Below are 140,918 nucleotides of genomic sequence, written 5' to 3' on the forward strand. Positions count from 1 at the left end.
CTTCTGTGTAATTTCATTTATTTCTTACCAGTCTGTGGTATTAGATCAAATAATGGCTTGACAGATTGAAGTACCATGTATTTCTTTATTTACTTCTGAGAACCCCTATTTGTTTTTCTGTTTCTTTGTCAGTGGCTACTTTGTCAATGGTTTGAAATGTTTGCATACAGAATGATTCATCCTGTGCTGCCTACTCAGTCTCACACAGGTCTCTGTGATATGATTCCTTCTACACATTAGACAGACATGAAAAATCTTAAAAGCAAGTTAAATTAAATCTGGATCAAGCTGTGGTTTTATGTGGTGTCCCATGTTGAAACAAATCTGAATACAATGAAGTAGCTGGCTGCATGCAGATTCCTGGGCATGTGCATGGACCCTTTCTTCGTCTCCTTGCGCAGACACAGTATGTAAGGTCAATTCAGAGGAAGTTAAATTCCCCTCATATGCCATGAATACCTAAACACATAAACAGGAGTCATGTATGAATTGTTATCCAAAAAATATATTAGGAACTAGAACTTAGAGTTTTGAGTCCATGGAGTGAAGTCCACAAGTGCTCTCTGCCCCTCTCGAGGGTTTCAGGCTGTTACTGTTATGTCTGTGCTTTGATTTGGAAAACCCATGGATGAGACGGTGTGAAGGGGGCCCTGCTGCCTCCAGTACTGTAACTCCACACTGGACTGGGATGAGATCTGTGCTCTGTCACATCAGCTCCCAGCTATGTCACTTGGCAAGCAGCTCTGGAACTGCTTCTCAGTGAGATGAACCCACCAGCAGAAGGTGACCAAAGCTGAAGGGAGTTACTGTCACCACCAAATCTACTTCACACTGGGACCTGGGAGAGCCACATGACATTGCACAATACCTAAAAGACATGCAGAAATAGCTTTTGTTGCCAGAGATAAAAATAAGCATTTTAATAGCTTTGTTACTAAGAAAAAAAATGGAACGTAAACGCTAAACCATATCCCTTTTAAAATGTTGTGTTAAAAGTTTATTGGACTTAGATTTTCCCAATGCTTTCTACTCTTCTGCCTTCATCAGCAGGGCCAGGTTCCTAAACTACTAGAAATGTTTTTTGACACCCCCAGGTATTTATTGGCATGCACTTATTCTGATATTTTCCTTTTATGTAACATGAACCTGCAATATTAAAACAACAGACCCAGGTTTAAATGATGACATGATTAATAATTTCTCTCATGGAAAGCTGCTTTCTGACCAAACAGTGGTTATTGCAATGAATCTGTGAAATGATCATTATTGTGAAATATTCTGGAGGGTACTCACTTTGATATGAGCAATAGGAGCTGGCTGATTTCTAGCAATTAATTAGTGCAACACCATATGTTAGCAGACACACAGCAGATGTGTATGTGTGTGTACGTGGCAGAACAGAGCAGAAAATTCTGCAGTTGGAGTTAAAGGAAGAGAAAAGACTAATTTAAGGAAGAATACAAGAATAGCAACTTTGATTTGTTTTCAAGCAGCCTTTCTGTACACTTAAAATGTTTATATTTTTACTGTGGTTATTGTTAGGTTGCTTCTATTTGTGTGACTTCTAATGTTATCTTGTTACATGATTACTCAGACATGTTTTTAAATTTCCACTGACTGGAGGCACACATGCCAAAGCCTTTGTGTCATACAGCAATTGTTCTATGTGTGTCTATCTCTTATATTAGGAAAGGAAATTGTCTCTGTAATCTAAGCATTAAAATATGCTTATTCTCTATGTACTGCTCTTAGAGTATTGCTAAACCATTGGTTCGAATGAGATTGAAAATCAAGTCTATCAGGTTTAAAGGAAGATAGTAACAATCATTTACTACAGCAAGAAAAACAAACTGCTGATTATTGTGTCACATCTCCTCAAATACTACCAAATCTAACCAACTGGTTGAGATAGAAGAGTTACCCAGTGCCAAGGCAGATCTAGCACCAAAATGGAGTTTAAATAATAAAAGACAATATGACTTTCATTCTATTTTAGAAACTGTCTGCATGAAGTGAGTTTTTAGGAGATCCATAGGGTATGTGAATGAATAATTGCAGTTTGTGCATTGAGCTACTTGGTAGCCTTGCAATAATTTTTTTTATTTTCTTAGAAGTCAGAGTTTTAGTTCTCCCAGGAACTTTTACTGTGTTGTAGGGTGAGGTGCAGCCCCATGGAAGATGCAGTTCCTACGATTCTTGCAATTTATTTAAAAACCAAGCAACTGGAAATCACAAGAGCAGGTTTGAAACAGGGACAAAGTACAAGAAAGAAAGTGGCTCATTTAAAGAACATTCAAACAGAACAGAACCTCATGTTCCTGAAATTTTATTCAGTATTCCTCAAATCATATTGAATAGCTTTTGATATACTAGGTGTTTTTATACCAGTAGATTTTATAAATTTAAATAAGCAACAGAAAAATATATTTGAACTATGTGACTAGCATTTCATTTTCAGAAAGGCCTTGCAAGAATTTCCTGTGCTTTAACAAGACAGAGTTATGCCATCTCAATTGATCTTTGGGAAGATTGTGCCTATGTGTATCCCTGCTGTTGTCCTGTTATCTCACCATTCTGCAGTGAATCTCTTCTCCCTTGTCCCTACCTGGCCATTCCTGTTTTTTATCTATGTGCCATTCAGCTCCTCGTACACCCTCAGTTGCTTTTCTTGTCAGTTAGATAGAAAAAAACTTCTTGCATAAGTAGCACTATTTAAGACTATGTAAAAGATGGCATATAGACAATCTAAAGAGATACAGGGTTTTCTTAGTCCTTCTGAAGACCAGAAATCACACAATGGTTTCTTTTTCTTATTTTAAGTTATTTTCTGGCAAGGTCTTAGAACCAGAATCTTTAATTTTTTGGCTCTTCTTCAAGGTGATGCAATGTGTCTGTCTATTCTGTTCTTTCTCTGAGGTCTTTCTTTTATCTTTTTTTGGTCTTTTTTATCAGTGGTTTGCTTCACCACTGGTGAAGCACCATCAAGGATTATCCACTCCCCACTGTGGCAGTGCTCAGGGCTTTCTCTGAACGAGACACTTTAGTGTTTGCTAAGTGAGTCTGAGGGGTACCAAGTGAGAAATCAAAGTATAATCACTATGTCCTCAGAAACCTGCTAGGAAGCCAAAATCAGAATCTTTATGCCAGTGTGAGAACAGTAAAGATGCTTTTGCTGGAAGGGTTTGTGCTTAATTATATGTGTATCTTACATGGTTAAAATGCTATAATAATTAGATGGGAAACAGGTAATACAGAACCATCCCCAAGAATAGAGAGCTGCCATCAGTTTTGTCACTTGATGAATGGAAATTTGGATGGAAAATGTGCAGTGTGGGGAGCCTTTATCAAGAACTTCATAACAGAAGACTAATATGTGTTTGCTGTGTCCTGTGGGATGCCAGTGGATCCAGCTAAACGTGCTGCAATATGAGGGAAATACCAGCAGAGGTCATGGAAGCAGGAATAAAAGCATGGAAAGGGCTGATGGACTAACAGAGAATCTGTGAGGGGTAGCAGGTAAGGGCTGCAAGGGAAATCAGGTGTCACAGAGTGCAGAGTACCAAAAAGAATTCAGTAGCTCACAAGCCTATATAATAAAATGCACTAATTGCAAACTTCAAGTGTCACCTTCTCAGAGACAATCCAAGCAATAAATACAAGCTCTAAGGTGCATCAAACTCCAGTGCAAAACTACCTGCTAATAAGGTGTAATTAAATCATCTCGTGGATGAAAGAATAATTAGGAAGATATTTCAAAAATTAAATTCAAAAGCAAGGTACCATTCATGCCAATAAGAAATGACAGGTTTTTAATAAAGACCAAATTTATATTCAAGGAAAAGCACTTGATGAAGATAAATTTGTTTATTCAGGCTTCTCTTTGTAAAGTTTCAACATCCATGTATGTAAAGTTTTCATGATCATATATCCTAAAATTGTTTCCATTTGGTTATTGATGTATTGAAATTCTTCTGGAGATTGGGAAGGTTAAGCTTAAATATTAAGCAATTACATTTTATTACATTTATTTATTGGGAGAAACTTTCAAAAGTCTGTTTTATGTAAATATATCAGACCGTATGAACTGTGCTGTTATTTTTATAGGGCAAATAATGATAGATTAAGAGATTTCAAGTCTAGTTTTTATTGTAAATAGTTTGATAGCTTTTACAAAAATGTGGAATTTTATTAAAGTAATGGAGCTTGAACCAGGAAATAGGAATCAAAGAGCAAGAAGAAAAAGTTTACTCATATCTAGCTTTGTGGTACCTCTTCCACTACATCAGCAAAAGTTATACATCACTAGGATGTGAAAGTGGAATATTTTAAAGTACCAAATCCAATATAGGGCAATTCTCCTAATAGCCTTTTACTTTTTAAGTGATGCTTCAATGATTTCTATAAAATGAAATCTAGCCCCTGTAGAGAAAAATCTTTAGTTCTTAATAAATTTGCTGAAATAATTGAACCTGAAAGAATTAAGCCAAACATTTAAACAATGTTTTCTATGTTTTTAGTGCCACATTTGTGTGCTTCCAGTTTGGGTAACATAATTTTCGGTCTTATTTACAAATGTAAAAATTTTATTTTTGGGGATTGCTCATGACCTGAAAATGAGAAGTTCAAGGCTTTGCCATATTTTAGTGAGCGTTTTAATTGTGGACAAAAATATTCTACATTTTCTATTATTTTTTCCTTTTATAAGAAAAGCTAAAAACCATGTATTTTTGGTAGAAATGAGGTTGTGGATAGGAAGTGTGTGTCATAGAAGATCTTTAGTTATACTGTAATGAATTGGCCTTGCTGTATTTTGCTGACACTGCACAGGAAGAAAGGCACTAGCACTTCTTTTCTGCAATCTTTTTTTCAATATAACTGGTCAGCCATAAATGAAAATATACCTGGACTGTAAAATGAGCAATGAAAATGATCCCTAGATAGCTATTAAAAAATTTGTCCTCTAGAATCTGTCTTGTTGTGATAAAGATGGCAGGAGCAGAATTAATTGTAAGACCTTTCAGAAAAATGACAGATTTCAGAGATAAATATGAATATCTGGAGGGTGGAGAAACTTTAAGTTAGAAAACATCATTTCTAGCACTTCCTTTTCATATCTGTGTAGGCAGAACTGGAGTGATGGCAGCTGTCATCGAGCTGCACACTATAAGTGGCAATATCATCTTATGAAAATTAGTATGTTCTGTGACTTCTAAGACTTCTGCTTGTGGAGTCTTTGATCCTAAGCTGTAATTGCAATTAATTACTTATAAAGCTATAAATTTTTAATTATTGCTTTTTAAAGAAATAATTCAGTGCTTTTCTAATGAGATTCAAGGTGATGTCTATCACAACTTACATAAAATTAATTCTGGGAAACTCAATTGTATGACTGGGAAAATAACCTATAAGATGTGCACGTCTAAGATCCAAAATTAAGCTTTAGGTATTGCCCTGATCAAAAATGAAGCTTGTCAGCTCTTTTAGAGGCAAAGAAGTGATCCATTTAAAGGGTGATAAATTTAGCAGTGGTTGATAGAGTAAATCACTTAGAGTGAGGGCAGCACCCAGAGTCCTTAGGGACTTTGTCAGTGGCTCATGGGCTATGATCCCTTTTTCCCTCTTGCTTCTGAAGCAAGTAATGCTTTATATCATGTACATCCATGTCATCTGTATCAAAGATGTTTTGAAGCAACCAACTAATTCCCACCTGAATATTTTTTTTTTGTGAATACTTATGTTAGGAAAAACAGTTGAAGCATGAGAAGTGCTGTCTGATAAACCTTGACATGAGCAGTGGTCACACTGCTGGGACTGGGATTATTTTCAGTATGTGTGGACTTTCTGATGTGTGAGCCAAGAGTGCACTCCCACTGTACCATCAGTACAATTCAGTTCAGACAGCTTCTCAGAAGACAGAAATGATAGAAGCCCAGAATTTTTCATGCCAGTGCTTACAGGACAGCACACACAAGAGTCTGAGCACTTGGTGGTGTTAGATAGCAGTGATGCATTGAAACACCATTGGCATGTGCCTTCTAGCTTTACCTTTTTCAGGAACAAGTAGTAAGTAGCTGTATTTTATAATAGTAGTGTGTTTTATACACTGCTATGGGTCCCACACTTAGCTTGCTCCTGCCTGAATCATATCTAGACAGCTGCCCCCTGTCTGTGCCTGTGTGATGTGTGTGCCCCAAACAGAAGGGAACAAACAATACACGTGCAAAAATGGAAGTTCTCAGTTTTGAACAGGAGCAGAGGCAGGCAGTCAAAAAGTGGGCAGCTAAACCTCACCACTGAGACATCACTGGTTTTTGCCATGTCTCTACCTCTCAAGAAACCTCAGGGAGGTCACAGACAAATGCTCAGCTAATTTCTTTGAAATAAACCAGAAGATGGAGATCTGGAGAGATGCCTAGAAATAAAAAATCTATTCAACAAATGTCATTAAAATTTTGACCCCAAGTACATTTTATGACTAAAATATGTGGGTGAAAAAAAAAATACTGCCAGAGGCCTGTGACAGAACTTCCTGAGACTTTGCAAAGATAGATTTCCATCACACTTTGTGATGTTTTGTGGATGGAAATTTCAGCAACTGACAAACAATGTATTAGAATTTGGGATGTTGTGTCTCTCATTCAGAATAGGTGGAGTCAGATTAAAATTCAGCTTTGGGAGGTAACATTTATTAGTTCCAGGGGGACATGTGAGTAGAACCATAAAAATAATTGGAATGGTGAACAGAAGTTGCATCTATATAAAATGGAGGGTAAATTTTACAAACTGTAGATTATAAGTTTCTCCAAAAAGTTTCTGAGAACGTTTTTCATGAAAGCTACAGTAATGATTGTTGCTTGGAACCAGTTAAAAGGATATTTTTTCATTACTTCATTGGGATTTCTTGGGGGGATGATGGTTAAAAATTCCTTATCAGTTTGTACAGCTTTGCATAAAGAATGTGAGCTCTCCTGCCTGCATGGTACCATACCCTCAGGGTAGGTTACTGCCTGTCATCTTATGAGGTGTATTCAACGAACTCTTTGTATTAAGGTGGGAAAATAGATTATTTTTGAAGAAAGGACTGTTGTTTTCTCAGAGTTTCCCCTCCTTTTCCAGGACAGCATTTAAAAATGGACCAAATTTTGTCTGTTAGCCAAAACCTTTGTGTTAGTGACCAGGGCAGTTAGTGAGTTAGATGTCACTGGTCAAGTGAGCTGGAGGAAGAAGCTCAGAGTACTCAGTGGCTTATATTTAAACCATAGAAGCAAGTGCAATAAATTACAGCAAGAGAAAATAAAAGTGGGTTGTGTATCTTCATGTGGCTCTTCTTGAAGTCAAAAAACCTCCACCTAAACAATATTCACATTAAGGTGATGTTTTTAAGGGGATAGAAAAATAGTAATGACAAAAGTACAGAATGAGTCAGAGCTAGCCAATAGGAAAAGTGAAGGATCCACCCTGGAGGGGAATGAAATTGGTTATGACTCAAGTGTCTGATACACTGAGCTTCTATTTAAGCTCTGATTTTAATAGGGGAAAACAATGACAAGAGGTTGAGCATTTAGGCTGCAGTCTGAAACCTACTGACCTTGACAAAATGATGCTTATTAATTTGAATGCATGCTGAATTAACCTTGTGATAAATAAACATAAGGACCTAAAAAAAGAACTGTATATGAAATGTAGCCTGTCAGCCTGGTGATATGCAAATGAAGAGGACAGGACCTAGTTTATCAACTCACCATATCCTTGTCACCCTTTTACTATTTAGATCCTTGGTTACCAGATATAATGAAGTAAATTTGTGCTTAACAAATGTATATTGATGAGGAAATGACTCATGGTTTTTAACAATTTATAATAAAGAACATAAAGGAGGGTGCCTGATTTCATAAAGATATTACACAACCGTATGCCAAGGAATTCCTGATAAGAAACCTCTTAAACATAGAGGAAAGCCACCACCTGCTCTTGAGAGCTTCTATGTGTGCTTCCAATGGCTTTCTCCCTGTCTTTTGACTAAAGTCTATACTCTGAAATTTAGTTTCTTCCAGTTTTCAGCTTTCCACAACTTCTGCTTGAAGAAAATAAAACAGAAGAATTAAACTTGATACTTGAATTTAATAACAAGGGTGCTTTCCTTTTGGCTGCTTTAAAAGCAAGTTGTGTACAAATCCTTTCTGCAACCTGAACACAGCAGGGAGGGAACAAACTCTGTGTCAAAGCCTCTTGTCACAGAAAGTCCAACCTCTCTTTCTGATACAAACACTGTAACCAGTGAAGGGCACTGAATTTTCTTGTAGTGATTTATGAAAAAATGTGTCTATTATCCATTGGGAAATGAGGAACAGTGAGAAATTTATCATGAAATAAAAGGGCCAGCTGTGTAACTTTTGGGGTTTGGGTGTTTTTCCCCCAGTTGACAATTAAAATTATGCTTGCTAATAGTAACACTGATGGTGTTTGCAGTAACCTTGTCATACAGTGTTTTTTTTCTAACTCATCCTCTTTTCTCACTGATCCTCTTTTTTTCCCTCTCAGGAGAGTGATTTTAAACTGATTTTGCTAAACAAGCTTAACAAATTCTTTAATTTTAACCAGCAAGAAGGAAGGGAAAATGAAATTATTTCCTATAGATCAGAATAGATGCCTCCATTTACATTAACCCATGACTATGAAAATCTTACTCCTGTTTTTGACCATTGACTAAAATTTATAGGGAAAACCCCTGCATGTGGGAACTCATCCATGAAGCAGGCTTCTTCCTACCTGGCTCACAGCCAGACAACTTGAAAAGAGGCTGCCTTAACTTGGCCCCTTGTCAAACCTCTTGCTTTATCAACCATTTTAAGATCTATCTTCAAAGCACATTTAGTTTGCAAAGGAAACTGGTGTTGAATTTCTCTCTCTGGGCAGTTTAAACCCATTGCTTTGTTCTATGTGCTAATGTTTTCTATTGGTTATGGCAATCACTAATGTTCTATGAAGTGCTGCATTTACTTGCTTCATGTTATTCCAAATCTTCTCTAAACAGCCCTGAACCAGGCATGGCTGGCTGGCTGCCTGGAATGCTGACAAATATCAGCATTCATGGATGGTCAGCAGAGCAATGAGCTATGCACCACCCTGTGTAGAACATACTGTATTTCTGAAAGACATAAGAACAAATGTATTTCTCTTTCAGGTGGTCCAGAATGTCAATGAGGTTTTTTAGCTGGCAATAGCAGAAATAGATTAATTGGTACAGCAAATATGAGCTACATTTTGCTTGAGCTTTGGGCAGGGGCAGAGCAGAACACAATGACTTGTTTTCTGGCAGAAAACTCCTTTTGCACCTCATAAATTCATCAGTCAGTTAAGGCTCACTGATAATGCACCAGAATATATGGGGGGTCTTGTTATATGCATTTTACCTGCCCTACAGCACCCATGACTGAACTGGACATGGGTAAACTGCTGCTTAACCATTTATATCAATTTCTTCTTTACTCATGTGAAAATCTTTCTTTGCTTCTTCATTGGTTTGTTTGACTGTTTTTGCAGTTGCAGCTCTAATTTGTATTCTACTGGGTAGTGATGGTGACAAAGAAATATTTTGTTAGTATATTTATTCCAATAATTTTCAGAAGTACCTGGGACTAAAAATGGGTAGTGAAGTACATAATTTAAACTGATAATATTCTCTGAGAGGGTTAGTCAAGGGAATTTCCTGTGTTTGTCCTGATCAACTTATTGCTTAAAGGAAGTTAATATGAAGTTTCTATCTAAAAAATTTTTGGGAAGGAATTAAAAAAGAAAAAAAATGTAAAAGAAATTTTAAAAAATCAAATTTTATGAGTTGGTATAGTTGGCATACACTGAAGCTTTGATATTAGAATGGTTTGGGTTGCAAGAGACCTTTAGGATCACCTAGTTCCAAATCCCCTGCTGTGGGCTGGGACTCCTTCCACTAGATCAGGTTGCCCCAAGCCCTGTCCATGGAAACTTCCAGGGGTCTCAGTTTCAACCAACAAGATAGCAGAGCTCGATGCAGCTTAGAGCAGTCTTCTCCTTGAGAGCAGACCTTCCTAAAAAGCCAGAGGAGGCAGCAGAGGGCACTGGCATGATCAGGTCAGAAGCCAACTTAATCCATCAGCCAGTAGTGCGGTAAAGGCCTGTGTTTGCCAGGGGCAGCGGCCACTGAGCTGCACTCAGGGGTGTTGGCTCAGACCCATGTGAGGGGCAGTACCTGGCCCTTCACACACTAAATTCCCTGACCTCTCAAGATGTCCAAGTTTAAACTAGCTTGCAGTATGTAATTTTTTTAAAAAGAAGGGTTTATTGCTATTATTATTATGTTTAGAAACACTGTATTGACTTTGCTGCAGGCAATAGGTAGCAGGATAACAGCACTCTGACTCAAAAAAGGATTGTTAGCAGTCAGTTAGAGTAAATGATTGCTGTTAGCATTCAGCTGGAATAAATGATTACTGCCAAGAGACAGCTATACTGCAAGCCCTTCAGCTGTTCTGGTTCAGTGTTACTGCTTAGAGTTGGAGAGCCTTCCAAAATCCTGCATTCAGTGTTCCAGAGGAGTTAGCAGAATATGAGATTTCTACTCTTCTTGGGGAGTGAAGGGGGGAAAATAAGTCTGTGTTTAATGTTTAGCATAAGGAAAGGGCTGTAGTAACTTGAGCAGTGTGAGAAACAGTCCCTGCTCTAGCTTGTTGTATTATAAAGCTGCTGTCACTTATATGTTGATTAGAGGAGAAAAAGATGGTGAGAGGTTAAAGGAGAGACATGTTTGCTTGTGAATTTTTGAATGTGGTACCAAATGCAATTGGCCACCTACAGACAGAATTCATTAATACAGAATTTTATTTAATGTTGGAACAGCAGGAATTTACTGAAAATAATTGGGGAAAAAATCCAGTCCATTTAACTCCTTTCACAGAAAATCTTTCTTTCAAACATGTAGGTCTCATAGTCATAGAATGGTGGCCCTATTTCTAACAAAAAAAATACAAGACAATAAATTAAATCATGCTATTATGAAGCTAGAGAGTCACTTTGTGTTGTCTCATTCATTAGGAATGAGGATTCCAATAAAGATTCCAGTGAACACACAAAATGTAATCACATGGTGCTTCCAGCTTTAATCATGCAGGTAGAACACACAGTCCTTTGCAGACTGGATTGTGGCCTCTCAAAGTGTGCACCTTTAGCTTAGCTTCCAGTGTAGGACTTAAGGAAAGGTAAGGGTGAGGGCAGAGGCTCCTGGGAAGTCTGCCAGAGGGGGAAGATGGTTTTCTGTGGAGAATGAACCTGGCTTTTCCAGCAGTCACCTGCCCAAACAGCATCCAGCTACTGCCCATGTCCTGCTGCTGCAGGACAGAGCCAGACCCAGAGCTTTTCCCCATAGCTGGAGGGTGGCTGCTCCCATGTGGCACCAGGAGCAGTGGGATTCTGCTGGGAGCTGCAGGAGGAGCAAGGAGCAATGCCCTGCTCCTGATCTGTAACCATTCACAGTCTGGCTCCTGTTGCTTCAGCTCTGAGCAGGCTGTGATCAAAATCCCTCAGCTGTGCAGAACCCTGGGAAGAGCTGCAGGTAGACTCCTTGGAACAGGAGTGTGCTTCAAAGATTATTTCAGCCTTGCAGGAGGCAAGATAGGAAAGAATAATGCAGGAAATCTTTCTTTAATAATGAAGTATATAAAAGCTTCAGTATATGATTTGGTCTGACAAGGATCTGTCAAATTTGAGGATTTGCCATTACATCTAAGTGGCTTAATTTTTCTTTTGAGCTCTGCAAGAAAATAACTTAAATGGTGTACACAAAAAATAACTGTCAGTATACATGCTCATTTGACCTTCCTTACTAAAAAAATTATGCCTGTTACAGCTGTTTGTTTCACTGCTGTTTCCTATAATAATTGCCTGGGTTTTTTCATAAAAGGGGTTTATTTTATTTGAACTTAAAGTTATTTTCCAGCCAAAATATCTTTTTTTTTAATACAATGAATGTGCTTTTAAAGAACATGTTAATTATATGGCTCCTTTCTGAAACTCTACAAGTAGGAGAAGGCTAAACTTGTAGCTCTCTTCATGCCAGCTCAAAACCAGGTACAATATCTAGAAGAAAAGGTCATGGTTCAAAGCCCTTGGTGAATGTACAAGATGTGTTACACACTTTGTCATTTTCCAAAAAGATCCTTGCCAGTTATTCCAATTTAATTTTAGGCCACCAGAAACAGCCCTTTTTTTTTTAATCCTAACAGTCAAAGAAACCTCTAATGCAGCCTGTATTGGTGTGCTCTTCCCTAGGCTTTGAGCCCTGCAATTGAAATGCTGAGTATGTCCTAAGTTTGTAGCAAGTACTGAGGGAAGGAGCTGCAGAATGGAAATGAGGAGAGGGTCAGAGGGAACACTGGAATGTTGCTTTGTAGACTCAAATATAGGTAGAAACTTTTTTGCATGCTGAAGGGAAGACATCGTGTTTGTAATGCCTCAGAGACAGGAACTAAAACATTGCACACAAAAGTAGGATCATGCATAAAGGACTGTGCAGATTCTGGTGCTTTTATTCAACTATTCAAATTCAAAAGCATGAGGGCAGATTGTTGACTCAATGGAATGACTCTGTCAGGAAAGGTGCTGGACTGAGGCTGGGATACCTGTGCCTTTGGGAAGGGACTCACATTGAGCACTGGTTGGGGGGACTCTAACTGCCCTTACTCTGCTCTATCACTGACACTTCATCCAGTGTTTGTTTCCACTGCTGTTACTGCTCTTGTTTTTACCTCTGGCTGGTTGCTGCCTTCTATACTGGCAAATATAGCTCAGTGTCTGTAGATGGGTGGTTTTCACTGAAAAAACATCAGGTCCTGAAAGTAGTGAGTGTTGAAGTGGCAATCTGAGATCACACATCAGCACCTGCTGGTCAGAGATATCTTGTGATTCACTGTCTTAAGTAACAGTATTTCAATCAATATATATTTGAAAACTTCTTAGTCTTTCATAAAGAAAAAAATTTAGCCCCTTGAAAATGAATTTAAATAGGTAAGTTTAAATACCTTCTGACCTATTGCTCAGTGCACATTGTACAGTAAGATATTACAAAGTAGTTAATGGTACGTCCTTGTCTTTGAACTCATGAAAAAGGACTTTAATTGTCCAGAATTCTTTCCTTCCTAGAGCATTTCAACGTGTCCTTTTAACAAATATCCATGATCTGCATTTTTCACTTTAGAAATACTGCAGGGTGGATTGCTAAGTTAAATCACAGGCAGCTCAGTTTGTAGTCTTGAGATGTACTGTAATAGACTTGAATCAGTATTGACTTAATTTCTCTGTGTCATTGAAAAATGTGTCCTTTTGATGTCTTGGTGAATTCTGAAGAATCCCAAGAATGAAGAGAGGAGGGACGGCTCCTGTTTCTAAGCCATAATTTCTTTCCTGTGATGCAAAGCTTCATTACATATTTGTTCCTCTTCTTTCACTCTAACCTTGACCTTTTCAACTAAGTGTTTAATTCAGGATATTAATAATCTCACTATGTTCGCAATTTATGACCTTTTTGTACAGTTTGTTACACAACTTGGAGAAAATTGACTTAAGGCTTTGTGAATACATAGTCCTTTGTGCAGGAGCCTACAGGTTGTTTTTCAAGGAAACACTCTGATATTCTGTGACAATTCCCCTCTACTGAACAAATTTGCAACAAGACCTTTTGGCTCTTTTGTCTGTCCTTGCTCCCAAAGAAATTCAGATTTTCAGCTGGAGGACTGGTGGCTTATCTTTACAGTTGTGTGTTTATTTCACTGGAGGCTCTTCAAAGAGCCAATAATACATTGAAAACTTTGCTAGTTTATGCAGGAAAGTATGTTTGGGAATTGGGATTTTTTAAAATTATTATTTCATTTCTGAAGACCAACTGGATTTTATCTTTTGAAGATGTCCACAAGTTACAATCTTTATTTGTTTTTAATGCCTGGGATATTTGCAAATATTTCAGCTGTTTTATGATGTGATGACTGAGAAAAGGGCATTCACTGGCTCCCAGTGTGCATGGCTTCAGGTGCCCCTGAACCACACATACTCATATCTGCCCAATACTGAATATATGAATGAAAAGAAATTTGGTGACCAGAATTCCTTCTTACAGTAGGAATATAGGTTGCTGTTCTTGGCTTCCAGTATATCCACAGAATTAACTTTCCTTTCAGGTAATCCCTAGCACATGTTTATGACCTTTTTGTACAATTTATCCTTAATTTCATTTTATTCCTGTCTTGATTGCTAAAAATTTTTGCCTGTGGAATTTTTTTAAATTTTTGTTGGGTTTTTTTTTTCATTAATGATTAATAGAAAACCCCCACAAAACCACAATTCAGGTGTGCATGAAAAACACACTGTGCATTCTTAAAGGTTGGAGAACTTTTCTGTTAGGATCTAAGTGTCCATTTGTATGTGGGGTCTGATCAAGCTGGCATTGGCATTACTGGATGCAGTGGTTGAGTAATCAAACTTGTGATACAAACCCAGAAGTATGTTAAGATCATACTTAGATGATGATGAATAGTAGAACATAACTGATGAACCAGCATATTTAATTTCATCACTGTAAAAGGTACTTTAGAAAGCCTCTCAAGGCCCACAGTTGGCAATTTTCTCTTTGTAATCTTTTATGCTTTTTTTTTCTGTTTTTAAAGGAATACTGCGTAGTATGATTAACTTGCCAATTTGCATTTGCAATATTATAAAAACTCATAGTTTGATTTGAGAAAGACTACACCATGTCCTGTCAAATTTTGTTTCCTGGTCTGTAACCTTTATGTTTCTTGTTACATGTGGTGAAGTGAGACATTTGACATAAAGGGCAGCCCAAAACAGGACGAATTTGACCTTATAAATTAATGAATAGTATACAGATGCCAACATGACATCTGTGTGAAATTGTATTCCCAATTAAGAGATTGACTGTATTTTTATTTATATGCTTTCTATAATTTTTTGGCAGACAGATTTTTTTATTTTTTTCTAAGACTTGAAGTCCTTGACAGAATAGGATGAAATCTGCTTGCAAATAAGGAGGAACACAAGTTGCAATGTCTACTAACTCACCTAAATAGTCAAATGCTGAGATGCAGCTTTGCTAACACTTTTGAAAATGAAAACTTTGTATTAATGAGAAAATGTAGCAGCTCTAACTGTGCTGTCCTGGTATGGACAGCATAATCTGTGAGTGACACATCTCTGCTTTCTCCTAGGCTCATGAAATGTTCTAAAGCATCTATCAGTTTTAAACAAGTGATTTTTTTGAATTAAAGATGAAATACAGTGGGCAGGAAGCCTTCAACACTGTTATAAAACATTTCCTCTTAATAATCATCTTGGACACGAACATACTACAAGGAGTATTCCATTAAGCAGACAAACTGTATGCTCCAGAGTGAGATTTTTATAGTGACAAAGTTCAGTTCCATTACTGAGAAAATGAGAACTTGGCCCTGCAATCAAATCAGAATGTGCTGACTGTAGCACTGGCCCCCAGATTTAGTGAGAGACTTTTAAAGAAATAAGTTAAAATAAGTTTTCAAGTAGTTTTCTTGTGTGGTAATATAAGGTATGCCTAGGAATATTTACACATTTCAAAATAGAGATTAATTTTATTTCTCAAGGGTGAATTAGTTGTAATTTTATTTTGATGGTGAAGTGTTCAAGTTTAACCTGCTTATAACACAGGTGAGTCTTACTAGTAAGACTTACAGTAAGGTTAATTTCCAGTTTGTGATGTCTATGGACACTGCATGAGACATAAATTTAGACCAACTCCCTTCCATCTGTACCATCACAGGGTAAAGAATGATGGATGTAGAAGCTAAATGAGAAATGAGATAAGCATAATCTTCTGTGTTCATGTAAAGTGTTAGAGAAGAGAGTTAATCTTTTGTTTCTTCAAAGATTAAAAGAAAAATAAAGGCTTAAAGCTTGTGATGCCAAAAATAAGCTTCACCACTCTATAAGGCAGCTGAGAAAGAAAAGGTAGATTTGATCTGGCAGTGAAAGCAGTTCTGTTAGGGAGTTCATTATATATGTGAATAGAAAAATCATTCCTCTTAAAAAGAGGGGGAACTGTATTTTATCTTAAAAATATTATCTTATATTTTTATAGAATAAAATTCAAAAAATTCTTTACAGAAGTGATGATCTGGAACATAAATGGCTGCTAACTGCACAGTGGAGTTTTCATGTGACAGATATATTGCAAAATAGGCATGGTCCTGACCAAGCTGGATTTATGGCTGTGAAGGTCAACAAATGTTGTAATAGTTTCTTTCTGATTTCAGGTTTATTGTGCTTATCTAGATTCCTGTGACTTCCACATGGATTATAAATGGCAGTGTACAGATATTCTCACAAGTGTTAGTGCACATTACCTCTTAAGTTATTTTAGTGTTGTTAATAGAGGTGTAAAGCTATTACAAGATCAGTATTGAAGATTCTAGAATTTCCTTCCTCATCAGTCTGAGTACAGATTAAGTTGTTATTCTTTTTACAGACAGCAGGAAGACCAGGAGGGCAAAGCATGCTTTGATTTGTTTGAGTTCTATAATGTGTTTGCAATTGATGGCCTCGTTGGCAGCCAGGTTCCTCCCAGGCAGCCACAGCCTTTAGTTCAGCTGCCCTAAGCAGTTCAGTTAAAGAAAACCAACATCAAATAACTTATCTGACTGATTGATCAAAATATCAATTTGCATATGCTTCTAAAGAACCTGCAAGTTGTTTCTATAAGCAAGAAGCACCCAGATATTCTAACTCAGGGCATCACTGGGATCTGACAATGGCAACTAATTTGCATATTGTTAAATCATGAGATATTTTCCAACCCCATAAAATTAATCTGGCATGTCCAGATATTATCTACTTATTTTCACAGTGGCTTCATTATGCACCCTCAGAAAGCAGTTAAGGAAGTGTAGCAAACTCTGCTTCTTTTGGCAAATTACTTTGTCTGCTGAAACTGTTTTTCTGGCGCCACTGCCCCTTATGGATCAGAGAGAGTGTGGATTCTTGTACTGGCTTTGGCTGGGATGGAGTAAATTTTAACTGCATTTTGGATTTGTGCTGAAAACAGCGTTGCTAGCCCAGGGATGTTTTAGATCCTGCTGAGCAGTTCTTGCACAGCATCAGGACTTTCTCCTCTTCACCCACTGAGGGTTTTTTTTTTGCTTTTACTCTCCCAGTTGTTCCCCCTGTCCCACTGGGAGAGGGTGAAGGAGTGGCTGTGTGGTCCTTGGCTGCTGGCTGGGGTGGAGCTGTAACAATTATGCAGGGAGCTGCACTGTGCAGGGTTTCCTTGGAATTCTGAGAGCTTTTCTGTGTCCTCCTGCTGGCAGTGACCAGAGGAGCTATGATGACATTCAGTCTGGCAACAGGCACGTCATGCTGCAGCTTTTGGCAGCCAAATCTGCTTGGACTTCCAGGGAGTCCCACTGTACTTAAATTAGACACCTGAAAACAGAATCCAAACTTCTCAGGTGTAACCTAGCAGTCTGGTGAGCATGGAACACAGTGACCTTCTTTTTCCATTTGGAACATTGAAAGGGGATGACTTTAGACAGAATTTTTTATGATTGAAAGATAATGAAGATTAATAGAGGTCATACAGAAAAATTTTTCCTTTCTCACAAGGAAAAATCCTAAGAAAGGATTTTTCATGAAAGATGTCTGCGACAGTCCTCCTCTAATTTCTCCAATATTTTTTGCAAACAGGACAAGTAAGGGAGATATTAAAATACCACATCATGTGTTATTCTGCTAGATCTAGTAATTGCTCAGTGTTTAATTGTGCCTCAGTTATGGTGCTGGAATGGCAACAGAGCTATTTCCTATTATGCATCATCTAAAGAAAAACAAGCAAGGACTTCTGTACTTGAACTTCATATTGCTTTTATAAACAATGGAAATAGATTACTTTCATTTAGGAAAAGACTCCGGATATTCAGCTAGATATACAGATCAATATTTTATTAAATAAATCATGCTGAATAAGCAGCATAAAACTAACCAGATGATATATCTTCACAAAGGATGCTATTGCACAGCAGTTCAGAAGCACCCTTACACTAGTAGTGTCAAGTAAGAACCAGCTCATCACCTGGAACCAGCAGGGTGCTGGTGCCTCCTGAGACTTAGCTCATGTCTGGCTCGTTTCTGACTAAACTCCTAAAATGGCCCAAGACAGCTTCAAGGACTAAGCAGTAGGACAATAGTTGTTTATAAAAAGTGTCTTTCAGAGGGAGGTTGTCTGTTATCTCAAAGATTGAGGGGATTTTGGTGTTTAGTCTTATGTTTCTATTCACAAGAAAGCAGATTTCTTTATCTGGCTGTGTGCAAACTGTGTGGAAATTTACAGAGAATAATGAAAATTGGAAAGGTTGCAGCTACATCCCAGTTTTAACAATATTAACATTTTACCAGTGTTTTCAAAAAAAATAAAGATTGGATCCTGCCCAATATTGGGTAGATATCTCAACTCACATGACTTTTTCTTGCTTATTTTCTTCTTTTATGAAAGATTGGTACCACATTGGTTCAGCAAAATGCAATATTTAAGGCTTGTGATCCATAAACTGCAAGGCAATTGTAATTTGAGTTTTACTGATCTGTTTCCCAAGCACAATATTTCTTTGTGTGACAGAACATTTGTTTGTCTTTTCCTACTTAGCAGTATGAAAAATCTGCTTGTATTCACAATTACAATCTGAGTTGCTGTTCTGATTATGGATCAGGAACCTTGATTTGTCATGTGATAAAAGCGGCAGCTCAGTAATGAAGTTGAGAAAAAAAAGGAAAAAAAAGCAGAAGAATATTTGAACAACCTGAGTTGCATCTCTACTAGCTGTTAAAGCAGGAATAATTATACATGTCTATTTTTGAAAGAACTTTGTTTTTTCCCAGTATTCAGCAAAAAATTTTTCCACCCTTCAGTAAAGCAGAGAGGATGAAATGCAGGTAGAAATAGGGAACTAAAAGTGATGGTACTTAGGAAGGATAAAATTTCATAGACTACAATAATAAAAATAAAATTAAATAAATAATTTTCTAATATTCTCAAATGACACAAAAATTACAGGATTTTGAGTAATGGAGCTTGAGCTACATGGGCTAGATCATTACAAGGCAGCTCAGAAGTAAACACACATACAAAGAATATCCCAGGAGTCTTCATGTGAAGTGAATGCATAATATTATTAAGTAGATTTGGACAAAATCTACTTATATATAAGAAGCACTAATCCATTATAAGTTTCCTATCCTAACTTTTGTTAAATAGGGGACAGTACATAAAAACACCAGAGTATTATGGTGTGATTTGATCAAAATGTCAGAAAGTTATAGAAAAATATTTTTGTATGTTAATTTTTACATTCCGTATCTTGTAGCTAAAGCTTGTGTTTTGGATCCTGCAGACATTATTTAGGGCAGTTTTTCTGCTAAGTCCTTAATACCAGAATGAATCTATTTAACTGTAAAACAGTTCCAGAGAACATGCATTTTATGAAGATAATAATATCTAGGCATGCCAGATACTTTATTGTTGTTATAAAATATTATTTGATGATTTTGTGATCTTGTAAGGTTTATGCTAATGCTGCTCTACCAGGACCCTCCTGTGTACAAAGGGAATTAGAAACTTAGCAACTTCACATCAGAGTAAACATTTGGTGAGTGAAGAAGTTGCCTGCTTTATTATCATAATGGTTATCAGTGACAGTGACCAAGTCCAGAATTTTCATATCACAGCACTGAATATTATTCCCAAGCATACACTGAGACTCATTTCTTCCTCGTTTTCAACACTTGAGCAGAGTCATAAACTATAGAGCATAAGGAAAGCAGTCAAGTGAAGAGAATAAATAGGACACAATGATGTGCACGAAGAGTGTGTGGGGCAGCTGTACAGCTGGAGCTCAAGTGGAAATAGGTTTCTGAGAAAACAACCAAAAAACCAAAACCCCCAACTGCATCAAAGAGGGTTCTGAGAGGGATTGGAAACTCTTCCGGGCATATATAGATAGGATAAATAAAAAATGTTATTATTTAGGAATAACACCATGCTGCTTCTGCAAGCTAAGCTAGAAATCAGATCTGTGCATCCATAGGCAAGAAAACACACACAAGTCAGTTGTTTTGGTGAGAAGCTTTTTCACTGCAGCAAAGACACAATACCCAGCAGCTATGAACAACAGGAAGAGGAATAATTCATATTACGTGTTATAATAATGCAACTCCATCTGGAATTAGGGATTATACTGCTGTTATTATCTCAATTAGGAAAAAATGAAAATATGTTCTGTTGGCAGCTTTCCAGGAAGCTCCTATATTTTAGTGGGTTTTTTTCCTTTTTTTTCTACTTGGTTCTATTCCAGTGACAGTGTTGTATGTTATAAATGCCTAATTTTGTTTAATTTAATTACATTGTTTTATAGAAAAGACAGTCATTTTTATCTAGGCCCCCATGAAGTAATTTCCTCAAAATCTTCAAATACCCAGGTTAGCAATCTCCATTGTAGAGCACTATTTGGAGATGAAGAACGACTGCAGAACTTGGCTTTTTTTCAATAAAGGCAGCAGAGCAGGGGTGGGAAGGAAGAACTGAGTAAGCCACCCTAGACCTGTCAGTAAGCTAAATAAATATTAAGCCACAAACTGTTGGATTTTAACCATTTTGTATTCTTGAATGAGAACAAATGAAAACTTACCTTGAAAGAGAAACAAACCCAGAAATATTTTCTCATCTTTTAAATTATTACATGCTGTTTCTTTTTTTTCTGTTAACTTTTCTCTAGTATTCAAGGTAAGAAACTTTCTTACTGTATTCTTGTTAGATTAAAGGGCTAAGCCAAAAGTCCACAGAAATACATTTGCAATTGAAATGTAATTTGCAGCAAAGAGAATGCTCTCACTTCAAGCAGAATTGGTTATTTATATGTATCACCTAATCAGAAATTTTAAAAAAAATTATGTTGCATTACTTAGTTTATTAACACCTCATACATATTTTGAACATGAAACACTTGTTATAACGACTCCAAATGATATTCATGGACTCAGAATTGTCTGCTAAGGGATGGGATTGAACATTTCAATTGATAAAGGGAGCCACAGGCAGCCTGAGAAGGAAAAGAGGAGAAAGTAACAGACTATATAGTTCAAAACAGTTCTACATCACTGGATACTGGATAAAAGAACACCTTCTCCCCTAACTTTAATTTTTTGTGACTCTAATGTTGATTTATCCATTGTTGTCTTTGTTTTGGTCAGCCTGAATGAGAGGAAGGACACTGGAACATTTTCTACTTTACTCTGCTTTGTGCTTAATCTAAACAATGAAATGTTTTTTCTGTTTGTGAACAGAAGCATATTTCTATTGAAGTTTAACAGAGGCTTGGTACCTGTCAGTAGAAGTATCAATATCAAGCTATAACTTTACAAAGAGGGTTATGAAAATGAGTTTGTTCAAACAAAGTTTTCAAATGCTGCCATTGAGCAGGTTCTATGTTGTATGAAGATGTAAATTGTTTGAAAAGAGACAAGCAGCATTGCCCAACACCCTCTTCCTATGAAATGGGTAGCGATATTTATGAGAAAATGGAATAAAAAGATGCTTAGGCTTTCTTACTGCTCTGTGTGCTGTCAGTGGGTGCATTTCAGGGCAGACACAGCTGGCAGCTGACTGTGCCCATACCCTGAACCAGCTGCGGTCACCTTGGCATGAGGTGGGAGACGGGTGAGGGCGCTGGCACAGAGCTTTCTGCTGGGGTAATGAAGTGTAACAGCTTGGGAAAATGCCTTTCTGAGGAGTTGTCTGGACTGAAAACGAGCCAGGCACATCAAAGGACCTAAATTCCTGACAAGGGGTTTGAAAAATAGGTCTGGGCACACAGAGGAACAAGAACCTGGCAAACATAGAAGGGAATGAAAGTCCCTTATAGGACTTTGCCATAGGATAATGTTGAACAAAATGTTTGAGAATGGGCACCTCTTCCTAGAATTCTGGTATCACTTTACTGAGTGCTTCACTTAGAGGGGTTTCAGTCAACCATTCAGATATTTTCTGTCAACCATTCCTCCTACACAGCTGCCACTTCATTTATTTCTGCTTTGAATTACTCTCTAAAAAATATCTTTTGAGAATTAGACTGGGTTGTGTTGTTTGTCACCTTCAAGAGAATAAAATCTTTTCATGAGTCAGGAAAAGTAATAAAGGATGAAGGGTTGGATTTAGAAGAGTGGCATATTTTTTCTTATTTGTTTTCTTAGGAAACTTAATTCAGAGCAGATATAAGTGGGCTAGGAAAAAGTAGGAAGAGGTCTGGAGCAGCAAACTGTACCTTTTGACAAGGTAGGTCCAGTAAAATAATCACTGACAAAAAGATGTTTGGTTGAGTTGAATTTAGTGTCATTTTAGAGTAATGTCAAGCATTTTTGTCTATGGAAGCAGAAATAAGAAGCAATGCTTGAATTTAAAGTACTCCAACTATAGCAGTGCAATGAGGAAGACATCTCAAGATGCCTCCCTCCTCAAAGTCAAGCTTTTGAAATTGCGTACTCTGCATGACCTGGTTTTAAATCTGTTTCATTTGTTTGTGCTAGCTCTGTAGAATTTGAAAAACAAGTAAGAAAATTGGTTTTCTGTGTTTTCTGCAGTTGTTCTGACTGTGGAGAGGGAACAGGAGAATTCTCTTTGCTAGTCCAGTATATTTTTTTTCAGCTTCCATTTAGATCTACAAGCCCTTGTTTGTCAGCAGTGTGTAGTGTTTTGTTTGTTTGTGGTGATGTTTATGGGCACTGCACTTAGTTTAGGGAATTCAATTTGAATTCCACCTTCTGAGATTTAAAAACTCTTTTCATTAAATATCCTTATTTCTTCTTTTCTTTTCGCCACAAAATCACACCCAATTCTGTTAATACAATTGTTTTTCAGCCATATCCACAACGTTTTAAAAGTAGTTTAGGCAACTTTCCAGAGATCTTTTGGGTTTATTTGGCAGTGCTTATTAGTCAGAATTTCTCCAGTAGGTCCCTTTCTTCTGCCCTGCTTCAGTAATATTTAATACCTAACTGGTACTGGGCACTTGGCCCAAAACTGGTTTTGATCACTTCTAATGATCTGAATTTTAAATCTGAAGGCAGTAGAAGCTGTGGTGCTCAGAAGCTATGAAAAAATTGAAGACAAAATTAGGTAACTTTAACATTGCTGTCTTGGTGTTTTAGTTGTAAGAATTTCAGTTTTGCCTCTGAAGAGCCCTGCAGTGACTGATCTCTCTGGCTCTGATTTGTTTTGCAGTGTGAGGTCCAGGCAGGAGCAGCAGAGCTGTCAATGCTCTCCTGCCTTTTCCAGGTCACCGACAGCCTGGAACATTAGAGAGGAACTGATTTTCAGTTCCTCTCCAATGGATTCATACACAGTTAATTACAAAGGGCCCTTTTCCTGGATTGCAGCCAGAGTAAAGCTTTCTGAAAACCACTTTTCTGCAAGTGTCTGAACTCCTTGCTCCCCAAAGCTGAGAACTGTGAAGTTTGCTCTTCATCCACAGAGCAGATGGTGGCAATGCCAATTTCTATAGGAGCAGCTTGCATGAACCCTGGTGTGGAAGATCAGCCATTTGGAGTGAAATGTTCATTAAACATTGTATGCTTCGGAGTCCTTACCTTTCCAATGATGGTGCTGATTTAGTCTCACTGTGAATTCTGGTAAAGCTGCTGCCTGCAGCAGCATTTACCAAGTATCTCCCTGCATTATCTTTCAGACATTTAGGAGTCAGACTCTGCAATTCAGCTAGACCTATTTTTTTTTTTTCAATTTTCCAGTGAAAAATAGCCTTGAGTTTGAAATATTCTCATTGCATGAGGCAACTCTGGTCAGGCAGAGGTAGTACTACAGAGGCATTTTGTGTCAGCAAAACCACTGTCTGTAGTATGAATCAAGGAGAGTACATGGTTAAAACTCTTTTAAATATAATTTTTTGGCTTGAAAATGGAGAAGAAAATAATAATAGGTTTGTATTCAATTGCATTTAATTTCATAATATGACACTGTTTTCTTATGTTCATTTCATAATATGACACAGAAGACCAAACTGGCTATTCCCAGACCACTGGGTGTTTCAGAAACACCTGAAAAGTCTCTGCAGTGGAAACAAGCAATTTGCAGAGAGAGCCAGAAAACAGATTTTCCCAGGATAAACTTTTTCCCACTGATCAATGTAATCCTTGAATAATCTTATCATCTTAGTGTAAGTCAATGCTGCTGCTATCAAGCTATGAATTATGAATTCTCAGTAGATCCATGTCTTGAAATTCTTCACTGTAAGTCAGTCTGATATTCAATTTTTTTCCCAATTAATTAATAATCAGGAGACTCTAGGAGCAGAATGGATTACAGAAAGCCCACAAGTGAGATCAGATGCTTTTCCTAAATTAATTCGCGAATAAATTTGAGATCCTTCTCTTTTTAAAAAAAAATTATGTCCTATTTTTCTGTCTTAAGGAAACTAAAAATAAAGAGAAAATAGAAAAAACATCAACAGTTCTAAAATGAAACATTATAAGTTTTTCTTCAGAGCAAAATGGAAATGTACTTTTATATGTAGGTATTTTTATTAGTCTTCTAGTCTTCTTCAGAACAAACAAAATATATATACAACATGTGTAATAGCCACACTTATTGGAGGTCTGATCTTATACATTGCATAAAAGAACCTAGTCTAAATAGTTCAGAGGCAGGGCCAATACTGATCTATATGTTATATTTGCCTATCAATGTAAGTTGCACAATTTCAGCCTGTATCATAAGGAAAAAATTATTTTTTGGAATTTGGACAAATTACTTCATTACAAAAGTTGGAAAATATTACTTCTTGGCTTTTAGAAAATGGGTTTATTTTTTGCTCTTGTTCTTTAAAAATTACATGTTAAAAATGAGGAATATTTTGTTTCACAACTTTTAGAGCCCCCACAGCTTTACACCTTTTGTTCTTAAATTTCCAAACAACTGTTAGGGTAGGAGGATTAGGGAAGAATTACAGTTTGGGGATTGATAATGAAGTCCTAGAAACGGATGTCAAAGCTTCAGGGAGCTGCAGAGGTGCAATAAGAGCAAATGATGTAAAACAAAACTAGTGTGATCTGGGGGTCTTTAGAAGTGTCACTTTGAAAATGATCCTTTGTATTCCTAAAAAAGGAAGTGGTATTTGAGACAGTGATGGTTAACAAGGTTTTGTCCTGGTTACAGGAGTTTGTCACCCTGAGAAGGTGGACACCAAACGTGTTTTCCAAATTCCTCTGGAAGAAACACGAGGGAGTGTTCCAAGGAATCTCAGGCACCAGCTATGGTTTATTAAGTAAATATAGTCACGGGATGAAGTAGAATCAAAACAGTCTTGCCAGCTCTCATCACCCCTGGAGTTTTGTTTTGAAGTGAAGAAACAACCTACAAGAGCCACAGCTTGGGAGCCAATCAGTTAAATTCACTGTAAACAGAAAATGTTGGATTGCAAAAGCTCACCTTTTTTATTGTGTGGCCACAGCACACAAGTGCCAGTGTTCTGCTGCATCTTCCAAGCTTCAAAGTGATTTTGAGAAGAAAACAGGTCAGTGATTTGGACTGGTGCACATATGATATAACCTGATGTGTTTTCTAGTGTTAGTGAGACACTGTTCTGGTTCAGTTCTGACCTGGGGAAGATGCAGAGCTGCACCTCACTATCAGCAGGGCTGGTACTGCTGCCAGCAGGGATGTTTGGCTTTCCATGCACTGTGACAGAGTGACAGAGCTCTGCTGGGGTCTCAGATATGGAAGATGCTCACAGTTTGTGGTGCAAGGCTCTGTATCACATTGCCATTAGGGTACTTCCTCTCCAGATTTGCCCATTCAGACAATGAAGTCCTAATGTACTTTTAGCCACAATAGAACCCCTCTTAACCCCTCCTGCAAAAATGTTTAGAGTTCTCTGTGTATCTTTAAAAAAAGGCAAATGAACTTGCCCAGTTGACATAATTGTGAATAACTGTAGCACTTGCACTGTGTCATTCTTTATTCTACGAGTAGTCCCAGGGAAAATTACAAGGGCTGCAGAATTTGTTATAAACAACTCATTTATTCAGGAGCATTTGCAGAAAATATTTGCTGATCTGCTGTGAGGGATAGTGAGATTTTTCACATGTTTTTAATTAAACTGAATACTTCTATGTTTGCATAATAGGCTGCTTTGCTTGCTTGGCTGCATACTGGTTTTGCTCTTTTTAATTATTTCTTATGCAAGGATCCTTTTCACCTTCTCTTTGCTCTGAGCAGTTTGTTGTTGTTCACAGTTGTATTGCAGTGACAGCTTGCTTTGCTGTGTTTTCAGTGCATAAAGAGCAAAACATACATTTCAGTCTCAATTACTTTCATTTTAGATTAGGAAAACTGAAAGACAAAGTGAGTACAAATATAAAATCTTCATGAGAGAGAAAGCAAAGAATCTCTAAGATCTGCAGTTTAAAAAACTCTGTAAACCTTTCATCTTTAATCCTCTTATAATGCTGTCACTGGCTGACAGGCAGGTGGGGAGATTTTCCATTTTATGGCACAGAAAGGACAGATTTGTGATTAAGGCATAGATTGGGTCTCAAAGGATTCTAGTTCAGTTTACATCTTTTGATATAAACTTTGTATGGGTGTCAGTTTAGAATTCACATTGCCTGTATATTTTTTTTCCTTTTCTCTGTAAGGGTAACAGTTCTCTGTCTATTTAGATGTCATAGTATCAAAAATGTTGCCTTTTGCAGTGGAGCTCTAAACTTTGCTGTAATGTGAAATTTAGGCCTCCAGTTCAGGGATGCAGTTATACATGTGCCTAATCCCTGGGAGAAGTCAGACTAACAGTGTGTTCAGTGTGTCTCCATACACCCACCTGATGTTGAAGAAGGAACAAATATCAGAGAAATTCAATGTACCAAACAATGCATCTATTAGCAAAATGAAATTTGCATAGTACAAACGTTCAGCAAATTTCAGTGCTGGGGGTATGTTTATATTTCAATGTATTGCTAACTCTGCACTGCAAGCAAAAATGAATATTCATCTTTTTGGTGCTGCACAGACAGCAGTGGATATTTCAAGGGCAACTTCAGTAGAGTTTGAAATGCAGATCAACATTTTAAAACACTCTTATTGGAAGCTAATACTTTTTACTTATGTTGTCTGACATAAAGACATTATATTTTGATGTTCCCATTTAGTTGTTGTGAGTTGATCTCATCTTTTATGCTGTTCATCTTGTTATGAAATCAGGTTCCTTTTCACCTGAGGTGAAACATGCCTTGTTTTATCTTAAACTAAGTTTTGTACACTGGGTGGCTGTGTGACCCCTCATATCATATTCAATCTTTCAGGCTTACAGTATTAATTAAGCACAGATTTCTACACCAACAAAAGAAATGAATTTGTGATGGTTGGTAAGCAAAAATTTGCGTTTTTTCCAATTAGTGAAACTAGGAAGTAGCTTTTTAATTGCAGATTAAGAAACCTTAAGTGGCTCCTTGAGAGCTGTCTGATGTCCTTTACTCACAATTTTAATATTTACAGGACTAATTCTGTCTCTAGATCTTTTATCACTTTTACAGACACTTCCCAGAGTCTGTAAAATAGGTCAAGGAAGAAAAGAATCAACTGAAAGAATGGAAAAATGGAAAATCAAATGGAAAGAATGGAGAAGAGGCTTGAACAAATGGCCCTTGCATTTACCACTTCTCCCAACAGCAGTCTCATCAGAAAAGTTCTTGGTAGGAATGATTGCTTGGCAGTGTGAGGCAATTTATCCTGGTTTTGCTTGCAGATCATGGAGATTATAGAGCACTCTAGGTGCAAATTTCTGTGCAGGTGTCCAGGATTGCTGCAGGCTCTCCCTGGGACTTCTGTCATTTTGTCCTAGACAATGCCAAAACCATCCAGTGGATTTACGTTCATTTCCTCCTTTTATTCTTCTTCAAAGGCTGCTTTCAGAAATAGATTTTCTGTTCCTCATTGCTCCAAATATGTATTTCAGTTTAAATGGATTAAACTCAAGGGATGGGTGTAGAGTCCACATCCTTGGTTCCTATGGTAGCAAATGGAATTTCTTCCAAGATTGCCTGCCATTAATATGAGGTACAATTGAAGGGTGATCATCTAGAGGAGGATTCTGGTTTCTTGAAACTGGAAAATCTTAATCTTATCTAACATTATGAGTCAATGATTAGGGAATTAGTATGGGGACAGAGAGACTAAATCCTGGGATTTTCAGTGCCCGTGAGTGTTCTGTTCTGACATGTGAGATCATATTTGCCTGCTGCTGGTAAGGGACTAAGGTGATTAATTTCATAAGGTTAATAAATAAGCTGAAAGAGCCTGAATCTTGGCTAGAGGTTGCTATAGGTTCTGTTAACTTGAGGTAAAGGGATGCTTTAGATTCAAAATAGGAATAATGCAGTATATTTTTATAAGTCCTCCCCCAGCCTGCAAAAACCACCCAAACCAAGAATCCCTTGAGACAAAGGGGTCTGTTTGTGTCTAGAGGTGGCTTTCATAGTGCTTCCCTCCTTAATGGACTTGTGCAGTTTGCTAGGCGAACTGAAAATGCAAAGCAATGCTTCACCTACTCTCCAGGCAGAATGATATTTCACAAAGAATATTTGGGTAATGTTTATGAATATCATGAAATGGTTCACTTGCTTGTTTTCAATATTTACTGTAAAATATGTAGTGTGGTTAAACTGAAGATTACATATGAAGATGTAATCCCCAGTGGGTACCTTAACCATTTAGTGGTAGAGCAGACATGTTAAAGCTATGAGGGAGATACAGAGTAATGAATATTATTGACTCTTTATGCACCTTAAATATTTAACTTTATATAAAAAAGTGTTACAAAGAGATGATGTATCACTGCAGTGATGACTTTTTAAAATTCTGTGGGCATCTGTCCAACAACCTGAGGAAAAAATATTTGTTAACTTGTGAAGAGTCTTGTACCTTTCTCCTATGTTTGTCTCTTTTTATGCTAATCTGTGGATCTCAGTTGCCATCGATACATCTCTGTGAACTTGGGTGGAGTCAGCAAAATCCCTGACAAAATGTGACAAGTCACAGCCAAGAGGTGGTTCTGCAGTTTTGGTGGGTGTTTTTGCTCACACAGGTTAGAACATTGTTCTGCAGTTGTGAGCTTGTGTAGGAGATCCCAGCAGGGATTTCTTTGGTCCCTCTTTGGTTCCTCCACCTTACAAGGAGGGTGCTTGGGACTGAAGGCTCCTTACAGGTTTTGACACAGGAAGCAGCTCTGTCCCCTCTCAGTGAAAAGGCCATTTCCCCTGAGTTTTATAACATACACCAATGAAATGTCAGCTTTTTCTCTGTATAAGACCTGTAGAAAAAGTGATGATATGAATTCTGAAGTTCCCATAGGTGACTAAGTGATAACTTGCCAAGTTACTTTTTTTTGTGATCTAACTTCTCTCCTTAGGTTTTGATTGTCTAAATGTACTAAGGACAGGTGACATGAAATTTAAATTTAGAAGAAAATCTTCTGCAAAGGATTTTAAAAGAAAATTGGTGTCTTGGGCTTAACAGGAGGAAACGAAGTAAAAATGCAGTTCTACAGAACTCATTACAGGTGGTAACTTCACTTTCAGGTGGGGATGTATTCATTGGTAGTTGTGACATAACTCTCCAATGGTTCTAGTTTTTTAAATAATAATGTATTCCAAATTAGTGGAAAAGTGCCAACTTTAAACATGTTAATTCTTAAAATGTATCGAAGGAGTATTTAATTTATGGTTTCCATTATTTCACCATATTTTCAGGGATATAGTTCTTTTGTCTGCTTTCTTTTCACTTTCATTTCCTATGTAATTATTTTAATTTTTTTCTTAATAAGTAAAGTACTCCTTTTGTATTTTAACTCTTTGAAAATCATGTTCCTCATAACTCGCAATAATTGCAGAGCAACTTTCGTAACTGTTGCTGTTTAGAATCAAATGCATTGTGTTCTACTGTGGCATGAATGACTTTGATTAGGATTCTGATTATTATTTTTGCCTGCTACCTATGAATTAAACAGAACTTTTCAAGTTACGTTAGTAAGATTTTTATTACTAAAATTGAGAAAGCAGTGCTTTCCTTTTCTGTTTCAAAATGTTCATTGACTACATTTTCTAGGTAACATCAGAATGTCAATCCATTTATTGGAACTGTGATAAATGACTCAGGACAAAATTATTTAATGTACTAATAATCAGAATGATGTAGGGATATGGTAGTACTTCTTACAGGAATGGTCATGATGTTTTTAGTCTATCAACATTAATTTACTAAATTACTATGGTCTGAATTTTTCTTAGATGTTTAGAAAGGCAAATAGAGAACAGAAAAATAAGCTGCCAATACTTATCTCTTTCTTTACCTAGAGAAGTTTATTGCAAAGTTAATTAAGATAATTTTTTTTTTAAGACTTCCTCCCAAATACTACTTAGTTCTATAGGGGTTTTTTTGGATGACAGGGTAAAATAAGGGCATCTTTGAAAAGGAGCATCTTCTCCCCTTGTACTTTTCCTTTGCACCAGCTACAAATTCAAGAGCACTGAGATCTCATTTCTTCTGTGCCTGGATGCCAGGAGAGCGGGAAGGAAGGTAGAAGGAGCAATAACAGGGTACTTAGCATTTATTTGGCAAAATCCCCTGAAGAATTTTTATAATTATCTCAGATGTACATGGGATGTGAACTTCAGTCTGTTTACATAATCAAAACTCGTGTGTCTGCATTAACTCAGCATTATTGTCTCTTCCCCTTTGTACAGGTAGGAAAAACATCCTCTGGAGACTAAAATGCGTGTTCATGCAATGAGATTGTATTCAGCTTATCCCTTAGGAAATATTACCATAGCAAATCTTATTTCAGATTTGGGATGGATTTTATTCTTAAATTACCTGTTTTATCTTAAATTCCCTGTAAAGGACCAAATTGCCATCTGAGGATAAAAAAAGTGGATCAGATTATTTTCAAATTTCAGAGATTTTGAACAGAGCCAGCCCCTTCACCACTTTACCAGACAGGCATCCTGTGGTTTTGTTCACTTCTCAATAGCTCTAAGTTATGCAATTATTAAAGAGATGTATCATTTACACTTGGGCAATATTTGGTCCAAAATGCTGATACCAATGCTAAAAGAAACAATCAGAAGTGATGTAGAGAGAACAAAAAAAGCATATGGTTCTTAAAAATCATATGTAGAAACATCACTTTATGGTTAACTACTACGAAATAATAACACTGAACAGGTAATAAATGTTCCTGTTTATCACTGATGCTGATCCTTTCAAACCACATTACCTTTCCCACATTGTCCTATCTCATGCTGCTCAGGACATGTGTTAGTGCACTGGTTTAGGATCAGAAGAGATGTGGGAGTGGTGCCAGTAACACTCAAGGAATAACCCAGGCAGTGAGTGGCACCTGCCAGCTTGCATGGGCTGTAGCACACCCAATTCCTTCTTGGGCAGGTGAGAAGGCCCTTTAGGTTGTTTTGGAAGGAAGCCATGGTTTTGGTTAAAAAAAAAATCTCAGCTTTTTGGGTTCTGTTCAGTCCTACTTTCAGATGTGCTTGGCACTCAGATTTGTTTCTTTGCACGCAAGTGCTGGGTATGAGGTTGACAACAGCTGGAAGGAGGAACTGCCCTACCTTTTCTTGAAAGTGAGTGCTCCAAAGGACAGAAAAGGTTTCCAGTGCCTAAAAATGGTATTTTATTAACGCAGACTAGAATGAGATGACTCTTCAAATACAGGAAATTCTCATCAGTTATAGCAGAGAAGTTTGAAACAAATGCCTTCAAGTGTACTAAGAGTTTGCAAGGTGATTTTTTCTAGCATAATTTTGCTTTCTATTTAACAGATTTTAGATAGATTTGTAGCTTGAGCTAATGTGTTTGCCATGTGACATTCTCTCCAGGTCACCACCCATTAGTTGTTTTGGACCTATCTGTGTAAATACTCTGTAGGACCTGGAGGGGAGCAAAACAAAGTCACATTCTCTGGTGCTCATTCCCCTTTGTAACAAAGCCTGATTTTCGATGTTTCTACAGTAAATTTAGAAGTTCACAAATTATTTTAACAAATCACAATTAGAGATTGGCTTAAAATTATTTGTAGCTTGTTTTCATAAATTTTGGTTGTGATTTTTTTTTCTTTTTGCTGTGGTATATTTGCAAAACAATCTGTAGAAATAAATGGGGGAAAAATCTTTTATAACTACAAGACTTTCTGAAGTGGGTTTTGCTGCAGTTTAATTTTGTGGAGTGTTTTCATTCTTTAGACTTATTTCTTCTCTATGCCAAATATTTGAGCTGAAGAACAAATGTTTTATGTTCATTCAAACATAACATACAGTAAACTAACTTCTGTCATGCCTGTATAGTCTCCACCTGTGATTCTTTGATGCTGAGAATCTCCCAAGGGCCATCCAGGGTAGATTGGCCAGTGTGTAATTATCCAACAGAACTGCTGAAGGCCCCTCAGAAACTGGAAAAGTTACTGAAACCAGCTAAAAACGTGAGGAAGTGTTAGCTGAGGTTTGAAAGAATTAATAGCATCTGTTTTGGCATGGCCATTGTCTTGGCTCTTTGAGAAACACTCAATCTTCAGCAGCTGTAGGCAGTGTCCTCAGGTGTTTGAGGGCACCAGGACAGCTTCTATATGGGGAGGGTATGGTTTGGGTGAGATTTATGCCACACCTGGAAGCTGTCAGGGTCTGCAGATTGTGCCAGTCTGGGCACTCTCTGAGAATTCCGCATAGAGGGATGGGCCTTAACATGAGCTGACATCAGCTCTCCTGAAAGCAAGTGGAATAAAGGTGAGCTTGAAGTTAGCAATTGGTCTGTCTTACCACTTCTTCATTTCCTGATATCAAGTCCATTAACTTTATTATTCCACTTATAGCTTCTTTAGAAGTAATAGTTTTCAAATTGCAATAATTTTTCAGGGTTGAAATGGAATCACCGATTTAGGTGAAACTGTGGGGTGGTGATTTTTGGGACAGAAGCATTTGTGCAGGAAAGATGCAGCACTGCTAAATCAGCAGGAAGCCATCAAATTCATGTGAATGTAACTGAGGGCAAAGGAATTGGAAAGAGCACAAGGAAAGTGCTCTCTTCTATAAGAAATCTCTCTGTGGCAGCAGATTAAGGAGTTGTGATAGAAGTAGAACAAGAATGAGAAGCAGAAAAGCTTTTGAAATTAGAATAGGTTTGTGAGATTGTAGAAGTGCTAAGACTGTCTTGTGTTTCCCTTCTAGTCCTAAGGGAAGCATTGAAATGAATTCTGAGAGTTGATGGATATGCATAGTTTTGTCAATACAAACATGGAGACTTTTTTTTTTAATCTTAGTAAAAGCATGGTAAATGAACATGGAGGTTTTTGTTCTTTAATACAGCAAAGTATCCAGCTATGCTAAATCCTCTCTAGAAGGTCTGTCTGACTTTCAAGCATTCATAGCCTGATTTGCTATTTTTATAGACATCTTGTAAATATATTATCTGTGTGGATGTCTCTGTGCTTGTGTCTCACTTTAGGAATGAAATGAGAAGTCTTGATTTGGAGCCTTTTTGGGGAAGGTTGGTGGTGTTTTTTGTGGGGGTTTCAGTTTTGTTCCTTTTTTTTTCTATGAGTAAATTAGGATGAGGCTTCTCATGGCAGTATAACTGAATATATAGTTAGGCTAATAGTATATACTTGAAAATTCTGAAGAGAGTGATGGCAGATTAAATCTCATCAGATACAGGTTTCAATATACCAGTATTAAAAAACATGTTTCTGGTGGAAAGATCAATATTTCTAATGTTTTTCGTACTGGCTGAATTAAAGCCACATTAATATTTCCTTATTTCTTGTTTTCCCTTTTCTCATTTTGATAATCAATATGAATTTTATGTGAATCCAAATGAGAATATCCTATCCAGTCTAACATCCTGTGATCTGGGTATTTTTCCCACAGGAAAGACAACCTTTCTAATATGTTTTTGTGAAGTAAATTGACATTCTGGAATGAATTATTCAAATGTTTGCTGACTTGTAAGCAAGCTTTTAGTTCATGTCTGTTATTCAAGACCTTTTAAAGGTCATGAGCTTTCTTTTACATATTGAATAGGTATGTTTTTCATTGTAAATCTTGTCTTTAAAAAAAAGCCCCACAGTAATGTGTAAGTAGGAAGTCTAAATCTTTTCATCTACAGAATCCTTCTAAATAAGGAGGGGAAAGTGCACTGTCTCTTAATTTTTATAAATGGAACAATAGATCTCTCATGGGCATAATAAACCAATTTATCTGTGAAGCTTTTCACAAGATTTAATGAAATTTTCAGCCAAGTGACTGAGATTTTGTTTGAAAGACAACGCTTGGTTTTTAAAATGTTATTTTGTCCCCTGGGCTGTAATTAGGTTGCCTTTAGATGGATTCTTCATATTTTATTTTTTTTGTTCACTCTTACTACTGAGTTCTACCCTGGATGCTCCCTTAGTTTAAAAGAACATGTTTCAGTCCCTCAATTGCAGAAGTCCATGAACAGACTTTATTTTTCACGAAGACCTCATCTTGTAGCTAATCATTTCCAAATAACATTACCTTTCTTCTGTGGCCACACTAAATGTGGTCCTTCATGCATGTAGAGGAAGCCTGGATCCCAAAGGTACTCTATTAAAAGTTCAGAGAACTGCAACCTTCATTATTTTAGCCTTGAAAATTATTTTCTGTAGATCATTTTGCCTCTAATTTGCCTTCTTAGATTGTTGTTCTGGGCTACCACTTTAGTCCATTAATGTCCAAATTCTTTTGCTTGCTTGTCTAATTCAGTTCTCAGCTGCAGCCTGGATAGAGCAGGTCATCTTAATATGGACTTCAGCCTCAGTGTCATATCCAAGCCTCAGTTTCTCTCTTTAACTACCAAATTCTCCTAAAAATTCTTTTTTTCACTTTGTCCTGCCTTTTGTCTGAAGCATGATAAACTCTTCAGCCAGCCTGGAAAAGTCCTTGTTTATTGTCTTCCAATCCTTTTTTCAGCTCATCTCTACCATGGTGCTACAAAACCCAGCTTTGGTGCTAAGGCAGATAAGCCAAACTCTTTTTGTTCTGCATAAAACAATGCTATCCACTAAAATTTCTGCAGTTAACAGAGCTTTCTTGTTCCTTTTCTGACATTATTCATTTGCCTAATTATTTTATAAGTATGTTTTTTTTTTCTTTTTCTACATGTTTTAATACTGAAGGGCTTTGGGGGCACAGGTGGCAGGAAGTCTAAATATTTGGATTCCCAATAGTTGTTGTAACAGCCATGTCTTTGAAACTGAAACTTTGTTATTAGGCCAGCCCAACCATGTTCCAGACTTATGTAACTGTGGGAAAATGAGGTAGAAATGAGGTACAGTGGATTTTTAACAAGATTCCTTGATTATTTTCTCCCTTTTTAGTGTGTATGTATCCTTAGCATTTTTTATTGTACAGCGTCTAAAATTATTCCATACTTGCTTGATAAAATGGGGGGTTTTGGCCTGGCTAACATAAAAAATAGGAGAACTATTGTTGAGTCATGTGATCTCCCTGAATACCAGTTCTTTATTTACAATCTGGGTTTGTAAATGTTATAAATGTGTAAAGATGTATAAATGCTTTGAAGATGTCCTGTTGTGGTATAATCCCTGGGACAACCGTGTCTTGTCTCAGTCAGGATATTGCATGCTCTTGGAATGTAAATAGCAAGTAAATAATTGTGCCACTAGGGTATACTTGATAACAACTTCCAGTGCCACTCTGAACATCCTCAGACACATCTCAGAGCAGTAATCTTTATTTGCAATGTGATGAGCTTGAAAACATCTCAGCAAGCCTGGTGCATCAGGAGTGAGTTTGTTCTCTGGAATACAGCTGGGAGAGTTAGTATGTATAATGTATACATTAGCATAATGTTTTCTCTGATATGTATACACGAACATGTCTCTAAAGAGAGGTTTCTGGGCAGTTTTCTTCTGAATAATAACACTTATCATACCCAATGTTTTGTGTACTGTGGTGGCAATCTGGCTTTACAACACAAAGGTTTTTTTCTGTACTGAAGAGGTAAATAATCCCTATTAGAGGAACACTGGGATTGCACTTTGATGTCAGTTTCTTGCTGGGAATGTTTTTGTGTTTTCTCATAAACAATCCTTTTGAATTTCCTCCATTTTCCCCAGAAGGAAATGACAAATCCCCTCAGTAAGTGTGGCAGGAGGGAAGTTTTTCACTGATTAGGGTCTCATTTCCTTTACTTTGTGTCATGGTACATGGTGAGAAAAGTTCATTCACTTCCTTAGGGCAGATGTGGCACACTTTCCCAGTTTGTGTGGTTTGCATTATTTAGGTGGGGATATATCAATTCTTAACTCCTCCCTTGCTGGAAGGAGAAGCCAAACATGCACAAGTGAGGGATTGGACCATTTGTTCCTCATTATTGCATCTGATTCATCAGTACTGCAGATTTTCTTAGGCACAGCTAACCTGATGGCTGAACTAGGGTAAAGTGCTTAGTGTCCCATTAATTCCACAAATCATGACAAAAAAATAATTCTATGTGTGTTTACCAAAATGCACTTGGACTGAGGGCATTAAAGGGCTGGTTTGTTTCATAGTGATTATCTGTAAAACCTATATGGAAGCAGGGAAAAATTGCCATTCTAAATGTATAGCATTAGTCACTCTTATTAATTGCAAGAAAATAAAACAAAGTTCTTAAATCACTGACTACTGCAGAAAAAAAAATTAGAGATCAGTCTGGTACCAGTTGAAACACCTTCGTATATGAAAGGTAATTGACACCCATTCAGAGAGTGGAGACTCTCTTAGTAGATAAAGGAAAGTTATTTCTCTTTGGAGTACTTCCAATTCTGTGATTTTCAATTTTTTTTTTAAATTATAATAAGATGACCTTCAAAAGAACTAGTCTCCATTCTTTAAAGTTATATATGAGCCATTTGACTACAAAATGAGACAATGCAGAGGGTTATAAGGATTATAATCACTTATATTTAGTCAGCTGATTAATCCAACTGGTCGAGCAGTCTAGTTCTTAAATCATGCTTTTAACAAACTCATCACAGAAAAGCTGGAGTTGAGTGCAGTAGTTTTATTGAAAAAGTCCACAGGTGTGTGCAATTCCTTTATTAAAATGTTTTGAATACATTGGACTAGGAGCAATCGATGATCAAGAGATATTACTTTTTTATACATTTTTATTTCCAAAACTATACAGACATTGGAAAACTTTCCTTTTCCTCCATTTCAATTAATAATAATTCTGTAGTGTTAAGCTATAGGTCTCCCTTTTCAAGCTGCAAGCCCACTTTTCTGGAGGTGGTGTTTTGCATCTTTGACAAATTAAAAAAAAAAACAAACAAAAACCATCAGTCATATTTACATGTGCTTAAGGTTGCATAATTGAGCATCATACAGGTTCTGAAAACCAGTGGTTTTCAGGATTCACCCAGGTGGGTTGAAGGATTTAAATACATACATAACTGCATACATGTGATTTAGTAGCCGAGACACCTTCTGTTCCCTTTTGTTTTCGAGGCTATCTATAAATTCTGTGCTAGCCATGGTAAAGGTTTGTTTTAGTAAAGGTACTCACTGAGTGAAAGCAGCACTGACAACAACTATTGCTGATCAAGGACATGAATGGGCAGAGAATTGTGTGTGTATATACAGTAGAAGGACTAATGTTTCAAAATTAACTTGAAGCTGTTATGTAAAAATAACATCTAGAATAAAAGCTATTTCCTGTACTGAATTAAAGAATAAAAGACCCCCACAAACACTTGAGTAAGGAAAAAAGTGGAGCTCCACATGGGAAAAGAACAATAGAAGCACGTGGATTAAATTCCGAAGCTGATCTTGCAATGTATAATTACTGGAGATTCAGTTGAAATATAGCAACATTAACAATGGGAAATGAAGGCTACAACTGCAGAGAACACATACATTACACTTTATGAGCTATTATATTGGCCAAACAGATTTGTCTATATGTTATTTAGTTGAATCCTTAAGGCTTCTCTAATATCTTGCATGACAGTGCTGTCTGCTTGGATCTTCCATGCATGAGGGAGAGGGGCAAGTTTTCAAGAAAAAAGAAAATTAGGTTTGTCCACATTTCAATTACAATAGCACATCCAGAGACACAAAATAAAAGACATAACTTTATAGTACCTTTTTTCATTTATTTTGGCCCCCAAAAGATGCATGCACTAGGCTTTATGTACTATAAGGTATTGAAATATTTACAGCATTGTACATGTGCTCTTAAAGGGATGGCAAAGGGAAAGGTCTGTTTTCATCTTGGTGGGAGTAGAAGTTCATTTTCCTAGCTTAATAATACCTATTCAAAGTGAGAGATGACTCTTCCAAAAAGAAAAGCCCACAGAGAATAAAGCTATAGCATAATTATAGCCAATGTTAACAAACTGTACAGCACTTTACCTGGGAATTCTCCTCTCTCTCACTCCTATTTGGAATCACAGTATCAACTATTAAGTGATGTTGCTATGCTCCCCTTGTCCTGTCTGCCCGGTTTCTCTCTATTCCAGCAGGTATAGGCGTATATTACCTATCGACATGATTTTATTTTTAAATTATTTTGGCATGTGGAATGGACATGTAATTCACAATAACCTGATGGTATTTTTTGGACAGATGATATGACTGATATTTACGGGATTATGGCACTAAAGAATTCAGATCACTATAAAGCGCATCATAAATACTTCAAGTGGATTTAGGAAACCATCTCTCTAAGAAATTCAGTGAGTAAGGCTCATATCACTGATTTCCTACAGCTTTTAAAGGTACAGATATGATACCCAATAGACCAGGTTGAACAAGCAGAAGGCAGTTGGGAAGAAGATGCGGGCGTAGGAGTCCATTTTGGCGATGCGGATGTGTATTCTGCCGTGCCGCCACGCCCCCGTCCGACAATCCTCAAAGCAGCAAAAAAAACTGGCACAGTCCTTGCCATCGAGACACTCATACCCATACTCCTCATCCCTTTCTTGGAGGTGTGTGGCATTGTTCATTTGAATTGTAGCTGATCGGGGGCGGATGTCGATAGTAGGTGCCTACGGTGGAGTAGCAAAAGATGAAAAGAGATGGTAGAGAGAGAAACTTTGTTATTATCATCAGACCGGTTGGGAATGATGGTCAACATGTGCATGATGGTTCTGTGGGGGATACATGGGAAATTGCTGAGGTGTTCTAGTGGCAAAATTACCTTGAGCTTATTTAAAGCAGTTGCATCATACCCTTTAGAGGAAAGCAGCACAAACCAATCTAAAGTTAACAGCTATGGGAAATCAGCTTCAAAGCTAAACTGACTAAACATGACAGGTTATATGAAACATCCAGGAATGTAATTGATGGTATTTTGAGTTTTTGTTTTAGAGTTTATGTAGCTGCTTGTTATCTGAAGGCAATTTTTGTATTGCACATGAAAGGAACTGAATCAATTGGAAATGCAGGATTTTAGAAGGGGTGGTTCATGTTGAGAAAAAAGAATATGTATACACAGGAAAAAGGCAAAACCTAGGTTTTTTTGAAGATTAGAAGAATCTCTATAAGACTCTCCAATTATTTGAATATTTGCAGCTCACCACCTACTAATGTTCACCAACTAGAAGGTTCAACATGTTCTGAATTTTATATAGTAGCTGTACATGTATATATACATACATATAATTAGAATGAATTGAGCAAGTATTTAAAACACATTCCCTGGGTGAATGCTGGGATGATAGGCATTGAAATTTCATGCTGATAGTCGTTAGAGAAGCATAACAATTCCATTCGATGTATGTAAATTCAATGTCATTTATTTTATGTGGTTTCTTCCCCCCACCACCCCCCCCCACCCTTTAAATTTTTTTTAATAAAATCTCTGCATTTCTGAATGGAGATAAGGTTTCAATGTGGAACACAACTTGATATATTAAGTAATTTTCTAAGTGTGTTGATCCAGTGACAACATTAAAAATCTATATGCATCTTAAACCCTTTCAAAACTCTGACTTTTTTTTTGCAAAATGAACAGCATTTGAGTAATTGATGACATTGAGTTTTTCTCAGGTCAACATCAGAACAGATTTGGCTTTATAATTAGGAGTGAAATCAGAAAGATTAAAACTCCAGGGTCAGAGTTGAGTTCTAAAAGGGTGTATTGCAGGTTTTAGGCTAGCTGGTGCTATTGGATCCCATGGCAAATTGAGAGAGAGGAGCAGAAATGTTTTAATGTTAAACTCCCTTAATTCATGCGATCCAATAATGTTGGTCACTCCTGAACTTATGTAAGTTCAGGACCATAGTGGTATTTGGGCTGCTGAATCAACTCTACAAATTGTTTAGGAATTTGTAACCATTCTACTTAATTAGGAAGTAGCTTGAACAGTTTTCTCATTAATGAAAAGACCAGACAAAACACCACTCTCATCTAAGCTCTACTAGTTAAATTCAGCAGTCGCATGCAGTGAATTTCCATTCCAAAAAGCATTATACCTTGAAGGAAAACATCCGAAGAAGCTTTCATTTTGTAGACAGAAAAGAGAATCAGAGAGTTTTGTTTTAAATTAAAGAAAGGAAAGAAAGAGACAAAAATAATGTAAATTAAAAATATGTTTCTAAAACATGGTAAGTCAAAAATAACTAAATTTATAGAGAGATTGGGATTACAGCAATTGAAACAATTATCTGTAACATAAAATCCCCCACATTTTCAGCTTGTCACTGTCTTGTTTACATCTGGGCCAAAGACATAAGATATCAAACTCCTGTTAGATTTCCATATCCTGAGGGAATTTTAGTCTTTTATGCTGAACTGTTTGGAAAGAGACCATTCACATTTTCTGGAAGCACCTTTGAAGGTAAAAAGTCTTTTTTCTAAGACTTTGCCCTGAACACTACTTTTATCATTTTTAGAATCTGTGACTGGGATTTTGGCAAGCATTTATAGTTCTGTTTCTTCCCAGATGCTCACAGATAGGCCATGTCAAGAATAAGTTATTCCTCCTCATGTGGATGCCTTAAAGTGAACAATTAAATCTGAGGTACATCTAGTTTTGGTCCTTTTGGTCCTGACTGCATAAGACACACAGATACTTTTATTTCCATCTAACACAGAACACATCACTTGATCTTTTTACTTTTTTTTTTTACAGTCTACCTCTCAGCAGCTTTTAAACTTGAAATTATAGGAATAGTATGTAGTGAAAGGTTCCTTAACTACTATTTTTTTCTATATCCATTTTTGTGATGTATTTTAAAACTAAAAGAGAATATTTTCAAAAGTCCTTGAATATGTTAGCAGAGCAAATACAAATTACTTTATTCTTTGTTAGGTGCCTGAAATGGAGATGAAAATACTCTTTATTAATGTAAAACACTTTTCCTTCACGTTTTTCACTTTTTTTTCCTCCTTTGGTTGGTTTAAGGTTGTTTTTTGGGGGTTTTCTCTTTGGTTTTTTGGGGGTTTTTGGGGGGTGTTTGGGTTTGGGGGGTTTTATTGTTTTTTAGGTGTTTGGGGTTTTTTTTGGTAGATGATTAGGCTAAATGTTTTAGAGATTCTAGACAACATATTTTTCAGCTCAGTTGCCAAAGGCAAGGAGAAATCTGTCCTGGACAAAATAAGCATCGAATTCTTAGCCTGTCTGGGCAAAAGCCCAAATTGCTACTGAGGATGTTCCCAGGATTTTTTTTTCTGTTGTTATTTTATACATTATTTTTACTATTGGGTAGCATATATCCATAACTATCGTTATAAACTACTGCAAAATCACTTTCTAAGGCAGAGAAGCAGGTAAATAAGGTAAGAAATATACAAAAAAAGAATTTAAGGAAACAATGGAAAGGAAACAGATGCTAAGGGGAAGTTGGAGAAAACACACCCAAGTTTGAATATAAAGGTTTAACTGTAGTCCTGATAAGCAAGGCAGTCATGTCAACATTGTGGACATAAAATATTGCTAATACTAATAAGAGAAACTGATCTTTTCTATAAAGAGATCTATATATAACATAAATAATGCCTTTGGTAGTTGTGGTTTGCAGAGCACTTTGGTTAAAAAGATCATTATTCTAAGAAATTAGATCTTCTGGCATCCAGAAAGCTGTAATACATGACCTTTGATTCTCAAAGTGAATGTTGGCATTCCTATTGTTACAAAGGATGGGTATATAGGTAATAAAAAAGTATGGAAAATAAGGACAGGTTTAAAGAGGGATTTAAATGCTCTCTCAGAAAAACTTATTAAATTTTAGGCCTTGCTGGTAAAAAGATACGTACTGGGTTTTTCTTCTTTTTGTCTTTATCCTTGCTTGGCTTTCTGTTGCTGACAAAGTAATGCAAAGTTCCATATTCCACCAGTGCAGAGAACACGAAAATAAAGCAGACTGACACAAAAAGATCCATGGCTGTCACATAGGAGACCTTGGGAAGAGATTTACGAGCAATTGTACTTAGGGTGGTCATTGTCAGGACAGTTGTAATTCCTGGTAAATGGACAGAAAAAAACCAGAATAACATTACTTCAAGTAGAAAACTGATTTTGCCAGTTATCTCTCTGTGATTGGTTTTGCAGTGTGCCTGGAGTTCAAACACACAGCAAAGGTATTCAGTAGCACATTCTAGCAGTGAAATGCCAGTTCAGTGGGAGCTTAGAGGATTAACAAGGGTAATTGACATTTTTGCATGGTCACTGCCAGTAGAGTACTTTGGTTAGATGAATTCTAAGAAATTTAATTTAAGGTTTTGGTTTTGCAGTTTACTTCTGGGGAGTTTTTATTTTTTTTTTTGAAAATTGAAGTTTAGGTTTTATGCGCTCAAATCCTTAAACAGAGCAAGAGACAGATTTACGAAAGAGAAGTACTGTGACATGCCTCACCATCCCTTCCCTTTCAGAACATTGTTGCATGTATTGTGATGTGAAAAACATTAAAAATGCATCAGAAGACTTAAAATCTACCACATTTTTTATTGCACTGTTGGATTTACTTTCTTACTGGTGCAAATAGATTAATTCTCAAGAGAGAGACAAGTCTGTTTTGTGTATCTAGGTAAAATTTAAAATAATAGCTGAATGCCTTTATTAATTTTGTACTTCTTTAAAGCAGATTTTATAACCTCTTTCAAAGAGGATGTGAAAAAAAACCAATAACATGCTTAAAGCCTTCTTTTATGGAAGCCACTGGTTGTGTTCCTTCTAGGGAGTCTGAAATGAAAATTGTGTACCCTATTTTTCACTCCAGTGCTCTGTGCTGTGGTTCTGTGAAGAAATGAAAATGCAGAGGGGAAAACTGAAATAATTCTCACTTGAGTGGATTTAATGTAGAAGTAGAAAATGTGTTAAAGTTTCTCTAGCTGAATGTTTCTGCTTTGTTATTTCTTACTCTTTCAGCTGCTTTGCACATGCAAGATTAATTTGGCCTCTTAGTTTATTTGTGGAGCAGTTGCTAAATGTGTAGAAATTTCTAATTCTGATTAATTGCATGTCACATTTTCATGTATAAGGTTTTGGATGCCACCAAATTCAGTTGATGTTTTTTGCCTGAAGTCTGTACTTGATTCTTGGTTTCTAAAGTAGTCATGGTGCTACATTCTCCCCTTGTTAGCACTTGGACATACAGCCAGAAAGGTGGATTCCTTCTTAGTAATTATTTAATTTGTGTTGCCAGTCACCGTGATATGGAAGTAGAACAAGTGAAACTAATGCACCCTGCCTCTAAGCCAGCTGTGTGTCCCCATCCTCTTGATGTTCATAAAAATTCTGCTGTAATCAGAAAAAATGTGAAAGCTTTTATTGTTGACAATCTGCAATAGTCAGAATCTGACATGGTAAAAAAGAAGACATGCAAATATAGCTCAGTTTGTGTTATTCTTTGGAAATTACTGTGTTCCTCTGAATGAGGAGAGGTCATGTGAAGTTGTCTGTTCTCATATTGACAAACTGATGATCTGCACAGGTGTCAGTTAAACATGATAGTGCTTGAAGAAAACAGGAAAGAAAACAGGAACTCACCCAGTGATGTTCTGGCTGGAACTGCATCCTTATTAATCCAGAAAGAGACCCAGGACAAGACAACAATAAGTGTGCAGGGAATGTAGGTCTGAATTGTGAAATAACCCATTCTCCTGCTCAGGTTAAAGAACACAGACATGACTACATAGTCTCCTGTAAAACAAAAGCAGAACAAATAAAATATTATGTTAAAAAACCAACATAAAATTTCTATGTAAGAGCTAGGGCTTTCCTATTCCACATCTGGGTTGTGTGTGCATAAATATTCAAGGGATTCACCAGATGTGCTGGTGGCAAATACACACATACATCTTCAACACAGCTCTAGCTCAGGAACCAGTGGTTTTCCTCACTAGGAAATTTAACAGTTGTGCAGATGAACTCAGGTCTAACCAGGTCATTCCTCCTCACCACACCTGCCTGGTGTGGTCCCCTTGCAGCAGCCCAGGGTGTGGTGTGGTGGGGTCCAGCCTTCCTCCAGTCTCTGTGTCCCCATTAGTGTGCTCCCAGCTCCACTCTCAAGTGCTGGACACTTTCAGATGTACTTCCTAAATTTTTCATGTTCTTAATTGTTCTTCAAGGCTATGCTGTATCAATAATTATTTTTTTTATTTTCCTGCTGATCTTCTGTTGCATTTTCTCCTTTAAAATGCTTTGAATCCACATTTCTTAAGTGACCACAAAAGCTAGGCTAGAAGTTACTCAGGTGTACATAACACATCCTTCTTATTCAGGAGTTTGTGATTGTCTTTCCAGGTTCTCTTCCCCTTTCAAATTGTTAAGTCAATTCCATCTGGGCTCAGGAACACAGCCAAGCTTCAGGTTTTGATGTGGTTTGTTTTTTGTTATTTTAGGTGAGTTTTCTTGGTGTTTTTTGGTTGGTTGGTAGTTTTTGTGAGTTTTTCTGGTTTTGTTGGTTTTTGTTGTTGTCATTGTTGGTTTTGCTTGTGGTTTTTTTCCTAAACTAAAAAAACCTCTAGTTCTTGTCTTTACTTCAGATTCCATCACTCCTGGGAAAAATCTTGATTGCAAAGGAACTACAGAATCCCAGGGTACAAAGGCTTCCTTGCAATTCAGTGAAATGCACCCAGAGAAGTCTCTAATGGAAACAGGATATGGTTTGCAAATTTAGAGTGAGCTAGTTTTCCAGCATTATCAAAGAGTGGCTAATGCAAGTTCTGCTTAGATCAGTACCTTTAGTTAATGTTGAGTTCCTTCTTTTCTGGAATTTAAATTTCTCCCAGAATAATCCCTTTGAACCTGACCACAGAAGAAACTTCAGAAATATTTTTCAACTGGTGCTTCTTTGTAACTTTTTTTTTAATTGAATATCCATATTCCTGGGATTGACTGGCTTTAGTTTAACTATATTATGTTACAATTAAACCAAATACATAAAGCCCCCAAATTTTATATATGCAGTTTTTAAGGTGATGCATCTGAATATGAGCAAACAAGTGTGATAAGTACACTCTGATGATTTTCTTCAGTCACAGATACTTTGCATTGTATGTGCATGTCCTTCAAATACCAAAGAAGTCCAGTCAACCTATCAAAAACCAGCACTCAGCAGCAGCACTGCAAAGCTGAAGCCATAAAATTACAGTGTGACTCATTCTTCATCTCTCTGGATCATATATTAACTTCCTAAGGAGTGATTTTTTTTTCGGTTGTTGGAATTATCCCTTTATTCATTCACCTTCATATATGCTATTAATAGCATTCCTATTTCAATTTTATTCTGCTATGATATGGTAGAGTCACTTTAAGCAGTAGCTGTTTTACTTCCATGCAAACATTTTTAAAGAGAAGGATTTTGTGCTCACTGTTATTATATCAATTTAATGGGACAAAGAATTTCCAGAAGAGATGAAATATAAACCCAAATATAGATTAGAACAGAAAAAGGTACAAAAGACCCAGAATTGAAGTTTAAAATGTGGATGTTTTATTGCTGTTCTTGTTTCTTTCTACTGAAGTTCCAACTGCTATGGGCTCTTTTGGAGTAGAAGAGTGAGGTACCAGATCCCAGGTAACTACTTGCTCCTTATTTTTTGTCCTATTCTTGTACAGGTCTTTTTGCCCAACTGTTTGGCAGCAGTAGCCCTTCTGCCTTGTACTCAGAGGAACAGAAAATATCAGACTTCAGTATACAAGCCATAACTTTCCTATAGGTATTAGACTTAAATCCAAAACTCAGTATCTGTGCTGAGAAGAGCTAAATAGAGATGGACCAAGGCATAGTGCAAGCCCTCCCTCACACACTGTCCTTGTTCAACAGCTGGGTGTGCAAACCCAGCCCAGGAGTGCTGTGGAGAACATATGAATAAACATCTGTGTGTGTAGAGAGAGAGCATCCTTAGTCCTTCTATTTTATAGACTATTTCCAAATACTTCTGGTTTTTTGTTTGGTTTTAGTAGTGATCCCCTGGTGTCAATGGAGACTTGTCTGAATTTTTCCCTTAACCCAAGAAATGCTTTTTATACAGTAAATTATTATAGTTACATTTTTACAGTATTGTATGCATTATTTTAATATTTTTGTTGCTGTTCATTACATAATCCATATGACCTTTTAAAACATGAACCAAACTGGCCAAAGGGATATTCCACACCCTGGGATGTCTTGCCCAGTACACGAGCTGGGGGAGTGGGCTGGGCTTATCAGTCTTTGCACCAACTGCATTGTGCATCACCTGCTTCTCTGGGGTTCTGTCACTTTCTCCCCTTATTGTTGCAGTTATAATTAGTGTTATTTACATATTTCTAATAATAGTAACATTTTATTTTAATTATTAAGTTGTTCCTGTCTCAGCCCATGAGGTTTACCTTTTCTTTCTCATTCTCCTCTCCACTGGGGAGGGGTGGTGGGTGGGAAGTGGGTGAGAAGCCACGTGTACTCAATTGCCAGCCAGGGAAAACTGTGACAACAATGAGATAAGGAAAAGAGGACTAAGTGCTGCAATGCTCCAGAGAAGTATCTTGCTGGGATTGCCAAGTTTACTTAAGTGATGTTGGAATGATATAACAGCAGGTCTTCTGAGAATTTGAATTAAAAAACAACTCTGAACATAGAAAATAATGCAAGACCTGAGATGTGAAGTTTAGGATTCAGTCTCAGTTGTCACAACACATACATCCAAAACATCAAATGCATTAAATCCCATGTGGAACATAGACTTGACAGTGCTTTGCTTTAATCACACCTTTCTTGATGGCATCTTGCCCCAGCCCTGTTTTTATCCAGATTTGGTTTATTTTCTGGCTTTATTCATGCACGTCTCAGCTCTTTAGCTGAGACCAGTTTAAATACTCTGTTATTTTCAGATTATCTCTGTGCCTCAGGTGATTTTTCACTCCTGGTGTGATGCCTGCATGAAGCTGTCAAACTAAGACATTAGTTTAGTTAAAAATGGCTAGACTTGATCCTCAGCATAATGTCATTTATTAGTCCTCACTTGGCAAATTTATAATCTTTTCATTACTACTTCATCCTCTCTCCCTGAGCTCTGTGTCTTGTTTGTCCACTATTGTCTGCTGCAGCAAGAAAGCTCCTCAGACTGCCAGATTGCTGTTTGGAGCACTAATACACTTTTGGAGTTTTCTAGAAATGAATGATAGTGCAACCTGACAGTATCTGTGTAAGACAACACACTTAAACCCTCAACATTTGGCATTGTAATCAGAAGATTTTGGATTATTTAGCCATTCACCAGAGACCTTACATTCATATTGTCCATTCTGAGGTATATTTCTATGACGTCTGTCTAGAAAATAACACCTCCGTAATTTTGACCTTCTAAGAAATACAAAATTTCCCTGGAAAAAATAATCTTATTACACTGAGGAGTGTAATAACTGATCCCTTAAATATTGACACCCTTCCTCTGTTTCTCTGAATGTGCACATTTCTGCTATTCCTTTGTAGTGATCTGTGTTTGTATCTGCATGTAGACAGACATAGTCTTCATCTGAAGACACACTAGCAAGTTAACCAGTTTCTTCATGGAAAGGACAATGAATTATATTTAATGACATATATTTAAACCAGAATGCACTTCCTCAGGACAATGATATCCAGGTCATATTTATCCTCATGTATAAATGCTCATATCATATTTTCTGCTAAGTGCATTATTTCTCCCAGTTATATTTGGAAGATCAAGAGATGCAGAGCAGTGTTCTGACTTGAGACACAGCATCTTCATGCTGCCACACTGAATGGGAAATTGAATATTTATCTTGGTGCACACAGAGGAAGTATATGAACTTTAAGTCGTTTCCAGAGCAGGAGATAATTTGAAAATTAGATTAATTAATCAGTATTCAGTGCTTGTGACCTTAGTAAACCCTTGCAGAAGGTTTTATTTCTGACAGACCTGTTCCATCCTAATTTAGACAGCCTCATAGCAGTCTGTATGAACTTTGGAAATCGTGGTCTTCCTCCTACCCTACACTTGTGTGACATAGTGATTTGAATACCAGGATTCTGTCCTACAGCAGGGGAAGTGAATTCCTGATTTGAGCACCATCTGTGCACATGTGCTGGCCTGGGTCCCAAAGGTTCAATAGCAGGAATTAGTCGTGCCAGGAAGCACAGCCAGGGGGAATGTACACTGTGCTTAAGTGATTTAATCAGCTCACTGGGTGTGAGCCTTCATTGCTCCCTGGTTGAAGAGTCGTTTATACCTGTGCAAAGTGAATGGGGAATTACACCCATTAGCGCTCTCTTTATGCATGTTTAAGTGACTGTGCAAAGTGTAAGGTACTGGGGAAAAAAGCCTCTAATTTGTACTCAGAAGTGATTTGGTAGCTAGTGCAAATGCAAGAGAAAAGAACACTTTTATAACACCACAAGAAATTGGTGTCTTAATGATAGTTCAGGTAGCAGCACTTAGAGCTAGGACTGTTTCATACTTAGTATTGTGAGATTCCTTCTGTTGTTTAAAATACTGTAGGACTTAAATTATTGAAAGAACTGCAGAAGAGCTTCAAAAATCATATATTAGCCACACAGTCAAGTTACTTGTATGTGTTAGTTGAGTTCATTCTCAGATGGTTTTTGACTGGGGAAAATTCAGTGTTTCATTTCTGTTCAGGATATGGAGTTTTGAACAGGGAAATTCAATTAGGTGAAGGGCTGGCCTTGTTATGGGTTTACACTATTAAGTCATTCATGGCTAACTTAAAAGCTTTGGAAAACAGTGAGTGTGTGCATAGACATGTCCATATGAATGAGGGTTTTGGGAGTTTATAAGACTTCATTTCTCTCTGTTTCTTACAAAGCTACACACCACTCTGAACGGCACCACAGAAACAGAGGGATGGTAGAAGTGGCTCTCTTCTCAAACTGTGTTTGTTCCTTTATATATTCTCTACCTAAAATGTCCAGAATTTCTTTGTGCTGCTGAGAGTTTACAGCACATGAACTCATCACCTCATGCTGACTCCAGGGTGTCAGGGGTTTCATTGTGGAGATCTTCTCCCCAAGTAATGAGAAGTCTTCTATCCCTGGGTCTGAACAGGATTTTCTTTGAGTGTGTAGTTATCTTAAATATTTTTGCCAATGTTTAGTAGTATAAAAATCAATATCTGTTTTAGTAATTCTGATAATGTTTATAATGTAGAGCTTTTTGTGTTTAAACTTTTAAAATATTTGGAGAAAACAAATTATGTAGGAGAACATTGGTTATGAATCAATAATTTCCAGCACAAGCTACCAGGTACCTTTATTATATCCTTTAAAATCTAAAGTTTTTCTCCGCTACATGAATTTGTTAAACTGCCAAAAAAAGCCAGATAGGAGAAGAGTAATGCACTATCCAGACTCGCCCAGAATTTCTAACAATTATTTGCTCCTTAAGAACAGATCAACTTACTAAAAACTAGGATTGACATAGGTTACAAATTATATGGTATGTAATAGGCACAGTTTTGTATGTGCAGCAAATACCAACCACCTGGTCCCTGCAGACAGAGATGCACCCACTGTCCGGATTCCCAATGGGCTTTTAACCCCCAAATTTACACAGAAACCATACAGAGAGGGGCAAGCACTTTTTAAAATATTTCTTTAAAGGGACATGTGAAAATAGAGATAGAAATGGAACCTTTTCTCAAAATTATTTCATATAAACAGCTATATAAATAAATGACATGCTTCTAAATGGGAAACCCTAACCAGTTCATCTTTCTGGATGGAGTATACGTAGGGGAAAAAGCAAAAACAAAACCTCGTGCCACAGGAGGGCACTGTCACCTCAGAATAGAAATGAGAAAAGCTTGCAAGTCTGCCAGTGGAAAACCAAATCTTAAAAATTTCTAATTATTCTTGTCATTGAATGTTTATAGAAGCACTGAAATGGTACAACTGACTTGTGTTGGTCTGGTATTAGAGGAGAACTTTTAAAGACCAAACCAAGTCTTGTGTGATAGAAATATCCCCAAAGTAGCATCACCTTTGTGCTACAAGTAATGAATATAAACTGAATCAATTGTTAATGAAGAACAACTGTGGCAGCAGAATTTATCTTCTTTTCCTCATAAATAGCTAATAGATACATCCTTGTTGTCTCTCTCTTTTGCTGTCAGCATGGCCAGCAGTCTCCTTTTCTATTAGGCAGAGAACACAGCTAGTGCTCTTGGTTTATTTTCAAAGAAGGAATGGTAAATGGTACTTTGATGGAATAGATGTGTTTTCTTGGGTTTAGTCATGGTACCTGGAAATACCATTAAAACCGTGGTGCATGATGTCTCTGAATATCTCCTGTAGGAGCTTCTAAATCTCTCTAGTTCTTAAAAAGTTGCTGGATTAGTACAGGCTATAAAAATAATAGTAAATGGGGCCAGAAGCATTCAAAATGCATCCTTCATCAAAGAGTTAGGCTTGGTGTCATTTCTAGACAGATATACTGCAATAAAAGAAAATATCTAATTGGTAAACTTGTGGGTCACTGCTTGTAAAGCAGCTGATTTCCTTCCCACTGTGTGCCCTCCTGGCACGCTGGAGGGCAGTGAGGTTACCCAAAAGCTGCTGCAAGTGGAGAGAAAATGAAAGAAAAAGAAAGGAATATAGACAAGCTTTTTCTCTTTGATGTCAAATCAGGTGTTGGTACCGAGCTCTGGTCTATGTTCTGCTCAGCAGTGGCTGAGGCAGATCCCTGCCCCCAGAAAAGGCAGGAAAAGCAGAGAATGGGAGTCAGGAATCAGACCTCTACCAGATCAAGCAAGTATCAGACTGTGGATTATATTGTACAGTACAGCTCTAATCTAGGATGAAAAATCACATAAATAGCTTTAGATTGGTATTAGTATTTGTCTTGATCAATCTTCATTTGGTTTTTGTGCCCATCTCCTATCTTGCCCTGACAGGGTCTATATTTGGAGTTCTGGCATTTACTGTCTTGGTGAGGGTACTGAGTCAGCCTGCAAATACAGTTCAGTGGGATGTCTTACAGTGTTACAGTGGCAGAAAGAAAACATGAGATTGGTTCTAAAGACACAGTTTTCTATAAGAATTCAGATTTGACTTATTCCAATAATAATCTTGTGTGAAACCTCAAGTGACCTATTTTTTTTTCATTTTCCAACAGATCAGAATATTCATAAGTCTAAGTTCAGTACCAATGTCCTTCTAAAACTGGCCTTTTGTCACATGGAAAAATTATATTCTCTCTTACAGTGCAATGTTTTTACATACATGGCACAAAAATAATTTTTGCTGAAGTACTTGATCACTGGGTGCATGAATTAATTTCCTTAAAGACAGGACAAATTTGATCGCAGTACCAATCATAGGCTGATAGGTATGAGATTTATTTGTTGCCACAGCCAGAAATGAGAAGTCTGGAGAAAAGGTAAAACCAGAGGGAACACTGTTCACCAGAAATCTCCTTATCTCATTCTTTGCCAAATGCCCTTTTGTTCCTTCTGTCCTTCAGAGGTTTTTGTTCTTTTATTGACAGATTTTTAGACTGTACAAGGGCCAGAGAGTTAAATAACTTGAGTCTCTTCCTTTCCAAAAATGCTCAATAATCTCTTTCCCTCTGAGGTTTGGCTGCAAAATACTACTAATTGTGTTATAGAGAAGTCATCATGTGAAGTGATATAAAATGGTCTAAATGTTTAGCCTTTAGGACACAGAAAGAAAATAGGCCATGGCATTGCAGGCATTTGCTTTTAACAGACTTGCACATGGAAGCAGTGCCATTCCCTACCTGACTGCTGGCATTACATAAAAATGGGGTGAGCCATGGTCACTGCTGGTACAGCACAGCAACTGTACTGAGTGATTTCCCCAAAAAATCTAATAATAGCAATTCTTAATATCCATTTCTAAGCTGTGATTATAGTTTGATTATGCAATGAGGTAAAACAATATTAAGATTTTGACAAAGCTTGCACAGTAGTCCATTTATATAAGATTATCTCTGGGATTCAGATAGCTGCAAGCCTGATTTTCAATTTACATTCCAAGGGATGAATCCTAACTGCATTGCACAGCTGGATGGAGGGCAGGAGATGGGAGGAGATCTGCTATTTTTTTTTTTTTGATGCAGTTTTTAAAAAGTGAGGCAGTAAGGTGCATGTCTGTGTGTTAATGTCTGCCATTAAACACCTTGATTTCCTGTGGGAGCAGGCAGAAGAGAGCTGCAATTAGTTGATGTTTGTGAAATGACAATCTCAGCGGATGAAACTTGTGCAAAATGAGATGAATCATTACACTCATCCAAGCAAGAGAAATTTCTTTATGTATGACGTGACTTTCTGCCCAACAGTTCTGGATTTTGTTTGGTCCTTGGCCACTCATTCCACTTGAAACGCTGTTTTCTCAGTTCATTTGACAGAATGTGTTCCGTTTCTCATTAGTTTCTAATTATAGGAGGAAATAATGTAATGACACTAGGCAGTAATTAAAATCTATTACTGTTGTCTGCACCTACTCTTTGGAATCACAGAGACATGATTTAGCCTGAGAATTTTTTGTTGCTGAAAAATGTCAGTATGTGGAAATGTATTGAATGGGCACTTAGGTGTGTTTGTTTCTAAGGTTTTATCTGTAAATGCCAGAAGTCTGAAAGGAAAATGAACATTACTGACTGTGTGTGTTTGCCCATGATATGATTTTTTTTCGAGTTTGCGACATAATTAAAAGCAATTTTTTTTGCTTGTCTGTGAAGGTGAATAAGCTATTACATTGGCATTAGCAAACACAGGAGGGCTTTTAGTGTGCAGGATTAGTATTCAGATGTGACAGCAGCAATAGCTTGCAACTTCTGTGACTGAACCATGATGCTCCAGGATGCAAATAATCTTCAAATTATAGTGCGCTCTGTTGTCTTTCCCTTTCCTCCTTGCCTAGGAAGCATCAACCAAGGATGAGAGCTCAGTGTCTCATCTCGGAATGCTCAGGAGTTGTTCAGGTTCTAAAGAACCTCTTTGACTGACTGCAATAAAGTCCATCCAGTTCAGAGGTTAGAAAATGTGAGGATTACAGGAAATAGCAAGTCAAGAGAGAAAGAGAGTCACCATTTCCAGACAGCAGCACCAGCTGGGGTGTTGTTCTGTCAGGAATTTTGCGGTTCCTGACACATCCTGTGTCTTTGGCTTTTTTGGATGTCTGGTTGCTATCTGAATACCTCAAGAAAAGCTGTCTGCTTCAAGAAAATTATGCACCTATAGCAGGGCTCTGTGCATCTTTAAAATAATGACTTGCTCAATTTTGATTATTTAACCTATTGCTATAATAATTCCGGTTTTGATATAATGTAGTCATCAATGTAAGCAACTAAGTGTTTTATTATAATAAAACATTAGACTACATATATTATATTACATATTTCATTGATTTCAAGGTATCCAGATGGTATAACCACTTTCTGACAGCATCCAAACCTTCCTGCTGCAGGAAGAACTGGAAATAACTTCTGTTTCTGTGCTTCAAAGCATGAAGTATAACACGTCCCTGGTACTTTAGATCAAACACACTATCAGAATTATGAAATGGCATGGAATAAGGATTGTCAAAACTATGTAAATTCTATCATGTTGAAATTTTCAACAGTTCATGTCTGAGAAAGAAAGCACCAAATTGTGCTTGTTTTTATTTTATGGGATGGCAAAGCACAAGATTGATACCATACCATGGGTCTACATATTTGGACTTTCTAGGCAACTCTGCAAAGAGTTTGTCTGAAAAGAGAGTCTGGGCAAGTCCAGGGGTAATAAGAGAAATATAAGATGTAAAAATGGGAATTAAATAAAAGTGACACTTTAAGGTCTAGGTTAAAAACTGCAAATATAAATTAGATACAGGCCTGTTTGGTGAGTGCAACGAGGCAAAAAAAAATCAAGTATTTAATAATGTTGGTTTAAATAACAGCAGTCCTACAGACATGTTGGAGAACTCCCTTGAAATTAGTACTGTTTCATGAGCTTTGTGCAAGTCCTGGTTGCTGAAATAACTGCAAGTGACTAATATAGCTCATAAACATCCCTTCTCAGATTTGCTTTTGTATCTTTGTGAATTGCCTTGCATGGCAGAGGTCATTCTTGAATTCCTCTGAATGCCTTTCATTAGGGGAGGAGAGGAATTTGAGGATACAGTACATTTAATCTTTGGTTTTGATGTTTCCAGTTATTTTCAGGGCCAGGAGACAGTAATACATAACCTGGGGCTGCAATAAAACTTGATGTTTCCTTCTCCCTCCTCTGCAGAGGAGAGAAGGCATGACTGCATGGAGGCAACGTTCTGCAGGGGAGCTCCAGATTTCACAGATTCATCCTGTCTGAACGCCCCAGCAGAAGAAATATTTATACAAGGAAATACCACTCAAACACCAGCATCTCACTTCCAGTGGGTGCACAGGGAGATGACTGGGAAGACAGTACCATAAACAAAGAGCCCAAGGGGTGCTGGGAGGGAGGGATACATCTGCTTTTATTGCTCAGCTTCCAGCATTAGGCTGACTTTTTTTTTCCTTTTTTTTTAGTATTTCAATTCCATTTATTTTTAACTTCCATTAAATATTTTAGGACACTTCATCAGTGGATATTTAGTTTTAAACCCCCAGAAAACCAATTCAACTAACCAAAAAAAGACTAAATTTTACTTGAGTATGAGAAGGCAAAACATCAAAGAGCAAAAGTTATACAGACCAGACTCAAAGCAGAGTGGTAACCTACCACATGTCCTGGGCTTCAGAGAGCTCAGTAAGAAAAGAAAACACCTTTGAGCACAAGAACCCAACGAGGATAACATCATAAAATGTAAATAGTCCTGTTGGAAAACACTGTGTGCTCACTCCCATGTGAGCTGTGCTTTTCTAGAAGGCTATACAGGAGCAGGCTGTTCCCATTAGTAGGCATGTTCAAGAAGGGTGCCCGCCTCACAGGATTTAGATCAGTAGTTACATTTTTCCTTGAACTGAGCTCAGTAAAAGGAATATATCAATTGCATGAAGTCACGTGTATTACAGAAATAAGTGATGTGTTACATATATTACTATATTACATAGAGGCATATCTATGTGACTTCTGCTTTTAAAATACCACAAATCCTACATACAAAAGCTCAGAATGAAAGGAAAAATATTTTCACTACATGTATCTGGGTCTGTGTTTAGTTTGACTTGTTTGAGAGTAACTCATTTATTGTCAACATTTTGTAATCATCTAAAATCTGTTAAAACCATGCTTTAAAACCACAACACATAAAGAGATTACCAAATTCCCTAGAAGAAAGTGCTCCAGATTTCACATCTATGACTATTAAAAATATGATGTTCTTACTGTTGGTGTTTAGAACTACTCTAGAACAGTTTTTGATAAAAATACGATGAATATATTTCTTTTTATGTTTGAGACATTGTTCTAGAGGAGACTGTTGTGGACCAGTATTTGAGAGGCAAACATGGTTTTCATTCTCCTGCTATCAGTTTGCCTGAGGACAAGGCCTGCTCTGTGTGCAGATTTCAAATTGTTTCTCGTTTATTAAGTATTTTGTCTTGCAGAAACCAGGTGCAAACCTTCAGCAATGTGCAATTTAATCTTGTTCACTATCAGAGGTAGCAGCAGAAACATCCACTGGCAAAAGTAGGTGTTGCAAAATTGTCTGAGGTGTGATTGGTGAGGAAATGAAATGGAAAAAAACCTAGCTCTAATAGAACAGTTATTTATATGCTAAGAAAGGAGATGGCAATTGTATTTGGGTGTGTTTTTAACCTCTTTAGCTTTCTAGGAGGATATTATTGACATTAGATAAAAAGTAGAAGTGTTGAAGGAAAGAAAAAAGCCTTTAAAAACACTACATCTTTAGCTATTGGAAGGGGGAAAGAAAGGATTTTTAAAATCAGAGAAGAAATAAAGACACTGAAGTAGAAGCAACTAGATTATTATTAAAATAGCAAATAAATGTAAAGTTTAAAAAACCATGGAAGGTGTTCAAGAAACTGAGAAAGAAAAAGCGAGAAACTATGAAAAATGGCAAACAATGAGATGATGTTCTAAAACTGTACTTAATACCAAGAGCAAGGCCACAGGCCTGAAGGGAGAAACAGAGATAAAGAGGATGCTTGGTTTGAAGATCATGCCTCAAAAGAGACAGCTATGAATCATGAATAATTTATACCCAGTATTGCCATTTGAAGTCAAATAGATCAAGCTTAGGACGTGAAAAAAATCTTTAAAGACTACAGATAATCATCTTGAAGCTTTAGTCAGCAACTTCACAGATAGAGGTAGATCTTCTAGGTGTATGTAATCACCCTAGTCCAAATCCTACAAGGTATTTAAATGGCTCTCTCTTTTCAAGAGGAGACCTTTGAAGAAGTATTTGTTTCTCAGACAGACATATTCAGGATAAAAGTTCACAGCTACTACAAAACTGGTTCCCCTGGGAGTCCCTATTCCATGTCACAGTGTGTATTGCCATCACACTGTATGTTTTCAGGCCCGAAAGTGCAACCTCTTAATGTCATCTTGAAAGTGAGGTTACAACAATGTGTACCCATTATCCATGGGTAATGTTTTTTTTTAAGGCTTTTTTTCTTTTAACATTTTAAAATGTTATGTCCTGGGAAGCTTTTAAAAATTAACTGGCAACTGTGGATCCAAAGCACTGTGAGACATGCAGAGAAGGATTGATTTTGGAGTCCCACAGGACTGTGGTGAGGGAGTTGTGCTTTGAGCTGTACCCTGTAGGCTGGGCTGCACCCTCCACATGGTAAAGTGATTGATGGCCCTGGAAGCCAGATCTCTGGGGGGCCTCCTATGTTATATCTTTAGAAGTTTGGGTGCTGTGTTTGTAGAAGAGAGGTAAGGCTGCAACAAGTGACAGGCATCAGAAAAGGTTGATAGGCTCCAAAGTGTCTTTCAAAGTGTTTCACTCTTTCTACAGAAAACACTTTGTTTTGCTCTTTGTTTTGATCTTTCTACAGAGGTTGCCAGACTTCAGGGCAGGGTGAGAGGTTGGATGCAGAAATGATGCAGTGGTCTTTCACTCTAGGACAGTCATGATGTTACCTCAGGTGCCATAAAGAGAGAAGGATACTCAAAGCCTGAGGCAAAGCAATAAAATTGCAAACACTAACTTCTCACACCCAACAAAATATTTGCTTTGAAGGGGCTCATGAGTTTCCTGAAAGTGATGTAGCTATGGAAATGCCATCCAGTGTTCTTCAGGAAACAGAGATCCCCACCAGCAAATGCAGCTCTGCTCCTCCATGGTGCCATGCCCAGCAGCAGGGGCTGATCCTGGCCCAGCTCTGCTGGCCACGTTCCCTAGGAAGCATTTTGCTGTTCATGTGCACATAGTGCAGCTGGGGAGAAGGAGTAACCCAAAGAGCATTGAAAACACTGCCTTACTCTTTCATTCTACTGAATTCAGAGGCTTAATTTGTAACATGACTTTCAGTTTTTAATGTATCAATGATAGTGGTGTTTTCCAATTGCATCCCAGCAGCTCTCAACCAGATCAATTTTAAACATTTTATTATTTCTAGAAGTTCAAAAGAAGATGACTGCTGGTAGTTTTTGATAAATACATCTTGTACTGATGTAGTTTCCTCCTTGTTTTTTGATCCTAACATCTCTATGTGAACACATTTTTAAGCCAAATGAATGTTGGAAAACATGAATACAGGTATAAACAAAGTTCTTCAAGCAGCTCTCAATATGAAAGAATTCATCTGTTGTTCATTTGTATTACCTTGAGCAAGCAACCTTGATTTTGGAATACAATTCTACTATCATGGGAATGTTATCTCAAAAAAAAAAGAGTTTGTATCTCCCAAGTTTACATTTCCAGTGTAAATGAATTGTCATAAAATTAATGCTCCTCATTGTGCTTTTCTGAAAAGCTACTTTTTCCTTTAAATTTGTTTTTATATTGTTTTGTAAGATTTTTTTTCCATGGGTAGTCCCTGATATTCTCTAATAATAAATTCTTTTGACAAAATTTTTTACTTTTCTTGTCACCAAAGGTACATTTTTTTTCTCAGAATAGAAAGATATCCAAAGGTTTTCCTATACCTATACTTGATGGTATGCTAGTTTTTTCTCTAAATATTGTCATAGAGTTGTTGACAATCCTTGTTTTTCAAAATAAAAATGGGAAGAAAATTAATTTTCTTCATTTTCAATAATATTTTTTGCTTTTTCTAGGGTGAAATCAAATAATAGAATTACTCAAGAATATTTTTTCTTAGCTCAAACCCTTAGCACTAGAGCCAAGTGGAGTGGCAGTATTCTGTCACGAGTGCCCTGGTTACTGCTCTTGCATTTGTATAACCAAAGTCAATAAATGCAGTTTCAAGATTCTGCTGTTTCCCCTTAGGATTTTGTAATCCTAAGGGGGACAATCCACCAGCTCAGTTTCAGACCAGACATTTGCTACCATAAGATAAGAAAGGAAATTTTGGTGAATTACAAGGATGGTTGAAAACATTCAAACTTGTTTTCCTCTGGTTTTGCTTAAGTATTACTGGGTAGCAACAGAAGATAATCAAATCAATGCATTTTCTTTGTTGACTGTGTGTTTTTGCATTTTGCCATAGTAGAGGAGGAGTGTTAAGAAAGGTCAAATAGTTATTGCTGTTTGTAATTGGAATTGGTAAGGTCTCAACACACTGTAGGACTTTTGGAGGGAGGCAAAGGAAGTGAGGTGTTGGGGGATGTTTTTAACCTGTGCACTGAGAATGGAAGCAAGTTTGTATGGGGGGTTTGTTACCTACACAGTTTGACTCCCCTTCCTCTTCAAAGTCATGCTCTCAGATTAAAATAGAAGAAATTGAGCTCCAATCAACAAGAGCACATTATTTGCATTCATCAAAATTTTTCAAATTTGGTCAATTTTTGGAACAATAGGCAAGAAAGAAAAAATAACAATTACTGAACACTTTCATAAACATTTCTAGTCTCTAGCATTAAGACACACAAAGGGTGTTGTGGCACTTTATGCATTAAATCTTGAAAAATATTTTCAAATTCTCCTATATAGGGCATGATACAAGCAAGTATTATTACATAAATTTTATCCTGCAGCTCTTTAGCCTTAATTATGCAATCTTCTTGAGAGTAGCAAAGAACTCACTTAATAGACTGTATCACTTTTTGAGATAAGTGGCATATTTTTAGCTTCTGTAATGTACGTTGAAATGAGGGCAATTATGCCTTGTTTCAAAGACAACAGTTAAAACACACACTATTTACAATTCAGAATTTGTTTTAACAATACAAAATGAGGGAGTTAATGTTTGGGAATATACAATGCTGATGACAGCTATTTGAACATTAGACCATGCTTAGTGTTAGGCTACTATATTCCTCTGTTGAGAATGTGTTGTCAGTCTTGTAGGATGGGATATGGAATTGTAGGTAACATGTATCTAAAAATGTAAGTAGAATATTTTGTAGTCACAAAGTACAGCAGAGAGTTTCAGTAGGTTGTACATCATCTACACATTTTCATTTAACACCCTAGTGTATTCTTTTTTTGTTTCTCCCATTTTATTTGATACAAATAATTAACAATTAAAGCTCACTGTGAAGGTCTCTTCCAAGTTAGTGATGTTAATTTAGTTTTATTTCCTTTTTCCATGTCTTTTTCTAACATATGGCTGAATTTGAGTATTATTAGCTCCTATGGATGCTGCCTGGCTCTTGTTACATGTGACACAGACTTGTATGTCTTATTTCCAACCAGCCTTTCAATGATATCTATTCAAATACAGTGACAACAAAACAGCATCTTAGCTAAGTAGGTTACTAAAAATGCAGTGTAATGACAGGGGTTTGAGAAACTAGAAATTGCACTTGCAAAGTGAAGGGATTTAACTGTGTAAGAACAGCCTTAGAGGAGTATGTTTATTATTTAGGACATATATGTGCCCCAGGCAAAGCAAAATCTATTTCAAATGAACTATCCCTGCTCCATACACATTATGAACACTAAGCTGTCCTCATCTTCACACATCCTAATGAATTCATTTTATCTCCACTGAGAAATGAGGAAGATGGTGAATAACAAAATCAGGCCAAGGGAAGAAAACGTCCAAGACATTATCTTACAATCATTGTACTACAAACATGTTTTTTTGACATAAAAAGGGTCTGGAAGTGAAACATCAGTACAGAAATGGACCTCAGTACTACACTGATCAGTTTACAGGCTGCAGGGATTATCTAGTACTCTGCAGATGAAAGGATGAAGTGCTCAGGAACCTTGTGATTTATCACAGGATTGCTTGAACTTTAGCTGTTTGAACAGTGCACTAAAAATATTTATTTTTATCAGTGATTTAAACATGCTTATTACCTATTGCAAAAATGCTTAATACTCAGACTTATTTTAATTCTAAAGTAATTGTGACTATACATTGTTCTTGACTACTATGTCACCTGGTCTGATCCTTTTGAACCAAAGATTTTTCCCTGCAATTCATTATAATTAGATTTATTTGCAAGTCCAAGAGTGACATTACAATGATTTTTCTCTTGTGATGTTTCTGAAAAATCACTCAGTGGTTGGAGGAGGATGATTTCATTGCCAAACAGGAATTATAGGAGGGAGTTGGGTTAATATGCTTTGTCTCAAGGAGTCACCAGTACTTATGAAAATATATTCATAGGGGCATAAGAGGCAGCACAAGAATTTTTATGTTTGGTTATGTCCAGGAAGTGTTTTAAGATATAGACTCACCCTGTTAACTTGCTGATTTTAGCATAAAATTAGAAAGATTCAAATTTCTTGGTTTTCTTTCTTTTAAATAATTCAAATATCTTAAAAGATCTAATTATTTTCTTGCTATTAAATGAACAAATATTATTTAAAGGCAGTGTTCTATCATATCTACGCAAGTATATTTAATGCAGAACAAATCTTGCTTGTAACATCTGTGTTTTGTAATTACCCAGCAATAAGTTCAGTGAAAATGCTTGTAAGATCCCACATTATCCCTTATTCTCTGGTTACTTGTATATTAATTCTTTTTATCCTTATCTGACCTTTCTGAAGCTCAGTTTAAGCTCTAGCAGGCCATGCTTTTAGACATGGAAAACCTTATGAAGGACAGACTCAGAATAAAACCTTCACCCTCAAGAATCTCTGTTCAATTGGGGAGTTATTATGAGGAGGATTTCAGGCCCCAGGAACCCTTTTCCTCAGGGACAGTCATGATTTTGTTTTACTGAGGTAAGTCAGTTGCCATTGAGTCTAGGAAAATCTGAGAGGAAAAAAATGGCTGAATTAATGTCACTGAAATTGGAAAAAATTCTTTAACCTCTCTCAGAAAATGAAAAGTAATCATCAAAGAGCTTTTCAACTCTTTATATGATTAGGTAGAAGCAGGTGGATTTCTATGCCTGAATCTCTATAGATACAAACCTGAACAGAAACATCAGATTCTCTCAGTTTCTGAGAGTTTTAAACCTATTGATTCCCAAGGAATATTGTTTGGTTTTTTCCTGCCTATTAAACCAAAAAGATCTAACCTGTCACTGTCAAAGAGATGGCAAAGTGGAGGAGTTTTGGCTCTGGGTGCTTTCTGCACCAGCTCCAGGGGTGATGTCCCTGCAGTGCCAGCTGTCCCTGCTCTCCATGCAGACCTTCCCCAGAGTCCCCAGCAGGGTGATGGCAGTGACTGTGCCACACAAACTGGCAGCAGCATCTCTATTGTGCTCACAACTGAACACACAGCTGAAACCAGGCAAGCCCTGGCTATTAATTATCTGTATTGCTTGGTTCACTGGTTTTTTGTTGGATATGGCATTTGTGTTAAATTCCATGGCCTCAGCTTGTGCTGTTAAGATGCCCTTGGTTTTCCCCTTGCTCTGCTGCCACAGGATGGGTCCACAGTGAAAAGAAACTACAGAGCAGAGGATGAACAGAGAGGTGCTTGAATGACTCAAGTGGGAAAGCAGCTGTAGGTTTTTAGCCAAGGGCTGAAGCAGCCAGTACAGAAGAGACTCAAATGTGCCTGCCCTGAGCCCTTTCCAGCCTTTCCAGGTCAGGCCTGTGTCCTCCTTGTCAGCTCTTCATTCTCTGGTGCCCTGGGAGGTGTCCTGGGAAGCCTTTGGTTTGTCCCTGCAGTCCTGTCTGTCTCTACAGGGATTATGTAAGGATAAATGGTACTAAGGAGCTCTGATTTTGCCGTTCTAAAAAAATATGCATACATAGATCTTGGAAGTCTGCATGATAGGGAGGATTGAAAATGCCTGTTTACTGAATTAGTTTGTTTATTCAATCATGTACATTTTAATGTAAATTCTTATTTGCCACACAATTAACCAACTGGAAAAATGTAGGATATACAAAAGGGAATGAAGGGAGTTGTATTTCAGTTTTATTCTTTGAACACACAGTCCTGAAATTTAGATTATTTTCAGTGAGCCAATTATTCAACAGTTAAACTTTAGTAAATGTGCATTAATTAATATGATTTGATCCATGACAGACCAGCAGGAGTATGTGGATCATTTTAGGAAAAAAATTGTTGTTCCCATTTTAGAAATATCTCTTATCCATTATTCTCCAAAAGAATATGCAAGTATAGTTATCTTAGACTGGCTTTTATCCCCTAAGAGTAAGATCAAACTCTTGTAAGCTGCCACCATGGCTGAATTCCTGCTCACAGAAGTGTCTGTAACCCTTTTTAATGGTATTATACAGAAGTCAAATAATTCAACTCCTCCTGTGTTTTCTTTCAAATGATTATGTTTGGGTGCAGTAATGTGGTGGTTCATGGGAGGTGAAATAAGGGAGAGTTTGAATAAAAAACAAAAACAGAATTTATAAGCAAAAATATTCCCTGTTGGCTCCCTTACTAGCACAGGTGGCCATTCATAATGGGAGTAAAATCTTAAGGTGTAGCTATTAAGGTGTTTTAGGGTTACCTTAAGGTTATTGGCTTAGAATTGAGGATTTCCATTGAGGCATCAAACATAAAAGTAGGCCTTTCTGTTTATTGTGTCTGCCTTCTGCTTTAAATATTTCAGTGTCCTACAGAGACAGTATTCTTCTAGCAAGCATGTTTAAGGTAATAATTTAATATAGCTCTTTCAAAAATAAGGATATTAAGATAAATACCTTCCCATACCATAAAGAGAACAATAACAGCACACAGAACCTTAATAGTCATCTGGGTTTTCTGACTTGCAGCTTATGCCATTATTTGCTCCTCTGTAAAGTGAATACAAATGTGTTTAATTTCTGCCAAAAGCAAGATGCAGGTAGCAGTACCTTGTACCCATTCAGTAGATCAGCATCTTCAGATAGGAGATGTTTTGGGTTCTCAGGCAGATCTCCCTGGCACTGCCAGATGCTACAGTCAGCCCCTGCTGGAGCCTGAGGCTGTGTGTGGGGCTGGCAGGGATTTCTAGGTGCACTGGAGATCCACTTATGCCTGTTTTTAATGTCAGGACTATTTCCCAATGCAGATCTACAAATCTGATTGCAGCTGTCATATTTTGCCTTAATAAAGAAACAGAAGATGACTCCTGGGGTTTTTTGAGCATTATGAAACCTCTGGGGACTGCATATCTGCCAACAGTTCAATTCATTAGGAAACAACATTGAAATAAAGTATAAAAGCCTGAAAATACATCCTCTTCCACAAAATAATAGCCCTGACTTTATTTTCCAGATAAAACAGAAACCAGACCTAGATTTACTTATGTGGTTTAGCAGATGCATAGCAAGGGGAATATTTAATTAGCCATTTATCAATTCTGAGCCATGCACTGTCTCTATTGCATAGCTCCCATTAGCTCTCTAAAACATAGAAAAGGAAGAAAATAAAAGGTATTTACAAATATTGCCTGACCAGTCTTGTGGCTCCTCTGCATCTTGTTGAATTGCTATTTATTAGTCTTCTAATGCCTTTGTATCTAATTAAAAATTCAGGACAGGCTCTGTAAATAAGCAGTAGACAATATCTGGTCTAAAAAAAGGAACTACCCAGCCATAGAAATGAACTGGGAATACCAGAAACTCCCATCTGTCCTGAATAATTACACATTTACAAACTGTTTTGCATAGTACAATGTTTTATATGTTCAAAACAACTGGAAGAGTTAGTAGAAGTGCAATTTATGTAGGACTTGTATTAAATTAATGGAAACCTATTGATAGAATTTCAAGATTTAAGCTACTTCTTTCCTCTTGGTCTGTGGTATGATTTCATAAACTCTCTGATTTTAGGGTTTCCACTATTTTCCTCTCTACCAGCATTGATCATTGTTATGATTTAAAAACAGTATGGTTGTTTTACTCCTTTGATCATCAATAATTTCTCCCAGACTAGTTCCATACTTCCAAGTATTTCTATAGCTCATGTTTTCTAAACTCCTTACTTGTTATATTCTCCTGCACTACCCTTTCTCAAAATATTGCACTTAAAAGTGATTTTTTTATTAATCAAGCAGAATGCAGCAACCTTTTGATGTAAATTTTTCACAGAGCAGCACAGTGAATATTTCTCCCAAGTTTACACTCAACACTGAGTAACACATCCCAGGGGAGGTTTTTGCAATAATATCATGTTCTCTGTCCTTTGTGGACCACTACAGCCCCCCAGCTTTTTTTTTCTTTTTTGCAAAACTCATGTTTTTATATTTGTGCAGTTGATTATTTCCTTCCTACAATCTTTCCCTCTTAAAGGAACTAATTACAAATTTTGAAATGTCTTATTTTCCTCTTCCCAAAGTGCAACATGTCCTTCTCGATATAATCCATGTGTGCATTATATTTAACAAATCTTATACTACTGCATCACTTGTTGCTTTCTTTTTGTAAGAACTACTCATTAGTTTGTTTATTTGTTTTTGCAGTGTGCATCCAACTTTTGCAAGTTGGTGAATTTTTGTTCTCAAGACTTTTCCATCAGTTCATCCCTTTTTTATTGGAGAATCTCATTGCCGTTCACTGGATGGGGCCTTACACTGTGAGCAAAAAGGTCCCACACGAGAAATGGCAGTTTCTTAATAAGATATGAACCCTTTGAGCAGTGATTATTGGCATACATCAATAGTAAAAAATATCTTAAACCTATCTCAGTTTCTAAATGTGTGAAGTCAACTGTAGTAGTTTATATAACTCAGATGATATTAAGTCTCAATGTGTACTCTTATTGAAAATAATCTAAACTAAACCAATGTTGTTTACAAAAGGTAGATTTTAGTGTAAAGACAAAAAAAAATGCAGATAATGTATATGGACTATTTGGTTATTTTAATGAAATGTCTGTAAGGCAGAAGGTTTATAGTTAACTTTTTTAAGAGTCCCCACTATTACTGGACTCTTAAATTGGATTCCATTTGCTAAGTTATTTCTTACTGCTTGGTCAGTGACTTTCAAAGAAAATTAAAGTTGCATGTAAGAGTCCAGTTTGGAGAGAAACAAGCTGGTACTTGAGGATGACTTACTTCAGATAAGAGAAATAGATGGATGTTTGTAATATTCCAGTTGGGATTTCTCAGCTGTTGCTGGGATTTGCTAACTAAGGGACAGAATTCTGACATCTGGCCCTTTGAGTTAATCTTGTATTTCTGCAGTGCGTGCAAAGGAAGAGCAGCAGATAAATGCATTCATTTCAGCAAGAGCCATCAGGTCTTAGGAAGCTTACACTCAAACAAGCCTTGTCCTTCTCTGCCATGACCCAGCCCACAGCTCAAATGTGCAGCTTTGACATGACAGAAAGAGAGTGTGGAGATTATAATGGCCAAATCTCAGGCTTCCTGATTCTCTCTCCAGACACAAAACAAGCACTGCCCTCAAGGATGAGAAGGTGTTGGTTGCTGGGAGGTATAAAGCTGGAAACAAGCATTTGTTTTGAAATTGTGTAAATAGAGACACTGCAGGTTTACTCCAGTTTCAAATGCTTTAACACTAGCCCCAAGATCCTTTTGTTCTCTAACTGTTTAATTTTGCATTCTCTAACACTCCTTCTTTCATTCTGGTTTCTCTGTTTTTTTTTTTCAACTAAATTTAATTTTGGGGAAGAGTTTGTGGGAGTATAGTATAGCCCTCTTTCCAACATCTCATTAATTTTTCCATTGCCTCCCCCACTGTACCTCAGATTTTGTCTCCACCAAAACATTGGCATGAGTTTGTACTGAAATTCTGCACTGACAGTAATTGCATGAAGTGTCAAGATTATTTTAGGGGTATGGGTACTCAAACTTTTAACTAGGGTACTCTGGCTGCACCTAGGTTGCTATTAAAATTGGAATCTTTTTTTTTTTCCTTACTGTTCCTGAAACTTTTGGAAATCTGTTCATTCTAAGGATGTAATTCTAGGTAGAGTGTGAGTCTGGCTGAGGAATACTGGACTTAGTGTAGTTTTCAGCATGCTAATCAGTCCCTTAAGGAAGCCATGAAGACCCTTTAGGCTCTGCTGGCTTTAAGAAAATATTTGTAGAAAATAGACCAGATTCATGTCAACTGCTATGTTATTGGGTTTTTTCCTGCCTTCTATTATTTAGATGCTCCACCTAGATCAAAATAAAACCTAGTTTTACATATCTGTGGTTATAAAAACAAGAGGAGCAATGAAAATCAAGCACAGGGTAACTGCGTCAGAAGAAATACATACACAGGATATTTTTCCAAATTTTTATATTCTGCAGGCCTGGGAATGCAGCAGCAGCAGGCTGAGTAACTTTCATGTGCTTTTTAACTTAGGAATTGAATGACAACTTTTCACTGCTTTAAAGTGCATGCTAGCTGCTAATTATTTTAGTGCAAACAAAATGGACTGGCGTGTGTCATCATATTAAAAACTATGGAGGCTAAATTATGGGAGTACTCCAGGTGAGTACTAACAGTTTGGATGACTATACACTGAAAAAAGAAAGGTTTACTTTGCATGAGAAAGGAATTTTTTGCTCTTTTGTATTTTACTGTTTATTTCCCAGTATGCACCTCGTTCACATTAACAGAACATTAGAGAATATTTTTGAGTCACCAGTGCACTCAATCAGGGTATGGGAGTCTTGTAGCATGTCAAGATTTTATTATTTTCTATCTCTGGTCAAAAATAAAGAGTTGATTAGAGAATGGCTCAAGCAGAAAATTAAAGAAAATAGCAAATAGAAGAAACTCAAATTAGAGCTGAAATATAGATAGTTTTCAATGTGGGCAGGATGAGACTGGAAGCACACTTGGGTGCACTCCTGCCATTTGTGCTGTCTGAGGGGAGATGTTTTTATTGCTGCTGATATTTTTGCTTGGAGAGCCCTGTGTAATGGTGGTTATTAACAGCTATGGCTGGCAAACATGCTGCTCTCCTGTCCTCTTTTGCACCTTTATGTTTGTTTTCCTGAGAAAATGAGAAAAGTTAACTGCTTTCTTCAATACTTGACTAAAAACCTTCCTTGGCTACAGTGGCAGCAGATTCCATGAGGCATACATGGCTGCATTCTGATTTTGTCCTGGTCATGAGACTGAACACATCATTGGTGCTTAATGTCCAGAGATTAAGGAGTTGGAACTTGAATTAATTCTCCATCTCTTTGCTTGTTCTCCTGTGTAATGTACAGCAGGCTCTTCTCAACTCTAGTGTATCTCTCTTCCCTTTTTGAATAAAACAGCAATGCTGGCCTTTTAGAAATAAAAGGGGTGGGGGTATTTCTGAAGTCAGAATAAACACAGATGCCTGAATTTAAATTAAGATACTTGCCGGAACTATAAAGTAAGGTAAAAATTGGAAGCAGACAGAAAAATCCCCAACCTGCTTACATTTCATTGTTCTTTTTGAAAGTAAGAAAAGAAAGACAAGATATATCATTCATATACAACAACATTAATATGCAGTTCCTCTTTACATCTCTCCTCATAGTAACTGGTTTTGTTTCCACCAAGAAATAAAACAAATCATATAGAAAAATATATTTTTCTGTTTAGTTAGTAGGGTTAAAATTGTATTTTTATTAAACACTGAGTACTTCCTCATTTATCATTCTGAATTCTGTTGCTTGTTTCCAAGGAGATAGAAGTAAGAAGGAAGGCCATCTGAGACTGATTTGTAAGGCTGTTCTCTTTAATGAAAGTTGAATGTGCCTTATTTTAGGGAACAAAATAAACTTGGAGCCTCTGTAGTAAAGAAGTTGGGACTTTGAGTTTCACTTCTGTGCAGGCTTATTTCTGTGTCTGGCAGTGGGAAGGGGATTGTAAAATGTTCAGTGCAGTGTCAGATCATCCTTTAGTGGCTCAGTTCTGCTGTTTTCTGCTCTAAAGCAGTGCAAGCTGCCTCAGCCATCCACCCTTTGTAGCAGTGGCTTCCTCCTGACAGTCAGAGGTTTTTTTTATGGAGGACAAGAATGGATAGTAGACAAGAACTAATTTTTCTTCCTGTGAGGAATTCAGAAATGCCAGAGGCTCGATGGTTCCATAGATATTGAAAAACCTGTAATTGTTCAATGCAGTGTAAATGCTAAATTCTAACTAGAGATATCTTTCTTGGTTTCATTCTGTTAATAAAATCCTAACTGAGCCTGGAGGCAAATCCTTCAGCTGTCTTACCTGAAGTAGTCTTCACCACCTCAGTTGTGTTTCTGAGTCCTGTGAAGGCGAACTGGTAGAGCCTCCAGGAGCGGGTGTCCCCCACCTCCACCGAGCTGCGCTTCCACTGGTAAATGATCTCTTCTCTGGGGTAGCCATCTTAGTGCAATGGAAAACACACAGTCCTTGGTTTCATAGTCACTGCTAGGCTTTAGGGTGCTTTGGGGAGTAAAAATACTACTAGCTATTTCTGGAAAAAACTGGGGAAGCATATTGCAAGTAAATTATAGATATGTTTTTCTCAAGTTACTTACTAGTGCCTTTTACTTAATGTCACATTTTATTAACTATAAGTTATAATAGCACTTGAGATAATTTTTTTCAAAAATAGGTTTTCCACTTTTGTGGACCTAATGGGATGCAATTTTGCCCATCCTCCAGATGTATCTGCAGCTGGACCAGGAATTCACACCTTGATCTAACCACAAAATGTCAAACTCTTGACTCCAACTAGTGCAATAGTAAAACATCCATGCACAGAGAGAAAGTCAAAAGCCAGGACACCTTGATGCTGAAAGTAAAAGTTTCTTGTTTTATGGTCAGATATAAACATAAATTAATCACATAGGGTCCAGAAATTTTATAATTTTTCATACCAGTCCTTAATGATATTTGTGAACATATATAATACATGAACTGAAAAAAAATCAAAATAAAAGTAAAAATCATTTGGGTGTGTCTAATTAAGAACATAACCTTCACTGACTCTAGGTAAGTAAAAATAAATTTATAATAAGTTTAGTGTGGGTCAAGAAAAGGAATATTTTTAAGTATGTTACTTACAGCTTGAAAATTCCAGTGGGCAGGAGTGGACATCCATTGGGAAGTTGTGTAACTGTAGCTGACACTCAGCATCAATTGTCAGCCTGAGAAGAAAGAGATCAGGAGATATATATATATATATATATATTTATATATATATATGTAAAGTAAACTATTGCTGTTTATGTAATTACTGGAATATTCCAAGCATAGGAAGAAATCGTGGTTACTGATAAGCAATATTTCTTTTTTGGTTCCATAGACCCTGATCATCTACTTTCTGGACTGTGTAATGGAAGAAGGTATTAAAGTTCTGTTCCTGTGCATCTGAAATGGCAGCATTACTCATGACTGACAAATCCATAGGTAGGTAGATATACAGGTCATCTCATGAGCAGTGACAAATCTTTGTGTCACAACATGCCATAAAGCATTAGGAAAATGTATTTTATGTGACAAAGATTCTATTTCAGAAATGATGGATGGGAGTCCAAATTTAGACATCTGCATCCAAGACAGCCATCCAGACTCCCTTCACAGCTAGTGCAGAGGCACTCTGAGGATACACTTCCTCTCACTCCAAAATAAGACTTTCAAATTTAATCAGAGGAAAAATGTGCCAAAAGGTGTTTGTCTCCACTGAATATTAGGAGAGTCTCCATGATAACTCAGGTAGTGTAGGTGCTAAGCTCAGGTAAAGACAATTACTCTCAGCAATCCCAAGTAAGATGAAATGTACCCTCTGGTGTTCCTGCTAAAACCTCCACCGTTTTTCACTCACTCCCAGCCCAGCCATGAGCTGCAGGATACTTGGACTTTGGAAGAGAGGGAAGAGGTGGGGTGAGATGAAGGAAAAGGGTGGGGTAAAATGTTTGTTCCACAAGGTGTCTCTAGGAAAGCTGTAGGTTTCTGGTCTTTGCTGATTCTGGGGTGTCTAAATGATGAGCCCTGGTTTGTCTCCAGGTTCCTGAATGAAGGTGTTATGGGCAAATGACCCTGAGTCTCATCCTGTGGGATGCAGAGGAGTGCTGGGCCCACCAAGGTAGTGGAGTCCAAAGGCAACCTTTCTGTGTTAGGGATTTGGGGAGAAATCTAATTTCCCTGGTTTTCTTCCTCTTCTTATTTTCATCCTCTCCAGTACCACAGATAGTTGATTTCCTGCTGGGCAGGTGGTTCTTAAACCTGGGGGAGGTGACTGAGAAAACTCAACCAGCCCTTCTGGATCCCTCTTGAGGACAGGATCCCACCTGTGTGATACTATCACATTTCATTTCTGGGTTAACTGTGGTTAAATCTTTGGTGCTTGCTGTGATTCACCAGCACAACTAAATATATATTCAAAGCAGATACCTATTTGCAAGTACTACCAGATACATCTCTTTCTAGTGAGAAAAACCAAGGAATTTGAAGAAAAAGATAATAAAACCCAAGCAGACAGTAGTGTAGCCAAGTCCAAATTTAACATTTAGAAAGTTGATCTAGGCTCATCTTTATCAGATTAACTTTGATTTGCATTGGATTTCAATTCTTATTATTCTAATATGCAATAAATGTAAAGTAGCTATGAAATAAAACTCTTTTATAATTCAGGCAGTTGCAACATTAAAAGGTTGTCTTAACCAAAGCTTCACATCTACTCAGTAAAATTATGAGTGTACTTTTCTTCAAAACTTTATTTTTGGCTACCAAGAAAGTAAAAGCAAAATAAAGCTTTGACAAAATGTAGTCTAAAGCTCAGATGTCTATCATCTTATGTCAATCATCTTTGATTGTATAATCTCATTTTAAATTATACATTCTCTTGAAACAGTGCTATGTTTATCTATATTTTACATAAACCCAAATATTATATCACATGTAAGAAAAAGTATAAAAAACACTCCCACAGGATTTTCACATTTACAAAGTATATTAGGATCATTTGGAATATGATATTTGAGTTGTTACCTATGGCATCCACATAATTATTGAAAAGGTACTTTGTCTTAAAAGCAAAACTATACACATGACTGAGGAACCTGTACAGGCTGAGTACATCAAGTTCAGTTCCATAAACATTTTGGTGGAATGGGGCATATCCATAGGTTTGAGTTAAATAGTCAGTGCTGGGATGGTAAAATCTTATTTGTCTAAGATATTTGAGGAATAAATTGCTTTTTCAGGGTGGAGTTTCATCTGATTAGATTGTAATCAATTCAGAATAAGAGGCCTTTGATGTATGTAGTAGCTCCTTTTATGCCATCTACTTAATTCCAGCATATTTCACATTTATCAGTTTAAAACAATTAAAAAGTAGAGGGGACCAAACCAAAGGTAAACAATAAAACATACCTGAAAATGAAGACTAATTGCTATAAAAATGCCTATGTTAATGTTAATATAGGAAGGTGACTATTGTGGAGCAAGACAGTACAATCTATAAGAAGAAATAAAACTTCTTATTGTGCCAATATAAAATTTCATACAACTGATATCTTCTAAATTCTTCCTTTTTTCAGGGTTGTTTACATAAATATATAAGAAAACCCAATATTTTTTCCCTTTGGGTTAATGTGAAATGACCTGAATTCAGGATTTTTCTCTTTGGCTTTCCTTAGAGAAAATGAAATTAAATTAGGTATAAATACCTCAGTGTGTACAAGACTCTGCCATCATTCCAGATCCTGAGCATCCTGTTAGGAGTTGTTATCCAGTGGGCATCAGCCTTCTTGGAATTTCGGAAAAACGTGTCTGGTATCCAGATCTTCCCAACCATGTTGCTGTTTAATCTGAGCACTTTTATAGTGCTGTTGAACTTCAGACGTCTGTCATACCACGTTTGGGCGAAAAATATATCAATTGTATATTCCTGTTGTGTTAACCAGAAATACTGATGAAAACATAGCACTCAGCATTCCACATAACTCCTGATATGCTTTCCTAATTTCATGTGAACAAACTGCAGCTACAGAAGGTGATACTAGGACTGATAAAACCAATCTCTTTTGGTGAAGTTTTGAGGTATGTTTTAACAAAGATTGTTTTAAAACAATTTATTATTTTACAATTGAGGGTACAACTAAGGTGCAAGTGAGTGTTACATGTGCCTTTCTAATTCTGAGTCCCCACATCTCAGCCCACACCTGCTCAGGTCAGAGAACAATGATTATTTCCTTGGATCTAGGACAGGAAAAGCTTGAGCTGAATAATTGCCTGTGCCCTCTGGTTGATCTCAGAAATGGTGAAGTCTCTGGAGAAGTTCTAGGCCTTTTACTTATTATCTCGTGGTGGAAAAAGTGGTAATATCACTCATTAATGGTTTTCCCAATTTTGTAGCAATCTGGAAGATTGTTTTTTCTGGAGTTAAACTGTTGCAAAGCATTTGAAAGCAGAGCACATAAAATGTGAGGGTAGGTTAAAACAATTATTTCTGCGTTTACAGCATATAGCTCCATTTTCTGACTTGTACAGATTTATAGCTCATAAAGCCCTCCCATCCATAATTAAAATGAGATTTTAAAAATAATGTATGTATGACAACATTAAGAACTAATGGAAGCTTTGTAATGTCAAAATGATGGAGACTTTGTAACAAGGCAAATGGGCAATCCTTTACCTACCATATTGATAGCATTCACAGGGCCAATGCTATTTACGTACATGTCAGTGTGAATTATTGTTGGTTTAACTGCAAGAGAAACAACAAGAATCAGTAACCAATGAAGGTCAAAATCAACTACATGAAAGTCAAGCAGGAGCATGTTACTATGGCATCTCCCCTCTGTGGTTGCCTCACATTTAAATGTGCATATAAAATAAATACCAATTTGCAACCATGTCTTCAATTCAAAATTAGTTGGAGACGGTTTGGACAAATTCTTGTATCATTTATTATATCAAAACCAATTCCCTTATGCTATCAGAACACTGAAACCAGTGTTCATAGCCTAGAGAGGCTCTGAGAGGGTCTGCATTTTGTCTCAGGTCACAGCAGAGCATTAAAACAAAACACTATCAACAAAAGCAACCTTATTTATCTTGTGATGCCTTCATCACTTGTTTTACGTTGTAATGCCAAATGCAACATGACTGCTGTGGCCTGCATAGATGGCTGCAGATAAGTAACAATTTTGTGAGCCCAAAGCCAAAATACTTAAGGCTCTAAGGCAGAAATTAAGAATAATTATGTTAATTTATTTTGAAATCATTCCATTTCAGCTCTATACTTCTTATATATCGTGGCTACAGCATGATTGTTTTTATCCCAGATGATTTTAGGAATGCTTTACTTCTTTTCTGTTTCTAAAGTCTTGGTTTAAGTGAAGACAAATTCCTCTGCTAATTTACACTGTATACATACACTGAAGGTTAAAGACTCAAGTTATTCTTCACTGTGAAAAATTCCTTAGTTTATAAGGCACTATAAACTTGTTAGCTTCCTTTGTTAACCTTGCTGCTCTCTGCTTTCCTCTGTCTATCTCATCCATGAAATCTGTGCCTTTTTCTATCATCTTCTTACTGCTGCATCCTCTTCTGCAGAGGTATTGTCTGCCTACTCCCTGCTCTCGTGGGGCTTCTCAAACTGACTTTCAGCAATTCAGGGAGATTTTTTCCTTTGGGTTACCTCAGTAATCAGTGGAGAGGAAGATCCCTCCAAAAGGTGGTTGAGTCAAATGAGACTTCCATTCTGAGTGCAGTTGGCTCTATTTACCTACACTGGGAATCATCTGGGCAGACTGGCTTTGCTTGACTGCAGTTATCTTCTGTGAACCTCCTCCTCTGTGCCCTATTCTGTCACCTCCTGCCCAGGCTGCATCAGTCTGTGCAAGCCTGCTGCTGTTGGAGGCTCTGCATCCATCACATCATGCAAGGATTGGCTGTATTAGCCTCTTTTTGGCCTTTCTTTCTATTGTATTATTTGTGATTCTCTGACAGAATCTCTTGGGTACAAAAAAAGATAAAAACTTGCTTTTTCTTTCACCAGAAGTTTAATTCTGAACATCATATGCAGGTAAATCATCACAAGCTGCCTGATTCAGCAGATTATAACACTCTTATTAAATGTCTTAGGATAGATTCAGCCATCTTAATTTATGTCAGCTTCCAAAATCATGACTAATTTACATGCCTCTGATGTTTTTCTGCATTGCAATTTAGTCTTGTAACTACTTTGAATGGATTCTGCTTCCTGAGTAGCATAATATGACATAAAAATTCTTTCTCTTCACTGCTTAATTGACAGTGATCTAAAACCAACACCAACGTACCTCCTATGTCAGGTCTCAATTTGTTGTCATATCCTTCCAGCAAACCATTTAAAATAAGAGTCACATCACTCTCATGGACTTTGGGAGTCAAAACCCAAGTCTTATTTGTAGTGTAATCTTCATAATCATCATCTCCCTTTTGTGTGGAGCTATTAAAGAGACAAAAATGAAAAGAAGAAAAGCCTTGAAAGATACAAATTTGAAGGTTATTTCTTTGGAAGACAACACAGACACATTTAAGATTATAATAATACCGTAAAAACATTTTTAAAATGTCTCATTTTCAAAATTAGACTGTCAGTAAAGGTTCCAAATAACAGTTGAGGTTACAGTTCATTTTATCAGCATTTCCTTTTAGCACGGTTGAGATCACATTGTCTGTTCAGAGGAACATCAATGCTTATCACCTTTGTCATGGCTATTTTTTCTCTCATTGACTCAGGTGGGACCTGTTATGAAACAAATCTGTCACTTAGCTTATGCAACTCTCCACCAAAATATCACTTATTATGTACACATTGTTGTTGCTTCATTTCTGTTGGAGAGAATGATTTGATGAAACACATTACTGACAAGACCAATAATTACATTTATTCAGACAAACTTCTCCTGCAGCTTTTCTCCACTCTGATGAACTTGAGTTTATTGTGCATTTGGAAAGTTGAGCACAAATTTTTGCCAAGGGTTTTCCTTTTCCCTTTTGCTAACCACAATCCACAGAGGGTAAAAAGTTTATCTGCTGGGGTTTTTCTGCTCCTCAGAACTATGACAGCAGATCTAATTGAACCTGCTTAGTACAGTAAAAAAAAAGCAAGTTTGGAGTTAGAAATGTGTAGACTAGTCTTAATGGATGTTTTGTTTTCCCAAAATCAGTGCCTCCAGTTCTACAGGAGAACATTGAAGCTACTTTATATGACATAATCAGATATTTTCATTTCAGAATGTTAGTGGTAATCAGCTGGACAGTGGTAGGCAACTCTGGATGGTTTTTTGCATAATATGCCAGTGCCCTTCTTCCCTTCCCTGCTTCTGTGACAGAGTTTAAACACTGCTGGCTGGATATGGACTATCTCAATGATACTACAAATGTCTAAAGCCAGTGTATAGAGTGGTAGGGTGAAAAGCAGAAAAATTCTTTTCCAGTTTCAGCTAGAATGTGGAGTGGGAAAGAGCAGAGGGGGGAAGCAGATTCCCATGGGAGCTGGATCATCTGCATGGCACAGGGGATTGAAAGAGGCCCAGCTGGCCATGGCCACGGGTGCAGTAGGGAAGGGACAATTCCTCCCAGGGCCTGAGAGCACCATTTTATTACCAGCAATCTTTGCTCAGCTGAGGTTGTGCCTGCCCTTCCCTGTAGTGCTCTCCTGCTGCATCCATCTTGTACCACCCAGAGTAGCCCAAAGGCTTCCAGTGTTGGTGTTTGGGAGCTGTAAGCACAAACACAATCTCACTAGGAAAGAGGCTTTGGGTTCTTTGTTCCCCTGGGCACAGCCTGACAGGGAGAGCTGCAGCTCTTTCTGCCCCTCAGTGTAGGATGCTGCCTCCCAGGAGGTGCTGAAGGCACAGGGACAGTTGAAGCAGGCTGAGACTGCACAGGGCTGTAGCAAATTGCAATGTGCACCATGGAGAGAGAGCTGGGCCTGCTGGGAGTTGAGCTTGGAAGCTGCTAATGAGCCTGACTGACACCTTTGTTAGGTGTGCTGGGCACCAGGCACTGACAGCCTCCAGGCACCACCTCACCCACACTGCACCAGCCATGGGGCTCTGGGAGGTTCCCAGGTCAAGAATTGGCAATGCAGCCTCTTCATTCTGGCTGCACAAGCCTGGACTTGCAGTGTTTTATTAGGAATCAAAAGCAAAGGTTTAATTGGCAATATGGTCCATAGTATTCTGCTGGTACTGACAAACAGGCCAATTTAATTAAATTGGGAGGATGTTTTTTTATTCAGTTGTCTGGAGTTCAAAGATCTAATTGTAATTCAGAGAAACATAATTGAAGCCAAATTTTCTCTCCTGGAGGAAAGGAAATACTTCTAAATAAAGTCTTTGCAAACAGAAGGCACTAGATTATATGTTTTCAAACTATGCAAAGTGAATGAAGAAAAATAACTTTATTTATAAAAAACCTTATTCCTGTTTTATAACCAATTAAAAAACCATTCTCTCCAAAGAATATGTTTTTCTGAATGGAAAAGAAAAATAAATCAAATGCATTCTTTCACAAAGGCAATATGTTACTGAATATCAGTGCAATGAGAAAGCTTCAAAACTCAAAGCAGCTGAGTAGTAGAGTCTGGTCCACTAGAAAGTGCAAGATTAGAGGTATGTTTGGCTAGAAGTTTTCTCAGATCTAGAACAACCTAAGTGAACAGCACCCACAGTAACTGAAACTTCTGGTCCTTCTTGGAAATTATTTGTATGACAGAAACAGCTGTTTGTTTGCTCATCTCTCATCTCAAGCCATTTTGGCAGTCCACATCTCCAAAACCAGCAAATACTTCATGAAATTAGTGTGAGACAGAGGAGGGAAAACACAGCCAATGTAGCTGGGGAAAAATGCTACTGAATTCCAGCTTTTATGAGAATTCCACAAGGATCAGAAGTGAGCATGGGTATGCAATTGTCTGTCTGTGTAAACCTTCATTCCAGCCAGAAAAATCAGAGATGCTTCTCTATCCAAATGAGCAGAGCTTTAGCTATGCAATGCCATTAATACAATGAAAATTATAATGACAAAGCCCTTTTCATCTCCTTAAGATTTTCAGATCAGTCCTTCTGATTATATGGCTGAAATTTTGCAAGTGCTTTTAATGTCCAACTCAAATTTGTTAAAGCCTAGATTATACCCAAATGCATCTTGAAATCTATTTTTATTTTTCTGACTGCTAGAAATTTTCAAATCTAGTAGTACAGATATGAAGAGAAACACATATTTACCTATTCCAAGATTAAACTTTAATTTTTTGAAGGTTCATCTTTCCGATACTGATACAAAATCTCACCATTTGAGATATTCCCAGTGATATTAATGCCACTGCAAGATGTCTGCAACACTGCTTTACCTAAATCCATAAATCCATACATTTCCTTGCTGGAAAAGAGATGACTTAAGAGGGTCAGAACCCAAGCTTGAAACTTCAAGCCATGGAGTAATTAAAGTTGAAGGCACTTTTGGAGGTCATCTGGTCCAATCCCTTCTCAGTTTGCCAGCTGAGTCTGCATGTGGTGGCTCTGATGGTAATCACTTACAAATATAGATATATAAACCACAAGTGTTTAATATGCAGGGGGATATTTGTATGTCTCAATTTATTTGAAATATGTCTTCACAAAGCAGGAAGAGGGCAGAAATTACTGGTGCTAATTATGTTATGCCAGCTTGTACTTGCTGTGGCTTTGTCCTCTAATTTTTCTAAATATACAAAATTAATTTTAACTGTAACCAAGAGTTTTATTGTGAAACTTCACCCAATTAATTGCTAATATTGCATTGTTTCTTACAAGCAGAATCAGAGTAGCCACTTAGTGCTTAAAGTGAAAGACCTGTAGCAGTAGTAAATAGCTAATGACTAAATAATTTAAATCTAATTAAAAATTTAAGTTTATTTATCAAAAAATCTGGGCAATTTCATCTTTTGTACTAAGTCTGCTATAGACCTTTCAGCCAAGATTTAATAAACTACTTGAACATAAACTGAGTTTTCCATTGAAAACACCAGAGTTTTCTACCTCTCAGGGAAGAACTGGAGCAAGGCTTGCCAGTTCACCTGACTGTTCAACTAGCACTGTTTAATTTAATGAAGAGTCAAGTTCAACTCATTCTCTGATGTGCATAAAAAATTACCTTAATCTAGATGTTCTACATTATTGGTGGCGGTAACAGAGTCAGTGGGAAGGCAAGATGTATTCCAGGTTCCACTGTGGGAACAGAGATGCTGTGTGCAGATGTGACATAGGAGTTTGTGGAGATTCAGATGTGGAAGAGAATGCAGTCTCTGGAAATCTGACTGTGTCTAAATTCTCCCTTGCTGACTCATTTTTTAAGTAAAGATATCTTGATTGAAGCAGAAAGTGCTTTCACAAAGCTGTGCCATGGATTCTCCTGTCCTGTTTGTGTTTCTGTTCTGTCCATTTGTGTTGTTTAAATCCCAAGGCTATGTGCAGGACTGAGTTTCTGTTCTTGCCATAAAAATGGCACCTATTTTCTATTTTGCTATGAAATGTTCATCAAAAATACCCAAACTTTGATTTTATTAGGAGTACAAATCATGTAATGCAAAGATTAATCTCTTCCCAAATAATTTCCCACATCAAAGATGGAAACTCAGATGCTTTTCTTAGAGAGGAGAAGATCCAGTCAGTTATCAGATGCTCCATAACAGAAAATAAATTTGAAAAATGTGGGCTAAGAAATCACTGAGAAATTGTCTTGTAGTCCTACTCCCTTCACCTAGATTTGTGCTGCAGCTGCAATTCTGGATGAAGCTATAATGTTCCAGAAGAGTCTGAAATCCTGGATTCACAGAGTTTTCAGCAAAGGCTACAAGGGTGTATAAGCTGTATTTTGGCCATTTGTTGTAGTCATGTAGTAAGGGAGGCTGAGGAAGTTCACAGGAGATAAGAAAATAATTTTTACTTCTATTCAGTGGTTTGGGTGGGGTGGATTTTAGGTAGGCCACCTGTAGAAGATAGTTTATTTCCTGCTTCTGCTGCAGATATCATTCCATGTATTACTCAGATTATGTAATGTAGTTAAAATCTTGGCATGAAATGATTATTTAAAACAAAGCAAACCTGAATTTTTCTGTCATCCCTAAGACATAGAGGCACTGAAGCACATATGAAAATAATTATTAAAAGAATATTACAGTTCTCATAAAGAAATAGGGAAAACTGAAACACTTAGATTATGGGACTGAGCACACAAGTCTCAAAATGTTTTTTTAAGAGCCAGAAATTACTAGAGGAGCACAAATGAATGCTCCCAGCAATGACTTCTCAGTCATCTTTACTGAACATGAAGGCCCCAAACTGCCAGCAATCAGTCATTCCTGTAAGCTGTGCCTGCCCTGAGGTTTCAAGGCTGTCTGGATTCCTGTGAGCATTTGCACTCTGCTCCCCTGAAGAGATGATACCTGGCAGCACACACCTATGGATCATGCTGTGGATTTTTACAAGGTTTCCTGTAGTCATTCAGCAACTCCCAGCAGCCTCACTGGTGCTTCCCAGCCATTTTGAGGAAAGCAGCCCAGTTCTGAAACCTCTTCACAAATTTCTGAAATATTACAAGGCAGTGGTGGCTTTGTATCAGTGTCCATAAAGGTGTCAACCACAGCAGACTACCTTCCAGTCCTTTGATCTCTTGCCCAAGACATGCACTCACATTAACTACTGCACTTAAGATGTAATAAGTTTTAGCTATTTGTAACTATTGTTAAAACATCTGTTTTCCATATTTTCAGATTCAGCTGAATTTGGCTACAGTAAGCATTCATAAGGAAAGGTTTAAAATGAAAAATTTACCTTGGTTTATGTTTTGTCTCATTTCTGTCAGTTCATGAAAACACTTTTTAAAAAAGCCCTTTAGAGTGCATTTATTGAGAGTGCTAACAATAAACCTTCTGCTTTGCAGTATTTACAGTGTTTTCTAGTTCACTGTGCTGAAAAATTATAGTGCAATTCTTGCATTGCACAACTGATTGGATTCAAGTCATGAGTGACCATGAGGGTTATTGTCCCTTTTAAAATATTTCTAGTTGCAACAATATGGGCTCCCAGCCAGTTGTCACAAAAATTACCAGAAACAGAGAGCAGTGTCAGCAGCTCTGGCAAAGAACCAAAAGCTGAAATGCAGCACCCAGCTTAGAATCTGGTTCTCCAGCAGACCATTGAGGTATATTGTTAAATAAACTGATAATGGACATACATTTCCAGGTCTGTATGAACAGATTGGTGTTATTAAGCAAAGCTGAATTACACCACAATATAAAACTCGTGGGTATGGAGAGGAATTGTATTGTACCCCGAGGGAGGATAGCAAAGTGTAAAGAGATGAGGGAAACTTTAGGCCAGTAAGGAATAGAAAGATAATTATGGAAGCAGGCATACATCATTCATTTTGAACAGCCTGAGCTTGAAGTGCAGCATTTATAGTTACTAGAGCTCTGGAGGAGTCTCAGATGTGATCAGATGATTCAGATAAGCCTCCATAACTTAAGATGATTATTTCAAATTTTCTTTTTTTTTTTGTTTTTTTTTTTTGAGCTGGAATTTTGTATAACTATGTTTCTTTATATTTTATTTACTGGAGGTTATATAACCTACTTCTGTATCTGTTTTCACTGTGGTTATGGATATTCGTGTTAGCAGTGAGCAAAAGCATAAGAAAAAAACAGAAAAGGGAGAAATAGCTACAGCTATTTCTCTTCTTCTGCATCTGTGTAGGGTTAGCTTGAGTTGATCTGCTTTATCTGAAAGTATCTAGCTATATCTAAGTGTAAAGGATTTAATCTTGGAATTATGTGAACCTTAGAAGGTTTTTTTGTTTTGTTTTACTTTCATTTTTGGCCATTCCTCTTCCATCCCATCCCATCCCCTTCTCTCCTTTTTCAAAGTTTTTTAACCATTCTATGCATCTCTGAATGTAAAATCTAAGGCATTTGGAGCAGGATTTTTGCCTGTTGTTATTACTCAGCTCCTGTAGATTGCCACTATAGCTAACAACTCTCAAGAGAAGGAGTAAATAACCATTACTGAAATGTGATTTGACTAGGTCAGTTTTAGCTTGAGCTCACTTCATTTTTTCTGGCAGTGTTTTATTGTGTATAATTGTCATTTGTTAGTATTGCATGTGATATCTCTTCCCCAATGATGTACATTGCTTTTATAAATGTTTGCTCTAGAATCTCACTATAAATTAAAAAGCTCAATTCTCTTCTCAGTGAGTAAGATTAGGAAAATATAGATGCCCTCCAGCCATCTATTTAAAAAACATTAACTCAAAACCCCCAATCCTATTGCTCAATTAGACTTGAGAAATGAAAAAATAGGTTCTTGTTCTGTAGTACCCTTCAAGGAACTCATATTTGTGTTTTTTTTCAAAATTCTTGCACAATTTTTTTCTGTATTTTGTTTGCATGGTAATTTCACCCAGAAGGAATTCACTTCTGGAATCATTCATGATGTAGTCATCTTCTCATCACTATCTGTCAGTGTTTAAAAACAAACATGTGAGGTGCTAGAAATGTCAGCAGTTTTGTTATTGAGTAGCAATCCTGAGCATTTTTCAAATTTAAAACACTTTTTTTTTAAATTGGTCTACTAGCATGAGCTATAAATTCAAGTTAGGCTGAACATAAATTCACGTTAAGCTGAATATAAATCCTTATTAGAATTAAATCTATCAGGGAGTGTTTTCATTCTCATCTTCTCCTTCTCAGCACACAGAAGAGCTCTATAATGAAGTGTTCCCAGTGTTGGGCTGGGAGCCAGGAGCATGGAATGCTTACCCCAGCTAAAGGACTGGTGTCCTACTTGCTGTGCTAAGCCAAGTGATATCTTCTCTGCATGTGAGTGTAAACCATTTTTACAACATTAATAAGCACATAAATGCCCCTTACTATTTGTGTTTGATGAAGACTGTGTATGATGCTGAACCATCTGATGCTGGAGGAGGAAACAATCCCTAACCATTCCTTAGGGAATGACTTGGCATTGTGCTTACCAGCAACATTAAAGCCATATTGTTGGTAAAGCAAGTGGGTCAGATAAGTCTTTAATGTTTAGGGAGCCAAAAAAAAAGTGAAACTAGTATAGGTTTATTCTGAGTGTATTAATAATTCTTACTTCTCTCAGATGATGGAAGTATCATTACTGGAATGTTTTTAGACAGAAATGCATCTGAAGAAAGAGCTGAATGAACAGAAAATAGCTGCTCAATACACATGTCTGTAATTGCATCATGATGTAGCTAATTCATTCACAAAATAAGAGTAAGCAAATGGTGAAAATTAAACTGGTTTCTGTTGTTTCTTTTTTAAACAATGGTTCTGATTTATCTTCATTTTTAATGCATGGTAACCAATAGTAACCCATGTGTTCCCACATAAACCAACTTATATCATGCAAGACGCTGTTTGCACTCATGCTCATAAAACAGACTGTGCAGAGGTGGATGTGGAATTTAGTTCTGATAACAGGGTAGATGTGTGATACATTAAGAATGTAAGTGGCAAACTAATGTCTCTATGTCAGCTGAGTAGGAAAATCGTCAACAAGTGTTCTGCAATTCCCCTCTGGAATTTATTTGTTTTGATTGACTTTCTTTGGTGGTTGGTACTATCAGGATGGCTTCATGTCAGTGTCTCCTTAATCCTGTGGGGCATATAAACATACCAGCTTCTGGCTGTAAGGATTGTCAGCACCTGTGCTCTAAAATGCACCCAGGCAGGGTTTCTCAACTCACCCTGTTTACCCTGGAGAAAAGGGGGCTTAGGGGGGACCTTATCCCTCCCTACATCTCCCTGACAGGGGATTGTAGCCAGCTGGGGGTCAGTCTCCTGTGCCAGGTAACAATGGACAGAACAAGAGGGAACAGCCCCAGGTTGCAGCACGGGAGGATTAGGTTGGATGTTAGGAAAAATTTCTTCACTGGAAGGGTTGTCAGGCGTTGGAACAGACTGCCAGGGCAGTGCTGGAGTCACCAGCCCAGAAGTATTCAATTCATGTGGATGTGATACTTGGGGACATACTTTAATTGTGAACCTGGCAGTGTGGGGGTAATGACAGGACTCAATGATTTTAGAAGCCTTTTCCAGCCTTAATGATTCCATGATTCTGTGCCTCTACCCTGCCTTTACCCTGCTGCATTCCAAGTCCACCTCTCAATGCCTCTGCTGTTGTAGTAGCCTTGTATTTCTCAGCACTGCACAGTGATGTCAGTAACTCATTCCCCATGGAGTCAGGGCTTGTTATTATTGTCTAAATAGAACTCTGGTTGTACCATACAAAAAGTCAAATAAATTAGCCATAGATGCCTGGTCAATTAGATAAATGGCTGTGGCAGCTAAACCAAGTAAAACAGAGCTGTGGGCAGGTCAAGAGGAGTTCAGACACTGACAAGCCTCTGTCCTGAGGCCGTGCAGGCTCAGGGCAAAGCAGTGCCTGTGGTGGGCTGCTGGGCTGAAGCTGCAGTTCACACATGGTGCTTCCAAAAATCATCACATAAATTGTGATGCAAAGCTGCTGCATCTTACTTGCCTGTTTATGCCCCACTTTTCCAGAGACAATTTCAAAAAGAGACACTGGGGTCCTGAAAATTTTTTGAAAAGCTTACTTTGGATATGTAGTCCATAGACCAACAATCTCACTATTCAACTATATTCAGCTATCTCACTCTATTCAGCTTTTTATGCAAGAATTTCAGAACCTTTTCTCTGAAAAATTTTTGAATTGTTTTAAATGTCCTAAGTAATAAATATAATGGTGAATCTGTAATTTTATTTTAGTGAGAAGAAACTGTGTATGGGTTCTCATAGTGTCTTATCTTTTTATCTTTTTTTTATCAATCTCCAGTAAGTAAAATGTAAGGCACATAACATGCAAATTCTACCTAGCTCTGAAGTTTTTGACGTTTGAGTGGGCTAGCATAATGATCACTGCAAAGCCCATCTTCCCATCCCTTGCATTTGAATGTGACTATTAAGGCTCGTCAAAACACCAGGAAAGTAGGAGCAATTTCTATTCCATACACATACAAACATCTATCTCCCAGAATTCTTTTTTTTCCTCCACAAATATTTTGGCATACCTTTTTTTACTCTTGTCAGCATTATAGAATTTTACTTTATAAATTGTCATTGCTCCGATTAGGGTCGGAGAAGTTTTTCCTTGTAAAAAGGAATGAAAATTTTACAGAGAAAGATACTAGAAACTTCTTTTATAAGTAGATGTTATTCAGGGCTAGAGAAAGATGTATGCCTCATAACTGCAAAAGAGAGCAAGAATAAAAATAATAACCAAGGAAAAGCAGAAGCTATGAGTGGGTTTGATTAATGTGCATAACTGGCTACAAGGGTCAGTAGTAGTATGGATGTAACCATAGACATATTCCAAAAGCATTATTTTGAAACACTGCATTAGGAGCCAAGTTTATCCAGCACTATTACCAATTTATTTCTGATATTTCTGGAGAGAAGAAACCATGTTAAGGTTTCTTCTAAGAGATGTAGACTCATGTAGCTAGAGTTTAAAAATATGTTTAGAAATGGAATAATACAGGGTGCTGAAGATGCTACAGAGAATGATACAAAGTCCAGAAAGACATACAGTGATGAAAATATTTCCTTCAGTTGGAGAGATTATATAAGAGGATTTTCTTTTCTCCTTGTCTCCTCATCTCCTGCAGCTCTGTACTGTGGCTAAGTCAAAGGATCTACTCAATGTGCTGCAAGACTGTTTCAGCTGAAAACCAGAGCATCCCTGTATTCAGGCCACAATGTCCAGTTCCTCATCAGGTTTCCTTGGCTCCATCAGAACTCTGTAGGGCAGCCACTATGGCACAACAGCAAGGAGCTTCAAAGACCAAGCAGGGATAGGCAGATGTTACCATGTGGCATGACCAGGTCATCTTGGATCAGTCCATGCCAGCTGTGGGGTCTCCTCAGAAGAGATGTAAGCACCAGCTACGTGTGGGGGCATTTATGGAGATTGTACTTGTTGTGAGCACTGAAGCAAGGTCCACAAAGGAATTTAGGGTAGCTGCACAAAGCCTCATGGCAACTCAGAAAAGGCTCACTGGCAAAATGCAAAGGGTTTCAGACCCTATTTTCTATGATCAGAGGAGGCACCATGAGGCTTCAGAGATTTTGTTGGATCTTACCCAAACTGCATAATCAGAAACTCTTTAAAAACAGGAGTCTTTCCTGACTTGAGCAGATGCTGATGGGACCATCAGGTAAGGATGGACATCTGCAAACCCCTAAAATTAATGGGAGGTGAGCAGAAGCTAAGGATGAAGATGTTTCACTAGTCATAGCATATCTCCCATATGGATAAATCCATCTTCAGTTTTCCCTTGCTGCAGACCCAGCAGCTTTTTATGAGCTACAGACTTGTGCAGAATAACTGACAGAGTATTGATAAAAAGAAATTCCACTGGAAACCACTGAAGTAAAACTCTGCATGCAATTTATCCTCCTGAGATCCTGGGGAATTTGGCAAACACATCTCAGGATAATTTGTTTAATAAAAAACAGGTGCTATTCTAAGCTCTACAGTTTTCCAGGACAGATTACCAAAGAAATAATTTAGAAGAGAGGACATAAATGGAATACATTTGCTGGCAAATGTTGCACTTTTAGCTTATATCTGTCAGATTTTCCAGGATTATGCTTTCCATACTGCCAGCTGCTCAGTATTCCAATCCTTGTGCAGAAAACCATGTTGGTAAACATTTAAACACAAATGAAAGTGTCTTCCTGGATAAAGGCTTGAATGCTTAAAACCTTGCAAAACTGAAGCCCAGCTTAGCTGGCTCAGCCTGTTTTCCAAGGTGTCATTGCAGACATGGCATCTTTGTTAAAGAAATACATTGTTTACCTACCACTTGGAGTTGCTGCTCGTTAACTAAAATGAGAGGTGCTATTTAAAATATACACTATTTATGTTTGGAGGTAATTTGACTATTAAACTTCTGGGCTTTTCATTAAATCCTTTCATTACTATTTTATTGAGGAGCTCAGAACATTGCATATGCAGGTAATGATTGCAGATAATAAATTTTTCTCATTATTTAGTCTGAATATATGTTGCATTGAATTTAATCATGTCTATGCTTATCTACTATAGAGAGATGAAGAGAGATAGAGCCTTGGGGATGGTAACAAAAGAATTTATTTTAGAGATATAGTACCTTTCCTCTTTCTTTTCTTTTTTTCCTTCCTTAATAAATTGTATAATTAAAGCTGCTCACAACTTTCCCTTCTAGTATTCACCATAAGCCTTCACATGCTCTGAACTTTTTCAAAGTTACCGTAAGAGCTGAATTTCTTGGTTTCTGGCCAAAGATTAATTTTATTTCAAAGCCTAAAATAAAATCCACTTTTTGGAATCAGTAAGGCTAAAATTATTCATATTCTCTTTTAATATCAAATCTATATATGGGTTGTTTTCGCACATATAGTCCCTAGATGACAGAATAGTAAATTTTGGAACTCATTATAGGAATAATCCTTATTAAGAGGTGTGCCAGAGTAAAAGTGCTTGGCTATTAAGTGGTTAAAATGCATTAAATGGATACAACAGTCATTGAAAGTGGTTGGATATTAATAGCAGGTAATTTGGAATTGCTTAATTTAATTTCAGAGCAATGAACTGTCCCTGGAGGTGCTGTTGGCACGTGGTGAGAGGAAAGATAACTGTCCTCACCTGGACAAAAGAGCAGTACCTTAGATTTACAACCTTTTGACATAAAGGAGGCAGAGCTGTCAATCTGGATCACAAGAACCAGTGCAGAGAAGAATATTTTCATGTTGTTCACCATTTAAATATGGCTTTCATAGCCTTGTTAGCTGTGCTGGACGTGGAATTTAGGAATTTGGCCCAAAAGATTTGTCATGACTTTAATCTCATGTGCTACATTAGAGCCTTATTAAGGTTTTAGGTAATTTTATGTGCATGCTATAAGTCCTTAAAGCAGCTTAGTGAGGTTTTTTAGCATTTCCATTAGAAACCAGGAAATAAAATGAGAAAAGGCATTATTAATGTATTGTGGATTGTTCTTGCCCCAAAGAGCTTACAAATATCCAATATGTTTATTCAATACAACATGGTCTGTGACAGTGGTTAATTATTTGGCTTCATTAAAAGAGTAGTAATATTTGTAATTGTATTCTAAGGACCTCCAAGTATTTGACTGCTGGTAACCTTCCCCTCTTCCAAATCCTCACCTTGCCAGAAAATAGTGACTTCTTTACTCCTTTACAAAACAAAATTTTAATACTCAGACATGTTTGATCCCTCACTGCCTCAAGGAGCAGAATGCATCTCTTAAGTTACATATAGAGAACCCAAAAGTGTCTTTTCAGTATTCAAGATCAGCTACTAAGACAGTTCTTGGCAGTGTTAATATTATTACATGGGTCACACACCCCCTCTTCTTTCTGAAGCCACTATCAGCTTTCCCTCTTGTGTTCTTCTTCAAGTGTGGAATGGCTCTGCTCTCTGACTCCCAAAACATATACCCACACTGTCTTCACTTCATGCAAATGGCTGCTCTGCATTTCTCATCTTCGGTAATTTGAACATAATAACTCATTCTTCCCAATCCCCTGTTCTCTGTTTGAAGCATAGCAGGCTTCTTGTCACTATATTATAAATTTTGTATAATTCTGGTCTTCATAATTCACTTCCAGACCAGGTTCACTTCTGACTCTTACTCATACACAGCAAGTGTGCAACCTTCCTGGACTCATAGCTGAAGTCCTTACTCCTTGAATTAAGTAACTCTAAGGGCTATCAGTAATTCATCTAAGAAGGTCAAGCTGACTGTAATTTTAATTATGTATCAATTATTTGTTGGCATTTGTCATTCACTGAAATTTGTGTACCTCTTTGCCTTTCCTGTTTTATCTGTGTGGGCCACCATGGTACCACAGTTGTCTTGAAAATATTGTCCATTCACAAAAATGAGCTGATGATTTACATATAGAATTATGTTGTTGATTTTTGGGAGATCAGGTGATTATTTTTCTGCACAGACAGTTCAAAAGCTTAAATTTTGGAAGAATGAGTCTTAGGGCTATAAAAGTAGAAACATTTGGCATTGATCAGGGTAGCAGAGGGAAAAAAATCATTGCAGACTTCTTGATAAGCTGTTTTCCCTTGCCTGCTTCAGTATCTGCTGTCCACCTGATTGAAGCCCTTTTAGTGTTAATTTGTTGTGTGAAGTCTCTTGTGTCTTCACCAGTTTTTGGTGAGGAAAAGCAGAGCACAAACTCTGCCACCCTTCAGTGGGATGTACACAAAATGTCCAAGAGATAACTGATCTTGGTGCCTGGTTATCATGGGCACATCTCATTCTGCTTTGGTGACCTGGCAAACATATGTGTGGTTCAGTGGGTCCCAGAAGTGCATCACTTAATAACACATTGACTAATACATTGATTAGTTTAGTAAGGTTTTCTAGCATTATCTGATTAATTTCTCTTAATGTTTTTTTTCCTCCTTCTTCCTCCTGCTATCTCTTTTTCTCTCTCTTGGAAAATAATCTAAGGGAATTAAATGAAAGTGGTATTTAGTGGATAATCCTCAATCTGTTGCAGCAGGCAGAGTTCTGTTTGAATCTGAAGATATCTTGCTGTGGATTAACAAAAGCTTCATATGACCAGAACATGCTATTTGTGTTACACAATACAACATTGAGCCACTAGTGAAGGAAAGCATTCATTTTCTCATATTATCCACTTTTTTGTGGGGGCAGGAATTCTGGCAGATGGTTATTAGGGGTATGTGTGATATCCCCTTTAAGGGGCATTTCTCGTAAATGTTTAGAACCAGAAGTATTTTTCAGCAGAACATGGAGCATTCAAAAAGTTGAAGATAAATAGCTCAGAAGGAAAGGTGGCCTTTTATCTCAAGGGTTTACATCAAAGTCCAAGATGACATTCAGTAAAAAATACAATTTCATACATGACTACCTGCATCATCTAGAAAGAGCTTATGCAAGCATAAAAAATAAATAACTTCTTATTCCATCCCTTCCAAAAGATCATTATTATCCTTCATTTATTTTAAATACCTTTTTTACATATATAGATCTTTTATTTTTGGTAATAATCTGTGTATGTTGGTTTAGGTATGGTAAAAATGATATTTCTTTAATGTTTTGCTGGCTGTCTGCAAACAGATGAAAGGTCTATCTTGTAAGACTAATATTTAGTTTCATACACAATGGCCAGATTTCACAGCTAGGCCTACACATTGTGTTGTTCTTTACTGAATATGTGTGAAAATGTCCTTACACTAAATCTGAAAAAAATAGAACTGATCCTCAAGATATGAAAATGTTTTAAACAATATTGATTTTCTTTTTTAGAGGTGATCAACTGTTGCACTAAGATTCTTGTATGATTTACTGACTTTCTCTTGCCTGCTATCACTTTGCTGTAACCATAATTCATTCATTACTCTGGGTCAAATCAGTGGTGTTTTGTGCCATGCATTTTGCATCTGGCAGCTGCCAACAGCAGAGGGTAAGAGCAAAAGATAAGGGCACAAAATCTCTCCTCTTTCAGAAACATGCAGCTAGAGATTTTCTATAATGGAGTGCTATCACTGAGTTTAATGGATTTTAAATATTTTTCTTCTCCCTGAATCTATATAAATATTTGGGCTCTGCATCACCCCACTTATTAAGAAGAAAAACATTTTTGTAAGTTTTCAGCCAGGGATCATACCATTGCGTGCTCTATGTCCTTTATGTAAGAGAGAACAAGTAAAGCTGCTGTAGTCAACTTTTTCTGTGTTGCTTAGGACATCACATGAAAAAACATTATGCAGCTGAGGTACTCATTTACATGGGAAGGTATTTGTTACATTTCTCTTCTGCTTATGCAGTCACTGGTGGTTTTCATCAGCATTAAAGCCTCCTTTTTTGACAGCAGTTGTGTTAAAAATATTACTGTTATATAAATAAGAGGATATCACCGTGTGTCAGACTGAATACCCAATATTCAGTCTGACAAGACTTGCATATTAATTTTTTGTTGCAACCATACAAATACCCCAGAATCACACTAGATATAATCCTCACTATTCTCTCAAGAGTTTTCTTCAGCCTACCACCATCACCCCTCTTTTACCTCAGTTTGTCTGAGCCAGTTGGCAGGTGTTGGAACTTGTGAAAATATGTATCTCCCCTCACCCACTCTTTTTTCATATGGATGAAAAAAAACCCCTATAGTCCTTTTGTAAATTTCTCACATTGAAGGAGATGGTTACACATTCTGATAGAAATTATGTTCTAACCACTTCATATGAAAAATTTAAAAGCAATTAATGTTATTTTCTATTTTGATGGTTTTTTTCAGTTCTTGGCTTAATGCAAAGCGAAATATCTTCTTCATTAGAAGAATCAAATGAGCAGGTTACTTCTGGACATTAAAATAGGAAAGCTGACCCAATTCAAACAGCAAAGCTCACACTTACTGCACCAGAGCTCTTCTGAGGTAGGTGCTCACCTAAATAAAATGCCCTTAAAGACATTACACCTCCACAAGAATACACTCTAGGTGAATTCAGACTCTCACACTCTGCTCCTTACAGCACCATGACAATTTAGGCCAAAATCCATTATCACAAAGAAGCATGCGGTAATCCTAAGTTTAAAGTCATCAAAAGTCACTCACCAAATTGAGTCTAAAGAGATCAGTACATCTACAATGGACATTTTATACTGTCCCTTTCTCATCTCTCTAGCATCTAAAATTTCTCTTCACCCTGGTTTTTGTGAGTTGGATGTTTTCCCTAGGGGCAGTTGTAGTCCCTAGTTTCATCGGTGCTCAATGAGTTTTAGTCTCATTCCATGAGAAAGGACCTTCCTTACCTAATAATAATTATAGATACATGACTATGGTAGTGGGCTCTTTTTTTCTGGAATTTATGGTTCTTTCCTGGTACTTCCTGAGGTCTTTTTATTCACTGAATAAGAAACATGTCTTGTATGAAGTAAACAGCTTCCTGCTTTGAGCCCAGAAAGTTACATCTACTTCCAGTGAAGTTATCTGGATGTCCTTTGCTATTGTCAGCTGTCATATCTTTTCTAAAAAGAAAATGAATACATCTCTTTCTCCTATATTCTCAAAAAGCCTCCCTGGTGCTTGTTCAGGAGTTCCATTCAGAGAAAACAGCTCATTTTCTAGAATGGAGAAATTCCTTTTTGTCCAGAAGGCCAGGGAAAGACTTATGTGCCATTTAAGATCAATTTGCATTACAGTCTGTGGTCTGAAGTGGAGTGTGAGGTTTTAGCTGATCATCTGTATAAAATAAAAAAGAAGAAATGAAGGAAAAAATATTTAGAGGTATTGTAAATCAGCTGGAATGTAGGTTGAGAGCTTTCTGCAAAAGCATTATGCAGTGTAAGATACCCTTTTTGAAGATCCTTACTGAGTTGTAATTTAACTTTGGGTGATTTCCCAGTTCTTAGATAAGCACAAAACTACCTGTATGAATCTATACTGGATATGCCCTGGCTTTCCTCAGCAACAGACTGACTTCAGTGGGACAGGAATTACTGAGGATAAAATGAGGCCTTGCCATGTGAGAAGATTCCAAGAACTGCTGAGATTTTCAGCATTAGTGTTGGATATGATGTTGGTTTCTTAGTAGGCAAAACTGGGAAAATGGACAATTCTATCTTATCATTCATGTTAAAAGAAAAAATGTTTTTAAAAGAGCTACATTAAATAAGCTGTAGAGCATAACAATGAAAAAAAAACCCTCTGACATCCTGTATCAGGTTTTGGGGGTATTTTTCTTATCTCTGTGTTTATATGTATGTGTCCAGATTCTTTTCAGTGGTGCCCAGCAATAGGACAAGGAGTTATGGCCATAAACAGAAACACAAGAAATTCCACCTCAATGTGAGGAAGAACTTCTTTATGTTAAGGGTGGCAGAGCCCTGGAACAGCCACCCAGGGAGGTTCCTGGAGTCTCCCTCTCTGGAGACATCCCAAACCCACCTGGACACCTTCCTGTGTCACCTCTCCAGGTGACCCTGCCTTGGCAGGGGGGTTGGACTGGATGATCTCCAGAGATCCTTTCCAACCCTAATGATTCAGTGATTCTGTGATTTTCTGAGCTTGAATTCACATTAATCCACCCTCCAGTTCCACTTTGTTCTTCACTTGCAGTCTTACACAACTCACTGCCAGTCTCACACTAACCACCTCTCCCTCTGCATTAAAGGTTTCTGTCAGTGGGGCTGCAGGTGCCATGGTCTGCAAAGCTGCAGTTCAGACTGCACCAAGAGAGACCCCCAGAACACTCCAATTATCCCCCATGAATGCTAAAAAATAGGTCATCAAATTATCACCCTAAAAGAATGTAGGACTATATATGTAGTAATTACTATTATTATTATTATTATTATTATTATTATTATTATTAATAATAATAATAATAATAATAATAATAATAATAATAATAATAATAATAATAATAATAATAATAATAATATCATCATCTATATTTTACAGCCAGAGTGGCTCACACTCCCTGTGACAAGGGGAAGGCTGAAGGGACTGAGCCAGCTCCAAATGAGCCACTGCATCTCTCTGCAGGACAGTGCCAGGCACAGCTACTGACCTTAGAACTGCCTCTGCTTTGGAGCTTACTGGAATGTATGTCTGCAAGGTACTGTAAGGAATCAACCATCCTATGTATGTGCATCTGTTACTGGTCACCTGTGTCTAATGCTCTGTCTAATAATTTAATAATTCATTATTCAATTGACAATTCAGTTCTCCATTGGAGAAAGTGGTGGTCATTACTTAAGCATATAGGAGTTTAATTGTACTGGGACTGAGACTTGGAAAGAGTTCCCCTTGACCAGACATTTGCTTCTTTGTCTTTCATCTATTCACTCCTCTTCCCTTTTAAATTTTTGTGCAACTGCTACAGAATTTAATGATATATGTCAATAGACTGAATGTAGTATAAATGAAACCAATACAAACACAATCCAAATAATCTAGATATTTTTTCCAGATTACCATTAATCATGAACATTTTAAACCCTAAAGACCCTAAGGCATGATTTGGATGGCCATGAAGAAGACATATAATATGAATAGTATGGGAAATATTACATTAAAAGAGCTTAATAATTTCCTAAGATATTTTTATTGTAGTTAGTTTCTATAGTTTTTTATTAGCAGCTTTCACTTTTTATTTTTATAATTTTCGAAGATTCAAACTTTCTGAAAGGAGTCTAACATTGTTTTCCATACTCACTGGAGTATTTTGGAGTGCATGAGTTTTGGCATGCAGGTTATGTTTAGGTGGTTTAGTCACTACAGCAGAAGTTAGTCAAAGGGTTTCATCCACATTTCTGAATCATATATTTTCAAGTAGGGAAACAGTGTCTGTAGTTTGTTTTTTTACCCCATCAAGTTGTAAACAATCGAATTTAACCTCATTTTCAAATCTACTTTAGGTCAGTAGTTTTGGTACTGTTTTTATGACAATAATAGCTGTTCTAAGTTTGTGTCCCAGCATTGCAGCTCCCAGCGGTCAGGAATGCAGCATGGCCATGAAAACCTCACAGGCAGGCCTTGCTCCCCCTGACATGGTCAAACAGTGCAGGACCTGTGTCCACACAGCTTTAGCTCTGCTGATCCAAACACTGGAGTGTATGAAATATTCAGTTTCATGGTATCAGAGATAAGGATAAAGTCATATTTTAACAGCTCTTAGATCCACATCTTCTATCATGACACTTCTTCAAAGGGGACCAATCCTTGGGAGGTGAGAAATTGCCTCTTGTTGAGCAACTCCTTATTCCAGTAATGGGACCTCTGGCTTAGTGTCAGTGTTACACACTGAGAAATTATTGGCAAAGTCTTAATAACTATGGCTGCAGGATTTACACCAAACTGATATTGGCAAGTTTTACAGTAATTCTAAGTGACTGTCCATATGAAGGATATTCTTGTTATTGTATCACATCATTTTACCAGAGCAAAAGAATTTTATTTACACACGTGTTCATTAATTTACTAATGTATTCACTTAGGCACCAGACTATTTTGATGCTAAAATGATTGCTTTGTTTATAGGGTTTTTTTGATCAGTCTTGACAGTCTTCAATTTTAGGCATGTAGTTGCAGCATAAAAATATTGCCATGAAACTACTTGGGCACAAACAAGTGGAAAAAAAGTCCCACATTCCCCATCTGAACATTATTTTCCACTGTATTATGTAGCTTTTGGTGGCAGTTTGTTAAAGCTGTGCAAAAATAATTGATAAACCCCATATATAAGAAGCGTGCAGAGTACAGCTTTAAATATTTTGAAACTTTGCTGGTGATTTCTATTACATGTAATGTTTTAAATACATGTTGTTTGTTTGATGAGGACCATCAAATAATTGGTTCTGATTAAACCCCATCAGGTGTACAAGTATATTTTCTTAAATAATTTTAAATTGTCTTTTGATCTGTGGATTTTTTATGTACAATTTTCAGAAATTGGGAGCTTGATCTGACCAATATTCACTGAGCACAGCTCCAAGCCCATGTGATGGACTGCACACTGCTGTGACACTGATCTAAGGGGTGAGAGGAGGAGGGAAATTTGTGCAAGAAGTTTGCAGTCCAGTTATGAATCTTGAGAAACCAACTGGTAAAAAGCACTACCTGAAACTTTAGTGTGCCCAGTTGTAAGGATGTACTTTGTGCATTTCATAAAACTGATACAAATTTTCTAAAGATAAAATACTACAGTATTGTAAAGGGACATTTTTTCTGAGTTCATTCATGTTTTACTGGAGCTAATGCTGGAATTTTAGCTGCTTGCATTAATGCCTGAGTGGTGTCTCAACTTTCCTCTTCTTTCCTCAATCTTCTAAATATTAATGATTTTGCAACAATAAATTTCCCTATATAGTAATTTTTTGTATTAACAGGGTTTAAATTTCTGCACAGTAATGGTAATCAATACTTTGATCAAATGTTGTGAATACTTAAACTTCTGTGTGTGTTCTGATTGATGTCAATACATTTATTCAGATGTTTAACATGGAGCATCTTTGTTAGTGTTCAATTGGCCTTTCTAAATTTCAGTGTCCTGAAAAGTGACACACAATACAATAATAAACCTCTCTTTCTGAAGTGTTTGATGAGTTTTTAACAAAGAAAACCTATCATCTTGGCTTTAAATAAATGGTATCCAAGTTCAACTTTTATAACCCTATCTTGGTCCTTGAGTTTCCAAAACTAATAACAAGGCTTCTTCCACAATGGGAGGAGGAAAATGTCCTGATTGTTAGAATTAAAATCACATATGCATATTGACTCATTTAAAATGTTTCTGTGAAGCACTGAGAATAATTTTCACTTTACTTGTAGCTATTATTTCTCAGTGTATGATTTATTCTTCAAAATTATGAGGTCAGGAGGCTGTGAAAAGAAACCATCTTGGCTATCAGATAGCTGTGAACAGAATACAGAACTTTTGTTGAGCTAAAACTATAAGTTGCATTATGAAGGGTTTCTTTTAAAGCTTATGAAATAATTTTGGCAAAATTCCTCTCAGGCGATGCTTTTCTGAAAGATGAGTGAAAAGAAGGAAGCGTGCTAAAATAAGTATCTGGGATTATTTTAGTGGAAGTTTTATGTCAAAATAATATGAAAACCCATCATAAAATCCTTTAAAAATTGACTTTTCCATTTTTGTATGCAGGTAGTAATCATAACTGGTTTTATAAAGGTCAAAAATACCTCACATCTGTCTTACTCCCAACACCAAAGTACCCTCATGGTTGGCTCACTGAGTTTTCTCATTTTCTACTCAATTTTCAACCACTTTTAGTTTGTTCTCACAGGAATTCTTTACAAAGTTCTTTTTGTGTGGGAAAAAGTTACTTGAAAACCTAGCAACTTTTCATTTCCCTGGCCAAACATTTTGGCCTTTTATTTGGCTTAGAACTAAGATCCTACCATTGAAGGTATGAAGTCTGATTTTACATTAAAAAAAAAAAAAAAAAAGAAAAAGAAAAGAAAAAGAAAAATAAACCAAACAATAGAGAGAAACAAAGAGAATGAACCCACTTTTTGGTATGGTAGTGTCCATGTAAAAGGAAGGAAGGGGAAAGAAGGAAAATTTGCGAAGCCTCTGTGAATCTCGCATTAGTAGTAGCAGAGTGGGCACTAACTTGTGGAAGGTCTCAGTGACAACATGGCTTGTGCAGCTGTGGGGAGGGGTCTGTTCCCTCTTGGAAGGCCCCACTCTCTGCCGTGCACAGATTTTGCCTCATCTAACCTGTTAGAAGCACAGTCCACACATTTTTGCAGGAATGTCTGCTCCGGCGCAAAGCTTGGCACTGCAGCAATTCTCCCGCCCTCCACTTTCTGCTCATCCACATATGAACTCCTGCTTCCTGTGCTGTGGGATTTTCACCCCTTTCCGTTTCGGTGCGTGATGCACACACATGCAGCAGAACGAGCCGGGTGTGCTGGGAACATCCAGCTGGAAACATTCAACCCCAAAACTATCGCATCCCCTGGGGAGCTGCGGCCGCCCGCACCTGGGGATGCTGGGGCTCTGAGGGACACGGGGGAGCTCAGAGGGACCCAGAGGAGCTGTGCGGAGCCGGGGGAGCTGCGAGGGAGCCCGGGGAGCCGTGCGGAGCCGGGAGGAGCCGTGCGGGACCCGCATCCCTGTCCTTGGTACCCAGCCCTGCCCGCGCCCGCCGCGCAGCCCCGCACAGCCATGATGGGGCTGCCCGCTCCGGGAAAACAAGCAGGAATGCACGGACATTGTGCCCGCAAAACACAGCTCCGTGCACCGGAGCAAGCGATTAATTCAGAGATAAAGGGCTTCATTAATATGGCACCAAATTCTATGAACAGCCCGGCATGTACCACCATCACACACACCCGCCGCTCACCCTCCCTCTGTCCATGTCAGAGCGACAACAATTGTAAGAGAAATAAAACATTCCAAGATCTCAGCTGCTAGAGATGGATGAATGCAATGCCACTGTCCAAACCTCTGGCATTCTCACGACAGCTCAGCAAATTCGCAGATTCTTCACCCCCCCCAGCCCTCCCTCTCCCCCCACCCTCCCAAACAGAATCAGAAAGCACATCTTACCACTGGATGAGAGAGAAGAACAGAAGTGCCCACACCATCATTTTGAGAGAAAATGCAGGATTCAAGAATGCAGTGCTCCCCAGGCTTGTTGGATTTGGAGGAATCATCTCTATTCCAGCCCCCCCACCCCCCCCCCCCAGCTTTTTTCCCCCTTTCCTCTCGGTTGCAGATGGATCCGTCCCCTTCTTTAATTTTTTTTTTTTTTTGGTAGTAGTTCTCCCTCCTCCCTACCAGGTCCCGTCAGTGGGATGAGACATTGCGCCCAGCTGCAGGAATTAATATGCAGGGGGAGAGAAATTAGATCTGCACAAGCCCTTTACAGATATAATCAGAAAACGTCAGCTCTGGCAGCAGGCAGCAGCTTCCAAATCTAGGGAAATAATATAATTGGGAGAAAAGAAAAAAATGAAACCCAAACAAAAAGCGAAAATCACAGACGCTCACAGAATAAAAACATCAAGGAAAGGAGCACATACACATTTACGGAACCGCCGACACACATGCAGGAAAATCCAATAAAGCAACAAAGAGTAAATGAGAGGGGAAAAAAAAAAGAATAAAGCAATGGAGCTGCTGCCTGAATGCAGATTAACTCTGAGGTCAAAGTGGAAATGATGCACTCTGCTGCAGCACAGATTAACACATGCGTGGTGTCAGCCAGGGTGCTTTTTAACCTTTGATTACACATATGCAGGCAGCCTGGATTTTCATTTTGGAGCTGAGAAGGATTTGGCAGGCATAAAAAAGGAGGTTGGAAGGAAAAGCTCGCCCTATGCTGCTGAGCATCCTCATTTTTCTAAACAGCGTGGAAATCGTGATTGCAAAGGGGGAAAAAATGAAAGGTTGGATGGGGGAGTGGAAAAGGGAGGGATGGTTGTTGCTAAGTAACTCAGGAAATGGGGAAAGCAGCATTGGTGGAGTCAGTATGAATGAGGTGATTTAGTGTGTGATAGGATCAGGGGGAATATGCAAGGTTTTTCTCTCCCCTCCCCCTAATAAAAGAGGCTACACAGACACAGGAAACACTTCCTGGCCAGAGGGGAAACACTAGAGGACTATGGAAGATGAATGCTGCCAAATTTTGGCACCAGAATCCCAAATTCTGTTGTCCAAAAATGCAATTTAGCAACTACTACTGGAGTATATAATTTAGGGAATCTCACAATTTCCTAAAGTAAGAGTGCTTCAGTCTAAAATAGGTACTTGGACTACGATCTACAATAGCATTTTTTTACCTCCCCTATTTTTTCTGTCTAGATCAAAGTAAATATAGACAATGGCAAGCCTGCCCAATGACATTTATGAACTGGAAGATTGGGCAAATTCAATCACCAGGAGCATTTTTTTTCCATCCCAAGCCCACTTTTCTAAAACTTCAGGGAGAAATAAATAAAAAATTATCATAACTTAAATGATGGGAAAGTGAAATGTTGCTAATAAAATAAAAACATCAAAATTTCCTGCTGGACTTAGTCTTGTCTGAACCAAATATGACACTTGGATTCTGTTCAAACCTTCTAATACCCTGGACAATCTGTTAGTTCCCAATGTCCAAATGCAGAATGAAATTTATCCATCAGAATTAGATACAGTAGTTTCTTTCTCAGAATCTCTAAAAACACAGATCCAGCCTTCAGCCATCAAGTTAATTTTTCTGTCTCCAAATACAATGCATTTAACTTTAACAATAATCAATAGACCTATATCATTAGTTGAATTAAATACACTTTCGTTCTTGTATAGTTCAATGATTATTTGAGCCAATATCTAACCCAGTCACTGTATTTTTATCATTGTTTACAAACAAAGTGACAAGTTGCAAACCTGTTACTTAATATTTCCAGTCAATGGTCTTATTGTTAATTAAGTTATTCCACCAATTTGTGAAATATAACTTCTTCAGTGATAAAAAGCTATAAAATATTTTAAATACTCTCCCCATATCTCTCTTCCTCTCAGTCTATATATATATATATATGTGTGTGTGTGTATGTATGCATGCTCAAATATCAACATTTGCTGATGGTTCAATCCATTACCTGCAAACATGACACTTCTGTGATTTTATTGCTGTAATCTCTCTCATCAGTTATCACAACATTCCTTTGAAGGATAAAAGTGCTGTGTATATTTTGGTGAGGGAATCAAAATTGTTGATAGCTAAGAATTTGAACTGTGCAAACACTTATTTATTGTCTTGGCTACTGCAGCTGTGTCTGCATGAGCATGGCAGCTTTAATCTGCAGTTTTTTATTGAAAATTTGTTCCATTAGCAAAGTCTTCTTGTCTGGAAAGAGCTCCTGGATTCCTATAAAATTCTTCTGCACTTTCATTCCAGAGGGTCAGCTCGTTATTCTTGCTAGCAGAGGCAAGGGGTCTGCAATAGAAGAAAAACCTGCAGGTGTCAAAGCTTGAGGAAGTTTTCCAGGCTCCCCATCACACAGATGGTAAGGCAAAAAGAGTTGGATACTGTAAAACTAATCCTGGATTGCTAAAAGATGTAGAAGACCATTGATAATAATATTCCTATGGGTGCTTTAGTAGCTGTACATTCTATTCACATTCTTAATTGGTTATCAGTGGGTTTTGATAGACAAGCATACTCTCAAGATTGTGTGGGTTTTTTTGCATATTAAAACTTGCAGCACCATATTATGATCAATTTTTCATCCCAGACACATCAGCTTTAATTTTTATTTCAGCTGCCTGCAATTGACATTAAGGCATTGACTTAGGTGGTGGGAATTAGGATCTTTGGCCTCTGTTACAGTCAGTGGACCACACAATGGCCAAGTCAGGCTTTTGAGTGCTCCTAGATAAGATCATTTCAATGCTAAAATACTTGACCCCAATACATAAAACTTATCCACCAATAATCAAGCAATACCAATTTGGCTCTAAGCAATTTTAAATGCAAATTTGTCCTTGCAGTTCTTTGCAACCTCAGCCTGAAGGAAGGGAATGTAACCCCACATTTTATGCTTAAAGAATTTCAGTATTATTATATTATGCTGATATACTCTGCTAGGAAAAACTTTGTTTATCTGTAGCAGATAAAACTGCCATAGAAAACAAAAATGTACCAGGCTGTTTTCTCTCTGAACACACATTGTCTTTGAAGCACAGTGTTCTTTTTTCTCTACCCACAAGCTCTATCAGACACTGATATTTTAGGATTCCATCATAATAAATTATCACAAAGGATCAAATTTACATGAGGACACTGCCTAGTGTGAAATGTTTTCCTGACACCTTTGGTGTGATAAACCAATCCCACATAGTAACTTGTCCCTGGGCACAAATGTGGTATCTTCACAACAAATCATTTCAAGTTTTTAAAAAATTGTCTTATGAAGAATAATTAAACACAGGAGTCATTGTTCCAAAAAGATGCATTCTGTAGCAGACTAGAATATTATAAGAGTATCTTAGTCAATTTGGCAGACACTTTGTTTGTTTGCAAGGGGGTTCTCAGCTCCTATGATTTCCCTGTGTGTCCAAGGAAAACCTGGCTTTTCCTTACCCTAAAATTATTTATTTTATGAGTATCAAATATTAGATCACACATCAGAAAGGAAGAAGAAAAAGATACATGTAAAAAAGTAAATGCAAAAGTAGGTGTTACAAAAGATGCATAAAGTAAAAAGAAGGACTCTGTCAATGTCAATATCTTGCCAGATTGTTTTTATCACGTGTTCCTATTGGAAATTCTTTCTGTTTCAGCTTGTTGTTCCTTCTGTTGCTTTAGACAAAAACAAAGCAAACCACCAAAAATAAAGTGCCAATTTCACTCTGTCTCAAATGGCACATGATTTGGGTAGAGGTAGCTGGTTTATATGGGTCATGCTGAGGATGCTTTCTTAAAGGCATAAGAAGGAAACACCTAGGTAGTTAAATTTTCTATTACTATGCTTTGTGAGACTATTTATTATGTATCAAGTAACGTTTTGATGCTTAGAAAAATACATTAACTACTGTTTTAAATTATTCTTATTCTGAAATAAAATATCCTAATTATAAATAAAAAGACTTTTGAACTGCATGAATCCACATATTTTTAAAAATAGCTTGTATAAAGCTATATATAAATATATCTTTTATAATAGTAGTTATACCGTTGATAAAATTTTGCTTTCTTCAAAAAATCTCCCAGCATATTTTAGCCCTGGGTAAATGTATTAATACTGAACTCCTGAGGAAAATAGCATCCAATATAAGGCATTTCTTTGATGTGATCTAGGATTTGATATAATCTCTCTTTTTTTCCCATGGTCTATCTTCTGACACATTTTCTGGTCATCCATAGGTGTATAAAGGCATATTGAGACATGGAAAGCATAAAAATTAATCTTGAAACATTTCTAGGAGAAAGGTAGGTCCTGGTTTGATACATTTATTACTGTACATGTGTGTTCATGGTTGTGCATGGGAGGATTTCATTTAGAACACCCAGACACCTCGTTCTCTTTCAATCCATGTGCTCAAAATACAGAGAGTCTGTGAAGGAGGGGTATGGGGGTGGGCTGAACAAAAACTACACTAGATAAGTGCTAGACTAAAATCATAGTTTGGAGATGATTATTGACTGAATCAACGTAAAATCTGGACCTTTCAAAGAGCTTTGGGAACCAAGTCCAACACCATTATTGCATCTGCACAAATACATACATTCATGTCAGTACCAAGTAGATGAACTCAGTAGTACAGTGCAGAGTGTATCCAACCATAGTTTTGTCTATTTTTCCAAATTTAACCAAAATATAACTATTTGTTATAATGCTAAAAATAGTCCTATCCTAATATTGAATCTCGCTGCTGCTTTTCCCTGGTAAATATTGGATGGAGTCAGAAATATTGCCCATCATTGTGTCGAATATGAATGCCACAGAATTTTGAAGTAGGACTCTAAGGTATATTTAATTATTTAACTAGAAAAGTATTGTTTAAGCATTTTTTCAGTCCTCTTTCTTTGGAAGATGATTCACTTAAACTGTCAGAATAAAAGAAAAAAAAAAAGACTAAATGGGTTAAAAACAGTAATTCTTTCAAGAAACCCTTTGAGCTGAAGCCACTTCTTAGAGTATTCAACCAGCTGCATTTTAAAAAAAAAAAGCCACAATCTTATGCTGCTTGGAAAATTATTTTTAAAGACTTATTTTAAAGCTTAGCAATTAAAATTGAGAAGTGTTTCCTAAGACACTACCACATACAGTGGTACTTCAGAATTTAATGCAAAGTGAACATTTTTACAGATAGATATTATTCAATCTGCATCACCAGGTTTCTATTCAAAGCAATCACTTTCCAAGTACTTGACTTAAAAGAAAGAATTCTGGTAGCCTAATACAACCAAAGCACAACCCGAAAATACTCTGTTTGCTTACGTGCTTTGATCTTGTGCTAAAACAGTAAAGAAAACAAGTTGTTGGCTAAGAGCTCTCACACTGTGCTTAGATGTACAAGCTCCTGCCAGGAACAGACTTACCAAATGCAATTTTATGCTGCAAACATCTAAGATTGTGTTATCATCAAACTCTTGGAGCAAACTGCGTTCCCGATCTCCCTGCACCTGACCTGATAACCTTACCTAGAGAGCCCAGCTCCTTCACACTGAATTCTTATGGGAAGAAATCACCATGCTAAGGTCCTTCCCGAGGAATAAATAATGTTTGGTTTTTTTTCTGAACAGTTTTGTTAATGCCTAGGAGAAGTTTCTGCTTCCCAAGACTTTCAAAGAAGGACGATTTTGAAGTCATTTCTTGATATGTATTCACATATGTCAGTCTTGTGCACAGTACTGCACACGTTTATACTAAGAGCTTAGATCTAAACCTTGTGTTCAAACTACAGCTTCCTCCCCATGTTTGCCTTGTACTGAATTTCTAAGTTTAAGACCACTTTGAAACCATCCCAGGAAGCCAGACCCTGCTCCCTGTACCAGCCAAAAGGGAAAGGAGAATGTTGGAGTTGTCCAGCTCTCACTCCTGGGGCTGAGAGAGGGTGGCAATGCTGGGCTCCTTTCTGGGGTGATGACAGAATCTCTACATGAAGGAACAAGGGAACCCTTTCTAGATAATTTGCATTTTGAATGGGAGAAGTTGAATTCTACTGTTCATAAATATGATTATTACCCATGACCACTCAACCTTGTTTTGGATGTTTACCAGCATGTAACTTGTAATTGTACATATTCTCTATTCAGCAATGAGAAAGGAAAAAACACCCTGTGCACAGTCAGCACTAAATACCAAAGGGAAAAACACATTTGAAATTTTGAAAGGGTGCTTTTCCATAACTGTGTTCTAGTACTTGCATATGTGTGTATTGGAATGAAATGAAACAGGTCTTCTTCAAATCAGCTATGATACAGTACATTTCATGGACCAATATGCTTGCAAATGTAATTTCATCAGTGTATACTCACATTTGGCAGGATTAATGTATTCTGTAAATGATATGTTTTTGTTCTAAGTCATTGTATATATATTTTTTTCTTATTTACTACTACAAAGAAATAGTGCTCTTGAGGTTGCTAAATCTGTTTATTTAAACTGTGCACATCTACAGTATTATTTTTATTCCCATATGAAGAATGAAAATTCTCATAGACCAGGAAATCATCATTCATTCATTAGTTTTTCACAATATATAATGCAACAAGAACATCAAAATCATATGCTTGGTTTCTGCCTGATAAAAATAACTTGGCTACCTTAAGAGAATGATTACTTCTTTCAAAAATAAATGAATTATCAGTTTTCCTACAAATAGATTTTTTTTTTCAGAGAAGTAGTCTAGAAATCCTGACAAGAGGTCAAAGGAAGCAGTGTGAAATGCATTCTTAGGAAGTCTCAACAAACCTTAATGCAATTTAAGAGTATATTTAACTGCTGTCTGAGCCCAGGGCTTTGCACAAGGAGGTGCAACCTTCTTTTTCATTATTGCAGGAAAAGGCCACTACTTGACAGAAAACTTAAGCCTCAGAATGTCATTTTTCACAAGCGTAATCTCTATATTTTCAGTAAAGATATTTTTACTGTTTCTGGTTTTCTTTCTTACCAAGAAAGTGAGATCTAAAAGTAAAAAAGGTGAGATTTGGTAATATAAATCCTGAATTTGTTCAGCAGTGAATATTTTAAGACACCAGCCTCCAAAGCCTGTGTGATAGCAGACACTCAGGGATGCCACTCCTTCTATCAGACACAGCATCACTGACTTTCTGTAGCTGTTATCCCTTTTGTATAGAAAATCTATTTGATATGTGTTGTTTGTCTGGCATTTTGCTTAGTGTTCACTAACACTGATCCAAAAGCTCTGTGTTTCCAGGCCAGATTTGGTATTTCCTTTAGACAGTTTACATAATCTTAAGATCTATTTTGGTGTGTCATTATTTCCCATGATTGCAATATTCAAAGTCTATTTCCAGCAGCAAAGCAGTATCTGCTCCCAAAGCAACTGTGAGGAAATCTTCCTGCCATTTGTGTAGGACCACACTGGGACACAAATATGGTTCCATATAGGCTGAGTGGAGCAGGAATGGCTCCATGGGAATGGATCCAGGGGAAAGCCTTACAGGAGCCCTGCCAAGGGAATGTTGTGTCCATTCTGGATTATCATTGCAAATGGTTTTCGATTCTTCCTCCAAAAAACAGGAAGTAATCGAAGTAAAAGGCCATAAAAAATGTTTTCTTCATGCAGAAGGGGGCAACACATTGTCTTTGAGAAAGAAGAAAAAATAGAAAAAAAATTTTGCTAAGTCATTATACTAATTCTGCAATGAAAGGATACACAAGAGCAGAGTTTTCAATACAGTATTCAACATCTCTTTTTCACGTCTGCATTTGAGCTATAAGTTTGGTTTATTTTGGGTTAATATTTTTAAATTTACATAAAGCTGAAGAAGAAATCTCATAGTTTGGCCATGTTTCTGTTCAGAGTAAGCTCTTTTGATCTTGCAGCATTGGGAAGGATCACTTTCTGTGCAGTGGATGTAAATGGGAGTGATAGCTGATAACAGTCCATGTGTGCTACCAGGAATACATTTTTTGCCTCTGGACTTTTGACATCATGCTATGACATTCTCATGAGCAAACTAGGGGTATTTGATCTAGAAATTTCTAGAAATTTCTCCTCAGTAATTTTTAGTGTTTTCTTTTCAGTGCAGTTGGGAACTGAATAGGATTATTCTTTTTAGTACTAAAAATATTAAATAATGATCTGGATGGTAGTATGAATAGTATGCTTACTATATTCATATATTCAGTAAGGATGCCAAGCCACAGGCAGGAGGGTGGTGGGAATAGGATTAGACCTGAAAAACAAAAGCTGATCTGAGAAAAAAAATTCAGAACATTCAGAAAGAATGGCCAGAAATCTTGAAAACTGTTGTCAAAGGAAACATGAGAAAAGGGGGTAAATGCAGTTTAGTCTGAGAGGAGTTATGTCAAGTTTTCAAATATGTGCAGGTATAATTAGGCATGAATAGCTGGTGTTTCTGCTTTGTAGGGTGATTAAGATTTATCACAGCTTCTTAGATTAATTATCTTTGGATAAGTCAAAAAAATGCCCTATGGTGGGAATTCCAGAGCACTGAAACAGTTTTCTGAGATCAAATATGAGGTTCCTTCAGTGTTGCTTTCTATGACTAATAGGTAAGTGCTCTGTATAAGCTAAATAATGGGCTGAAATTAAATAGAGCACTGTTCAGTTAAGCTTCTAAACAAAAAAGAAAAAAGACAGTCTCATACATATATCTTTATCTGAAAGAACTAATGGAAATTAATTCATTTAATAGGGGCAATGAAAGCTTTCGTTGCCACAAAAATAAAGGTATGCAATATTCATCATTTAGATGAGAAAAAAAAAAGTATATTGCTTGCAAGATCAAAAGTAAATGGAAGCAAAAATGTGATTTCCAAGGATGTTATATAAAGTTCATTGTCACTTTCCATCTCTGTCTCTTAAGTTCAGTTTTGAGACATGAAAGTTCACCACTAAGCAATGACTTCCAGGAAAATATTCCTAAGAGGAACTTGAACCCTGTTACTTTTCATGTTATTTGATCTTGTGTAACTTACAACATACTCAGAACAGTAACTGCATTGAAAATCTCTTCAAACTGCTTGGACTACAAAGAGACAAGTCTTTTATTCTTCTTTCCTGCTTGCATATAGAGTGGATTCTTTGCATCTCTAAGTGACGTGGCCCATATACTCATGACAACAAAAAATGAACCTGAATCATCCCTTCTCCTTCTGAAATGTAGATTGTGTGATGATCTCAGTTGCAGACCAGATCCTAGCTTTTACCTATGTTAACAGATTTCTGCTGCAATGTCTCTATATAGTTTTAAGCTTTCAAGAATCCTCTTGGCCCAAAATATAAATTTCCTAATATAAGCAGTGACACATCAAGGGAAAAGTGCTGAAGTGATGTAGTTCCATATATTCCACTTAATAAGTCAAGCTCATATTGAAAGAAACTGTGAAGGGTTATACTCCCTTCTCTGCCCCTGACTGGCTACCACAGTTTATTTTTTCAGATGAAATAAGAATTCAGAGACTGCTCTGAGACCATACAGTGATAGGAAGTATAGAAATTGTAGGAATTTAGTATTTGACTCTTTTCAGCACTATAAAGCTCTCAGAACTGGGACAGAGAACACAAAATCTCTCTAAAAACCTGTCATAGAAAAATGTAACATCCCCAGGCTGAAGCCTGAGGTCTGGGTTGGGATGTACACAGGGAATCAGACAGGCAGGAAGGGACAGCATGATATCCCTCATCCAGCTCCTACTCAAAAGAGCTGTCAGTGCTGATTGAGTTTAAACCAGACCTTGCTGTTCAGGTGTAGAAAAGCATCAAGGTTAGAAATTTCACAGTCTCTCTGTGCAATTCACTCTAATCTTTAATTGTGCTGACAGTGAACCGTTTGTTCTCCCCTTTGACAGCCGCCCTTATCTCTGGCGCTGCCTCCTGACCCCAGGGAGCTGCTCCATGTGCAGCCCCTTCCATGGTCCTCTGGGGGCTCACTCGTGTTTATCAGTTGATTAACTGTACAATGTCTTGTCTTGAAGCCCCCAAAAAGGACACAATGATCCCGTGTGGTCTGATGAAGGCCAGGTAAAAGTGAGTGATGACCTCCTCAGGTTTGCCTCCATCCCTGCCATGACTCCTGTTTCCCTGCCAGTCAGTCCCTAGCACTATTTGGGGAGGGATTATTCCATCCCATTGCAGTATTTTTTAGCTATTCTTACTAAATTTCATTTTATTCCTTCAGCCAAATGCAGCCTGTCTGGATGGCAGCCCTACTCACAAGCACATTGACACCATGCCCTTGCTGCTGTCATCCACAAACTTGATGGGGCTGCATCCAGCTTCCTTTAGTGCCCAATTTTATGAACAACAAAATGCAAAATCTAAAGGATCTAGCTAAACTAGAGGGATAACAACTATGTTAATTTTCCTTTTACACTAAAAAATTAAAATTAAAAAATTACTGTAAAGTACCATCACTGGGAGTTTCCAGCTTGATTTTAGTTTATTTATTTGTGCCTGCTTTGAATGCTACCTGTTTGTGCATCTTCTCATGGAAAATTTAATTAAAATAATTAATCTTAAATACCTTTATTTTCAAAGGGTACTCATTTAGTTTCCTGGTTCTTTTACACTAAAGACTTTATTATCAGAGGGGCTGTTACAACTAATGAGACCATACAGTGCTATGCTCATGTTTCAATACAATCCCATTAGTACTTCAGTAAATTAAGCTGCATTTTGAAGGAAAAATAACTAAAAAAAAAGTTCAAAGAAGTTTTAACATAAAAAACATTGTGATGCATAATCAGGTGAGGTTACATATTATCATTACAATGATAAATATTAAACAATTGTGCTATTATTAAAGTTGATCATGTGATAATCCTGATGAGGCAGCATTGCTTAGTTTGAAATGATGTGTGTGCTATCATTCCAGGGTCTTGGACTTAACTAAATATCAATGTGTATACTAATAACAAAGTAAATTAAGAAAAAATTAATTAAACCAAATGAGAAATTATTAGCAATGAGAAAGCTTCATTTTGAATATTCCTCTATCCATTGTCACTGTCAGATACATTGAACCAGGTAGAAATTAAATTAGGAGAATCCAAAAATGTATCCAGTTGAAAATGAAGTGTCCTTTCTGACACAGCAGTGAATCCACAAGTGAATTGATACAGCAAGAGACCATTCAAAGGAGGCTTTCAAGTTCTTTTTAATTATTGGTTAGATGTTACACATCCCTCTTTATTTAGAGTAGTGTCTGAGGAGCTGTAAACCAAGATTTATTTTACTGAAACTTTTGATCTTTTTCCATTCAGCAAATATTGATTTAATCTTTCATATTTCTCCCAAAGAACAAGCCAAGAAACTAATGGACTGCACACTTTGATCTTTATCAGATGATGTCAACAGCAGTGAATGTCAGGGTGAATCCAGAAACAGAGATTAACCTGCTGCTTTTCTGCCTGAAGTTTAGCAGTGGCACCTGCACCATCATTTGAGCCAGAAGTCAAATGGAGATTAAATTGGTTGGGGTTTTAAGAGATACTACTTAACTAAGTTTTGTATTGTTTCATAACAATCCCAAGAAAAAAAAATGGAATCAGCGTTTTATGCCTCTGAATTAGCAAGTTTGTATGATCACAAGCAAAACGTTTCTTTGTTTATGTGTTATTCACCTGAGTCTGTGTTACAGGTTATGGGAATACAGAGAGGGGTGGTGGATGTTACACGTTTAGAATCAAAACTGAAATTTCACAGACCTTCTCAAAGGAGATATGGAAATCAAAAATTCAGAAATTTTAACTTGTTTAAAGCTGATTATTCTGCTGGTCATGGAACTTGTTTTAAAGCTGATAATCCTACTGGCCATCTTGAAATAGATGAGCTCACTCCACTGCACAGAGTTTGGCTTTGAAATACCCAGGAAGGGAAGGATGCACCTGCTGTCACTGTCATATTTTCTGAAAAATCCTCTTTGCCTAGGATTCTTCTCCTGGGAAGCTGAGAAGCCTCAGAGAAAAAGGAAAACAATATAATCTCATTTGCTTCTCCTGTGTTTTGCTGCTTTGGAAAGTGTTTGGAGATTGTTTATCCAACATGTGAATTGTTTTGACTCAATGACCAGTCATGGTCAGGCTGTGTCGGACTCTGAAGAGAGAGTCACGAGTTTTTCGTAAGTATCTTGTTAAGCCTTCTGTAAGTATCCTTTCTCTATTCTTTAGTATAGCATCATATCATATCATATATCATATATCATATCATATCATATATCATATCATATCCTATCCTTCTAAGAACATGGAGTCAGATTCATCTTTCCTCCCCACGATGGGAGACCCCGAAAATAGCACACACCTACCCCAGGGCTGTGCCTGGTTGGGATGTGGAAGGATTGCAGGCACAGGGTTCAGTGCACTCTTTGGGTTTGTGAGCATCATGTTCTTTCTATGAGGTGAGACCACCCTTACCTTCTGTCAAACAAATGCTGTTCTTTGAACCTGCTCCACTGAGTTTCACTTCCCAGGTGTTCATTCCAAGCTGCTGCTGCTGAACAGCAGGAATGGGATATGTGGATATAGGCTTTTTGGTTTTTTTTCCATGGAGACAAAATACTACTTAACAGAATTTAAAAGAGACAACATATGGAGAGACTGTTTCTCAAAATAATCCTCCCTAATGGACATTGCAGTGACAATCCTACAGAAAGAAGGAGGGGAAAAAATCTCTGCAGCATCTGTGAAAGGAAATCCTGGGAAAACAAATAAATTAGGCTCTTTTAAACAGGCAAATGACTGCCCGAAGTTATTTGTGCACAACAACATTTGCTTAGTTACTTCTTCCATTTTGTTTATGGATGGTTTAACTGAAATTTCAGATGGGGTCTGTCAGATCATATTCCCAGCCCTGGTTCTTTTGCACTGCTTCAGAATATGGGCAGAAATTTGCTTAATCAGCTGGGGAATTCCTGGCATCAGGATCCAAAAGGTAATGCCAGCCAAGGTGATGCCATGTGTTTTGCCACTTTTTCTTGTCCTTCTCACCGACATGGAAAGAAAAATGTTGAGAGAATTCTCCCTTTTCTTTCTTTCAATGCCATCCTCATATGCAAATATATCTCGTCACTTCTGTTCTCCTTTTGGCAGTGAATAAACTATTAATATGTAAAACTTCACAGAGTTCTAGTGCATTTCTCAAACTTTTTTTAGTGCAACTAAATCATATTTTCTCTATTCTATTTATTGATCTGGGTAGTGACTCATATTCCTTTGTATGGTCTAGAGCCTAATCATACTCCTTTTGTTCTTGTAACATCCATTAAAACTGCTCACTAACATTTTGGTTCTGCTTCTAGAAGCCAATATTTTCCCCTTTTTTCACAGCTATTTTTCAAAAATCTTTCTATTTTTGGAATTTGCATATTCATTGTTTGATTTGGTCTATTAAATTGTATGGAAATAAACATGGATTTTCCCTGTAGCAAAATGTCACAGAATGAGCTCCAGTGCTGCTAAAATCAGTTTAACTAGGGGAATGAAGCAAAAAAAAAAAAAAAAAAAAGGAGTGGGCTGGAAATAGGAATAAGAACAGATGGCCTAAGTTAGCATTTTTAGATATTATATTACATAAAGTGGTAGGAGGGAAACTAAAAAAGGTAAATACCAACCTTTTTAATAGTAGAAGTTTTCTGTTGATACTCTCTCTGTATTGTATGGATATGAAAACTGAAAACCACACTGCTAAACAGTACAAGTTTCAACATTAAACTGGTTAATTGGTTAAATTGGAATTGTAAGGATACCTACAACATTTATGAGCATCTCTGTGTTTTTTTAAGACTTCTGCATTTCTTTGAAAGGAAACATTTATTGGTGTTTTGTGATCTTATCTGCACAGCTGATTTGCAAATTAAGTGCACAATAATATTCTTCAGAGACACTCTGCCACAATGTGCCTTCAAAGGAGTGTCTGCAGTTTCTGGCTTGAAGCTGTCTACCACACTTCTTGTGTGACTTCTCCAGTGCCTGACTCTTTATTTAGGAGCTCAGTTACCATGCAAAATTTTGTAACATTGCCAAGAAACTTTCAGGTGAATGCTGGCAGCACTTCTTATTTTATTGTGTGAAAAGAAAAACAGAGTAGACTCACTTGCATATTTTATTTTTTTGCAGAGAAAGGTTGTTTAACCTACTGGCTGGGATGAGACAAAAGCTTTTTTTGTTTGTGTGTGAATATGTGGAACCTGGATACCTCCTCAGGGGATTGTTAAATTGTCATATTAGAACACATATTAGAGCACGAAAATATATATATAGGATTAAACACTGTAGGTCGTGTCTAAAAGTGTAAAGGAGAGTCACAAGAGATGCAATATTTCTGAAAATGATCTGGGAGAGTGATTAATCATCCCATCATTGCTGAGAAAGTGGCAATCCAAAACCCTGAGGTATTTTGAAGTACTCAGCATTTAGAAAAGAGGTTAGGATATGATCTTTGGAAGTATGCAATGTGGATTTTAATTTATTTAGGTATAAGAGGCCTTGAACCTGTAACAGAAATGAATTGTTAAACCTGGAGTATTTTAATGTTAGAGAAGAAACGAGCCATATCTGAGATCTGTCATAATACCCTTCCAAACTCACTCAGCAGTGTGATTAGCTGGATGAGACTGGGAGCAGGACACAAAGTGCTGCTTCTGGTGATGCTGAGGAGGAGCAGGGGCAGCCTGGTCCAAACAGGCCCTGGGAGCAAAGGCAGAACCAGAAGCATCAGGAATCTCCTGCTGACAGCAGCTGGGCCCCATCCCAGTCACACAGGAGCAGAATGAGTGCTCTCAGAGTCAAAACACAGGTGCCTCCACCTGAAATCAAAGCTCCTTCAAGGTCCTTGGAACCTTTTATGAGTCTGGCAAAATACACAGAAGATATAATTAAGAACAGAAGACAAAGAAAGGGTAAAATTAAAAAAAAAATTCCATGGTAAGCATATACCTACCAATGGTTGAGCATTTTAGTAAATCCTTTAAGGCCCAAACATATTATAAGTTACATCTTTAGATGGTAAAGTTAGTATTGAAGTCAGATGTTCTTCACTAATTTATTAGCTAAGAAACTTTTTCTACTTAATAATTTAAGACATCCTGTCTGTCCATTCCTGTATAAAGCAATTTTTAATACAAGTATTAAACACATTTCACTGAACCATTGAGTTTGGCCACAATTCATCTTTCCAGTTAGATAACACCTGAATAGCTGGTCAGAATTTAGCCATAAACCTCTTTATGACTGTACCTATTTCATATCAAAGTCAGATAGTGTCATTATACTCATGGCTTTGAACAAAGTAATGCTCTCCTACATTATAAAAAGTCATTTTCCTTTACCTTTTGATGTCTTTGCCTTTCCAAGAATTTGTCATTTGCAGTGATAGTCAGAATGTCATGGGAATCAAAGTTCTTCCGTGAGCAGCTCCGTTCATCTGTGCAATGAGAATGAATGCATAAATTATTTATTTGTGTCATTTTACATTTTGGTTTTGAATTATATTCAATATCATGCTCCTATTATATATTTCCAAGAAGTATTTTCAAATAGAAAATGGGTAATAAAATTACATAATTTCTTAAGATAACATTATTTTAATGAGTGCTGTGAATGAGGCTCTTCACTAACATTTCTTGCTGCATGAAGAAACCATCTCTTCTTTTAGAAGCTTTGTCTATACCAGGGAAAAATGTAAAAATAATTTTTTAGGGGACTTACATTGTGTCAGAGGCATCATATGAAGAAAGAACTTAGGAAATGAACCTTTCAAAATACACCACTCACTACCTAAACTCAACCAAAGGTTTTTTATTCTTTGCAGCTTTTTGGAAAGCTTCTCATTGTCAGACAATACTTTACTGTAGCATTTAAATATCTCTTCTTTATCAGTGATGTCTCAGTGTGATCAATTTAATCAAATGCTAGATAAATCTATAAAAAAATCTGACCATAATAAATTGTTGTAGGAATTAAATGTATTTTCACATCTGGCCTGAATTTTTAGCTGTGTGCCATATTTATTTCATTTTATGGTTGACATTGTTTTATAATACTAAGAGAAGAAATATAATTAAAATTATATATATATTTTCAACAATTATCTACACATGCTCCCCTCCAAGAAGGCCATAATAATGGTAATGACTTATTTACAGGGAGACCAATTTTAATTTGTTGCAAAATAATTCCTATTTAGGCTAGGGGTAGAGGAAAAAACCTGAAGTCAAGAGACAATCAATATTTTTCCCATAGCAATTGAACAAAATATCACTATCTGTTAAATATAACTGGTTTTGATTTAAATGTCCCCATAAACTTTGTTCAGGCTCTGCTGAGCCTGCAATATATGTTAATCCTTTCAGAGGGACGAAAACACTTGTGGAAATACAATAAACAAGCCTTAAGGCAAGGTGAAGAATCTACTATTACATTATTGATCCTGCAGTGAGTCTGAGCAGAAAAAGAGCTTTAACTGTCAGTCATCATGCAGCATCTGAATTTTGTTAGTTGTTGTAGGTGTGCTTTTCTTCTTGAGAAGAGTGCCTCACTGCCATAGACTATCCATATCATGTTATTAAAATAATATTCAAAGTTCTTTTATAAACTCTCTTATAGTTTAGGAACCATACACTCTATTCTTTAGTTTTAGTTAAGTTTATTCCCTTTGATTGGACAGGCATTGCAAGAAAACTGATGAAATAAAGCTGGGTATAAAGCACGACATGGAAGTTTTCAGTACTGAGCATATTTGGTTCCTGTGGTTCTGGCAACTTGTAAAACTTCTTGCTGTGTGCAAATCCATCCCACTGGAGCTGCTGGAGTCACAAATCTCTCCTGTGCCAAATCAACTCCTCTCTTCTTTTCAGTCATGCTTGAAGGGTTTGTAACACAGTGACAACAAATATGCAGCTCTATATCGATTGTTTGATGGCCACAGCAGCAAGGGAAGTGGACTGATGGATTGAGTCTTTGCATATTGTTGGATATCAGTGGGACAACACTGGTTACATTTTTATTCTCTAGTTGCTTTTGAATTCCTACTTGCATTTTAGTTTTATTTTCACTCTTGTATTTTTTATTTCCCTTTGTAATAATTCAGGTTTGTTAGAAATAGCTTCTTTTCTGCTATTTTGTGTAGTTATTTTCAATAATGAAAACAAGGGAGATGTGAGTTAACTGCAAGGATTTTTCATTTTGGACAACTATAATGGAGCTTAGCAATAACCCAATTTTTCCCCATGATTACTTACCATTCTCACATGAACTCCATTAGCAATTACAATGCCAATGACAGATTCTGTGCAGGAGGATAAGAATGGAAAGTTTCAAAACATTTCAAAGTACACTAAATCACAATTTAAAAAATTAGTAATGTGAATAAACTTGTAATAAATTAACTTTTTTCTGAATGGGAAGAGAAATTTGCTACAGAAATTTTCATGGCAAGTCTTATGCTTCAAGAAAAAATATTCCTACCTACTGCTAGGATTTTAGGTATCAGAATACTTTATGAGCCAAATCTAAATCAATATTAACATGAAACATTCACAATGAGTACAAGGGAACATGGGAGTTGATATATGATTGTTAAATAATTTACAGTACTTTTTTTCCTCGTTCATCTATCCTGCTATCACTTATGCTTATGGTTTTTTTAAACATCACTTTTTTGCCAGCAATGAATGGAGAGCACCTTTGTATACAGGTTTTTTATTAAAACTGCTTAAAATTTATGGTTTCAGTTCAGCTATCTAACAGAAAAGGAAATGTGAATTAGTGCAAGCCTTTATATAACCCAAATGTTCCCTTTTTTTAAATTATCCAACACTTGAAGCAATAGCAAGGCAACAATTCACAAATTGACAAAAGCACAGGGAAGACCATTCTTCTGTTTTCTTAGGTCAAAAAAAGGGGAAATAAAAATTAAAAAAAAATTAAAAATAGGATCTCAAAGATCTCAACCTATGACACCTCCAAAATCCTTCTGTCCAGCACATTGTGGGGTACAGAGAGAAACATTCTCACCGTTTCCCCTGTGTTATGTTTCTGATTGTGGAATATTCTTTTAAACAAGGAAGAACTAAGGAAGAGCAAATCTGTAGTGTTGTCATCAGGATCTTTGCTTCTAACCCCATTCTAAACCAGATAAAACTAGAAAAATCAATATAACTTCATCTACCTCCTACAAAAGAATCTGGTAAATACCAGTTTATTATATTGATCAATGGAATTAAGGATGGTGTACTTTTCTATCAAAAGAGGAGGAGAGTTTACAAGTAGGGAGATAATTTGGGTTACCTCTTCTGCCACCAACTTTGTATCTCTCAATTCCCTCTCTGTAAAGACAGTTAAAAGTCACATGCATTTCTCTGGTGTTTTTCAAAGTGTGTTGTAAGATCTCAGAGGGAATATTCAGTTCATTATATATTTTTGGACTACATGTGCCACTTCTGTTCTCAGTTGTGAGTCCTATTGCAATTGAGATAAATTAAACAGCAAGACTTTAAATCATATTAGGCTTATAAATGCCACAGAAATCTTTGTTAACCATTTGAGTTTTCCTCCTGTGCATAGGATCACGCTGGCTCTCCCTTAAGGTCAAAACCAAGCTGGATCCTGTTAATAACACCCTGACATCATGACAGGAGTTACTGTATGCAGGTTTGCCACTCATAATCAAATCTCCACTTCCTCTTTCAGTTTGGTTGCATTATTAAGTGACACTTAAAAGTAATTTTGATGATTAAATGAGCTGTTCTTCACAACAAGCACGTAATTTTCTTTTTTCCATGAAGCTTTCAAATCAAGACATAATATTCTGCACTTGGCACATCTATGCCAGGTGTAAGAAAATTGGTCTGGAGTTTTACTTCCTTCTTTACCTGCTAAGAGGATGTTTCCATCACTTGTAGTGTGTGTTTCTCTCTGGTTTTATTTCCTGGGGAGGAATTATTTTGCTCACAGAAGCAATTCTGACAATAACTGTGAATAATTATTTTTGCAATTCAGGCCAGAAGAAAATGAAGGTGAATATGCTGAGAAAGTTGGTGGCATTGGTTCCTTTTGGAGTTATCAACCATCGTTGTGATATCAGGTTGTATCTAAATTTTTAAAAATTTATTCTAAAAGCCTCATGTGAGCAAACAGTAGCATTATTCTTTTCACTCAGGTCTCAGATGTTTCTCACACTAAATTAAATGCCATTCAGCATAAGAAAAGTCTATCTTGTTACCCCTCTTGCTCAATCTGATTGAAGATCTTAAGAAAACATAAGAGGCAATTGATATTATGCTACCTATAATAAATCTTTATATTACAAATTTTAATTAAACACAAAATATATGGTCTCCTAACCCTCTTAGTAACAGGCATGTGTGAGAAATAGCAGCAACTCAAACTATGAAGGACATTTCAAGCACAAATTTATTTGTTTTCCTCTGATGCAAGAGAGTTGAATTTTACTCTCTGCAAATAAACAGCTGTAGCTGCTACAATGATAAATTCTCTTTATTAATTTGACAGGTAAGATTTAATCACAGAAGGAAGGAAACCAGACATTTATTTTATTAGCAGAGAACAGAGAACAGCTTCATCTGTGTCCATTTTATATTATTTGAGCACTATATTCTATGTTTTGTATGGTTGTATTTTGTGTTTTGCTGGAAAGGCTGGAATTTCAAGTTTAATAAAAATTTCTTTAAAAATTCATTTATTCAAATAAAATAAATAAATAAATCAATAAAATTAAAATAAATAAAATAATAAAAATTATTTATTCAAGTTCCTACTAAGGGACGCCACACTGGAACACATGGAAGAAAATCCTGGCCTTGTTTGCCCTAGAGGAGTTTGATGACATTTGTTGCCTGTTTTCTCCGTGTCAGGCACACCAGCCACATCCCACAAGAACATTTACCAAGGCAGCTGTGATGATGCCAGCAAAAGCAGCTCCCAGTACCTGCAGCAGGTGGGCAGGGAGCCCCAGGCCAGCAGCCCCTGCATCCCAGGGCAGGTGGGTGGGATGGGTGGGGTGGGTGGGATGCTCCCCGTGGGGCTGTGCTCTCACTGCAGGCTGGGACTGCAGCACCAGCAGGCTCAGGGAGGAGCAGGCCTGGCCCAGTACAGCCAGGAGGAATTCCAGCATTGCACAAATTGCAGTGCAGCCAGCCTGCAATAATGTATGTCAGGCTGTAAATACATAAAATTTAATGAATTTAAGAAAACAAGTGATGTGTTCAATTTATCAGTGAGATTTTGCTTTTAAATCACATAATCCTGAATTATGCATTAGTCTGAATATTTTTACTCCTGTTTATACATTTCAATTACAATATGTTTGTATTTCTGTTGCTTACTCAGCCTCTGTTGCTTTTTGCCTTAAAGTCTATTTAATTTTATTTTGAGTAATGTAATTCAACACAAGCTTTTGGAAAAGTCCAAAAATTATGGAAGGAATTTCTAAAATGACAAGTACTGTCATACTCATCAAAGAAAATTTCTATCAATTCTAAGTGCTTTATTATGTCTGTGTCTTCAGAGCTGACTAGTCAATATCTGATTTCATCAGTTCTTTTAAAAATTAGAGAAACATATACATATTAAAAATTCTGTTCTGTTGGCTGAAAACATAGTCTTATTGTTCAAATGTCTGCAGCAGTCTGTTACTTGATTGTTCTTTTTGTAGCTCAATTTCAATTTTAGATTATGTTTAAAATTATCTGCTGTATTCTTGGTATCAACTGCCAAGCACATGATATTCTGGAAAGCTGAAACTGCTAAACTGCTTATACATGTTTTTTTCCTAAATGTTATACCTAATTTTAGCAACGTTAACATTGTCATCTTGCAATTATATAGGGGCATATACATCATGACCTGCAAATAATGTATCAGCAAAGGGTTTTCCCTCCTACAGGCTTCTATTCCAAATACTTCATGAAATCAGAAGGTATGTAAGAGTTATTCTGAGCCACTAGCCCACCTACAGCATGTCACTGTGGATTGCTGAAAAGTACTGTTTAAAAAATGAATTTAAGATGGTGAAGAAGATAGGAGCTGTTACATTTGTTGTGACGGAATTTGTAAGATGTTCAGTTTTATGTGTCAGTTAAAAGCAAAAGAAATCAAGGACGTCACATTTCCATCCACAGCTTCCCCAAAGTAGTTTCATGAGTTATTACATTGCCAGCTGCCAGATGGTCAGTGACTTATCTGAGGGCTCAGATAATTTATTGACAATGACATTCATTCATTCATTTCTATCAATTTTTTTTTAGGAAAAAGTGTGTTTTTTCTGTCTTTTTTTCTTCCTATGGAGTGAGTGAGGAAATGAAGAAATTAGAGATGTTCTTGCTTTGCTCTGTCCTCAGGCAGGAATTCATGGGGGAAGGTTGAGCTTCTTCTGCATGACACTGCAGGATTTCCTAAATGCACATTGGCTTTCCACTTTTGAGTCATTAGGAGATGTTTAGCTGAGAGTATGGAAAAGACTTGAGCTGGGCCAGCTGGTACAGAATTCAACAGAATTCATCATTTTGTCATTCAGTGTGTATTGACAAGATCCCACATGTGCAGTTCAATAAGGAAAATATTTGCCAGGACAGTTACAGTGTCCAGGTGATCTTGTGAAGGATGGAGGGGGTAAAGAGGCTTTATCTGACAACTGACCTTATTTTTCCCTTCTGCCAGCTTCCCCCTTTTTTTTTTTTCTAATTTCAGAGCTCTTGTTGAAATTGTCTATTTTAATTCCTAAGTATGGGACCAGCACTGTTCTACAGACACCAGAGGTCTGACACAATGGTGCAGTAAAAGGTGGCAGTTTATAAATTTTACACAGCTGAGATTTGAAATCCTGGACTATGGATGTGCTTTGAAGACTTGTGTACAGCTGTGACAGAATTGGCAAAACTCCTTAACTTTAATTGCTTCAGAGTTTACTCATGACTTCTTTCTTAAAAATCCCACTCTACAGCAATACACGAGTGAAGTGTTCCACCTGAACACCCTGAGGTATTGTATTCCTTCAACTGGAGGGTTTGAAACAGAAATAGGAATTATTTTCACTAAACTCTGAGGCAAGTCCAGCCTGCAGAAAGTGTAATTTCATCATACCCTAAATAGTTTTTCTTTCTCTCTGAAATGTCCTTGCTGCCTGAAGGACTTGCCCAGCTGTACTGCACTCACATGATCTTCTTGCTGGAGCTTGGGGGGTGGTGTACAAGGAAGGCAAACAAGGTAGCTCTTGGTAATGGTCTTTAAATTGCAGACAGTTTCTATTAACTGCTTGCTTTAGGATTCCACTGGGTAAATAATGATTCTTTTTCTCATTAAGAGGAGGAAGAGGGGGGAAAAAAAGAAAATACTAAAATGGTATTATCTGGATTAAAAAAAGAAAAAAGAAAAGCAGCTAACAAAATAAAAAGGAAGGCTGAAGAGTCAGGGGATAAAAGATAAGCCACATTAATGAGGAAGGTGAACCTGATTGATTTACAGCCATTATTTAGAGCTGGGGAGGAAGAGAAATAAGGAATAGACCCTGTTTTTATATCATTGCATAATAACCTCAATGAAAAAAGTGATGCACTGGAAGTTACTTAGGAAATCTAAAAAATTAGGCACTTCAAGCTCTTAAAGCCTAGTAAAGGCATTTCAGAGCATGCTATCTTCCTGTAAAGGCAGAGCCTGTCTTTCGTATTCATTGTTTTGGATTTGAGATTAAGATTTGACCCTCAGTCCCAAGTACTAATGGAACATGGAAAAAAATAAAGAACTGAGGAAGTAACTATCTGCAACATTCACTGGGGCTCCAGAGCTCTAATAAATTGTGTGTCTGGATGGGATGTACTGTCTGTCACAGGAAAAATGGGATATTTTTAAGTGTAAATCCATATTAATGGAGATACCATCATCTGGTAGCCTATTAATCTGTTGAAATCAATAGGAACTAGACAACAGACTGAGTTTTGATGCCTATGTGTTGCCTTCATCACCAGCAAGTCAATAGCAGAGGATGTAGTTGAGATCAGGCTCCTCAAGGAATAAACTGACATCCTGCCTGCCTCTGAATTTAAAAAGTGACACTGGAGGGAAGCAGCATGAAGGAGAGATGCTACACACTGTTAGTGACAACAGAGACAAGCTCTGAATATTCAGCTGTGGTGGTTTATTTATTTTAGAGCCTGTTACTCACTTCAGTGAGGTTGCCGTTCCCTGGGACTCCTGCTGGCCTTGCACAGGTGGCAGCAAGGGTAAGAAACCTGCTTATGCTCTAGGAAATTAAATCCTTACTTAGCACAATTGAGAACCAGATGAAAAGTAGAATGGTTGAATTTGATGAGCTCCACTGAATATCTTGGTAGAAAAATACAAGTAACGAGAAGAATCCTGCAACCTTGACTTTTATAGAAAAAGATAAGAGGGAAAATGAGCTGGCTCTAAAATTCCTTTTCTAAGGGCAGGGGGCATTAATGGAAATGGTAGGGTGTTCCATAGCAATATCACATCCTGTGTGACAGTATTGTGCCCAAGGTTAACAGGCACATACCCTTCTTTAGATATGTGATTAGTGGGACACATTGATAATGCTGATCTGTCTATCATATAAAAGGGGAAAATATTAAAATAAAGTCATTCAAATGAATGAAGAAAAATAAGTTAAAAAAAATCAGCTCAGGATAATATATAAATGTACCATTCTATTTAATTTGTATTCTAGTACTGTTCTTAGAAAAGCACTCTGCCAGTTTGGGGTATTTAGTGTAATATTTAATTTAAAGCTGTGATTGAATTCTGGAAAATCTAACAAGCATTTAGCTTCATTTATTAATATCTAAAGATGCAGTATTCATCATCAGTGATTTTGATTAATGTTCCCCTTCAGCAACGATACACAACAGTGAGGTGACCTTGATGAGAGAACATTCCATGCTATTAAATAATAGACATCCAAAAGATTATTTCAATTCCTCTGTCTGCCTGATTCATTCATTCCTTTGGCAAAAGTTGTTCTTGGTAGAATAAAGCCATGCATGCAATGAGACAATTTTTTAAATTTTAAATCATTTTTCTTTAACTTTTAAAGTGAAGTTTAGCTTCCTTTGGGGGCCATCATCACTAGATATTAAAGGTCACTTGCTGATGAATTGGGTTTTTTCCAGTGACTGGATTATGCTTTGGAATTTTTCTTGTATTTTCTGGATAATTCTCATAATACATAACCATAAACTTAAAATTATTAATTAAATACTACATATTTATAAGACAAGTTGCATAAGTGCTCCTCTAGGATAATTTGGATGTAATTATTCACTGAACTTAATGAAAAGACTTGGGGGAAAAATATTTTCACCTGCCACAGCATAGAAATGATCCAAAGGTAGGCAAAAGTTGAACAAGACTGAGAAACAAGAAATATATTTTTATGGATATGGATTCAATTTAATAATACAGAACTTTAAGGAGGGGTAAATGATTAAGTATTATAGGAAGAAAATAATTTGTCTTGAAAATTTATACTTCAATGTTCTACAATTTCAATGCAGGGTCCGTTCCAGTCATGAATTGTATGGGACAAGTTAAGTTTAGTTATGATTGCTGTGATAGTCCCATGGAAGAGAGAAATCTTATTCTGGACACAAATACATTGGGCATAACTTTCTTCTTTGAGTGGACTATCTTCTGCATTTTAGTCCACTGAAAGGCCTGCAATAACAATACCACAAATGTACCATTCCGTCCTTCTCAATGAATTATAAGGTCAATATAAAATAAATATTAGCTGGTTTTGCTTCTAAACTCCTGAAAAGCACCTTTAATAAGTATCACTTGTCTGCAGTTAGCTGCACATCAGTCCTTGAATTTACTGATGGCTCATGTGATTGTGCACCCAGTGAGGAGAAGTGCTTTGGAAAGTGCACTAAATGTATATTTGTGTTCAGACTCCTAAATACCTTTGAAATCCAGCTCCTGGTCTTTTGCAATAAAACCAATTCTTGTAGAGGTTTGGTTTATGTGAATACTTGTGGGAAAGGCAGAGGCTCTCTCCTTAGGAGTAGTTTGTACTCAGGAGCTCACATCTGCAGATGGTTGATTGTGTCCTCAGTCCAAGTGAGTTCAGGTGTGGAGCACTTTGGGGAAGCACCAGAGTCAATAAAAGACTGGCACCACAGCAAAGGGGTTGAAGATACTTGAAAAAGTGTTTGAAATAGGCTTTAAAATGTCTCTTAATTCTGTTTTCTCTACTGTGACTTCTTTTGCTCCTGCAAATTCATATGGAGGCATTCAGAGTATTTCCAAATGCCCAGAGTCCCTCACCCTAGGGAGATGGAGGCTGCTCAGGTCAGGATGCTCTTTTATAGCAAGTCTTTGCTCAGGAATGAATGTCCAGTTGGGTAATAATGGATAACAACTTCCTCTGTAATTATTTAAAGTTCTTTCCTCTTTAAACTTGTGCCTAAAAAGCTTAAGACCAAAGCAGCTAAACTTTAGCATCAAGAGAGTAAATCCAAGAATGCTTAGAGAGGAAAATCATGTTGGAGAATTCCTTATCCCGTGGTTGAAAACAATTGCCAAACATTTTTGCTAAAGAGAAGGGAAATAGAAAAATATCATAGAAACTAATGCAAATTAGACTTATGATGTTTCTTCAGGGATTTAACAGCATAGTTTGTGGTGAGTGGAAGTGGGGCTGTGGCCCAGCCTCATCCTTAATGAGCTACAGCTGAGAGGAGCAGGTGAGCAGCACTGACATGAGCCATGGAGTGCCCAGGGCACTGAGCAAAGGGAACAGAGGGCACACAGGTGCAATGCATCAACAGGAGGGCATAAAAGGTTGGGCTAGAGAACAAGAAAGGGCAAACGTTTGCAGTCTTCTGAACTGACTTGATGTTGCTCTGTGTGGAAGATGCTTGGAGCCTTCTGAAGTTGTGTGGTGATACTCTGTGGATTGTGGCTATCCTGACTGTGACACAATTCAACACAAAGTAAGAAAAGTTTTACTTCTGACTTTTACAGGTGATTCATTTTCCATGGTTGGTTTGAAATAGCTTTTGTTCTGGCAATAAGAATAGTGATTTCTGGTTTTATCAACCTTTGCAGGGTTGGTGAAATGCATTATATTGTAAATCCTTTTTCTTCTACATAAAAAATTACAGAAGAAAGCCCAAGTTTGCTGTAGGTTTAAGAATCCCTTGAACTCTAATGTCTGTAAACAGTCTAGCACTGGTGCTGTGTCTGTTATGCTGACTACCCTGAAGCCACCCAAATTTATGAATGTTGAAGTCAATCTGTAATTTTGCTGTCACTCCTAATGTAAACACCATGGGCGAGATTTCCTTTCAAACCAACACCCTTCCTGCTCCTGTTCCTCTAATTTCACTCCCTTTCAAGTATCTCTTATTTGAGTGTGACATGCTTTGAGTCCAGCCTTTTCACTGCCACAAGCTCTGAAGTTGGGTGCTTGAAGGACATGTATGAGCTTTTTCTCTATCATAACTTATATACTTAGAAAACTTAAATAATTTTCTGTACAGCACAAACTAACCATCCTTTTAAAGAAAATCTGAGAGAAAAGCAAACTTAGAAAATATATCTTCTGATGAGTAGGTAATTTTTGAGTTCTGTAAATGATGTAGATTTGGAAACCATAGTTATTGAAAACTTGGTTCCCATATAATGTTAATCATCTACAAATTTGTAGAACTGCACCTGTTTTCCTTTTTGACTGCTTTCTGCCCATGGTTTTCCTATCACTCTTAATTTCTTTCTCTGGATCCACATGGTCCTTTCTGGCCTCTGCATTAAGATTTGTGGCTGCAAGTTGCACAGTGTCATGGAATACACTTTCCAAAGCTTTGTGTTGCTGCCAGAGTTAAGTTTAGGATGAGGGAAATTCAAAATAATGCAGGCAGGGTCAGCAAATTCCTACTGATCCATCACTGCTGTCTAAGGATAGTAGTGGCCAAGGGAGATGCAACTCAGCTGGATCTGATCTGATTCCTTTCCTCTCCTTTAGGTTCATACAGGATTATATTTTGCCATTAGAACACCTAACATTCCTTTTGCTATTTCAGTGTCTGAAGAAGTCTGTATTCATGTTTAAGAGTGAGATCAGCATTTTGCAGTCTAATTCAATTAAGCTTGCTCTAAAATTGTTACAAAAGGGATTGCTGGGAGATTTCAAGTTTTTGTGTGGTTTTAAGTACTCTCTATTTGTATTTTCATATTTTTTTTATAATGGCATTCAATTGTTCATAAGAATTTCTTGAAGTATTAATGATTTTTCTTTTATTTTAGCTTAACTTGGCAATTGCATTTATTAACATTGTTTTTCAAGGAATTTTAAAAAAAGAACTCTTAGGGTGTAAAAATATATTTCAATGGATTAATTGTTCTAGTAGACTTTAATGAAAAAGGGTTCTTGAGTTCTCATCTAATTTGACTAACAAAACCTTTCTACTGAATGCTGAGGTTGTCATATGGGATTTCTGTTTTTAAAAGGAATGTGAAATCACTAAATATGAGTATATGTTAATACCCTCTGTGAATATCCCTTTGGGTGAAATATTTGGAGGTTTTTTTTTGAAAGCCTGGCCTGCCACTGCCACTCCCATTTAATTTGCAATGTATGTCCCTTTGGCCATGTCCCTTCACTTCTACTTGAAGACAAACACTTCATAGAATAATCAGACAATTATTTCCTATAGATGTTTAGGATTAGTGAAATGGTTTGAAATAATTAGTTTGAAGGTTTCTGAGTATTTCTCCTGTATGTGTCTGCTTATCTTACATAGGTGTTAAGTAGCTTGTACACACATCTACAAGAATAAATGATACTGTGAATGTTCACACAGGGACTGATGGTGCATTTTACATCACTGCTTCATGTAAAAGCACAGCCTAAAATGCTTAATGTCACAAAAGAAGGTCAAGTGAATTCCTTAATTAGATTTTTGCAGAAATTGGGTGATCTGGCTTGGAATAAGTGTCATTCAGTAATAATTAAGTCACTTGGTAAGAAGCAACTTGTCTCATAGTCAGCATAAGTAAGCTTCCTTTTAGTAAATGAATGTTAGAGAAAAATTTCTATTTGGTTCTGGTTTTCCAGATACTGAAAATGCATTATGCTATTTGTCATTGTCTTTTCTTGATCTTTGATCTGCTGCCACTCATTTCCTCAATATTTTTTTCACATTTCCCAGAACTTCTGCTATTTGATTTTCTAGCCTCATGCCAGATTTATGGAGGTTCTTATTTACAAGCACAGATGTTTCAACCCACCTCTAGAATGACAGTGTGACATGATTCCACCTGTTCAATGGAAAATCATGACATGTTTTTCTGACTTGTCCTCACACACAACTCTCTCTCCTCTTTAGACAAAAACATACATGTTTTCCTTTTGCTGTCTCCTTTCTCAAAGACAGCAGCTCTTTGATTTGTCTCCTGTGCATCACTGTTTTGCTCAGGCTTTTATCAAGGCATTTGCATCTAGGTTGTTATGATTATCATGAACCAAGATCTGTTTGATAGGCCTTCTTATCTGTACAATCAGTAAGGCTTTTCTCCAATCTCTTCTTCTAGCCTCTAGTTGCTGTAATTTACATTACTGTTGGCCTAAAACACTTAATGGGGTTAGCCAGAATACCACTGTGAAAAGTAATTTGCCTCACAAATGTTTTTCCTTACCCTGTAACTTTATTGATGTGCCTTTCCTTCCCTCTCACATCAAACACAACCTGCTTATCTCTATTTTCATTTTACAGTCAACTTTTCCATAAGCTGTCAGTCAGAACCCAGAGATCAGTCATCACATCCTGCACTTGTGATGTCAGACTCTAATCTACATGTTCAAGCACAGAAATGCTCTATTGATAGTTGGTTGTGATCATATTTGCACAAGTACTTCAGACAGACCTTTCTGGGCATCTCATGCCTCTAAGCTCAGATTTCGTTTGCATGATTTTTCAGATTTTTTCGTAAAATGGTCATGACAGACTTGTCTGTTATATATGGATTTTTAAATTTTACCAGAACAGCTCTGCGGTATGAAAACTTTTGTAAAGTAAGCTGTCATGGCTAAATATTGTGAATTCACTTCAGCAAATGGTTAACAGGCATGGTTTTCTAAAAGACACTGGCTACTGATGAACTTGCAGGGTAATATTATCTCATTGTTAGTTTGTCTTCCAGCATTTCACACTCAGAAATATGATGCACAGTTATGTTAACTTTTTTTTTAAATTATGTTTCAGAAGATTGTCTGTAACCATCTCCACCTTTGCTCTTTGAGACAAGAACTGTCTTCCAATTAGTCGCTAAATTGTTGTTATTTTCTTATATTAGGTAACAAAACCTTACGGCACAGCTGCATTAAAATTTGGCTTTGAACCAACAGGAGTAAATTAACCCACTAGGAGGGTTAGAGTTTAAATCATTCTTTGTCTTGTTAGCCTAATAGTTGCCCTTTGGAAAGGATTTAGTTTTATTGTTTTTCAAATTTTGGTATGTGTTCTGCAGGGTTGTTTATAGGTATTTGAGATAAACTATGAAAACTCTTGCCTTTGAAATTATACCTTCAGTATTGCAGACTTTGTTTTTACAAATTCCTTGAGGTAAATATCACTTTCTATTTAGTCTGTAGAAGATGAAGAAATGTGTTTAAAATAGCTTTTAAAATGGTGTAAATAGAGAAAAAGAAAAAAACATGACTTTCTTACTATATACCCATATGTCCATCAGAAAAAAGAACAATATAGTCAGAGATTGAGAGGAGCTGTTGACACAAATTTTGCCCTCCATCACATTCCTTTTTGAAATAAAGCATTGAGATTTGTGAGCTCTGTGGAGGTTTTGTATAATAGAGCAGATGGCAGGGGCTGAAGAGGGTGAAAACTGCTGAGAGACACTTGATGTCATTTTTCTTTCCATACCTCAGCCTGTAGATCTTTCCCAGCAACTGTGCAAGACATCAGTTTGAGGTGGTGTGGAAGGGCTGCTGCAAGAATAAAGGACAATGGCCCTGTCTGCATTGCACAGAGAGGATTTTAGCTATCCCAAGGTGATATTGTACCATGTCTAAGCCACTAACTTCTGAGAAGAAAATGGCCAGAAAATGTAGCTTTAGGTGTTTGTCCATTCATCAGGTGGCAGTTCTTTCTCAGATTATATTTTTGCAATTAGAGAGAAATAAGAATAATACTAGAAGTCTTTTCTGTAGAATTATAACCAAAAAAAACGCTTGTGCAAATGAATCGGATATTACCAATGGGGACTCCTCACATTAAGGCTGCTGAACTGCTAAATAAAGTTTAACTCTCTGTTTTTCCCACTTATGCAGCATTCTCCTAATCTAGCTGAGGTCCATGTTTCAGTATTTTCCACATTTTGCTGTGGAAAGAGAATCCTGAACCTGAAATTAAACTGTCTTTTGCCTTAAATATATTGAATGGACTTGGATACAGTATCAGGGTTGAATAAAAAAGAAAAAAAAAGATGAAGAGAAAAAGAAAAAGCTTGAGTAGACTTATATAATGCTTTTCAGAACTGACAAATGTTTATTTCACACTATTCTTCCTTACAATTGATCCTTATTTTGGCAGACTTAAAATGTAAGCTTCTTCAAATGAGATACTTTGAAAAAACAAGCACTAGCTGAAACATCCCCTTATTAAATATTTTCATCAGACAGAAAGGTTTATGACACACTGTATCCTACCTTTCTCCAAAAAGTACAATAAATGTTATTTTACTGAAGAAGCTAATGGTTCATTTCTCTCAAGTGGAGTTACATAAAAAGAATCACCATGTCACTGAATGTAAGCACAGCCAAAGCTGAAATTTTTATGAAAATTGCTGTTCAATTATTAAATCCAATTTACCTTTAAGTTCCTTTGCATCTAGAGATTTTTTAGGTTGGACTCAGGAAGAGTCTCTGAATAAATAAATAAATATACACTGCTCTATATTTAATAGCATCTGAGCATGTGACAGGAGATATGTACATGTCCAATCTCCCCTCCTTTCTGCTTTGATTTACACACAGTTCTGCATCTGAAGCACCTTGCAGTAGGTGCTCAGCAGCTGAATATTTTGTAGGGGGGGAAAGTGTTTCCTTCTTCAAGAGGTGTCAGATTCTGTGTCAGTCACTAAGTAGGAATGCACACCCAGGGTAGCAATACCCATTACTTCACAATTTCAGTCTGCTGAAGTCTGTAGTGCTGAAATCAGCAGTTTTGGAGCTGAAGTTGTCTCACCAACCCATTAGTATCTAGAGATCCTATCTGCTGTGGTTAGTGTGTGCAGAAATCAGGGTTTTCACATTAGTTCCTTGTCTTTGTGTGGCAGGAGTTGGATCAATTCCATTTCATTTCTCAGAACCACCTTTAGAGTGTTGTCCATTGAGTTTTGTCAATTCAGTGCCATCAAGGAGTACAACAGAATCAGCAAATATCCCAGAAATTGGACCACACAGTGCCATAGTATTTGTTGCAATACCAGAAGGTCTTGCTACTTTTCTGTGAAGATTTATTTTCACTGTTTTCATGCAGAGGGTGTGCTTTATGAGTGACTGTTTCTGCATTTCATAATTTAGCATTTATCTATGTTTCCAGAATATATATCCATGTATAGAATAGATATCTATAGAATAGATCTGTGATGTTGCTTTAAGGCTGATATGTGTGGGAATGTCTGAAGGTGTGCATATGCCCTGAAATACAAAAATATTAGCACTGGGTTTTTGCTTTTTACTGACCAGTCTGCTGTCTTCAGGTCATGTTAGTGAAAGCTGTATGGTTGAAGTCATACTTCTTGCAGTGTATTTTGTATTTTAAACCTCGCTGTGTCCCTTCCTACTGGGTGATCATCAATTTGGATGATCCTAGATAAACCAGAATCCCATCCAGGCCAAATACTGCAAGAGCTCCTCCTAATGGAGCTAACAGAAAGAGGAAAAATAAAAAGAAAAAAAAAAACAAAGGGGGGGAGAGGGGGGACATAGGGAGTCGGGAGGGGCAGGGGGAGGGAAAAAATAAAAAGAGGAAAAAGAAATGTTGGAAAAGGAATATGGGAAAAATTTCCTGTGTTTGCTGCTCTGTGTCTCCTAATTTGAATGGTCTCACCATGTCACTGGAAGGCTTTGGTGCACCTTTGTCTGAGACAATCACATTTGCAATGTTTCAGAGCCAAGCGCACATTTCTTCTGCAGATTATTTTACAGTGAAATCCATACTTAGATACTGGAAAAAAGTGTTCTAATACTCTTCAGGTGCGTGCCATGAGGAGGAGCATTTTTCTTTTTCTTTAGAGGGAGTGTCTCTGGAAGCACTGAGTGCCATCCTGAGCTGCTCACAAATGCATCCCCTCTCTGCCTGCATTAGAATGCAGCAACTTGCGTGCAAAGCTGCTCTTTTTGCACAGTCAAATCTGTATGCAGGGAGCATTTACACAATGAAAAGATGGCTGGACTAAATCGAATATTTGGCTTATAATAAAGACTTCTAGATTCCAGTCATATAGATCCCAGTGCTTTTTCACTTCAGCTGAATGTGTGTCTCTACTCACTGGTCTGGGTAAGGAGGACAAAACAGAATCTTAATTTAAAATGACAAAATGTTCTCCACAAACATGGAGAATGTGTTTTAATTCAAGCTGTCACCAGTAAAAGAATGGGCTTGCTGGGTACAACAGCCTGGAGCAGGTTGATAGGAAGAGACTGTTGGGCTTCTCTGCTATTTCTTTGCTTTATTTATTTTTAACTTAGAGCAGAGTCACCTTGAAACAAATTTGAAATAATCACATCTTGTTAAAATAAATAGTTATTGTAATCTAATGAATTATGATTAAGTGATTTCTACAAGCTGTGACTAAAGACTCATATTTTGTACAAAAGTGTGGTGAGTTTTAGAGCCATTTGAATCAGTGGGACTACATTTGGCAAAGAAACAGATGGCAGTTATGGCAAAGGCAGTTTTCTATCACAATGTTACTGCTGGGCACTTCAATCACAGGTGTAAATAAGAGCTCCCTGGTGACGGCTGTTTCACATCCAGCTGTGATAATCTCTGAGGGGCTATTTAACAGATGGACACCATCACAAGCCTGCTCATACCTGATGTCTTTCTGCTGAAAGCTGTCAAAACAACTGTGTATGGCTTTATATTGAATTTCTCCACCCTTTGGAATCCTGTGATGTATATCATTATTTAGATAATCACTATCTAATTTGCATAGTGAGAGGAGTGCAAGGTAAAAAGCAGGTTTAACACAAGCCAAATCTGTTCATTAAGTTCCTCCATGAGTGTTTTTAGTTTCCTGGCCAAAATGTGTACATATGTTTGGTTCTTACATATTCCAGAAGGGTGGCTGTGATAAATAAAAATGGCATATGTTCCTAACGTCAGAGTTTGAAGACAGCTGGTGGTTTTGAGCTAAATCACAGTAGGCCCAATTCTATTTTCAGTCTTCTTTGAAATCCAAAGCACCGACTGAGCTAGAGCAGTGTCTGAGGATCTCTAATATTTAAATAAATAAATTAGTGGACAAGGTGAGAAAGGGACGAAATCCAGACCAGGCAGCCTGGAGCACTGCATTTGAATGTGGCTGCTCAGCAGCCATGCTTCTGTGTCTCTGAGAAGTGGTGGAAAAACATTCCTCACAGTCTGAGTCAGAAATGAATTAAAGGGTAGTCATGAAGTATCAGTTTTCTGGCATTGAACAAGGGTGTGTTACAACTAATATGCATTTCCTGGATGTTTATTCATACCAAATTTTAGGTCTTGGAGCTTGTTAAATCTCATACCTGCTGTCTATAAAGAAAAAGGCTCTTCATTCTTCAATCTCCATTCATGAAGAGAGGGTCTTAGAGTAGAATTCATTTATCTAATTATCTCAGTTTGAAAAATATATAATCTTCCTCTTCAGTAATTGTAGGAGAAGGCCACTTCCAACAGTCAGGGTACATTTGTGTCGTTCTGTTTACATAGTCAATATGTTCAAGGTATCTAGATGATGAACTTAAATATTTACCTTTATTCAGGATAATTATGGTGCATAAATCATTCACTAAATAATTTTAAATGAGCAAATTTGCATAGCTTAGAAGTCAGTTCAACTAATTAGTCTGTTAAAATAATTTAAAAGAATGAATTAAGCTAATGTTTGCTACAATTAACTTGTCCAATTCTAGTATGAAAAGGGTCACTTAAATTCTAGAATGATGCAATAGATGACTTATTTTGATTTCTAAACTACTCATATATAGTAGGACCTACTAATTACATGCTTCCATCAATACTTAATTACTATGTGCCTCTCACTTGCCAGTTTATCCTATGAACTTGGTATCTTCTACTGAGCAGCATGAAAAGTTAGGGGTATTTTTTTTTAATGATTTCCTGTTAGGACAGTTTATGCTATTCTGTTCTCTATTTGGGCCAAGGACCTTTTTCTAGTCTGCTCTTTTCACTTGCTTGTGTCTTTGTTCTCCCTTTGTCATGTTCCTCTTCATCAAACATTAATTATACCTTCCCATTTTCAAAGCACTGGTACAACTGATTCTTAGACCCTTGCAGCATAATTTTGGGGGAAAGTGTTTGATTTTCTGCACATGTCACTCCAGACTTTGCATTAAGACATGCATAATTGAGAGAAAACAGTTGATGACTGTTCCAACAGCATCTAACATTCTGGAAGTAAAATAAGATCCTTCCCAGTGCACCCTGTAGGTGATGGTGTCTCTTCTCAACTGGTGTCCTAATTGCACAGGAACTGGCTTTAGGCTTTTCTGGTTTTCAAAGAATAGAATTCCACTGGAAAGGAGCTGAGACAAGCAAAATCTTTCAATTCCCACAAGCAGTGTCAAGACAAGGTGTGCTGCATAATGACTTCCTGCATGACAATAAACAACATTTGATGTCTAAAAGTCACTGCTGTGCCATTTTATAAATAGTGGCCTGAATCAGGCTGGTCATTGTCTCAGTTTTCAATACAGTAGAAATAAAGCTTCAAATTTTGACTCAGAGGATCTTTGCCAAAGGGTTCTGTGCAGTGTGGTTTCTATCAAATGCCTTCTTTTCCTCATTTAATTTAGTAGAAATATCTGCAATAATTAATTGAGGTGGGGTTGGTTTATAAAGGACAGTGCAATTACACTGGTGTAGACATATGACAAAGATCAAATTATCTGATTGATTATCAAAAAAACATAAGCTGATTTAATGCAATTACAAGTTTCATTGCTATAAAAGACCTTTAATTAAAATGTGTGCCATTAGCTTAACTAAAGCAGTGAGCCTTTTAAAGATTCCAGGTCTGTGTTAACAACTCCTTTCATGAGTCTACAATTTACCATATACTTATATCATGTACATTATTTTGCACTATTTCATATAAATTTTGTTCTACTTCTTTTACTTTTGCAGATGACCCCTCCTCACACCCTGGCACTGTTTAAGGAAGCCCTACTTCACCCTAATTTTCTAAAACTGAAATGTACAGGACAGAGCTTTTACAGAACTGTCAGCTGAATTTTTTTTTAACCTATCACTAGCAGAGAGTGCCAAAAATAGAGAATTAAAAGAATACTAGGAAGCTGCTGAAGTTGTTGCTTGAGACAGCCTGTCAGACCTCATGGTTTTGCTGCTGGCTTTGTCCATAGTGTAAAAGGCAGCACAGTGTAAAGAGCAGTGAATGGTGATAAAGTTACCACACACTGCATTCTCATGTGTCACTTGATATTCTGAGACCTGTTCAGATAGCTCAGTTTTCTGTTCATCTGTTCAGCCACACCCATTCCTTCTACTTATTTAGACAGTCTCAAGCTGGAACTCTTAAACCATGTGATTAGCTAGCAAGTAGTGTGTTGTTCTAGTTTGCCTCAGTTTTTAGGAGTTAATTTATTCTCTAGATGTTTGTGGTGTGCTTTCATAAGCATGACACATCCCCACATTTCCATAGATAGATCTCAGTTATCCCACAGCAGAAAGTTTCATGAACATTAAATTTTACACGATTGCCTTGCTTTAGTGATGAAAGTGTCTGTGCTAAAATTCAGTTTGGGCACAGCTTGTGTGGGAGTCCCCAGACTTTCTTTTGCAGTGAGAAACTTGGAATGTCCAAAAAGGTGTGTAGGCTTCAAAAGAGAGATTTATGTGTACTGAATAGCTCTTTTGGAAACTGAGAGCTTGGAGTAAGGCATGGCACATCCTTTTTTGCACACACCCTCCCTTGTGTCTCCTTTAAACGTCATCATCAGCCTCACACTGCTAAATCAGGGGTTTTCTTGGTTAAAGCAATTCTCTCAGTCTGCTCTTAGGTCTCCAGGGAAACTCTAACCCTTTCAAGGTAGGCCACGTGTCTGTTCTTTTCTTTCCATGGCACACTTTGAGCTTTTGAGCTCGCTGAGCCTTTTTTCTGAGTCTGGAGAGCTCAAAGCAGCTCCAAGCTGACTTAAAGCCAGTCCCACACCCGTCCCACAGCTTGGCTGGGAGGGAGATCATGGTGTGCCAGTTTGCTCTAAACACAACAGCAATTTGTAGCTGAAGAGCCAGTATGACCTGCAATATGCAGGCTCCTCAGTGCCATGCATGATGATTGGAGCTACTCCATACAAAAATTCTGTTTTCTTGTTGTACTTAGACTTTGGGAAGAATTTTCTTTAAATATCTGTGCACACTTATTTCAAATAAGTGCTTTATAACAATAAAACTTGAAGAAAAACTATGATTTGCAAAGCAAGGTTATATATTAAGTACAAATTATATTAAAATATGAAATATAATTTTGAAATAAATTCTAATCATTTGTGACTTGATCCTGTTCTTGGGCATTCCCAACACTTAGGTGCAGCATACATGTTTACAAAAGAGCCAAGCATACAGAAAAGTATGTCTTGGAAATCTTTGGCAAGCTATAGCAATAGCTATTTCTGGAGTCCCACACTGGTTAAATCTAGGGGGTTTGGAGTATGTGATCCAAAAAGAATGATATTTTAGAAGCTCATCTATTCTTTTGCAAAAGTAAAACTTCCCCTTCCTGCCAAATTCTGCATTTTTGTCAGGTTCTGCTTCCATTTCACTAAGCCAAGGAAGGTGAGCCACTCTTATTTTAAAAATTAACTCCAAGGCTGCATTCAGCAAAATAAACTGCTGGCTTTTGGCATTTCAGATACTTCAAAGGGACAAATTAGAGCAGCAAGAGTGGTGACTTCACTGTGTGTCTGAAGGTGGTGATAGCTGCCAGCCCATGGGTAGTGCAGGGGGGATGAGCTGGTGGGGCCGGCGCTGCGGAGCCGTGGGCAGCACCCCCAGTCACGCTGGGCGTGGGAGCAGGTGCTGTGTCTGTGCAGAGCACTCAAACAGTCATATGGAGGTGACTGTCACATCAGCTAAAACCCACAAAATCAGCATTAGTCACTGCTGCCTTTTTAGCACAGCTCACTCTTTTCTCAGTCTGTGAGACAACAGGTGTTTGTTGTTTGAGGCGAGCTATGCTCCTGCTGGGTGCCAGAGAACAGAAAGTCCTAAGAATAATAATTTTTCACCATGAGCAACATGTCAACACTTCTATAAATAGAGGAGCTCTAGTTCAGGTGTGTTCTGGCCTTTACCATGGCTCCCCCAAAGTGTAGAAAGAGTACATTCCTCAAATGTGGAAATATCGGTGAACTGATGTAAAGGGATCCTAAAGGTTTGCTCAGTGTCATGAGCAGGCAAAAGCATTTGGCACTTCACTGGGGTTGGACACCTAATATTGAGATAGCAAAAACACAGTCACTGTACCAAGATTTATATCAGGTCCTTTTATCACACACACCTATCATGTCTAAAATTTAGGATGAGAATATTGAAGTATATACACCTGTCCCCAGAAAGTCTGATTTGTGATATAATGTAGGATGGTGCCAAACAGGGCTCTGGTGCTGGTTTCTTTTTCCTTCCAAATGGCAATAATTTCCCATTACAAGCTTAGGAAAGTATACATAAAAAGTAAAGGCTGGATTTCTTTTTTTAACACTAGCAGCTGGCTGCCATTTGTTTGAGTGCTTGACTTGTTTCTTTAAAAATGTGATTTATTTGGAGGAGATTTTTCTGTGGCACATTGCTTCCCCTCAGGCTATCTCTGAGTCCATAGCACTGGAGATGGTGGTTAATGAAGACAGATGACGTTCCCAGCCCCCAGGCTAGTGTTTTCATTTTTCAATACCAGCTCTTGCATCAAGGAGCAAGCAGCAGCAGAGACATTCTCTGCCAACAGCAGGGTCTTTGCTTTGTTTCCCAAGGTTCTTCCTTAATGGGAATATAAAAATTGTGTTTCTATAATTATATGTTGTAGAAACTTTAAGGAACAGTATTAGTTGTAAATGCAATGTTGAAAACAATCATGACCAGCCAAACTAATGGGTGTGACTGTGTCATTTCCTCCTCTCCCATTCTATTCTTATCATTATTTGATACACTGATGGAGTAGAGACAGGAGTGAGTAAATGAGTTTTGCTTCTCTGAAATCAGTGAAACTATACAAATGGGTTTTTTTTTCCTCTTGTGTGAATGTTGGTAAAGTATTTTGTAATTTTTTGAGGGAGGCTGACAATATTTGTGTTTGCACAGCAAACATTGTGAGGCTTTGGGTGCTAAATGAATGGCTGGAATGTGGCTTGTGGATTAATATCCCTATTAATTTTCAGGATTTCAATATTGGCCACTTTACTAGGTTATTTGGGTCTCTCACACAGTATGTATACCATTATTTAGAACCTCAGCTGAGCTCAGATGAAACTGTGTCAGAATTTATTTTAAAATAACAAGAACAGTGATTTTCTAAAAAATTACACAAACATGCTGAAGTCACTTGAGTTCTGCTTACTTTCTAACCTGACTGATTCAACCCCAGATACTTAGAGATGTTTCTCTTTCAATGGGGAAAATACAAAGAATTTATTTTAATAGATGTTCCTATATATGCCTTTGCTTTCATGAGTGCATTTTTGTAAATACTTTGTAACTTTGATATTAACATTGCAGCTTCTGCAATTTTTATCATTTTAGGTTATTTACTAAAATATTCATGAAAAGCAAACACAAAGTTGTCAGTTAATTGATTTAGAATATACATGTATATTCATTTTTGTTCACTTGGCAAAGTTAAATTATATAATTGTTTTATACAATGCAGGATTTAAAAGATTAAGCCTGAAAGATGGAACTCTGTATTCAAAAATAGTTATGCTTTCATTTTATTATGATTTTGTAGCTTTCTATCAGCTTCTCATTTTCTGAGATTTTGCTGTGTTCTAATTGCATATAATTAGTTTACTGCTATAAGTAGAACACTTCAAGAAAAAAAATCTTAAGATGGTTAAAGTCTCCCAGAGAATAATCATATTTGCTGCCTTGAATCTAAGCACTTCAAAGTTAAAAATTCAAAGATATAAGAATCTTTGAAGAAGGACCATCTGAGAAATGTGGAGATCAGTCTACCTGTTTATACCTTCTCCCTAGTCCTATAGAGATAGAGGAAATTCAGGGATAACATTACATATATGCATGTAATCATCTTTGAAGCTTGAAATCCTCTCAGTGATAATTTGTAGCTGACTTCAACAGAATCACAATTTGATCCACTTGATGAACTTTCTAGTTGAAAAAAGGTCCATGAAATGGAGAGAGAAGGGAAAGCCCACTTGATTCCCTGTGAGGGAATAAAAGCACCCAGCAGTACTTTATACTAAAGATTAATTATTTAAATAATTATTTAGGTACTAGATAAAACCCAGCATGGTTTGGAACCTTGGTTGCTTTGGTCTTTCTGCAATGATAGCTATTTACATTTGCTCAAAATGACTAAAACTGAAAGGGCATTTTGCTGGTGATGTTTGTGTGCTGCTGAACTCCATAGGATTGCCATGCTAGATCTCTTCTCTAGTACATTGCTCTTTAATGGAACTGGTTAGGAACAAGAAGCTTCTTTCTGCTCTGTGAATGTAATATCACATGATAAAATCAGTTAAAGGAAAATATTTATTTTGGAAAAGGTCACATCTGGTTGAAAAATGGTAAAAGTTGCAAAAGCATCAGTCATCTTACAGGGTTTTTCTCCACTCCTGAGGAGTTTTACCTTAGCAAGGTTATCTACTCAAGTGACTTATTAACTATTGGCAAACGCATTTTTTGGAAATTCCTTATCCTTCTCTCAGACTGTTTCCCACCATTTCCCAGTTGATCTTATCCCCACCATGGGTTAACTCTTCTCTCACTCTGCTCTGCCCATGGGGAGACAGTAATTGTGAGGCTCAACATAACCTTGCAAGCTGCTATTCTTGGGCAAGCTGGAAAGGAGATACACAGTGCAGTCCCTCCATCCTGAGTAGAGATGACAATAAATCATGTTTTGAAAGTTCCTTTCATGGAAGAATCAGAGTCCAGCTATTTAATTCAAGAGATAAGGCTGAATAAGGTTTTTAAGTCAATGAAACTTCTCTTGCATTGGAATTGCAGGGATCAGACAAGTATCAGCAGAGAGTAAAAAGCAGTTTGAAAAGGGTCCCTGGTTGCTCAGCTTTTTCTGATGGATTCTACTTGAGATTATTCTACTTTCCACATTGAACTCTTGAAACTGTGGGCATCAATTACTTCAGGGCTTTTGGACAGGGAAAGATCACAAGAGATAGCCTTGAATATATCTCTACCTTTTCCAAATTCACTAAATTAATTTTTATGATTTCCTGTCCTCTCCAAACAATGCAAGTAGAGAAATAATGTCTAACATTTCTTTGGATGCAATCATTAAAAAAAATATATTTAAGCCTACATATATATACACACATAGTGCTGTCCTAAAAATATCACCAAGCTAATAGAGATATTCCAGTTCTTCATTTTTCTTCAATTTGTCTCCTGTGTAGCTATTTGATACTCAAACAAGTTTCATGTATTGGTTGAGGTTTCTTCCTTTTGGTCATTGACCTCCACCCACTCAGCCTCTGACCTTTCAGTTTTCCACTTCTGAGCCTGCCGTGGTTTTGTGAACTTTTTGGGAAATTTAATGTTCAGTGGGCACAGAGCTGGCTTCCAGGCACAGGAGCCTCAGTGAATTGCACACTGAAGCACTGCATTTATTTCAATTCACTTATCAATGATAACTTTGTTCCATGACATGCAGCTAAGTAAAAGTGGAAGGAAAGCAATTCCTTCTGCAGAGAAACAATAGTGGCTAGAACAAAAATGAGGTAAAAAAAGGGAAAAGGCAAAAAAAAAAATCTCTAAGAACATCTCCCAGAGAAGAGCAGGCCTTTCATTATGATAAAAGGGAAACTGAGGGTATTTCTTGATAACACTCCTCACCTTTTCACAAAAATACAGTGGCCTCTGAGGGGAGGCTGGTGCTTTGTGTCCTCTTCCATCAAGTTGAGTTTCTCATTTTTCCTTATGGGTCCTGGTCTTTTAAGGGGGTGTAATTCCTTTTGTTAAAGAAAAGTCTCACTGCAAATTTCTCTGTTAGACCAACAAAAACTTTTCTAAAACCAGCAGCAGCAAAAAAATTCTGTTCATTCTTTCTGAACTTTTTTTCTGTGAATAAAGCCTTGTTTTGGCAAAGTCTTTTTGAGGACCTTTGTTTTAGTTCAGTGAGTGAGATGTGGGAAGCTTTGCCTCAGCTGCACTTTCTTTTAAAACCTATAAGCATTCTCGAAGTTTTGCTTTTTTGACCTTGGGATGACTTTGAGAGAATGCTGAAGTAGTTGCTCATGTTTCAAATGAGGTTGGGATGACTTTGAGAGAATGCTGAAGTAGTTGTTGATGTTTCAAATGAGGTCCGAGTGCAAGTGTGCCCAAGCACAGAGTTCATGCTCTGAGGGCTTTCAGGTGAGCACTCGTGACTTTGGGAGCAGCCTCTCACAGCTTCCTCTCATCTGCCACTGCAGTTCAGCCATTTCCTCTCTCCCAGAAAGAAACACAAGCAATTAATCAAAGTTTACACTGAGATGCTTGATGAAGAGATCAATAATTTGTCTGGTTGCCTTAAGTGACAAGTTCAAAATCAACAGGGACATGGTGACACTGTTTAGGATTGAGCAGAATAGATGATGACAGATTATTTATGAACTGGATTGAAACAGCTCCTTTCCCTTGTCTGTCCCATTTTCCATTGGAGCAAAAGATGATTTTTTAAAGTAGTTCTTATGACCATTGCTGCCATGGAACTTGTACTGATTTTTATCTCAGGGAAAACTGCACATTTTTGCAGGGGATCATGGACTGTGACCCACAGGGATCATTGAAATCCAGGTACTGGCCCTGTACAGGAAAACCCCAAGAATCCCACCATGAGGCTGAGGGCATTGCCAAGAACAGAAGCTGTATAAATTTTATAAAGATGTGCTATCACTGCACTGGCACTGTTACACCACTTGTTACCCTAGATGAAGTTCTGTTTTGTTTTGAGTGAAACCATAATTTCAGGTGGCAAATGAAGGAAAAGGAAATTTCACCAATACAGAATCACCTGAATTCTTTCGGTCAACGTTACAAAAGAGCAACAAGCATGTAATTAGATTTAGTCATAACACAATGTGTTAAATTTTAAAAGAATGGGGGACTCTGAGAAGAGGTGGCTCAAGGGTTGAGGTAGTTTATAAACTGAATAGAGTAACACAGTAGCCAGAAAAAAAGTAATGTATTTTTCACATGGTTACCAGATTGTACTTTCTCTCTCTCTCTCTCTATTTGTTGATTTGTTGTTCCTGTTGGCAACTGTGGAA

At 37.2% G+C, this 140,918-nt stretch overlaps 1 protein-coding gene across 2 annotated transcripts; it reads right to left on the reverse strand.

The window, feature by feature from the left end:
• Positions 1 to 37,198: 37,198 nt before the first annotated feature.
• On the reverse strand, positions 37,199 to 98,911 carry GABRG2 (gamma-aminobutyric acid type A receptor subunit gamma2). Of its 2 annotated transcripts, XM_071443135.1 has the most exons (10): positions 98,079 to 98,904; positions 75,207 to 75,355; positions 73,560 to 73,627; positions 72,588 to 72,808; positions 69,982 to 70,064; positions 69,160 to 69,297; positions 44,145 to 44,297; positions 42,413 to 42,618; positions 40,630 to 40,653; positions 37,199 to 39,200 (listed from the first exon to the last, which is right to left on the reverse strand). In XM_071443135.1, exons 1-10 carry the CDS (start codon positions 98,183 to 98,185, stop codon positions 38,925 to 38,927), a joined length of 1,425 nt encoding a protein of 474 aa, XP_071299236.1. In that variant the 5' UTR covers positions 98,186 to 98,904; the 3' UTR covers positions 37,199 to 38,924. The 2 variants fall into 2 exon arrangements, with proteins under 2 accessions (XP_071299236.1, XP_071299237.1); XM_071443136.1 differs by lacking the exon at positions 40,630 to 40,653 and having other exon boundaries at positions 98,079 to 98,911.
• Between the last annotated feature and the right edge of the window lie 42,007 nt (positions 98,912 to 140,918).

This window comes from Agelaius tricolor, unplaced genomic scaffold (assembly GCF_023055355.1).
Source record: "Agelaius tricolor isolate 1412-34295 unplaced genomic scaffold, bAgeTri1.0.p SCAF_18, whole genome shotgun sequence".
NCBI classification, from domain to species: Eukaryota; Metazoa; Chordata; class Aves; order Passeriformes; family Icteridae; genus Agelaius; species Agelaius tricolor.

Excerpts from the sequence above, each read along its gene's own strand:
- GABRG2 (XM_071443135.1), bottom strand. The coding sequence starts at position 98,185 with ATGATTCCTCCAAATCCAACAAGCCTGGGGAGCACTGCATTCTTGAAT. Across the intron at positions 72,809-73,559 it reads CTGTGAATGCTATCAATATG|GAATATACAATTGATATATT; the intron begins GTAGGTAAAGGA and ends TTAACACAACAG. Across the intron at positions 42,619-44,144 it reads TCCAGCCAGAACATCACTGG|GAATTACAACTGTCCTGACA; the intron begins GTGAGTTCCTGT and ends TCCATTTACCAG.